Source organism: Tenrec ecaudatus, chromosome 9 (assembly GCF_050624435.1).
Source record: "Tenrec ecaudatus isolate mTenEca1 chromosome 9, mTenEca1.hap1, whole genome shotgun sequence".
NCBI lineage: Eukaryota > Metazoa > Chordata > Mammalia > Afrosoricida > Tenrecidae > Tenrec > Tenrec ecaudatus.
In genome coordinates this window covers 49,131,085-49,252,980 of record NC_134538.1, presented here as the reverse complement: position 1 = coordinate 49,252,980, position 121,896 = coordinate 49,131,085, and the positions used below count along the sequence as shown (strand labels likewise).

At 46.0% G+C, this 121,896-nt stretch overlaps 1 protein-coding gene across 1 annotated transcript; it reads right to left on the bottom strand.

The window, feature by feature from the left end:
* Positions 1–5,656: 5,656 nt before the first annotated feature.
* On the bottom strand, positions 5,657–70,045 carry SH3GL3 (SH3 domain containing GRB2 like 3, endophilin A3). Its single transcript, XM_075557491.1, has 8 exons — positions 69,980–70,045; positions 63,781–63,853; positions 56,469–56,612; positions 51,583–51,716; positions 45,349–45,507; positions 38,923–39,026; positions 36,331–36,437; positions 5,657–6,302 (listed from the first exon to the last, which is right to left on the bottom strand). Exons 1-8 carry the CDS (start codon positions 69,986–69,988, stop codon positions 6,100–6,102), a joined length of 933 nt encoding a protein of 310 aa, XP_075413606.1. The 5' UTR covers positions 69,989–70,045; the 3' UTR covers positions 5,657–6,099.
* Between the last annotated feature and the right edge of the window lie 51,851 nt (positions 70,046–121,896).

Below are 121,896 nucleotides of genomic sequence, written 5' to 3'. Positions count from 1 at the left end.
CCTCTTAGTCCACATGAAGGTTCCACATGAGCACAATGGACTTATGCATGGAGAAGGTTCCCATCCTTCTCAGGACTAGCTGTGGTTTTTTGTGGTCCACACTATTGAATGCCTTTGCATAGTCAATACAACACATCTTTCTCGCATTCTTGGGTTTCAGCCGAGATCCACCTGACATCAGCAATGACACCCTTGCTCCATGTCCTCTTCTGAATCCAGCCTGCACCTCTGGCAGCTCCCTGTCAATGTACTGCTGAAACCCTTGCTGAATGATTGTCAGCAAAATTTTACTTGCATATGACATTGCTATTGTGTTATCATTTGGTAATTCAGTTGGGTCATCTGTATTTAGAATGGGTACAAGTATGGATCTGTTCCAGTCGGCTGGCCAAGTAGCTGTCTTCCAAATTATTGGCATAGACGAATGAGTGCTTCCAGTGCTTCATCAGCTTGTTGAAACATTTCAGTTGGCATTCTGTCAATTCCTGGAGTCTTATTTTTTGCTAATGCCTTCAGTGCAGCTTGGCCTTCAGCACCATCAGTTCCTTTTTCTTTTGCTAAGATATTTTCTTTTTTATTTTATTGGGGGGGCTCATGCAATGCTTCTCACAATCTATACATACATCCATTGTGTCCAGCACATTTGCACATTTGTTGTCATCATCATTCTCAAAACATTTGCTTTCTACTTGAACCCTTGGTATCAGCTCATTTCCCCTCCCTCTCTACTCTACCCTCCCTCATAAACCTTTGATAATTTATAAATTATTATTTTGTCATATCTTACACTACCCAATGTCTCCCTTCACCCACTTTTCGGTTGTCTGTCCCCAGAGAGGAGGTTATATGTAAATACTAGTAATTAGTTCCCCCTTTCTACCCCACCTTTGCTCCACTCTCCAGTATCGCCACTCTCACCACTGGTCCTAAGGGGTTTTTTTTGTGTTTGTTTTTTTAATTATATATAAATATATTTATAAAGATAGATATATAATACAAGAAATGAACCGCTAAATTATATACAGATAGCTAATACAAGAAATTAACAGTTAAATTTTTTTAACAATTTATTAGGGGGTCATACAACTCTTATCACAGTCCATACATATACATACATCAATTGTATAAAGCACATCCATACATTCCCTGCCCCAATCATTCTCAAAGCATTTGCTCTCCACTTAAGCCCTTTGCATCAGGTCCTCTTTTTTTTTCCCCCTCCCTCCCCTCACCCCCCTCCCTCATGTGCCCTTGGTAATTTATACATCGTTATTTTGTCATATCTTGCCCTATCCGGAGTCTCCCTTCCCCCCCTTCCCTGCTGTCCCTCTCCCAGGGAAGAGGTCACATGCGGATCCCTGTAATCAGTTCCCCCCTTCCAACCCACTCACCCTCCACTCTCCCAGCATCGCCCCTCACACCCCTGGTCCTGAAGGTATCACCCACCCTGGATTCCCTGTGCCTCCAGCCCTCATATGTACCAGTGTACAGCCTCTGCCCTATCCAGCCCTGCAAGGTAGAATTCGGATCATGGTAGTTGCGGGGAGGAAGCATCCAGGATGTGGGGGAAAGCTGTGTTCTTCATCGGTACTACCTCACACCCTAATTAACCCATCTCCTCTCCTAAACCCCTCTATGAGGGGATCTCCATTGGCCGACACTTGGGCCTTGGGTCTCCACTCTGCACTTCCCTCTTCATTTAATATGGTACATATATACATATATACACATATATATACATATACACATATATACACATACATACACACATATACATACACACACATATATCTTTTTTTTTTTGCATGATGCCTTATACCTGGTCCCTTGGCACCTCATGATCGCACTGGCCGGTGTGCTTCTTCCATGTGGGCTTCTTTGCTTCTGAGCTAGATGGCCGCTTGTTCACCTTCAAGCCTTTAAGACCCCAGACACTATCTCTTTTGATAGCCGGGCACCATCAGCTTTCTTCACCACATTTGCTTATGCACCCATTTGTCTTCAGCGATCCTACCATGGAGGTGTGCAGTCAATGATATGATTTTTTGTTCTTTGATGCCTGGTAACTGATCCCTTTGGGACCACTCGATCACACAGGCTGGTGTGTTCTTCCATGTGGACTTTGTTGCTTCTGAGCTAGATGGCCGCTTGTTTATCCTCAAGCCTTTAAGACCCCAGTCACTATCTCTTTTGATAGCCGGGCCCCATCAGCTTTCTTCACCACATTTACTTGTTCACCCCCTTTGGCTCCAACAGTTGTGTCGGGAGAGTTAGCATCATAGAGTTCCAATTTAACAAAAGAAAGTATTCATGCATTGAGGGAGTGTTTGAGTAGAGGCCCAAGGTCCTTCTGCCACCTCAATACTTAACCTATAAATATAGACACATAGATCTATTTCCCCATCCTCCTATATGTATTTGCATGTACATGTCTTTGTCTAGACCTCCATAAATGCCCTTTGACTCCTAGCTCTTTCTTCCATCTCCCTTGACTTTCCTCCTGCCCCACTACCATGCTTCGTGGCCACCTGGGCTAGAGTATACCTCTTCTCTAAGCAACCTTACCCTTGCTCATTCCCCACCAGGCCTGCCACTCCCCCCTCTCCACCATTTTGGGTCCCATGTTTTTCCCTTGTCCCTGTGCTTGCTAACACCACCTCCCTACCCCCCCACCCCCCCACCCCAAGTCCCCCCGGAACCGTCGGTCCCGTTGTTTTTCCTCCAGATAGTTCATCCAGCCCGTCCCATTCAGACAGACCTGCGGAGACACTAATATGTACGAAAATAAGACAGAGGAAAACAAAGCAACAGTATACAACCAGACAACAAAACAACAAAAACAAACCACTGACAAAGAACAGAACAAAACAGTTCACAAGAGAAAAGCTTGTAGTTAGTTCAGGGATGGTCCTAAGGGGTTTATCCACCCTGGATTCCCTATGTTACCAGTTCCTATCCGTAACAGTGTACATCCTCTGGGCTAGCCAGATTTGCAAGGTAAAATTGGAATCATGATAGTGGAGGAGAAGGAAGCATTTAGGAACTAGAGGAAAGTTGTATGTTTCATGATTGCTATATCACACCCTCACTGGCTTGTCTCCTCCCCGAGACCCTTCTGTAAGGGGATGTCCAGTGGTCTACAAATGGGCTTTGGGTCTCCACTCCGCACTCTCCCTCCCCCCATTCACAATGATATGTTGGGGGTTTTTTTGTTCTGATGATGCCTGATACCTTATACCTTAGGTTGGGTCACCGTTTCTTGGATTGGCATAGTTGGAAGCAGGAACCAGGCCTTTCTTCCAAAACACCTCTAGGATTCAAACCTCCCACCTTGAGTAACCAAGCATTTAACCACTTGTGCAACCTAGGAATTCCCATCACCTAATCCAATTGTGTTCATTCTCCACTCCCTTTTAACCTTGGTGCTAGGCGTCGAAGAAAGAAAGTATGTTGGAGTGGCATCTGACATTCTCCAGCTACGCAAGGGGAAAGAAAATCAAGCTCCATATAAGCGTCACCCAAGGGGAATTTCGATGAGGTTGAGGTCAGACCTGCCTCCACTCTCCATCTCTTTTACCCCACAGCACTCTATTCCTGTGACTGGGTTTGATCATTCATCTCAATGGCCACACAGAAATCACAGATGATGCTCACGGTCATGGGGTTCATTAGGGAGAGTAACAGCTTACAATTTAGAGGAGAAGTGTTCTGGATACAATTGTTCCACCTTGAGACTCTTCTCTTCCCTGCCCTGCTCAGACAGTGTTATGTAGCTCTTTGAGGGTTGCTTTGAGATGTGCAAGGGGTATGCCACTCCACCATCAACCTTAGACTAAAGGTGCTCAGTTCCAGCTCTGTGAACCAGTGCACCTAGATCCCCCCAATTAAGTGCCCAAAGGCAGCTCACTCCACAAGCTAACCCCCTTCCCAAAATACTATGGCTGCTAGATTTTTATGTCAACCTGATGTACCTGTGTGGAGGAAGGAGTGGAGTCTAAACTATCAATCAGATCGTAGTCTGGTGATGCCTCCATGGGAGTGTGGCCTTTTAATAAGTCACTCTTGCCCTTTGCCCTCCTCTTTGCTTGGATTCCGTCTGCCTCCAATGGTGGTCCCATGCAATGCCAGGGTGGCTGACCATGGGAGATATTTCCAAGTGGGACTTAATAGAAAATAAAGGAAGCTACCAAGGACAAAGACCTAAGTGCCACACTGAGAACCTAAGCCACACTTCTTGAGCCCCTAGAAGCCTCTCTTATGTCTTACCTTAATCCCTAAACACCCTTCTGCTTCACTCTCAAAATTCTTGAACCAACATGGGAGCTGTTGACATTTGAGAAGGTCTAATTAAGAACCAAGTGAGCAGTAACTCAAAAGACCAGGGATATGTGATGGCAACATATGTCCAATTGTGCTTTATGCAGTTGATGTATGGATTGTTATATAAGAGCTGTAAGAGCCCCCAATAAAATGCATTGGTGGCTGCTGGGAAAACCAGGGGGAGAGAATATGCCTAGGTATGCTCTTGTGAATCTACCGATGTCCTGGGCACTCAGGAGCCTGAGACACCGGGTGTAGAGGGACCTGAACAAACCAACCTGGACTCTGAGAATTTACTGCAACAACGTTGGTAAGCAGCAACACGCGTCCAAGTGACCTGGGTAAAGACCTCAGTGGGCAGCGGGCCCAGTAAACAATCTGGGTTCAAGCTCCCACTGTGTCACCTCTGGGTTCGGTGATCTTGGGCAAGTCATTCAATGCGTTTCTAAGGGGAAATGACTATCTTCCCACTCACCCACCCCAACGAGGCAGCTGCAGCTGCCATGGGCCGAAGGAAAGTGCATGCAAGCAGGCAAGACGAGGCGCTGGACAGCCAAGCCTAAGGGATCATCTTCTCGGGCACTCCACCGACCTCCTGACCGTGCAGTTTCCTAAGCATCCATCGCACGGCTTGCTTTCAATACTACCAACTATTTGGCAGCCGAAGCCGCTGAGTCAGGCCCTTTAAAAACATAAACTTGAACACGCATGGAAGGGTTTTCCATGCCCTCACTGGAAAGAACGTGTTTGGTTCAGAAGAAACGGCCCTCTCTCTCGCCTGCTCAGCAGCCAACAGGTAGGCATCTGTGCTGTGACTCTCCGGTCAGCCATGGGCCACAGGAGTGTGCAGCTGTAAGACGGTGCTTGAAATCTGCCACCACAGAGCATGGATGGCCCTGGAGAACATTACGCTGAGCGACGTTAGTCAATCACAAAAGGACAAATATTACAGGGAAATTATGATAGGGGGAGGAGGGGGAGAAGGGAACGACATTCATACCCAAGGGGATTTCTTACTTTGGAGATTTCCAAGGAGAGCGGGGCCAGGGACGGACGATAAAGCAAAGGGCTAGATGGTTGATGGGTCTAAGCTTGGGGGAAAGGAGAATTAGAAGTCCACCAGAGGGAGAAGGGAAATCAAAGAGCAGGCGAAGGGTTCATTCTTAGAGCTTTTGATCACTAGTAGTTTAAACTGCTGATAAAGGTTTTATCAAATTCAATGATCTGAAATACAAACCCCCACCTAATGTACAATTTTTCCAAAAATTGTTAAAAGAAAGAAAGTTAGCCTTTAGAATAACCAACAAGACCTTTTGGCAATGAAGTGTGTCATATTTATTGGGCTATTTATAGGTAAAGTAAAACACACTGAAGGGGAAAAAGTGGAGGAAAACAGTGATGCTGGAAACAAAATATTTAGGATTTCTTAGTCAAATGTTGCCTTTTCAAACCACGGCCGCTGAGGGGGGGGGGCAACTCATTGATAGCACTCCAGTGGGTGCAGTGGGTGCCATTTGTGTCTAGGCAGGACAAGTACATACATTTAGCCAATGACTTTTAAAACAATAAGCGAAAAAGAAAACTATTTTTGGTGCAGCTAAGACGAGAAAGCCATTTATACAAATTAAAGGGATCCAAAATACACTTTAAAAAGCACAACACCACGCATAGAAAAGTGGTTACGCTGTTCAGAGCGCAAGGAGGGCTCAGAACGCCACAGCGAGCGCGGTCGGGTGAGCTCATTTCCGAGATGAAAGTGGGCCCAAAGTCACGCATTTACTAAGGTAAAGGCACAAGCACTTCAACATAATTAATGGGGAAGAAGCCCGACTCCCCGTGGAGCATTCCTTCATACCAATTTTCATCTATCTGATTGGTCAGTGTGATGATGTCCCCTTCCTTGAATCCCAGTTCTCCTTGGTTTTCTGGCTCAAAGTCATAGAGACCGCGACAGCAGGGTTGGTCCATGGGAATGTTGGAACCTGTTCACATCACATGGAGACAAAAGAAGTACAGGTTAACATGATAAATTACACACCAATGTGAAGACTTGGGAAAGGCTATTAACAGCAGGTCTCTGCCTGCCTTCCCGCTACATGATGGTCTCCACCCAGCTGCTCAGCTCTGGGCTCTGCTCAACTAACTGCCTCAGCCAGATGTCCCTCTGCTGACTCCTGGGCCCAGAGACTTTTTCAGCAGTTTGCCCTGCCAGAGAATTCGGGCCAGCCCCTCTCCCTGAAGCAGATGTGTAGTTCTGAAGGAGGTCCTGAAGCATCACAAGCCCCAACCCTACTATTGGGAGCTTACCATGTCCTTATCTGGAGATTGGACAAAGACAAGTGGAACACTGGGAGCTCAAAGATGAGATGGGGTATCACATATGGATCGGGAACTTGAGAAGGAAGGCTAGGAGATCTCCCTATAGAAACAGCAATGCCTGACTTGGCTCAATGTTGTGTTTTCTTCTCTCTCTTTTTTTATAATGACCATCATCCATTTACATTAAAATATATATTATTTTAACGTCTGAAAACTTTAGTACAATAACTTGAGTACAATAGCCCCGACATTAGTTAGGCTGTCACCTGGGCTCATTCCTCTCCTGGTTTCTCCTGCCAGATCTGCATCCTGCCCACATTCCAACTCCCGGCCCTCCGCTCGATGTAAACACATACGCAAATATATTAATAATGAAATATGGACACTTCTATGCCAAAATGTATGTATTTGTATATAGCCGTTTCCATAACAGAATCTTCCTGTCATATACATGAGAGCAGCTTTCCAGGTTACTTTTAATTACTACCAATTGTCAACTCTATGTCATTTTTCTAACCGGTCTCTAAGTTTGTGACCTGTAAGGTCTTTCCTCTCTTTTGTCCTTTTTCCTTCCTTCTCCTGTCTACGTCATGCCGGGAGCACTGGTGGCATAGTGGATCCCAAGCTGGGATGTCAGCAGTTTGAAATCACCAGCTACTCCACAGGAGAGAAGAGCCTTTCTACTCCCATAAAGATTTAGTCTCAGAAACCCTCCAAGGCAGGTTTACCCTGCCCTTTAGGGTTACTATGACTCAAGATCAACTCATGACGGTGCATTTGGTTTGGAGTTTGATAGGAAGAGACCATGGAGAAGTTCAATATCAGCAGCTAAAACTAGGCCAGGGTCAGACTAGGAAACAGATCACCAATGGCTCATTTTTAAGTTCAGGATAAAGCTCAAGAAAATTTCGACAAGTCCAAGAGAACCAAAATAGAACCTTTAGTCTTTCCCACCTGGATTTTGAGAACATCTCAAGAACAGAGCTGACCTATTGGAGAACACTAATGACAAGAAGCTTGCTGTGCTGTGGGATGACATTGAGAACATCATACCTGAGGAAGGCTAATGGTCATTCAAAAGCCAGGGAGGAAAGAAAAGACCAAAGTGGCTGTCAGAAGAGAAGTCAAAGAACTCAACAGAAAATTGCAAAGTACAGCTTGAGAAATTAGAATAAAATATTGTAATGAAACATGCACAATCCTAGAGTTAGAAAACCAGAAAAAAACATGCTTAGCCTATCTTTTTTTTTTTCTTCAGCTTATCTTAACTGAAAGAACTACAGAAAAAATTCAAGCTTTGAGTTGAACTGCTGAAAGATTCTATGGGCAAAATATTGAATGATTCCGGAAGCATCAAAAGAAGGTGAAGAGAATAGAGTCACTGCCCAGAAAGAACAAATTAATATTCAACCATTTCAAGAGTGCGTGTTTGATCAAGAAGCAAGGGTAGTGAAGGAAGAGGTCCAAGCTGCACTGAAAGCATTCGCCAAAAACAAGGCTCCAGGAATTGCTGCAATTCCAATTAAAATGTTTCAACGAGCTGATGAAGTGCTGGAAACACTCACTTGTCTGTGCCAGGAGCTGACTGAAAGTGATCCTTCTTTATACCCAGTCCAAATAGCGGTGACTTAATGGAGCTTGCAAATCATAGAACAATACCGTTGGTGCCACATTCAAATAAAATTTTGCTGAAGATCATACAACAATGATTGCAGCAATACATTGACAGGGAGCTGCTGGGAATTCAGAAGAGGACACGCAACCAGGGATATCACTGCTGATGTCCGACGGATCTGGGCTCAAATCAGAGAACACCAGATGGATGTGCACTGGCGATGTGTTGACAAAGGGATTTAGCTGGCGGGTCACACCCACGATAGATAGCTTTGAAAAGCGTGGAAACTGCACAGCGCTTTGTCGTGTTCGTGTACAACTTGTACACAGACAAAGGGGCAGTTGTGTCGACGGAAAAGGGGAATGGTGTATGGTTCAGAATCAGGGAAGGTGGGCACCAGGACTGTATCCTCTCACTGTATCCTCTCATTCAATCTGTAGGCTGAGCAAATCATCAGGGAGCTGGATTATGAGGAACGCAGCATCAGGATTGGAAGGCTTCTTAATAACACATTTAGATGGCACAGCCCTGCTTGCTGGAAGTGAGGAGGACTCGAAGCACTTGCTTCCAAAGCAAGCATCTCAGCCTTCAATGTGGACTACAACCCAACAGATGACGCCACGATACATGGAGGAAAGGTTCAAATTGTCAAGGATATTGGTTGTCTTGCTTAGATCCACACTCAATGCGCATGCAGGCAGTAGTCAAGAAATCAAGAGACACACGCAGCATTGGGCAAATCTGCTGTGCAAGACCTCTTGTAAGTGGTCTTGTGCAGCAAGGATGTTACTTTCAGTACTAATGTGTGCCTGACTAATGTGTGACATTTTGAACTGCCTCGTATGCATGTGAAAGTTGGACATGGAATAAGGAAGACCAAAGAGGAATCGATGAATTGAATTGTGCTGGAGAAGAAGATTGAGAGTGCCGTGGACTGCTGAAAGAACACACCGATCTGTCCAGGAAGAAGTACAAACAGAGTGCTCCTTAGAGGCAAGGATGGCAAGACTTTGCCTTGTATCCTTCAGACATGTTGTCAGGAGAGAGCAGTCCCTGAAGAAGACCCTCACGTTTGGGAGAGTGGAGGGGCAGCAGAAGAGAGGCAGGTCCTCAAGGAGATGGATTGACAGTGGCTGCAACAATGGGCTCAGGTATAGGAACCTTGTGAGGCTGGCACAGGACCGGGCAGTGTTGAACTCTGTTGTGTGTCAGTTCGCTGTGGGTGGGAACTGACTTGAAGAGACCTAACAACAACAACAACAACAAGAGTCGGAACTGATTCATGGGTGCCTAACAAGAGCAGTCCCCACACAGCCCCTACACTAACAGAGTGAGATTTAGAAACGGAGGAGAAGATAGCATCTTAGAACACAACCCTGCAGGCCGGACCATTTGTGTCCTTTCAGAAGAGGCTTGGTTCTTTTCATGTCACGGGAAGATCGGATATTTTCTATCATGCCATGCTATTTTATACTTTCCATTTGCATTTCCTGTTTCCATCATTACAAACTACTCTTTCTCCCGCTACACTCCAATTAGGAGTCTTGGATGGCGCAAACGATTGGGCGCTCACCGAGTGACCAAAAGGTCAGCTGTCTACACCCATCCAGAGGTCCCTGGGAAGACAGGCCTGCCGGTCTGCTTCCTGAAGTTCACAGCCTTGAAGACCTTACAGAGCAGTTTTACTCTGGACACATTAGATCACCGGGAATTGAGCTCACCTGAACAGGATCTAACAACAGACTTCAGTGGCGAATAAGTCATACCTCGATGGAGGATTATGGTCTTTGCACACTCAGTCTTTTAGGTTCGAATACAAAGACATGTTAAGTGTTGGTATTTCTGTGGTTGGCTAAATGAGAAGCCCCTTGTCTTGGGAAAGGCGGGCAACAATGTAGGGAGAGGGGGAGAGGGGTTGGGACAGAGAAACATTTTTTTAATTAGCCCTAATGGTGTAGTGGTTATACGCTAAGCTGAGAACCATAAAGTCAGCAGGTGGAATCAACCAGCTGATCCACAGAAGAAAGATGGGGCTTTCTACTCCCATCGAGATTTAGTCTCAGCAACCCCTGGGGGTAGTTCAACTCTGTCTTAGGGCCATTAGGAGCCAGAATTGTCATGTTTTTAGTTCATAGCTTTGAAGTCACTGAGTGGTGTCCGTTCTCTTATAGACCAGTCCTCCTCAATGCTCCCCACATTCCTCATAGTTAAGTATTTGCCTATGGCCAAGTGGAGTGAGCACTATGCCTCATCTCACCCCAGGAGTGACCCTCCCAGATAGTTGGCTACACTGAGGTGGCTCCCCATTGCCTCCTGGTGCATATTACAATTCCCACACATTAAATTTCCACTGCCAGGCCATTAGCTCAGAAAGCTCTGGTTTCAGGCCTGGGCATCAGGACTACTTACATTTCCTAGGTCTTCCCAAACCCAGTTGCCATTCCTTTAACTCATGGCAATCCCGAATATGTCCAAGGAGAGCGATGCTCGAAAGTGTTTTCAGTGGCTGAATTTTTGGAAGTAGATTACCAGACCTTTCTTCCAAGGACCTGATCATAGTAGCCCAGTACAGTAAAGGAAACATTAGTTCAATGGCCTAATGGACCAAGCAAACATCAGTGTCCACAACCCTTAGGCAAGAATAACTAGGTGGTGCAAACGGATGATATTAGAAAATCCTGCATAGAGTGGGACCAAAATGTGGAACAGAACCCAAATCATAAAAGAGACCAGGCTTATTGGTCAATAGACACTGGTAACTCCCCCCACAAAACCAAACTAAATGCTATTGAGTTGAAGCCGCCAACTCATAGCAACCCTGTAGGACAAGAGAATGCCCAGCCTTTCTCCCTCAGAGAGGCTGGTCCTTTCAAACTGCGGACCTTGCAGTTAGCAGCCCAACAAGTAACCACTACGCCACCAGGTAGAACCCCAAAACGATGGCCCTTAGTCACCCTTCAGCTCTGAAGCTGAATTACCCTCCCTTTACTTCACCCTATGCTAGAATAATGAATGGAGTAAGATCAATAGAGATGCCAAGGACGCCCAGACGGGTGGCTTTATGAAGACATTAGCTGGATTCATGATTGCCTGGGGGCACCGAAGGGGAGGGGGCTGGAAAACGGAGAGTCAACATCAGTGGATATGAGAAAGAAGGAGAGGCTCCCAGGTTGATGGTGGTGATGGATGCACAACCCTTCTTGATAGAATTGAACTTCTGAGTTGTGTGATCCCTCAATGATAGCTCAAGAAGACTACTAACACTTTTCTGGAAATAATGTAAAAACCCGGGCAGAGGGTTAGGAACCTGCGAGGAACAGCCAGGAGGAACCCTGGAAGGAAGAGGGGGGAGCATTGAAATGGAGGAGTCAGAATAAAACGTGTCTCAATTGTTGAATGTAAAGCTCAGGATCCGCTCTGTAAACCTTCACCTAAATCCATAATAAAACATTTTTAAAACAAAGGAGGAGGCAATCCTACGGAGTCCAGTTCTACTCTGACACATACGCAGTCCCTCCACAAGTCAGAATCAATTCATCAACTACTGTCTCCCCCAGCCCCCTTCAATGTACAGCCAAGGTGTGACCACCCCATCTGACAGCCCTCTCTCCCCTCCCCCTTCTTTTACCCAAACTGAGACATGTTCATGCTTCAGCTGGTGGATGAGGGGAAGGTGGAGGGTGGGGACGCTTCTTTCGCTCCAGGTAGGCAGCTCCTTTCCAGGTGGGGACTTCCAGGTAGAACAACTCGGTATTCGCGGCCCCACCTGCACTCTAGAATCGACTTGGAGTTTCTAGAGTTTGGATGTCTCCTTCTTTGACAGATGGCTGCCGCCTCCCCCACGTTGGTTTGCCCCTTTTGTCAGAGTGATGGAAACTTGGGCTTGGTCCCTTATCTTGAATTTGAAAATACTAACATTCAGGAACTTCAAAGCATTAGAGTGTTTACAGAGCTTTCCATTCCCCTTTGCACATGCCAGCGTGAGCCCCGCGGGAGTCAAGGTAATTGTATTCATGTCCAGCGGTTTGAAAGGTGATCTGTAGAAATGAACAGTACTCAGTTAGCATGTCTTCCACCACCAGTTTTCGGTTTGTTTCACAGAGAGGTAGGCGGTCAGATGCCAAAGCATTTCCTTGAACAGAAAATATCAATTCAAAGAGGGAACTCGGGGGTTGCCCACACACCCTCTTTTTGAAGAGGAGGCAGCAATGCCATGGACAGGTCGCAGTGACCTCACTAATTTGTCCTCCTCTAAGCCACCTGGCGTAACCACCACAAATGCCAAATGGCAGTCATGCACTTGGTGGTGGAGCTCACCGCCCGTGTGGGCGTGTGAGAACACTCTGCGGGGGGCGGGGGGTGGGGTGGGGGGAGAGAACAAATCAGGAAAAAAGGCTTGTTGCTGGTCGCTCGTCACTTCATTTAATCTGGGCTGGGGACCACCGCCACAATGCCCACTTCGGTGTTCTCAGAGGTGGAAAGAAGCCAGCCCTCCCGTCTTTTTTTTTACATTATTCCATCAGCCAAGAAACCCCGATGGAGGCATCTCTCCTGAGAGCCCTGGGTCGACGGACTCCCACGCCAGAGCTTCCCGAATCAGTGATCCGTGTGCACCTGCCTTCCCCCCACCCCCGTGAGCCCCCACACCCCCCCGCCCCACTGCACCGCCCCGAGGGAGGCAGTTCTCCCAAGAAATCCACAGCAGGCCGACCTCGGGCCTCCCGAGTTTCAAACGCCTTCTTGATGTTGGGTCCTTCTCGCTGCTCAGTGTGTGCGACGCAGGCTTCCTTAATTGTGTGTGTCCGTGGGGGGCCGGTGGTGGTGCACGCAGAACCCAGGCATGAACAAAGCCGTCAATGTCTAGCGCTTGACTTCCAAAGTAGTGCCATTTCCCTTGTGAAATGTGTGAAAAGTCATGAAAGCCAAGGAGTTTGAGCTTTTGTGCCAAAGCCAGGTAAGTGCTTAGGAGACCGGCAAAAGAGAGAGAGAGAGAGAGAGAGAGAGAGAGAGAGAGAGAGAGAGAGAGAGAGAGAGAGAGAGAGAGAGAGAGAGAGAGAGAGAGAGAGAGAGAGAGAGAGAGAGAGAGAGAGAGACCCTTAAAGATTTCCTCACAAGCTCTGGAGAGGAAAGGGTAGTTTCCTGCCACACTCAGAAGAGATACAAGCCTTCCTGGAGGAGCAGGGAGGAAACTGGAGAGAAATGAAGAGGGTGGAGGTTGAAATATTCCCTAGATTCTACTCTGGGACAGACTATTTAGCTCCACTTCTCACTTAGGACTGTGGAAGAAAGCGTGCCCTGCACCAGCATGGCGCGAGGGGCTGGCATGTAGTGGAAATGGCAGAGGGACTGGACGTCAAATGCTGGGGAGGATGCACGGATCCCCTAAAGCCCCAGCAGGCGGTGAGGAAGGAAGCACTGAGGGGAAAGTTAGTCCTGGGGAGGCCTGGAGCAGGACACACAGGCCAGGCAATGAAGAGGCTGATGTCTGGCCCGCAACTTTCAGCAAGCAAGCGTCCAGGCCCCAGGGTGTGTGTGTCAAGGTACCTCTGAGGTAGACACCAGTAAAGACCAAGACTCCCAGACAGCCCCCTTCCCGGTGTTCCTCAGACTCCCCTTTGCAACATGCCGAGGGTAAGGACAAAAGGAGAGAGTCTTTGAGGAAAATGAACAGCTCTCCCAGGGAATTGCAACTCTGAATGAACTGTATTTCAATTCTGAATTGACTAGGTAAGCAATGGGTAGTCCATGCTTTCTATTGGAAGAGACTCCATTATCTTAAAAATGGGCAAGAGTACAGGTTTTTCCACCATTTGAAGAAATGGAAAAACTATTAATTTTTCTCCCCTTTTGGCCAAGAGTAGAAATGGAAAAAAGATCAAGTTGTTTCCGCCCGCCATTGTTTCTAAATGGAGGCGCATAAGCAAGTTCAATTCAGCTCTGAGAAACAAAGCCTCTGCCTGCCTGAGTGATCATATGTGAATTTTCTTTCTACAAGGAGGACAACCCAACGCCCCCAAGGACACCAGGGGTCCACCAGACCAGGCTGCATCTTCTTAGTGGAACCAGTCACCCCATCCTACCCACAGACATCTCCACAGCACCTCGTGGCCAAGTTGCCCATGATCAGAAGGCAGCACCTCTGCCAGACTTTCTCTCAAGATCAGCCATCCTGGTGACACAGCGGGTTGAAGGCTGGTCAGCAATGGAAGAAAGCGGGGGCAGTCTGTTCCCTTCCTGCAGGGTCAAGAATGACTCTAAATCAATTTGATGGCCATGGGTGGTGATGGTGGTGGTATCAGTGACCTGTCTTTGATGCCAAGTCTTTTTCCAGTGTGGTCTTGCTCTTGGGCATTTAGAAGTTGGCATCTGAAATCGCTGGGAAGCCTTGAACTCGGGATCCTGGCTGACTGGCGGCTTGAGTGCAGGCAGCCCCACCGTTCTGGCCTGGGCCGTCCAGCGCGGAAGCTCAGCCTCCTTCTGCCCGCAGCTGAGTAGCCCGTGTTTATTTTCTCTTACTCTTGAGACCTGGCTTACCGTAACATGAGAGCAGAGGTGGGGAAAACACAGTCTTCCTTGTGAAAGTACTGAAACAAAGATTATTTTAACAGAGAAAAGGGAGTGTGCCTGTTAAATATTTATTATTCAAGCTCTGTTCCACATCATTAAACCCAAAAGCCCACTGGCCGTCGAGTGGATGCTGACTCACAGCGACCCTACAGGACAGAGCAGAACTGCCCATTCGGGTTCCCAAGGCTGAAGCAGACTGACTGTGGCATCTTACTCCCTGGGAGCAGCCAAGGAGTTCTCGCTGCCCCCTTTCCCTTAGCAGCAGAGCGCTTCGCCACTGCACCATTTCACACTGCGTGAGGCGTGAGAATCCAATCCATCAGAAAGAACTCTGAGGCGCTGGGATTCTATTAGGCCCAGGCGCACAGTCACCACTGAAACCTGAGCGCTTGTCTCATCTTCACAGCTGAGAGTGGCGTGGAGGAATTTTGGAGGATGGCTGTTACGGGATTTCTGTGGATGCAAATAGAACCCTCTACAACAGGGATTTGGGGAGGGGGGGAATGGTGGGAATGTAAGCAGACACACTTTACAAAACTGTTCATGCTGTTTGAAGGTGGCCAGTCAGGACTTCAGAACCCCAAACAAAGACATCAAACTCCCTGCCATCAAGTTGATGCGGACACTTAGTGGCCCTACAGAGCAGGGTACAACTGGCCCTGTGGGTTTCCAAGACTCGAGACTTGACAGCTCCCCTCTTGGGCATACCAAGGTTCTATTTCTATCAGCCATCAACATTGGGACCCCGGGTACGCTAAGGCCAAGAAGTTTTTCGAGAGTGGCTGCCTCCATCCCCACCATCTTGTTTTCTTCCTTCCTTCCTTTGCCTACGTGTTTGTTGCCAGGAGACTGCATTAATGGAGAAACCCTGTTCTTGGGTACCATTTCCCCATCCCCACATCCCAAACGCATGATGGAACACCTGGGGCAAGCAGAGGTTCAAAATGAGTAAGTGGCAGTGATGAGAGCTGACCTTTGTCGCTCTGCCATGTGCCCCCTCTGAACATTGGGGAGCTTGGGAGTTCTGCCCACTAAATCTCTCAGTCAACTCCGAGGGGTGGGCTACAGACAGCCAGGCTTGGACCGAGCCTTTGGGTCTTCAGTTTGCCCATGGCCAGGAGCTCGCAGGGCTATGAGGCATCTTAGAGCATTTCCCCACTGCCTCCTGTGACGATCCTGGGGAAAGTCTGGCCAGGTCCCTCCTAGTGTTGGACCCTGAGGACAAGTCCTTTGTGCATTCTGTCTCCTTCCCGCTTTCCTTAGCCAGAGCTCCAGCTCAAGGCGTCAATTAAAACACAAATTAAATCTGGCTTCTACTCCAGGTGCCGGATTTGACGTCAGCTTGGAGGCAGCAGGAAGCAGCCCCAGCGACCTCTTTCTCTCAGCCCTGCCCGGGGACCTAGGAGCTTGTCCCCAAGGGCACTACGTCTACACATGATGCTGTGGGAAGTGTAGGTTCAAAGGGGGTGGGCAGTAAGGCAAGGGGCCAGCCTGCTCTCTGCAGCCCTCAAAACCACAGCTCTGCCACTGCACTTGAACTTGGTGTCATCTCTCTTCTACTGGCCCTGACCTGGGGGATTTCATACCTGGGAGCCTTTGGTCAGAGGGTCTCATTGATGAGCAAGGCAAGCTATGCCCCCCAGCCCCTGAGTTATACGGGGGTTGGAGAGAAGTCATTCACACTGTGGCAGTGGACAGGAGTCGCTGGGGTGGGGGGTGGGGGTTGTAAGGTGAGGAGACTCTCAGAGGCTACTGACCTGAGAGGGCTCTTTGTCTTTTAGTAACTGCCCCAGACTGCTGTGCCTTTTGAGTTTTTGATCCTGCTTTTTATAGGTTTTCTCCTTCCTCCCTTGTAGTCAGGCTGCGACCTGTCACTTTTCCTGCTGCCAGCGGGCCTTCCCGAAGCAGTCCCTCAGGCCCTTCTACTCTGCCGCTTCCAGTCTGCTGTAGGCTGGAAATCAGATAACCGATTATGTAACATCAACAGCCACCTTCAGGGGCACTTACACTGTAGCGAGCATCACCTCACAAACATCATCTACACCAGTGGAGCTCCACCTTCCCGACGCCGTGACCCCTTCATACAGTGCCTCATGTTGTGGTGATCCCCCAACCATTAGATTATTTTTGTTGCTACTTCATAACCACCATTTTGCTACTGTTATGAATTGTAATGTAAATATCTGATATGCAGGGTATATTTTCACTGTTACAAATGGAACATAATTAAAGCATCGTGATTCATCACAAAACAATATATAACTATATATTGTAAAATATTTACATGTTTTCCACTGGTCTTAGGCAAGCCCTGTGAAAGGGTCGTTTGACCCCCAAAGTGACCCACAAGTTGAGAACCACTGATCTAGATTATTCCAGCCTTAGAAGTCACCCTGCACACACCAAACCAAAATCCAAACCCGCTGCCGGCATGCTGGTTCTGACTCATACACTGTGCACCATGGAGTGATCGTTCCCATGCTATTTGATGGGGACATGGGGGCCCAGAGGAATGAAGTGACAAGATATTGGGTTTGCTCCACCCTCTGTAAATGGAAAAAGAGGGCTGCCTGTTCCCGAGAGTCTCTGAACCTGTGGTTCTCAACCTTCCTAATGCCACGCCCTTTAATACAGTCCCCCTTTAATACAGCTGTGGTGACCCCCAAACATAAAATTACCTTTTGCTGCTACTTCATAACTGTAATCTTGCTACTGTTATGAATCGGGCAACCCTGTGAAAAGGTCGTTCGACCCCCAAAGGGGTCGTGACCCACAGGTTGAGAACCCCTGCTCTACACCCTTATAAACAATGTTTCCAAAGTGAGTGGCATTGCCCCCTGCATGGCCTTCATCTGCAAGCACCGATATCTAAGCCTTATCATGGATTATGGGCTATCATACAAACGATTTTAATTGCCTGAGGGGCACTGAGTGATTTTTTTTTTTTTCCTGAAAAAGGGGCAGTTAGCCAAATCAGTGTGGGAAATTATGTCACGGGGTTGCTGAGAAATGGAGCTGACTGGGTGGCAGTGCGCTTCTGTAAACGGTTAGTGTGCACCACGGCTAACTGGAAGGTGGGGGTTCAAGTCCACTCAGAGACTTGAAAGAAAGGCCTGCCGATCTACTTCTGGCAAACCAGCCACCGAAAAGCCTCCAACACACACAGGGGCGCCAAGAGTCAAAAATAACCTGAGGGCAACTGGCTCTGGTTTGCCTGACTCCGAAGTCTTTTGAAAGCGAGGGCTGGGTGGATAGTTTTCTGTCAGACCCTGGTTCTGAAGAAATCGCTCAGAGCTTTTCTGAAGTGTTTCCTGATGACCCTGGTGAGACCACGTCCCTGCGAGGTGTGAGCAGGTAAGTGCTCTGCCACCACCCACAGGTGCTTCAGAAGAAATGCCTGGAAATCTGGATCCAAGATCTCACAGCCTTTAACAACTCTCAGAAGCACAGTGTCCTTTGGACCACTCAGGGGCTCAGTAACGGCTGTGGGTTTCTCTGCCGGTGGGCCACGCAGGAGCAGGGAGGAAGAGTCAGCAGCCGGATCAGGAATGGAACCCAAACCACCTTGAGGTGTGATGGTATCTGGGCCTGTATCTATCTGTATCTGGCTGGGTAATTTATCTCCCAGCATTTTAGAGCAAGGGGTGGGGTGGCGGCTTAGAATCTGATTGGAAACTTCCAAGTTTATTTCCGGCCCAGACTCCTTCTCCAGGCTAGGCACCACGCTCCACCTAGGAAATACCACCTCTGAGCCTGAATGGGCTGTCTGGCTCCCGCTCCTGTCCAATGCTGTGTGTGTGTGTGTGTGTGTGTGTGCAAACACTTGTGTGGCTGTGTGCATGTGTGAGTATATATTTTTTTCCTTTGAAACCCCAAATCTGGGTCTCTCGTAGCAAGATTCTTTTGAGGCGAATACTTTTCCTTTAGCCAACACAGGCGTGGCATAATTCTGATACATAACCCCCCTCAAAAAAAAAAAACACAAATACCATTTTATTCAACATCTCTGAATTAGTAGGCTTTTGTCCATTGGAAAGAAACTTCAGACCCCTGGCTTCTAACTCTGGCTTTTGTTTGTTTTTTCTAGCTCGATTTTATAGAGATTAACTGTGTGACCCCAATCACATCTGGGCCCTTATAAGTACATTACAAGTAGGAGTATATCAGTGAGGGGGTACTGTCCTCTCAGGGTGCTGGGATGACCCAAAGGGATGCACGCTTTATCATGGAGTGTCGGTGATAGTACAAACGCTTTTAACTCTCAGAGGGGATGACAGAGGGGTTTTTTGTTCTTGCTTTGTTTTTCCTGAAAAGTAGGCAAAGAAGTTTGGGAACGTGTTATCTAGATGCTGGTTGAGTAGTAAATTGGGGAGGACAATCTAGGGGAAAGTATCTACTTCTATGAATGTCTCTCTGGAAACAGCAGCCCTGGATCTCACCCACAGGAGATGTGATCAATTAAAATTACTTGTCAATGGAATTCCAGCTTCGTCTTTAGGGTCTAGAAAAATCAGCCTGTGGGTGTGTTTTACCCCTAATATCAATTCACCACAATTTCTACCGGTTATACTATATGAGCTTCACCCATACGGCTCAGATCCTCTACCTTACAAAACCTTTGTTTGTCTAGCGAGATGATTTTCGCAGATACCTTCGAAGCTGGGCCCAATTTATTTATCAAAGCTTCCTAGGAGGTGAGTTCTCCAACACAAGGAGAGCCGCTGTTGTGTGGTTGTGTTTGCCACTCTGAGCTAGGGAGGAGGGAGGGAAGACAAATGGCCATCTTAATTAGAGGTGACTATCTGGCCACTGGCATAGGAATCGACTTGCAGATTCTGTTTTGTTTGGCCCGCTCCTTGCGTTTTACAATGGGGACCACTTGCCAATATTGAAACACCAGGAGATTTCACTTATCCATGTGACTTCTGGCTTCTCTTGGCGGGTAGAAGGCTGTCTATCGTGGGTCCACATTCTTGGACCACCAGCATCTGTTGCCGATCATCCGGTGCACCCCCTGTGTGGCTCCAGACACACCTCTCTCCGACAGGGCACTGCCACGAGGTCTGGTGTGAGCTACCACTTGTCACTGGCTGGCACTGTTCCTCATACTTTCCCTGTGCCTCTCACTCCTGTCATCCTGGGACTCAAGTCTGAAAGTGAGACCGTCCACTCCACTCCAGGAGGGATCCACCACGTAATCCAGCCGCGGGGTTCTCTGTGCGATGGAGCGCAGCCCCATGTGCAGCTGCCGGGGACAGCGGACCTCTACAATATTCGTTTTCCTTTTTAACAGAAGCCTGCATGTTACTATTGAGATGATGGGGTCTTATTGCAGGATGTAGACTAAGATTTTTAAATATGCTGTGTGTGTGATAATATAAACATATAGCCATTTCAGTCACACGGTCTTAAAATTTCCCCAACTTATGTCTTGCAGGCTTTTAAAAAATGCTTTTTTTTTTTTTTTTTTTACAGATTGTCTAAAGGAATTAAATGGCAGGAGTCCCTGTGGTGAAAAAAAATCTGCATTCAATGCTTCGTTCAGCTCTTCATAGAACGGACGCTTCTTTCCCAAAGCAATGGCCACTGACTAACAAAGAAAACCGCAAATCACAGTTTGTCTCCTTTTTAAAAAAAATAAAATATTTTTTAAAATATAAAACTCAAATTCACTGTCATCTAGTCCATTCTGATTTATGGAGACCCTACAGGACAGGGTAGAACCGCCCCTGTGGGTCTCGGAGACTGTAACTCTGTATGGGAGTAGAAAGGCCCATCTTTCTCCCATGGAGCAGCTGGTGGTTTCAAACTGCGGACCTTTCAGAGTGCAGTTCAACGCATAACCCCTGCACCACCAAGACCACTTTTCAAAACCGTATCATGGTCAGCCTGATTGCTTTTCAGATTTTTAAGGGTGCGAAGTGTGCACAAAGCTGCACAGCTCAGCCACAGGCTGGAGAGCTGTGGAAAATCCCCCGCGAGCTGGCATTCCACATACGTCCCTTAAGGAGAGGAGCAAGCCGGCCCGGAGATGTTCAGAAACTCACTCAGAGTCACAATGCAACTAAGTGCCTGAGCTACAAGTTAAGACTTCTGCTTGCTTGTTCGTTCCTCTACTGCCAATGAACTGTGACTCGGAACCACTACTGATAACATGGGTGTGAAGAGAGGGCTGGAAGAAAGGAAAGCAAGAAGGAGGAGAAGGTGAAGGAGAAGAGGAGGAGAAAGTGCAAAAGAACCCATGAAGTCAATGCCATTGTCACCACTCTGAAATTGTAATTCCTCTTTTCAATTTAAGTGTATATATATATATATATATATATACACACACACACACACACACATCCCTAAACCCACTGCCATCAAGTATATCCTGACTCATAGCAACCCTATAGGATATAGTTGAACTGCGCCCTAAGGTTTCCAATACTGTGATATGGGAATAGACCGCCTCATTTTGGTGGTTGGATTTGAACTGCAGACCTAGCAGCCCAATGGTCAGTACACTGCACCCCTAGGGCTCCTAAATATATGTGTATACAAACAAACTCACATGGGCTTTAAAAAGTTCATGGAAAAATGAAACTCAAACTTTTTGAGGACCCTTTGTCTCTCTCTGTCTCTTGCTCTCTCTCTCTCTGTCTCTTGCTCTCTCTCTGTCTCTTGCTCTCTCTCTCTCTCTCTCTCTCTCTCTCTCTCTCTCTCTCTCTCTCTCATACACACGCACACACACCCCTATATACCTATATGAGCATGTATGTATGTTTCATTTGTAAAGTGCTTGTCTTTTTAGATTTTCAAACTTCACACTTTACGTTTGCATACATGCTTATTTCTAATGCAAACCTAAAGAGTTTGCCCCAAGGAGGACAATGGCTTAGAGTCTAGAAATGATTTCAGAGCCTCTTCAGAAGCATCTAGAAATGTATAAAAGTCACTTTGGGACCTAAGGGGAGTTAGCGTGCCTTCATATAAACCACCTGAGAGCTTCAGTTCACCTCACTCCACGCGGAGGACATGGTTGGAAGGAACACTTGTTAATCAATCTCAGCCTTGGACATCGGTTCAAGCACATCTCAGATTGGAGTAGATTAACCTCTAGGTATGATGACAGCAAGTGGTACCCTTTTAGGAATTTCAGAGAAGAAAAAGTCAACACCTAATGCCAAATAGACTTTGTCCACAAGTGACACCATGGGGGAGGTATGGGGAGGTGCAAACAGTTTGTCACACCCACAAAGTTACAGGCTGGTTGTTGGAACCCGCCCAGCAGTGCCACATAAGAAAGGGCTGGCAACCTGTTCCCATGAAGAGGACAGCCAGTAGAACCCAAGAGCGCTCAGCTCTATTCTTTCACACAGAGTCAGAGAACCATTTTTCCACCAAGGGCCATTTGGATACCGGTCAAACATTGAATGAACTCACCCCTCCTGTGAGGACATAGGTGTGCCTGACCAAAGCCATGCCATTTTCAATCGCCTCATATGCTGGTAGAAGTTGGACATTGCATAAGGGAGACAGAAGACCTATCGATGCACTTGAACTATGGTGTGAATGAAGACTATTGAAAGTGCCATGGGCTGCCAAAGAACAGACAAAGCTGGCTTGGAAGAAGTACAGCCAGAATGCTCCTCAGAGGCAAGGGCGGTGAGACTTCAGCTCACCTACTTGGGGCCCAGAGTCTGTAGAAGGGCATCCTGTGTGGAAAAGTGGGGGGGGAGGGGGAGGTGGAGAGAAAGAGGAAGACCCCAACAAGAAGGACTGACCCCGGGACTGCAGCAACGGGCTGTAACCTAAGCACAGTTGTGAGGCCCAGGCCCAGGTGGTGTTCTGTTCTGTTGTCCACGCGACCACTGTGCACTGGAACGGACCCAATGGCTCCTCGTTACAGAAACAACAGCAGAGGTGATGGGGCAGCGGCTTCTCTTTGGTGAGCCATGTGATGATCTCTTGGGCCTCATGTGGCCTGCCTGCCAAGACATGCCCTGCCCCCGCCTTAACATGCGGGGCCACCGTGAGTCATCATCAACCCAACGTTGGGCAATGGGTTTGGTTGTAAGTAACGAAGTGGGGCCGGAGTGTTGAGCACAGGCCACAAGTTTCCACACCGCTTTCTTGAAAATGGCCATTTCGGCTCAAAGACGTTTTCTTGGTCGCCCCTTCTCTTTGGGGACAGGGGGCCAGCAGGCACTGGTGAAGCAGCAAGGCCCCACCCCCCACAGGCTTGGCTAGCCCGGCCTTCCTCTGAGACAGAGCCGACACGTGGGCTTTGTCTGTGAGCCCTCACTTCAAGACCAGATCCCACCCCCGCTCCCTCTCTTGGCTCCTCTGTATTTTTTCTCAGAGCAGCCTACCCCTGATCTTACGGAAGACTTCCTCTCCGGCTGACGGTGGAGTCTGCCTCCTTGACCTACCTCCTCTGACTTCCCCTCCTCCCTTCCTTAGAGAGAAGAACCGATGAAGAAAATGTTCTTGGAGTCCGTTCCTGGCAGAGCCTTGTGAGATTTGCTTTAAATTGTTAGTGAAATGCTTGACATTTTTTCCTTCGCTTTATAAACACTATGTGCGAATCATTCAGATTCCTAATGGAAAGTAATTTCCCCTTAATGCAGACTATAAAATGCCATATTCTTTTGAAACGGTGCCTCAGGAGCAGACAGGACAGGACCCTTTCACACTTGCGAATTCCACCCACATGTCCAAGGTCCCTGAGGCTGGCTGGGGAGTTGGGGGGCTGAAGCCTCGGCCAAGGGAAACGTGGGAGAAGCCTGCTTGAAAGGCCCAGGCTAGAGTCGAGCAGTGGCCCACGGTAAAGCCCACTGCTGTGGAGGCCCTGGACATCAGGCCCCGGCCTTCCTGAAAGCCGTCTGTTTGCACAAGTGTGGGCTCTGGCTGAACAGGGTACTGCTGTCAACGTCATCTCCCGCCCCCCACCCCCCGACGGAGCTGCACGGCCAAGGAGGAGGGCCAGACGCACGGGCACGCACAAGTCAGTGAGGAAGCCAAAGACCCATTTTCCACCAGTGCTTGCGCCTCACCCCACCCTCAACTCAGATGCATAGACCAGAACACCTTTGCGCCAAGTCACTGGTTTACATATCAGAATTCCTGTGCTGGAGGATTTGGGAAATAAATCATCCCTTATGCATCTGAACATTTTTAATAAGATTCCCTAGCATTCCTTTTTAATAATAGAAAGTGAGTTATCTATAAGGAAAGGTGGTCAGCTCTGTTATTTACTGGCTTTGGGACCTTAAATTCTCACTTAATCTCCATTTATTCATCTATGCCATGGTGTTGATAACAGCACTAGGAATGTACATCAAGTAAAATATCTGACCTATGTAAGGTACCCAGGAAGCATACCTGCTACGTTTATATTAGTTTTCCTGCCTTTATCAGTATTACAGTTAGTTCCCTGAAGCATTATTATGAGGAAGAAATGAATCAGGTAGCCAAAGGATTAAATAATAATATCTGGCATATTGAAGACACTCAAATGTTAGGTCCTTTGGCCCTTGGTTTAGTTAAAATTCCATTTTATTTTCATGGAGCTCCCAGATGGTGCAAGCAATGCGTGTGATCGGCTACTCACTGAAAGGATGGCAGTTCAAGTCCACCCAGAGATACCTTGGAAGAAAGGCCTGGCTATCCACTTCTGAAAAATCAGCCATGGAAAACCTGACAGTTCGACTCTGACCCACATGGGGGCCAGAGCCAGCTCAAAGGTAACTGGTTAGGATTAGTGTTTCACAACAATCTCCATGCTGCCGACCTGAATAGTTAAATTAATCGCCCTATTGGGAGAGGGGAGTCCTGGTGGCACAATGGGTTATAAATCAGACTGCTAACCACAAGGTCAACAGTTTGAAACCAGGAGTACTCCTTAAGAGGGGAAAAAAATGAGGCTATCTATTCCCATAAAGAGTTACAGTCTTGGGGCTGGCCCCAGTCCCAAGTACGCGGACACCCCATCCCCTCCCTGCAGAAGAATTCACTTCAGAGGACAGCACTGAAGCTACAGCTCAGGGAGAGGGACCAGTCCAATCCAAGCCCACCACACCTGGATGAAATGCTAAGGGTGTGCAACAGAACAGCATGGGGAGCAAAGCAATGAAGTCCCCAGGGAATACCAAAAATAGACTTTGGGGCCAGAGCATGGCACCCCATCACACTGTACTGGAAAACACTCCTAAAGATCAACAAACAGCCCTGGAACTATTTATAGGCTTTTCTTTTTTTGTTGTAATTGTTTTGTTGTTGTTGATTGGTTTTGCTCTGTCTTGTTTTTGTGCTTATTATTGTCTTTGCATGTCTATGTAGATAAGGTAGGCGAGATAAACAATCCAGAGGAGAAAACGTGACCTACGGTGCTGGGGGGACACAGGAGAGTGGGAGGCAGCAGAAAGAAAGTGGGTGTTAACAAACCCAGGGACAAGGGAACAAGTGATCTAAAATCAGTGGTGAGGAGGGTGTAGGAGGCCTGGTGGGGCTTGATCAAAGAGAATGTAACTGAGAAGAATTACAGAGACCCAAATGAAGGCTGAACATGATAGTGGGGCAAGAGGAAAGTAAAAGGAAATACAGGGAAGAAATAGGGGGCAAATGGGCATATGTAGAGGTCTAAATACAGGCATGTACATATGTAAATGTATTTACATATAACAATAGGGAAATATCTCTGTACATATATTTATATGTTAAGTACTAGGGCAGCAGATGGACATTGGGCCCCTACTTAAGTAACCCCTCACACAAAAACACCTTTTTCTAATTCCCTGGCATTCCGTGATGCTCACCTTCCTGACACGATCGCTGAAGACAAAATGGGTGCATAAGCAAATGTACTGAAGAAAGCTGATAGCGCCGGGCTATCAAAAGATATAGCATCTGGGGTCTTAAAGGGTTAAAGATAAATAAGCAGCCATCTAGCTGAGAAGCAACAAAGTCCACATGGAAAAAGCACATCTGTGGGATCATGAAGTGTTGATGGGATCAGGTATCAGGCATCAAAGACCCAGAACAAAAAAATCATATCGATGTGAATGAGGGGGAGTGCAGAGTGGAGACCCAAAGCCCATCTGTAGACAATTGGACATCCCCTTACAGAAGGGTCACAAGGAAGAGACAAGCCAGTCAAGGTACAATAATAGCATCGAAGAAACATACAACCTTCCTCTTGTTCTTTAATGCTTCCTCTCCCCAACTATCATGACCCCAATTCTACCTTACAAATCTGGCTAGACCAGAGCATGTACACTGGTATAGATAAGAGCTCACAACACTTGGAATCCAGGACAGATAAACCCCTCAGGACCAATAATGAGAGTAGCGATACCAGGAGGGTGAGGAGAAGGTGGGGGGAGTAAGAGGTAACCGATCAGAATGATTGACATAAAACCCCCTGGGGGGTGCAAACAAAAGAAAAGTGGGTGAAGGGAGACAGTGGTCGGATTAAGACGTGAAAAAAATAATAATTTATAAATTATCAAAGGTTCATGAGGGAGGGGAAGGGGCAAAATGAGCTGATACTAAGGTTCAAGTAGAAAGAAAATGTTTTGAAAATGATGATGGCAACAGATGTACAAATGTGCTTGACACATGGATGGATGGATGGATGGATGGATGGATGGATGGATGGATGGATGGATTGTGATAAGAGCTGTACAAGCCTCCAATAAAATAATTTTTTAAAAAAAGAATTACCAACATGGACGGTTCCACTCTGTCCCATTAGGTCATTATGAGTCAGCACCAACTCGATGGCAGTGAATTGCTTAGTCTGACTGGAGGAGGGGTACAACTTCATCAAAGGAGGCTGAGTCCTTCCCCATGCTACGTGAGAGCACCTGTCTCAGGAGCCTGACCTAAGTCCTGTCTCCAAGAACTCCTCCCCTGCTTGAGTGAGGCTGGAAGGTTAGGGGCATGCGTAGGGACTGACCTCGGTGTACTGAGTTCTGCTTCATTCAAAGTATCAACATCTATGTTGTGTGTGGGGGTTGGGTGGGGAGGAGGCTGGACACCCTTGCAAAGTTTTGCGTTTGTTTGTATGCAATTTCTTTAGAAAAAGAAAGTTTGAAGTGGTTTACATTAAAATATGCATATTCAGAGTAAGATTTTTTTAAGATCAGAAATTAAAAGACATGAAAGATAGTGGTGTGATATAACTTATCCAAGCCAAAGAACTTTTGAGAGTTAAAAAGGAAGCACTATTTTAAATTTACACTTGAACCACAATATAACTAGGATGATCCCAGGCAAACTGGGACCTTCATCTGTGGGGGAGAAGTAGCCACACTGCCCTGCAGTCATCTAAATGGTCCTGGGGCTTGACACCCCCCACCCCACCCCCGACTGGGCACTGTGCTTCCCAGAGGCCAGGGGGAACGAAGAACAAAATGGGATATGTAATTTCCTTAAGGAACAAAGCCCCCATCTCTTCTTCAAAAGCTGTCCACTTGTTCACATGATTAGATACACCTTTTTGTTTGTTTGTTTGTTTATTCCAACATTCTTGTTGAAAATAGAATTTTTAAGGAACATATTTTAAAAAATAAAAGTATTGCCCATAATTTTGCTCTTTAGCTTGGTCTGCACAAAGTGGATTCATAAAGTGGGTCTGGCACTGGGCTGCCAACTGAAAGGTGGGCAAGTTGAGCCCACCAGCTGCTCGCAGGGAGAAAGATGAGGCTGCCTGCGTCCGTAAAGATTCACAGCCTCAGGAACCCACTGGAGCCCTGGGGCTCTGCCCGTTCGGTCACTGTGAGTCAGAATCAATTCGATGTCAGTGCTTTTAGTTCTGATTAATCATAGTATACTTTAACTTTGTATTTTCCTCTTTCAGTTATCATCATACTACAAATATTTCTTTTTCAACATACTATCCATATTGATCATTTTGATTGGCCTTACAAGACCCCACTGGATGTATCATACTTTATCTAGCCATTCTCCTACTAACGAATGGACGTAACTGAGTATTGGTCATAATGTTATTCCTCCTGATAACATTTTATTCCTGTAGATCCTGTAACTGCAATGGCACTTTCCCACACATTTGAAAGAGCGAGGTAGCATAGAGTAGACTATTTTTATTCATTTTGCTCCATCTTGCTAAATTGCTTTCCCAATAGCTACCCCAAAGATTGGCACACTATCAAATGGACCAAATAAAGTTTTATTGAAAACAGCCATGCACATTCATTTGTGTATTAACAGTGAAGTGGGTTACAACTTGAGTTGCTGGCCGAGAGGTCAGCAGTTTGAAACCACTAGCCACTTCTCAGGAGAACAATGAGGCTTTCTACTCTAGAGAGAGTTAGTCTCAGAAACCCTCCTGGGAAGTTGTCCTGTCCTACAGGGTCGCTATAAGTCGGCATTGGTTCGATGGCTGTAAATGTAACTTCATAATTGCTTTGTGCTCTCATGGCCGCGGCAACAGTCCCTGCAGGACCCAAAAAACTAACATACTTATTCTCTGGGCCTTTACAGGAAATGTTTTTTTTTTTTAAGTTTGCCAACACCCTAAGTTATCTGAACATGCAGTCCTGCCAGTGGTGTTGGGTTTTACCTGGTACCCCATTCTAACAGGAATGAATGACACGGGATGCTACAGTATAGTCAGGAGTCTCAGCCTAGGGTGCAAGCAGAGTCACCTCAGTCACCTACTAATCAAAAGTTGGGAGGGTTGAGTCCATCCTGAGGCACCTCAGAGGAAAGATGTGGCGATCTACCTCCATAACCCCCCTCCCCCCTCCACACGGAGAACATGCCTGCTCTTGACATACCCAGGGTCACAGCAAGTCCGAATCGATTCCTTGTTGCCGTTAGATGCCGACGTGTCGGTGCCGACTCCCAGCGGCCCGTGTACAACAGCCCCCTTGTCTGTCGGTTTATGTACTGGTGTGATTCTAGAAGCTGCATCACCAGGACTTCAGCAGAGCCTCCAGGCTAAGAACAGCCTACGTCGAAGGGCCCGGCTGCCCACTCCTGAAGAATGAGCCTCGGAAAAGCTAGGCTCCGGAGCAACTGTTTTGTTTTGTTTTGTTTTAGAGAGGTCAGTGGGTGGCAGAACAGACATCTTCTTCGACAGCTAATTTGGAAGAATTGTGTGTAGGAAATGCGGACTGCACAGGGCCCCATTCTTCCACAGGACTATAACTGGAGCTGGGATGTGGCTGCCGGGCCCGCAGTCAGATGTGGTCCTGTGACTAAGCTCCTGCCAGCGAGCGAGCGTGGAAAGGATATGAGGCACTTCTTGTTCATTTCCTCCAGAGGAAAACGCTCCTGGAAGTCCATTGGCCATTTCCATCTGGTTGAACCACTGCCTTCCAGAGTGTCCCTAGTACAGTAACTTCCATTGCCTTAGCGAATGCACACTGCTACCAGACGCGGGGGGTGTGGCCCTACTAAACACCCGAGAGATTAGCAGCACAGTGGTCCTGACTCAGTATCCAAGCAGTGAGGAGGAGGAGGCAGGCAGGCAGGCGGGAGGCTGCGGGATCCGCTTGGTGAAACATCTCGGATCTCTTGGAAAGCAGACAGCATGCGAGCAGCGCTCAAGGAAGCAGCTGGCTCAAACCAGACGGCTGGTGCATGCTAGCTGCTCCTCGGAGCTTCCAACAGGTGACTTTAAGAAAACAAGACGGGCCCAGTCTGCAAGCCAGGAGAGAGAAGATGCCGGTGGGGCCTGGGAACGGTAGAAACGCTAAGTGCTTCTGGACTCCAGTGAACAGAGAGGAAGCAGCCGTGCCCCGGCCTCTTTCTCAGAGGGCCCTCACCAGACACAGGCAGCCAGCTGAGGACAAACTGCAGCAGGAGGGCTTTTGCCTTGTCCCTCAAGTCTGCGTCAGATGGCCTCCGAGTAGCTTCCATGCGTTAAGGAAGGGGCACATGGATTGCACAGGGAGGTTGGGAGAGAAAGAGGTGTCTGAAGGGGCCCTGTGGTGCTGTGGGTCAGGCGGCCCACTCAGACGTGAGGGTGTCAGACCCACCAGGCGCTCTCTGCGGGCAAGATTGAAAGTCACACACTCCTCATAGGACCACGGTGAGTTCCTATCACCTGGATGGCAGCGGCTTTGGGTTTGTTGTTGTTGTTGTTAGTTAGGAGCTATTTCAGGTCCCTAAATGGTACAAAGCAAGACCACTTACCCTTGACCACTAACCTAGAAGTTGACAGTTCAAATCTACCAGTGATGCCGATCAGGCCTGCCAGGCTACTTCTATATAGATAACAGCCAAGGAAACTGTATGAGGCAGCTCTACGCTGTAACAAATGGGGTCCCCCTGACATGGAGTCATCCGGGGACAATGGTCTTACTTTTGTTTTGTAAGAACTACACCCGGAAAAGAGACGTCCGTGTGGCACAATGCACTTAATTGCTTGGCAGTTAAGCAGAAGATCGGCAGTTTGAACCAATCGGCCATTCTGAGGTAGACACACCCTGGAAATCAGCTCCCATAAAGATTTCAGCCTAGGAAAGCGCATGGGACGGGTCTCCTTGGCCCTGTAGGGATGCTACAAGTCTGAAGACGACTCAACGGCACTCAGCAACCTCTAGCACAGAACTTTGAGGAACTGCAATATGGAACTGCCCGAGAATACAGAGTAGAAACTCGTTACGCTTTTGTAGGGACTGAACTGTGATAGAGCGCAGTCTCACCTGGGAAGCTCTGCGTCTACTTCACCTAAGGCCACTACACTCGAGAGTCTGCATCTACTTTTGCTCTCAGGGAAATTGCTGCCCTGGGCACGGTGTGCCTACGGGATCAAGGGCAGGAGCGTCTCCTCTAGAGAACAACGCCAGGGTCTAATGAAGAAATGTCGGGTTAGAGGTCTTAGCCAGCCCTGCCCAGAGAGAGGTCGCCCCTCTGTGGACCAAGGCCTGCTGTGCTTGCCCACTGCTCACTGGGCAGAAACTATCCCAACTGGTTTTACCACTATGTGGACCAATAGATGGGGATGCTCTTGTCCCTGGATGTCAAATGTGCTGTATCCTCCTCACTGACTTAAGAGGAACTGTCTAGTCTGGACTTGGTTCTTTCTCTCTTTTCTGCTGGCTGGCATGGCAACAGCTAACATGACCTTGGAAACCACTCGATATAAGTGGTAAAGCTGACATAGCATTTTGGGGTCTTTTTTTTTTTTAACAAAAGCTGCTGTTGTGAATGATCATCGAGCCCAACTGATGGCACCCAGTGTGCAAATAAACCTGCTCCCTATGTCTGCAACCGATCGCCAGGCCTGTCTTTCCACATGCCTCTAGGGCAGTGGTTCTCAACCTTCCAAATCCTTTAATACAGTTCATGTTGAGTGACACCCCATTCCGAACGCTGCCACCCTTTAATACAGTTCTTCATGCTGTGGTGACCCCCAACCATAACATTATTGTCATTGCTAATTCATCACTGTAACTTTGCTACTGTTATGAATCGGGCGACCCCTGTGAAAGGGTCGTTGGACACCCAAAGGGGTCGCGACCCACAGGTTGAGAACCACTGCTCGAGTGGGTTCAAACGACCGGTTTTGTGCTGTAACCCCTGTGTGGTACAATACGAAAGAAGTCTGCACAGCACTGCAACTGAGTTAGTCTGTAGGTCATGTTTTATTAAAATCAATGCACACAAATAACTGTAAATGGAATGCTACATCAAAAATGTAAACTGGTTCTAAAATAGATTGTGGTAATGATTTTATAATTCTTCTTGATATGACATGATTGAAAAAAAGGAATACTTTCTTTAGCCATGTGATTTAAGGTTATTTGAGTGTACACCCACTTAGCATCCAAAAGCATTTTGAATGACACCAAAGAGATGAATCTAGTGGGACCTGTGTCACAGAGTGACTGCAAGAGACACTACCATGCTGAATGCCCACTGAGGACAGGACTGCAGCCTTTCTTTCCTGTGTTCAATCCTTAAAAAGAGAAGATTTCTTTAAGTTCCAAATAATGTTAGAAAAATGAACAAACACTTCTGGAGGACTGAAATTAGGAGGAATAGCTGAGAGATAGGAAGTAGTCAAAGGAGGAAACCACGCTCAACATGCTTCCTGGAAAGGGAGACTTCAAAGGGGGCTCTGGGTGTGGCCAGAGCTCAGGGGTCAGTGGACATGGCAGCTGGAAGACTGGTTGGCGGTCTTAGACAAGAGCAGCCAGGGGAGTCTGCTCCCTCCCTAGGTCCCACGTATCGGGAAGCCCAGCTACTTGGCTCCAAACAGGAGTACTGAATGAGAAGATGGGTACATTTGATGAATCTATAAGCAGAATGAGCCAGAGGAAAAGAGAGAGAGAGACGATACAGATGACCAAATTCAGGAATGAAAAAGGTAAATCACTACCAACCCAGTAGAAACCTAAATTATTCCAAAGGAACTCACAGCCGTATGACTGGATATCAGACAATTTACATAAAATAAATAAATTCTATGTCAGACACAAACTTCTAAAGTGTACCCAAGAGGAAATAGATGACCTCAATAGCCTTATCTCCATGGAAGAAAAACCTGAATTCATAGTTAAAACTTTCACACACACGCACACATACAAATTAACTTTAGAGTGGAGAAATGGACTAACACACCTCAACCCAGCAATCAAGACGACCATCAACAATGTTAAGTCAGGTTGACAGGACATCTCTGGATACAAGGTAATGAAAATGGAACTTTACTTCTGCACGCTTTCTCGCCAAACCCACTTAATCACAAGGAAATCATCAGACAAATCCCACTGAGGCTCACTCTACAAAATGCCTGACCAGATCTCCCAGAAACACTCAAGGAACTTGTAAGTAAATTTTAGAACCCATCACAAGCAAACATCATGACTAAAAGTAGTAGGTAAATGTCCAGCCTCACCATGAACCACGGAGAGACAAACTGAAATGGGGTACCGTCTTTTCCCTTTGAGTGACTGCCAACACCCGATGTCTGCTGACGTGGCTGTGGAGAAGCAGGGACTGATTCGTTCATAGAAGGAGCAAGCCATTTTCAGAAGGTATTTTGGCAATATTTACTACCATTTAAAATGCACATCCATCCTGACCTGGCACTAGATAGGCTTGCCTATCCACATATAAAGGTAGAAAGGAGATTCCTTGTACATTGTTTGAAACAGCAAACAAACCAACCAACCCACAAACAACCTCCATATCCACCAATAGGGAAACTATGTCTATATTCCACTGCAGTAGTGTGACTTCCTGTGAGCTCACAGTGACCCCAGAGTCCTCTGAGGCATGTTGCAGTTGGTTTCATCAAGTCAACCCATTCGTGACAACCTCGTGTGCGGAGAGCAGAATGGCCCACAGGCTTCCCAAGGCTCGAAACCGTTAAGGTGACTGACGGCCACATCTTTCTCGTCTGGAGCAGCTGCGTGGTGAGAACTGCTGCCTTTTACCCACCAGGGGCCCTCGGGAGACGGACCTGCTGATCTGCTGCTGAAAAGTCTCAATCCCGGAACCCCCTGGAGCAGTTCTCGTCTGCAGTCCAGGCTGTCCTGAGTGAGAACTGACTCAGTGCCCCCGATACCCAACAGGGATCTATGTTTTGTATGTATATATATGCATTCTACGTGGTGTGTAATGTGCATGAATGAAAACCATGAAGCTGTGAAAATAGTACAATAAATAGAGCTAGGTGCACGACATGGGGAAAATCTCTAAGGAAGGATGATACATTGAAACAAAATAATACGCTGCAAACCAATCCACCTAGCCATGGTCGTGTGTTAAAAACAACACAAAATATTTCTTTTTGTGTGCTGGAAGGGGCTTTACAACGCCCATGGCAAGACGAATGAAAAGATATTGGGATTTGTAGATTATGTTATGCCAATTGACTGATGTATTCCCTGAGACTGTGCCCCTGAGCCTCGAGGCCTGCTCAAAGTGTTTGCTTAAGGCCAAGAAGTTTTCATAAATGTGCTTCCTGTATGTTCCAGCACATACAGGAATATATTTGCAGCAAAAGAGTAGATCAAACTCAAATTCATTGCTATTGAGTCGATTTTGACTCATAGCAACCACGTAGGTCAGGATAGAACTGCCCCTGTGGGTTTCTGAGACTGTAACTCTTTACCGGAGTAGAAAGCTTCATCTTTCTCCCTTGGAGTGGTTGGTGGTTTCAAACTGCTAACTTTGTGCTTAGTGGGACAACACATAACATTAGAGCTTCTCTGACTCTAATAGGTAGGCAGGCAGGCAGATAGAAAGAAATATATGTGGATGGGTGTGGTAGTTACATAATCTGGTATCATTTTGAGGATTCAGTATGTAGGGGTGGAGTCTAGGCTGTCAATCAGGGTATAGCCAATGGGTATCTGTGTGGGCATAGCCTTCCCCTAAGGATTCTGAGAATTCCTATAATTTCCTACTTGGAAGTGGGAGACCTCTCTCAATCTCTGGGAGACATTGTAGCTAACAAAACACATGGAACTATCATAGTGTCCAGAGCTGGAGAAGCCACTTGGACCTACCCTCATGCAACCAGACCTCTGAAGCTGAAGAAACCACATAGAGACGCCTGACTGTGTTGAGATGCTTACAACACAACTGGATCCAAAGACGTTCTACCCACTGGCCTGTGATTGTCCTGCATTCAGCATCATTACATGTGTTGTGTGAGTCTGAAGAGGACTTTATAGATTGGTATTGGGCATATGGGCTAATATCAGACTTAGGGGCTTGGACTGGACTGGGTTGGGATGCTTTCTTAATGTACAATTACCCTTTATATGAAATGAGCTCTTATAGACACATGAGTTTCTATGGATTTGTTTCTCTAGTCTCCCCATACTAACACAATGGGTATGGGTGAGAATATACACATATGCATGTATATGTGTGTATGTGTTCTATATTTGTGTGTGCAGGTATGTAGGCATGTATACATATGTGTGTGTACTCTCATCCATACCCATTCAGCATTCATATTTATCCATGCATCTACTCAGACATCTCTATTACCAGAAACCCAGTTTCCACAATTCTGAGACCAGAAGTAGATGGTGCCCTGCTACCACTACCAACTCCTCTGAAAGGGATCACATTATGAAGTTCCAGATAGAGAGGAACACGATGTGAGACACAACTCAAAATCATAAAGGCCAAGTTTCCTGACCTGCTAGAGATTGATGGGACCCCAAGACCAAGACCCTTAATCATCCTTTAGGCCTGACAATTAACTCACCCCATGGCTCAATTAAGAGCTCGAGTAGTGTAGTGGGCTACATCTTAGGCCTCTAAAAGTAAGGTGAGCACTTTGAACCCCCTAGTTGCTCCATGGAAGACAGACGGGGCTTTCTGCTCACAGTAAAGACTTACAGCCTCAGCAACCCAAACAGGGCCATTCTATTCTGCCCTGTAGGGTCACTATGAGTCAGAATCAACTGGATGACAGTAGGTTTGAGTTTGGGAGTATTTTTTTTAATGGCTTTCAATTTTCAGCCAAGCAACAGACAGGTGTTGAAGGGGAACTGTAACGCTGGTCAGGGATGCAGTCCTTAGAATAATCAAACATTTGAGATCAGAAGAGTAGCCTTTACCCGAGGACAAAGTTCAGAAGGGTTAGCGAGGAGGAGGAAAGGAAACAAACACAGAGAGGAAGTGGGACGAGTGATGCTTCATTGTGGGGATTGCGATCACTGACATGAAATAACATGTGTATGAATTTTCCAATGACTACGTGATCTGCCCTGTAAATCTCACCGAATTCATAATAAAAGTTCAAAAATAGTAAGTAAAATTCACAAAGAATACAACATACAGATTAATAGAGTTTTTCATAAACTTTTCGAAGCCCCTATGTATATGCGCATGACAGTATTCTCTATATTCACTGCGGCTGCCCTCCAGAGAGGAGAATGGGAGGAGTGGTTGATCACAAAGAGACGGTCAAACTCCACCCGCACTGCTATCCAGTCAATTCCAACTCAAGCAACAGCATGGAGTAGAACTGCCTCAAACCCTTCAGGGGGGTACAAAGCTCATCTTGCTCTGGGTGGTTTTGAACTGCTGAGCTTGTAGTTAGCAGCCCAACGTCAAACTCACTACAACACCAGGGTCCTAGGATTTCGATCACTGGGATCCATTTTTGTTTGGGGTTTGATTACGCTGCTCGGGAATATAGTCATGAGTCACTTGTGTAATTAAACACGTTGTAGCACTACAGCTAGTTCCTAGGCTATAGCAGGTACTCAACAAATGCTAACTTACACTTTTTGCAAAATAATACACTATTCTGAAAGAGTTACCCTTTTAAATATAAAAGATCATGTAACCGGCCCTGTGGTCTAAGTTAAGCACATTAGAAGGCAAGAAGTTATGGAATTCTTGGATTTCACATTTCAATTCAAGCAGCTGGAGCCAGGAATCCGGGAGCAGGGGGCATGATTGGGAAAAGAAAGATTCCCTTGCCAAGTAACCAGAGCAAAGCAAGCCAGAGTTCCAGCACATTCTCACAGAAAGATCCAGCACCAAGCGGTAAGCCTGACTGACGGCCCTCTCACCTGTGGTCTTCGCTGAAGTCGCGGTGATTCCGTTGAGCTCGCTAGGCGTCTGTTTTACTTGCCTTGGCTTGTACGCTCGCTTGGGGATGGTGGTTGCAGCTGCTATCCTGTAACACACACACACACACACACACACACACACATTGTAAGGTGAATCAGACATCTGCTGCAGAAAGGAAAGCTTCTAAACACACATGCATGCTGTATAGATATAAACGTGGGCCATGCATGGGCAGTGGTCAGAAAGGAGGCAGTTTTCACCCGCCACTGCAGGCGCCTTCTCCCTCTTGGCCTCTTGCTTTTGCAGTCCATTGCCATCTGGTTGGCTCTGACTGAACGGCCACTCCCATGTCCATGGCGGTGGGGACAGTCACCGTGTTTGGAGTACCTTCCAACCTAGAGGGGTCATCATCTTCCAGGACTAAATCCCACTGCCGGGGAGATGATTCCAATCCACCCCAGACCGCCTCTTGGGTTTGCAAGGCTGTCCCTCTTTACAGAGCAGTCCGTGCATCTTCTCTCCTGGCTCGGCTAATGGGCTCAAACAGGCAATCTTGGCAGTGAGCAATCAAGTTCTTTAAGCTCTGGTTTGCCAGGGCTTTTCTGCACGGCACTGTATTGAATAATAGCTGTTGTGATACAAAGGGTTTTCATGGGCTAACTTCTACAAGAAGACCTCGAAGCCTTCCTTCTTGCAGAACCGGCCTCTCTCTGTACTCCATTGAACCCTGCCCGTCAGCACTGACGCCGGCACTTACCACAGTATGACAAGCTGACAGATGGGTGGGCGGTAGCTTGCCCCTCTCATAGGGATCCGGTTATGAAAAAGAACACATGCTCAGATGACGAGGCCTGCAGGCGGAGTACCCTCTTCAGAGACTGGACACACTGCTGTCTGCCCTCTCTCAGTACAGCCGGATCCCAGGGGCAATCAGTCCACATTTGGTCGTCGTCATGCTGCTGTTAGGTGCCATCCAGTCGGTTGTAATTCACAACAGAACAAAACACTGTGTCCTCACAAGTGCTCCCATGCTGGGGTGCATTGTTACAGCCCTGGGGTCAGCTCAGCTCCCTGAGGGCCTTCCTCTCCGTCGCTGTCCCCCTCCCCACTCTTTACCAAAAAGGATGCCCTTCTCCAAGAATCGGTCTCTCCTGACAACATGTCCAATGAATGTGTGATGACGTCTGACCATCTTTGCCTCTAAGAACTTCTTCCAAGACGGATCAGTTTGTCCTTTTGATGGGCCATGGTACTTTTAATCTCTTCTCCAGAACCATCATTCAAATGCATTGATTCTTCTTCGGTCTACATGTATATGAGGTGACTGAAATACGAAGTAACATCCTTGCTTTTCAATACTTCATTTTATTCAGGGTTACTATAATGGGTTGGTATATATTGATTATAATACTGATTATTAAAATGGATTATCACATTCATTATAATAATCCTGTATAAACCCAAATCTGATTTTATCAAATCTGATTTTACAAAGAGAGATTCTTAAACTGTTTTACCATAGTAAAAGATAAATACTGGAAAATAGATCTGTTTTTTTGCCATTCAGAAAGGTGTTTGTTTTTCTCCCAATATTTTGGACATGCAATTCCATGACGCTGGTTATATTCATCATAGTGGGCAGCCACGCCACTATAAAGCGGGTATATTTTAACCCGCTATATAAAGAGGGCTCCCACGCATACCACATATGGGAGCAGTCATTGTCAGGAAAATATGGAATGTGTTTATCATTAGAGCCAACAGAAAGCACCCTTTCTTTGGCTGTCAGAAAATCATTTTTGAGTCTCCCGATAAACACCTCTTGGAATCAACATTATGGGCATGGCCTGGTATTTTCCTGGTGAATTAAAAAAAGCATCCTTCCCAGATCTTTGTGTCCAGCATATTCTCTTCCTCCTCCACGTCCAAATTAGCCTGGGTGTTATAGTGGGCTACGCAGTGGGCTGCTAACCACAAGGCCAGCAGTTCAAAACCACCGCTGCTCCTTGGAAGAAGAAGGAAGCTTTCGGAGCCTGTGGAGTTACAATCTCAGAGACCCACAGAGGCAGTTCTGCTCAGTCCTGCGGATTGCTGTGGATCCGAATAGACTCAATGGCAGCGAGTTTGGTGTGTTTGTTTTTGCTGTTTAATTTTTTCTCTCCACATCCCAATGAGGGGGTGGGGTGGAGTATGGGTAATACATCATCACCCCCAGCAGGAAAATGGGGAGCTAAATTCTCCTTGAGTCCTCAGGGACTCGGGCTGAAGACAGGTCAGGGAAAGGGCTTCGGTGACAAGGTTAATGACAAAGGAAGGGAAAATCCTGGCCACACCCCCTTCCCCAGTTCAGTCTGATTGGGCCAGACTGTGTATTATCCCACGTTCTCCCAAGCCCTGCCATGAAATCCGGCTAAGGAAAACTCAGAACAGGCTCCAGAAGGGGAGTGGGAGGGGCAGGAGAAAGCAGCGGGAGGGAGTGACCAAGGGAGGGAGAGAGGCGAGAGGAGGAGGGAGAGGGAAAGAAAGAGGGAAGGAGGGAAACCGGAAAGGAGGTTCCTTCTGACTCACTTGGACTCTGACAGGGCTCTTACCGTATCTGTAGCTGGGAGTGCAGCTCCTGCAGAATCTCTGCGGACTGTCTGTGATAGTCTAAGGTTGCTTCTATGAACACCGCCAACTGGCTGACTTGTTCTACCTGCAGCACAAGTGGAAAATTACTCCATGGAGGCGACAGCCTGTGTAGTTTGGAGAAAGAGAGAGCGTGGAGACCAGTGAACCAGTGACCAACACCCCACTTTGCAGGGAAGCCATGGGGAGGGGCGGGGCGCAGCTCTGGTCCATTCCGTTCCATTTCGCCTGGCGTCTCTGCATAATGAGCCCACAGGGCGTGGCCGAGAGTGGTGTGTGCTGGAGGACCATGTTCGCGTCTAGTTGTGAACAGGAATTTGATGGGACTCAATAAAATGCCCGTGTTTCCAATGAGAGGATATTCTCAGGGGGATTTTGAGGCTTTCTGCTCATGGGCCTGAAAGAAAATGGACAAATGATGCTTTGCCAAGGATAAGCACAGCCAATATTTAGTAGATGACTTGCTTACTTCGAAAGGGGTCTCTATGGGCACGGTCTAGCTAAGCCAAGTCAAGAAGCAAAGTAAATGAAGCTGTTCTCAGAGAAGGAAAAGGAATCGGGGAGGAACACGCACCCAAGACTAAGCTTCACCCCTGCCCCGTGCACTTTTACTGCTAGTGACACAAGCTATCCGAGACACAGAGCCAGAGGAATGGACTGTGAAGACAGTCACTAAACCAGCGACTAACGTACAATGGATGCTTAAAACAAAAAATTGAAAAGGGAGAAAGAGAAGTTATGGCCTGCAGGAGCCCTTGGGTGGTGCAAACAGTTCATGTACTCGGCTACAAACCAAAGGTTGGCGGTTCAAGCCCACCCAAAGACACCTCAGAAGAAAGGTCTGGTGATCTACCTGTGAACACTCAGCCTCTGGAAACCCCATGGGGGACCATTCTAGTCTGGTACATGGGAGTCACTATGAGTCAGGGCCAACCAGATGGTTACTGGTTATGTCACATAAGAAAGAAAGAAAGCGAGGAAGTGCTACAGGTTCAGATTTTCAGGAAGAGTCACCAGGAAGACCTGAGAGCTTCCTCCACATCTCGAGTGGGCTGTCCTAGAAAAGAGGGATTAATTAAACTCCTTTGTCCAATGGCTGGAATCGGGTTGCTAAGAAGAGGTGGAGATCTGCCCCACCAGCAGGTCATTCTGTGAACTCTCGACCTGGACAGCGACTCAACTAATTCGACTCGGGCTCTGCCCAGCTTTCCTACTTCACTTTTCCTTATTTCAAATTTCCAGTCAACTTCAGGGAGGCAAAAAAAAGTTGCCTTGTTTATTCACTCCTACAGGCTCCCCCTGCATCACCAACCACGGATGCATTTGCTCCAAGATCTAAGCTGTTTCCACGTGTCACTGCAAACCCTTCTCCACTTGCCCATGCCTTCCTTTCCCTTACCTATTTATAACACTCCCAATATGGGCTCGGTATGGATTTGGGGTAGACATGGCTTTACACTCGTGCCAACCTTGGAATGAGCATCTGCAATCCCATCATGTTAAGTCACCATCTCTGTGGCTGGAAAAACAGGCCAACAAGCCTAGCCTTCAATTTCCAAAGGCCCGATAAACTAAACAAAGACAGCCTGGCCCCTACAAGATCCTAAGGATTTCTTAAGTTTCACCTCTTTGGTTTTTGAAGACATGCTTTCTCAACAAGCCCAGCACCATGGCCTTCCATGATCACAACAGAGTGTACTACAGAAAGAAAGCTTCACTCTTGGAATGCAAGACTTCTGTGCTTGGTAAATCTGTGCAAAAATATTCTTTTAAGGGTAACAGCTCAGACATAACTAAAGTGAGTCTCTCCCCTGTTTTACTGGGCATTGTGCGCGACTCTTGGCGTTTCACAGCAATGGATTTTAAAGAAACAGTGAAGAGTCACTAAAGGAAGATCCTTTGAAACAGATGTGGGCTGACAGGGTTCCCAGGCTAACCTCTCGGGCGACTAAACACAGGCTTAGATAACTTCGAGACTCAGTCTCAGCTGTTCCATCCAATGACAGCAGTACTGCACAGGCCCCACCTGGTAGAGGCTCAAGGCAACACTGAAGGGACCTCAGTGGGTGAGAAGCCTCTCTTGCTGAACAGTGATGACAGCGTGGTGCCGCATCGGAGTGCTCTTCTCTCTTTGCCAGAAAATGGGAATGTCCAGTTGCCGCGCAGAAAAGGAGCTCTGAGCTCCATGGTGGGGTCCAGTCGGTGGTCCTTGCTCCCCAGACCACAAGTAGACTCAACTGTCTGGACAGTGGAAACCCCAAATAAAACAGTAAACCCAAAGAGGCAAAGCTTGTCCAGAGAAGAAGCATTGTTCCCACCCGCCATCTCTCCCGGTGGAGAAATCCACCTGCCGGATGAGGGCAGCGCATCGGTGACGAGGAAGCTCCTTGGTGGGACTGGACGCGAGGGCTGGAAAAAGCATCAACTACTGTCTGGGGCACCGGGCCTTTGGCTTGCCCGTGCCAGAGATCAGCGGGTGGGCTGAGAGCACCAAGCCCACCACTGCCAATTGCTTCCCTTTGCTCTCCTTATCCCCTTTCTGTTTGGAGTGAGGACTCCCTGACTCTCTTCATCTCCTCTTACTCCTCCTGATCCTACCGATGAGACCAGGGGTGGGGGGGGTGCCTTAGTGACCCTGGGTTACTCTGCCCTCAAGCACTGGGTGGGTGAGTTCTGTGGCCTCTGCTGGAAGCCCCTCCCATCAGTTGAGGTTGTGAAGAACAGACAGATCTAGCTTGACTTCAGATCTAAGCCATACCTTCCAACCAAGTTTGCCAGGAGGCCCGTATATACAATCACAGGGCGTTACCGGCAGTTATAAAAGAAGCACGCTTGAGTCCCATCTGACTTTCTGGATCTTCAATTGGTCTAAATCTGAAGGCGAGGTTGGCAAACAAACACAACAACACAACAACGGGCACTCCCCAAAACTCCAACCCACAAGAAGAGAAGCCTAACAATATGGTGGTAAAAGCAGATGGGCTCCTGTCTGCTGGCCGAAAGGTTGGTGGTTCGAGTCCCTCAGAAGTACCTTGGAAGAAAGGCCGGGGGACCGACTTCTGAAAACCCAGCCCGTGAAAGCCTTAGGGCGCAGCTCTGCTCTGATGCACGCGCAGCCGCCATCAGTTGGCATGGACTTGATGGCAACTGGATTTTGCACACACACAGTGTTTGGAAGCAATGCCAGGGCCTCTGTCATTTACCACCATGTTCCCGAGGGCACGTTTTTGACAATCTACTCGGGAAGTAGGAGTGCACCTGTCTCCCATGGGTGCCCAGTTGGGTGGAAGTGTGTCCAATCCTGTAGGCCATGGCAGAAGGCCATGACAGGACAGGACACATGCACATGAGAGACTAAGTGACTTCCGTTGGACATGTAGTTGGAGACACAGAGGGAGCAGGAAGTTGGGATCCTGGGGCTACAGCCCATTGGCCTTTGTCTGGTCTCTAAAGAAGGGTTGAAGGGGATCCACCCCATCATGGATTGTCACTCTGTCCTTCCCGCAATCTTTCTGCACAAGGATAAGGCAACTTCAGCATGAGCCGTAGAGGCCGAGTGGGTGCACTGAACACTGCCTAGCGGGTGGGACTGACTTGCCCATCACAAGGAGAGATGTCAAAGATTGCCATCTGAGCTGAAACAAATGGCTTGGAGAGCGTGCCAAGAGAAACATGAACATATTTAAGAAAACAAACAAAATAAAAACAGAGCGAACTATCACCCCTCTTCCTATTTCTTATAAGAGATGTTTTTTAAAACATGGAAAGTTTAAAAAGAAGCCACTTAAAGTAAGGCCCTTTTCAGCACTTGGGGGCTTCATGTGGGGCAGGGATTTCAAGTGGGCTCTTCTAAGGTTGCTGCCTGGTCAGCACTGGGCCCGGAGCTCACGCGAACTTCATCCTGGCACACGGAAGGTGCTTAGGCTGGTTGGGTTGGCTGGAATCAAAAGATGCAAGACGTCAATGAACCTTTTGCTAAACTATGATCAGGACAAGGCAGTGTGAGGAGAAATGACTCCTGGGACTTGTCCCTGCCAGTTTGAAAGCATAAAAAACGGGCCCAGACCTACTCCCCGGGGAGACGTCTCAGCCTGTCGCCAAGGTCGGGCTCAGGGCAAGGATTTGAGAGAGACAAGAAGCAGAAGCCTTTTTCACCCAGGCAGCAAAAAACACTAGAAACACCCCCCCCCCAAGGCAAAAGTGGGCGGGCGGTCCTCAGACAGCTTGCTGCCAGCTGGGGGGTCACGATCCCCTTTTATAACATCACTAGGCTTCAAAATAAGACAACAGGCTTTATTTCCTTGACAACCAGTCAATTGCAAGTCGTGGTGACTCCACCTGCCCACAGGTGTGGAAACCTCGAGCCTGGAGGAGGATGCTCACAGCCCAATTTCTTCTGCACATCATGACCGGGGCTGGAGGGCTGTCCCAGTAGGAGAAGACTCACGGTTATGAGATAAAAGTGATTCTTAATACACAGCCTCAAGACTGAAAATAGTCTCTCCTATGTCCTTCCATCAAGGAGCTGTCAGAGAAGATGCGCCTGACTGTTCACTATGGTGAACCAGATCCGATTGCCCATCGTACCCTAAAGAGCAGCTAACTCCCTGCTGACGCCGCCTTCGGATGCCGATTAGAGACTGGTCCCCAGGGGAGCACTCAGGGGCATGTAGGGCAAGCCGCTGACTCATGTTTTGCCTGCTTATTGTGTTGCCCATTCACTTATGACATGTCCACTCTATTACGTGGGTGTGCCTGTTGAAAGCTCTGTAAGCTCCATGATTATATCTACCGTTTGAAAAATATAGTAGATGGCCAAGCGCTCCTTCCAGACCCCTCTGGTGCACGCAAACCTCCAATCTTTCCGTTCATAGCCAAGCTAAAAGGGTTCATGACGAATTCCTTAGCTCCTCAAGTTCCCCTTCAGCCGACTCACCCTAACCAAAGAAAAGCTGGCTAGCCGGAATCACGGTACAATGGAGTCCTGGCATTTCTGAGGGATGGGTCCCTAAGACCCTCACAATGCCTAAGCTCACACTCACCACAAGGACACATTGAAAATGCCGAGCCCTGCTTTCCATTCCTGAACGCTCGGCCATGACTAGTCCAGGTATCGGAGAGGCGGGCGATGAGGCCGGGTCTCCCACCGGTTAACACACCTGCCCGCCAACCGTGAAAGGCTTTCCACCAAGGACACGGTGACATGGGGTTTCCATTTCCTGTGAAATCCCGAATGCTATGCCTCATCTATGAGCGCAAATCAAAAGTCCTCCTACTGGGCGTTCTGGCTCACATATTCACAGGCTTATTTCCAACACAGCATGTTGAACCATGCCGAAACATGCCGCGGTGATGAGCGGGCAGGTGTTCTCTCAGTGAGACCCTTGTCTCTCAGAGAAGCTCGGTGGCAGGAGATTCGGTCTTCAGAAAATTCTGGAAACTTTGGCAACAAAGCAGGCCCTAGAGCTTCTCAACATGTGACCCCCTTCACATAGTCAGACCACTTCTCTCAGGGACACTCCCTCGTCTTGTTCAGATGCCTACAAAAAGAGAGCCAATCGAAGCAGAAGTTTCCCAAGGGATTTCCTGGGAGCAGCGAAATTCCAGCTAGAGAGGTCAGCTCAGAGGTGATGGTGCCTGCTTTGGGGGATTCCAAATGAGTATACGTGACAGTGACATTTTCAAAGGACACAGGACTATCACAAGGGCTTATATGGAGAACTTTTAAGAAAGTCGGAGACGGTCTTAGTGAGAAACGAGCCAGGAAAGTTGCACCAAGCATGTTTACTCCCAACCTCCATAGTGCAACTGCCATGTTTTAAGAGTAGCTGGGCTGAAACGTGGTTAGGAAATCTTACGCCATCCACCCAGCGGCCTGGATCTTGCCCCAAACTCAAAGGGCATTATCAAAAGAACCCCAGGTGAGTCCCCCAAGGGTGTCCAAACTGCTGTTGTGACGTGGTGCAGGTCAAAGAGCACATGCTCCTTCAGGAAAGAGCTCATGAGATGGAAAACAGCACCTTCAGAAGCGCAGGACCTAGACAGAGGAGATGTTGAGAAACAATGGCTTCCAGTTCTGCTCCTTTTGTTGAACAAAGGTGTCTGTGATCTGTGACTTGCCCTTGTAAGAAAGTCAACTGTGAAGTTCCCCTGAGACAGCCCCACCTCCCCCGGGGTTGTCCCCAGCACAAGGGTTTCCCAAGAGATCCCAGGCAAGGTGTCCCGGATGTCTGAGAGCCTCTCTGGGGCAGGAGATGACGTCGACAGCAAATTCTGGAAACTTGGCTAACAAATCAGGCCCTAGAACTTCTCCACCGGTCAATGTCCTTCACGTATTCATTGTTCTGCTTATTTACAGGAAAAGTCTCCTGTTGGCTTCAAATACTTACATCGTTTTCTAAAAAATTAAACATGCTTCTTTCAGCCAACTCCTTTGACTCTTCAAACTTTTCTGCTGCTTGTCTGATGTCTTCGTCTGGTATCTTACCTACTCGCCTCTTTTTATAATCGTAATCCAGGCGGCGGCCTTCCAGCTTCTTCAGGTGGTGCTGAAAGGGAAGAAGAAGCCCCTCAGAGAACGCAAAGCCATCATTGTTGCTTCTGAGAAAAAGCCATGGATTTTTCTCTCTCTGAATCCTCGGGGGCAGGAACCCACTTTCCACTTCTTTTGTTTGCGTCTCAGCATGTGGTGGAGGCTCACCTCATTGCGGATACTCAAGGACTATTTATCAGAGGAGAATGAACAACTGAAGGTGTGTGAGAGTGGATGGATGGATAGATGGATGGATGGATGCATGGGTGTGTCAGTGGAATGGATGGATAGGTGGATGGAAGGATAGATGGTGGCTGGGTGTGTCAGTGCATGGATGGGTGAATGGATGGGTGGGTGGCTGGTTGTGTCAGTCGATGGATGGGTGGATGGATGGATGGATGGATGGATGGATGGATGGATGGATGTGTCAGTGGATGGATCAGTGAATAGCTGAAGCCCAAGGATGCAATGTCGGCATCAAGGCTGCATTCTCCAGGGCTCTTAATAGAAACCTTCATTTCAGTTCTGTTAATGTTCAATTTCAAACAAAATTACCTTCATCAAAAACAGGGAGACTTCTCTTGTACCTACGGTCAATGACTAACAAGCGTCACAGAAAAACACACATTTCCAGTCTCCTCTCCAATCCTTATGGATCTTCTATAAAGTCCCCAAACAAATGCAGCATATGGGAAGCAAATGTTCTTCGTTCATGTGCTACATGAAGGGGAGAGCGATTCCCAGGCAACCACTGAACAGGTGACCTTTCTGAAAAACCGTAAAGTCCCTTTAACCAGCAGAGCATTCCTTCCATGGAATGAGCTGCTCATGTGGTAGTAAGTTCCCTGGCATGGCTGGTGTGCAAGAAGAGGGCTCTGAAACATGAAACACGTACAGAGCCAGGGAGGGGCCTCAAATAGCTTCTGATTATAATCCATAGAAAACTGATAGTTAATATCAATTTTCATCATCTCATGAAAACAGGTGGTCCTAGTGCGCATGCAGGTAACTTGCGCGATTGAGTCATTCCAGTGGGACACACTGGTTCGAATTCCCATAAAGATGAAGGGGAAAGACCCTCAGAAAGAAGAATCCCTCTGAGATGAGGGCTTCAAAAGCTCATGGAAGGACAGAATTATTAAGATAAGAAACTTCTCTCATGAACTTTTTGAAGCTCCTTCATATGTTCTGTGACTTTGGGCAAGTCCTTAACATCTCTACACCCCCCAATGTGTGTGTGTGTGTGTGTGTGTGTGTGTGTGCGCGCGCACGTGGTGTGTGTGTGTGTGTGTGTGTGTGTGTGTGTGTGTGTAAAAGGAGGGCAAGGAAGGCTCATCTGGTTTCTTGTGGATGAAGAGATGTTTGTGAACCATCATAAAAACCTGTTAGCCGGAAGTAGGTTATGCGGGATCCAGACTGGATAAATGAGACTGTGAAAGGGTTGATCATCTGCATATCTTAGGCTTTAATCTTCCAGGCTCCTGGGTGGTGCAAATGGTTAACCTGCCTGGCTGCTGACTGAAAGGTGGGAGGCTTAGGTCCACCCAGAAGTACCTTGAAACAAAGACCCGCGATCGGCTTCCAAAATCAGTCATTGAAAGCTTTATAGAGCCGTCTATTCTATTCTGATACACATGGGCTGGCCATGCATCAGGGTGGCTCAATGTCAACTGTATGTGTGTATGTGTGTGTGTGTGCACGCAAGGCACGCGTGGCAGATGCATTTGATTAGGGTGTTGGCAAAGAATATTAACATTAATCCAGACTATCAGAAGAACAAGTCTGTCTTGAAAGACGTAGTCAGAATGCTCCTGAGAAGAGAGGACGCCCCGACTTCACTGCATGTGCTTTGGACATGTTACCAGGGGGACCGTCCCTCGAGAAGAACGTGGTGTTTGGTGAAGTAGAGGGTCAGCGAACATAAAAGAGGAAGGCCCTCGACGAGGTGGGACTGATGCAGGGGGCTCGACGGCCCCACGGCGGCTCAGGCATAACAACTGTGAGGACGGCACAGGAGCAGGCAGTGCTTCGCCCTACACAGTTCCTAGGAGTTAGAACTCGCTCGATAGAACTGACGACATTCATATGTGTGTGTGCGTAAATATACACAGGAGGCCTGGTGGTGTAGTGGTTATGAATTGGGCTGTGATCTATATGGTCAGCAGTTCAAAACCACCAGCAGCTCCTCGGGAGAAAGACTGGGCTTTCTATTCTGGCAAACGGTTATAGTCTCAGCAATCTATAGGACCACAGGAGGTGGCTGTGAGTCAGCCCTGACTCAATGGCAGTGATTTAGATATAGCTATAGATATAGACATAGATGCCTACAGCTAGATAGACAGATGATAGCCAGATAGACTCATACTCAACTGAAATCAAGTCCATTCTGACTCATAGCAGCCACAGAGGGACAGAGTAGAACTGTCCCTGTGGGTGTCTGTGGCTGTAAATCTTTCCGGAAATAGAAAGCGTTCATAGTGCTCCTTCAGAACAGCCGGTTGATTTGAGTTGCTGCCCTTAACGTTAACAGCCACATGCAACCCACTATGCCGCCAGGGCACGGGCTTCCAAATGTGTGTGGGGAAAATATCATTAAAGGACAATAAAATGTTTCCCCAAACTTTATGAAGCAAGTATTTGTGTGCACATAAGCCAGAAAGTATTGCTACTGGAGTTGGAAACAAAACGTGTCTCTGCCGTCAGTGGATAGTTGCCGGAAAGTTCCCTCACTACTACGCTTGTCTTAGTCTCATCAGGGTGCCTTCAAAAGCGGATCCAATTAAAGCATCAAGCGCAGCTGGCAGGTCTATTAAATTCAAGGCAGAGAGACTAGCCCAGCAGGTTATGGGGACTGTTTCTGGAGGGGCCATGGTGAGAGGGTTGCTCAAAGAGCTCAGGACAATCATGGAAGTTTATTAGGAAAAGGCCTGGAATAAAATGGAAGCAGCAACTGGATTGATGAGAACAACGCCAGGAAAACTAAACAGCGTAACTTTCTCCATCAAAACCATGGACCTACTCATTCTTCCAGAGCAGACAGCCCAGTCCCACAAGAACTTCAGTGGGAAAACGGCTCCCATTCCATGTCTCCTACAGCCCTGATGCTGCTCCTTCAAGCTTCCCTTTGATCCCAGGAGCCAGGACGCACTGAAAGGAGCACCATTTGAGTCTTCAAGCTGCTAGGACTGCTCATTGATGTGGCTTAAATGGCAGTGCTCGGATTTCTCCAGGGACAGATTAGAGAGGTGGAAATACCACCTTCAGAAGTGTCTATGAGGGGGTACCGCCCCCCCCAAAAAAAAACCTGGAAAAAGTATCCACTAGGCAGAGCTTCTGTAGTGCGCACTGTTCCCACTAGGCAAGCATCAAACAACTCGCTCTGAGTTGGAGCACCCAGTGGTGGCACCTGGGAAGGTTCTCTCTGGTCACAGTGACTTGTTTCATAAAAACAGTTTTGCTCAGACCTCATTTTTTATGATGGCTGATTGAAGAGAACAGCGTGTGGTTGTGAAATTTTGCTTCCTGCTTGGGAAAAATGCCACAGAAACGGCTGTGATGTTGATGACAGGTTGCAAGAACAGCACTATGGGAAAAACCCAAATGTATGAGTGGTTTTCTCCTTTCAAAAAATGGCGAAATGGCAACTAATGACAAATCTTATTTTGGACATCCGTCAACTTCCCAAAAGGACAAAAATATTGACTCATAGTGTCTTTAGAATTCTTTCCACCGGGTCAGACTGCTCATCAAGCTTTCTACTTAGAGGTTCTAAAAAGATTGCAAAACAGCGTGTGACAAAAAGGCATGATTTGAGGCAGGCAGGGGACTGGTTTTACCACCATGACAATGCACCTGCTCATGCAGCCACGGCAGTGCACCAGTTTTTGGTAAGCAACAGCATGCCTCTCTGGCCCCATGCACCTGACTCACCTGACCTTGCTCCATGCAACTTCTTTTTGTTTCCTTGAATGAAGAGGGGCTTGAAAAGACAGTGACTGATGATGTGGAAGAGGTGAAGGAAAAAAAACGAGGGAGGTGCTGTCAGCCATCAAAACAGATGAATTTGAAAAATATTTCCAAGAATGGAATCACAGATTTGACAAATGTATTAAGTATACTGAAGAACACTTTGAAGGTGATAAGGTGGTTTTGTAAAAAAAAAAAAAATTAAATATATAGCTTTGAAAAAATTCTGGTTGTGTTTTGGGGGGACACCCTAATAGACCTCAAAAATCAAATAAACAAACATATCAAAAAACTTACTACCATCAAGTCAATTCCAATGCATTGCAACCCCATAGGCAGGGTGGAACTGCCCCTGTGGGTTTCTGAGATTATAACTCTTTATGGGAGTAGAAAGTCTCCCTTTTCTCCCAAGGAGAAGCTGGTGGTTTCAAACATTAGATGCTACGGTTAGCAGCTCAATATGTAACCATTATGCCACCAGGACTCCCAGATAGGCGATATCTATTGGGAACCAATATCTCCACTCTATGATATTTTCGTTTAAAAATGATTTCTATGGTTTTATTGTAATACTTTCTGGTTTTCACTCATATATATTTGTATATTCACCAAAGAAAGCCATTTGTTTTTAAGGCCTTGCATTGCGAACGATCCCCAACCCACCCCTAACTCAGACTATCACTTGGGCTCTAGCATCATTCACTCAGTAAGTATGTGTGAGCACATACCACATGCCACACCTGGTGGCTCCCATAGCGAACAGGGCCTGGGACTGACTTCACAGAAAGAAAAGACATACTGATGAGAGCAGAGGTGCTGTAGCACATGGACCCCGGGCTGGGGGGGGGGGGGCGGATCATGGCGGAGCACCAATTAAGTCTGGGGAGAGATCAAAGAGTTCCCAAAGAAAAAAATCTCTGGGCTGAGATCTGAGAGGTGGACTGACTTAGCCAGGAGAAAGGGCAAAAAGAGAGGGACAAATCCACCAATGGCAAAAAAAAGCAAAACGTCTCTGAGGAAGACCAGGCACCTCAATGCACGTGGACAGAGTTCGAGTGAGGAGAGGGAGGGCAATAGGCTGTTGGGAGAAGGAGCCCCTTCTGAGTGCTGTGCTGTGGACCCTGTTCCTGGTGTCCCCACAGTCAGAGGGGTTTCTTCATGTACAGGAAGCAGGTAACTGGGCCTTTCTCTCATGTCACTATTGGCTGCTTCAATGTGTCAGTTATAAACCAAGTGTGTGATAGATAAGCTTACTGTGCCAACCTGGCCAATAGGAACATGTGGGATTAATAAGGTTGCAGTTTGATTGGAGGGCAAAGAGTTAAATGGCAAGGCAAGCCCCACCTCTCTCACAGAGCACACTCTCTGATAATCAGACTAGCATGCGGCTGCTCATTCTCTGCCTCAACTTGTGAGCTACACTACCTGTGGGACTGCCAACCCTTGGATTGTGTCGCTAGAGCTTGAGGGTCCTTTGAGACCTGCTTCACCATGCTGCTGGTGTATACATCACCTGAGCTTGGGACTGTCGGATGTCGTCTGGCTGATTGCTGATGACCCGCCCTGCTGTTTGCTGCCTGTGGCTGGACTGCCTGCATTGCTCTACAGAAGACTCAACTGTCTGCTCCCTTGATCTTGAACCCAGCAGCCCTTGTGAGTTGAAGGAATTCCAGGATATTAACTGTTCCATGGAAGTGAGCTGAACTGAGCCCTATATACTGATGTGGATTAATTAGCTGGTATAGTCCTTTGTGCTGCATATATCTATCCATATATATATAATCATAAGTGCCCTGGTTTTGTTTGTGTTAGAACCCTGTCTAACACCAAGTGCTTGACCCTTGAGCCTCCATGGCAGCCTTCCATAGTCAGAATTTTAAACCTGAGAACGACGTGGAGGGATGTGAGACACAGTTAGTCATCACCCTGCTCCCACATCCATGACAGATAGAGCAGATAGATCCTGATACTTCCCCCACGTTGACCTCGGATAAATATAACTGAGTTATTTTTGTTGTTTTGTCACCGCCCACACTAAGATGAGGCGCTCCCAGGTGCCCACAGAAGGTTTTAAATGTAAACACTTCATGTAGCAAGAGAAACAGGCATAGCCTGGAAGTCTTACCCCGATCTCTTTTAAATCTTTGTCTTGTAGTAACTGAAGCGGATCTATAAACGTCTGCTTGACATTAATATCAAGGGAGTCTTTCACCTCGGCCATTAGCTTCATGGTTTCACCAACTTCCACCAGTGCACTGCCTGGAATAGGGAGTTCAAAACACAGCGATATGAAAAGCGTTCTTCCCAAAAGCATGGGAGGAGTGGAGAACTCAAAACAGAGCAAAAAGTGTTCTTCGGGCGAGCGTTGGAGGAAAGTCGCACTGACATTCAGTTGCGGTACTTTTATCTCCAAACTGTGGAGATGACAGAGCAAGAAGACCCTCGCTGCCAGCACCTTTGAATCTCTGGCCCCGGGAGAGAAAAAAAGAAAAGAAACTCTCCCTGGTCCTTGTGGTCTCTGTGACATTCTGCACTTCCAGGGACCCTGAAAACAAAATCCTCCAGCTGCTGACATGGAACACTTTGGCCACTAGATGGAGACAAAACTTATTGAGACTCAAAAGAAACAGGAGGGGCTTTTTGAAAAAACGGCTGGCACCAAGGTTCCTTGGAACCTGGAGAATAAGAATCCTTCTTCAAAAACCACTACCACAAAGGGAGCTCAATTAGTAGGGGCTAAATATTCACTGATAAAAGGTATCCATGGTAGTTACATCATCTGGTGTCAATTTGGGACTTGAGAGGATTAAGAGTGAAGGGGTGGAGCCTAGTCTATCAATTGGGTCAGAGTCAACGAGGCCTCTGTGTGGGCATGGCCTTCTCCTGAGGATTCTGGGAAACTGCTGTATTTCCTCCTTGGAGGAGGGAAACACTTCCCTCTCTCTGCTCTCTACCTTGGAGATGCTCTACTGACAAGACACATGGCGCTATGCCCTGGAGAAGCCACATGGACCCACCCTGATGAAACCAGACTTGTGGAGCCAGAGAAGCCACATGGAGACCCCTGCCAGTGCTGAGACGTTTACAATGCCACTGGGTTCACAAGACTCCCAACCCACTGGTCTGTGATCCTCCTGCATTTGGTGTCATTGCATGTGTTTCATGAGTCTAAAGAGGGCTTTATAGATTGATATTGGATATATGGGCTAATATAATATTGGACTTATGGACTTGATCTGGACTTGATCTGGGGCATTTTCTCAATATCCTATTGCTCTTCTATATAAACCTCTGTCCTATATACATATGAGTGTCTCTATGGATTTGTTTCTCTAGTCTACCCATACTAACACAGCACTGTCAAAATAAGCAGACAAAAGCTCAATTCAGCAGGAGCTGCAGTTCGAGACCACTACCTGCTCCATGGAAGAAAGTTGGGGCTTTCTACTCCTGTACGGATGTACTGCTTTGGAAAGCACCTGGGCAGTTCTACCCTATCCAATAAGTTCACTATGAGTTGGAAATCAACTCAGTAGTAGCTGGGTTGATTATTTTTAAGTATATATAGTGTAAGAAGCCTGGGGGTTCATGGGTTAAAGCACTCCAATGCTAACTGAAAGGTACTGTCTTTCACCCATTAGCCTGCTTCTGTAAAAATCAACAACCTTGGAAACCCCGTGGGTGGGGCGGTTCCACTCTGTCCTACAGGGTCCCTGTGAATTGGAATTGACTCAATAACAATGGGTTTGGTTGGGTAGTTTCATCTGTTTGTGGAAACAAATTTCCTTTACTGTAGCATGCCAAGTCTGGTTCCCAGTCTTTCCTACATGGAGATATGAAGCCCTCTTCTTGCCTGGGGCTGCCTCCCTTTCTCACCTGTCACAAACGGGGCATTGCACCTGTCCCTACAGCTCAGTGCAGACGGGGCAGAGTACCTGAGACTGTCGGTCGTTTACCTGTGCCAGAAACATTCTCCAACATGGGTCTTTGTAGACTACACTCAACATTGGCCACCACCTCCCTGGAGGCTGTTGCCCTCCTTGAATACAAAATGTGGTGGCTCTTGTTGCCACCATCCATGGAGTTGGCCACACGCGGGATGACCTGTGCCCAACAGAAGCCCATTCTGATGCTGTTCCCACGAGCGGTTACCGTCTAGACTTCTGAGACCCCTAATGTTTCCATGGGCTGATTTTTAAAGGTAGATGGCCAGTTCTTCCTTCCTAGTCCATCTTAGTCTGGAAGCTTCCCTGAAACCTGTTCAGCATGATAGTGACACACAACCCCCACAGATGTCTGATGGCTGGTGGTTGTGCATGAGGTGCGGTGGTCTGGAAAGGTCCTGCAAAACATCACCAGGCTGTGTGGGCTCAACCTCCAGAAACTGAGTTTTGTGCACTTCCTGCTACGTCCGCAGGAAGACCCACCCAACAGTCCAGCTTCATCCTCCATTTCTGCCCTCCTGAGCTTCCTGTGAAGGTAACAAACTGTCCGGCCAGCCAAGCCCCCTGCCCAGGCACTGTGGTCAGGTGCATGGCAGCAAGGTCCTTGTATTCCCAGGTCTTCCTGCAGGCCCACTTGATTCCCTTCTAAGTGACTTGCCTCCAGGATAGGAAATAAGCTATCACCCATGGAATAAAATAAAACCCACATTATATTCATATAAAGGACAATGTTACCTCTATTTTAATATTTGCAATAAAATTTCTTTTGAAAGCTTCCCTCTATGGTCAATTTTCTAGATTAATTATGGAGGCCCAATAGTTTACTTTCAATTTCAATACTCTGTTTGTTACCACCCCATAAGAAGCAGTATGCCCAATTCTCCTGGAAGATTTAATACATTGAAGTCAGTTCTCCCGTAACTGAATTTATCAATTTAAAACCATAGCCATCAGAATTTAGTGTTTTGCTTTTTGCTTGCTTTTGCTCTTTTTTAATAGGGGGAATTTAAAATGGACTGAGCGTTGTTTCATCCTATTGTCCGCAGGGTTGCTGGGGGTCTGGACTGACTCTCTGGCTCCTACCAACTAGTTTCATCTAGGAAAATGGACAGGGATTTTCAAGAAAGCAATAAAATAATTAGGGAAAATTTTAGCAAAATTGATTCTAATCTCTTTTAAAGCTACAATGCTTAAAACAATACTAACTGAAGGAAAAACAGATACACATAACAAGAAAACAGCAGAGAAAGACCAGAAACAAAAGCTAAAAACGTTGGTCTGTAACAACTGGGCGCTCTCAAATGAGGGCGGAAAGAGAGGGCTTTACAAGAACGTGTTGGAACAACTGGCTAATTATCTGTTACACAGTACACATTCTGTAACCCTGTTGCACAGAATGCAGCCCACAAATTCAGGAGCTTGAAACTCCAAGGTGAAGAGAAGGAATCATAAGGTATCCTCCCCAGAAACGTAAAAATCACCGTTTACATAAATGGTGTAAGGCAAGGCTGCAAGGTGGGGTGGAAAAGTGTTTCTCGGCATGATGTCAACGCCGGAGGCCAGAACGGAGAAGAAAGCACTCCATTCTATGAAGAGGAAACTCTTCCTCCATTAAAATGCCACCTATGACATCAGCCTATCTGCGACAACGCACCCTGCACTTGTAAAGTGGGCGCAGCACACATATCCTCACCATTTAAAGAGTGCATAAATCAGCAAGGGCAAAATGAACGCCCTACTGGGACAATAGGCAGATATACAAGAGCAGAATTCACAAAAATGACACCATGAAAGAAATCCACCCTCGCGCATAATAAAATAAGTAGATAAAAAGAAAGAGAAGTAGCATCGCGATATTATTTTCATATATTGCCTAGCGATGTAAACGTAAACTTAGAAGCTAATTCCCAGGATTAGAATTTTGTAGGGAAATAGACTCTGACACGCTCACTACTGACAGGATTGTTGAGTTGGTGATCACCCCTTTCTAGAAGGTCTTGGAGCCCTGGTGGCATAGAGTGCTACATGTTGGGCTGCTAATGCGAAGGTCAGGAGTTTGAAACCACCAGCAGCTCCTCAGAAGAAAGATGAGGCTGCCTGCTCTTCTAAAGACTGACAGCCTTGGAGGGCCCAGAAAGAGCTGATATGTGTTGGAATCAACCCGATGGCTGTGGGGCATTTAGGAATATGTTTCAAAAACCTGACCTAGGAATTTCACCTCCAACAATTGCATCTAAGACCAGAATCTTAGTCGTCCTCCAAAGACTTCCTTATGAAGAGGGTCCCCAGAGATGTTGGGTAATGTTTTTTTTCATTTTATGTGAAGAAAAATATCTAAGTTTTCAAAAAAATGGGCTTGGTTGAACAAACATGAAATATTATGCAGCCTTGAAAAGCAGTATTTTAGAATTATTTTATAGCACAGGTAATGGACATAATGGGTGGAAGAAAATAGCTTTCAGAAGACTGTCAGTTGAGTGATTTCAACTCAAGACTGTTAGTTGAATGATTTCCTCATGAATGGAACTGCTGTGTGAGGTTTTCAAATCTGTGGAAGTAGGCTTGTCTTCTAGGACACCTCTCAAACCAAACGCACTGCCATCAAGCCAATTCCAACTCCAAGCGACAAGGTAGAACCAACCGCCCCTGAGGATTCTGAAGACTAACTCTTTACGGGAGTAGAAAGTTTCAGCTTCCTCCCAAGGATCAGCTACTGGTTTTAAACTACTGACCTTGAGGTTAGAAGCCAAATTGCCACCAAGGCTCCATTTGGGTGGGTCCAAACCACCAACTCTGTGGCCAGTAAGCAAGCGCTTAACCATCTGAGCCACCTAAGGATGCACAGTTTTTGAGGATGGCCCAAGTTAGTTAGGGACAGCCTTCTGGGTTATGGAATTCTGAGTCATGTTCGCATGTCCCTTTATTCTACTTGCCTTTAAACTTTCTGCCATGAGTGTACATGCATCACTGAGGGAATATTAAAAGTCATAGGCCGTCATGATGATAGTTTGGTGCATAACGTGAAACCAACAGGGGAGGTACTCTCAGGGGACGTGTGAGTGCTCACCGAATTCGGACTGCTCCCCAAGCTCCTTCCCATATTTCAGCATGCAGTCGCCCAGCAAGCCTTCTGTCTGTGGGTAGCCGGTAGCTTTCACCTGCCCTCGGATCTTCGACACAGTGTTGAGCATCCCCAGCTTAGCTCTGTATGCTTAAAGACATCATCATTTGTAATTCCTTCAAGTGACAAGGAGGAGGGGCAGCACGGGACAAATGTAACTGCCCAAAGCCACGACGTCCGAGACCAAATCTTAGGCACCAAAAGGTCGTGTGCACCCGAATTCACTTCCTCTTGAAGTTCAAGGTTGGTGCTAAAGGCACCACCGCACAGAAAACACAGTGCACATTGTGGACTCCAAACCACAGCAGCTGGTGCTGTTAGCAAGCATCACCCCAGAGCGAGACCCCGAGGAATGTGTGAAGATACAAATGCCTTCATAAGCCAGACACAGACATGTAGCTAGACAGTTTTCCCCAGGGACCAATGATCATCTAAGAACAATATGCTGGAGGATCCCTGGTACAGGAGCCGAGGTAGTGGTCAGACATTGGGCTGCTGAGCCCGAGGTCAGCAGTTCAAAACCACCAGCTGCTCCACAGGAGAAAGATGAGGCTTTCTACTCCTATTAAGAGTTACAGACTCGGAAGCCCCCGGGGGCAGTTCTATCCTGTGGCACAGAGTCTCTAGGAGTCGACTCCATGGCAGTGTGGCTTGTTTGGTTTTGGCTTTGTTTCCTGAGGGCCCCTGGTGACCTTATGGTTAAAGCACAGAATTGCTACTAAAAAGTCAGTGGTTGAAGCCCACCAGCCACTACTGGGAGAAAGATGTGTCTGTCCGTCTGCCTGGGAGAAAGATGTGTGTGTCCGTCTGCTTCCATAAAGATCTCAGCCTTGGAAAGTTGATGGGTTCCAACGTTCTACTCTGTCCTGGAGGGCCGCTAGAAGTAGAAATGGACCTGAAGGTCAGGGTTCAGCGGGCATTCAATTACAGGTGCACAGCGATGTTCATTGCAGCATTATTCGCAATAGCAAAAGGTGGAAATAAGCCAACTCTCCATGAGCAGTTGGGCGCGTAAGCAAAATGCTGTCTACCTCTAAACTGGAGTAGTACTCACTCGGAAAGAGAAAGGAAGGCCTGCTGGTGCGGCCACCCAGACCAAGCTGGGGCAGGTCACCGGGGCGGAGAAGTCAGAAACAAAGGTCAAACATCGGATGGCTCGCTTTTGTGACATGTCTCCAATAGGCAAATGAGTGAAAACACCAGCTCCAGGGAGGGCGAGAGGGAGTCATGTTTAATGGGACAGAGTTTCTTGGGTGGGGGGGGGCAATGAAAACGTTTTGGAAATTGCTAGTGGCCAGGATTGCAATGACTGTCCTTACAGGCTACAGTGTAAACCGTTACACTGGACAGCCAACTTGACGCATCACAGCCAGTGCGACTCTCCTTTGGCATTTCCATGTTTGGCACAGCCTGGCGTTTGGAGTTCATGGGCAGGATAGTCAGGGAGTCGTTGTTTGTTTGTTTTTTAGTACTGTCAGAAATGTCGGAGACAGAGAGAGCTGATCGGCGAGGTGTAAGTATCTTAACCACAATAAAATAATAATTTTTAAAAGTCATGCTGACCAGTGTGCTTCAAATTATCAACTGGCCATTCACACAGATCCTTTCTGCCCTGAAGCAGTGCCCCTTGTGACCGAGGTCTGCTGCACCTGTACAGGCAGCAGCTCCACGCGGGGAAACGGGTCTGCCTGTGGAGGCCACCAGCCTTGTTCCTTCCAGCCCTTCCAGGGCAGTTTGGCTGGCTCCCAGTCCCCGAGGACATCACCCAAGCCTCTCAAGTAAGAATCAGGTGTTTTCTTATTTTCAGTCATGTTTACTCATCTCCAGTTCCGACCTCAGAAAGCTCTTGTTCTCTCTCTGGGCTCTCAGAGTCCAGTCACTGGGCAGGTAGAATACACCTGATCCAATCCTGAAAACGGACCTTTGGCGCGGAGTGGGGAATAGGAAAGATGGGGGGGGGTGCCCCTGGAAGGGCAGAAATGGTGTAAGTCAACGTTTAGCTCAAACGAACATACCCAGTGTGTTAGGGCTCGGCTGTTTGCCCCTGGAAGAAGTGGACACTGGAAGCAGTGGTAGAGACCTGTGGGAACAGCAAGCTAAGGATTGGGGGTTTTCTTCTGCAGCTCAGAGAGTAAGTCACATTATTCGCTTGAGGTATCTGAGATCACTTTAGTCAGTAAAAGGGTAAAGTTTTGTGTGAATGAACATACCCAGGGGGTCTGCTTAAATGAGTTGAAGTCAGTTTGGGGTGAGCCTAAGACTGTGCCTCTCTGGTAGTGTCTGAGAAGGGACTCCATCAGATCCACGGGCTACCCTTTGAGTAGAAAGCATTGATGCGTACAGTGCCAGCTTTTTGACCCCTCCTAGCCCCACCCAGGCGGGTTCATACTCCTTTACCTACCCCCACCCCACCCCCCCACATACACTTCCTAATGCAGACGAACATACACTCCTCTTTTCCACGGCCTGGGTGGGACACGGAACATAACAGGGAAGCGTACAGGCCATTAAACTGGATCAGAGGGTGCTGGGACACCGTGGTGAGACAATGTTTCAGTGCAGGGCTGCTAACCTTCCAGTCTGTGGTTGGCACGCACCAGTCATGCCACGGGAGAGAGAGAGGCCATTCTACTCGGTCCCATAGGATCCCGATGGCTGCGCACACAGCAGGTCTCCCCTGCTCTTCTCAGGACACAGCAGGAAGCCTCCAGCCAAGCGGACACTTTTCTTGGCCAACTTTTTAAGGGCAGGGTCTACTTCTACCCTCACGGTCCATCCCAGCACCCAGAGAGCCCTGGGCACGTATCCAATACTTGATGATTCATTATCAGGACAGGAACTTGTGTGGTTCTTCGCTTCAATCCTTGATGAGACTGGGGAAGGGATCGTTACCTGGTTTTCAATGCTGGCATCATCTACAGAACTCTAAAGGACCACGTACCTGTCATCCTCCCTGGAAATATTTTATAAAATTAATATATTTTATAAGAAAGAGCTTTATATCAAAGAGTAATTGTATATTAAGAAAACAGCTCAGTCCTGATCAAGTCTGAAGTCCAATATATTAGCCCATATGTCTAATACCAGTCTATAAATTCCTCTTCAGACTCACACAAGCAATGATGCTGAATGCAGGAAGATCACAGGCCAGTGGGTGGAAGGTCTTGTGGATCCAGTGGCGGCGGAAGTATCTCAGCGCTGGTGTGGGTCTCCATGTGGCTCCTCCAGTTCCAGGGAAAATTAATATTGTAAGACGTCTTTATATGTTAAAATGTTTAGGTCTGAGTTGATTGCTTGCTCGGTGGTTAAACACTTTGTTGAGAACCAAAAAGGTCCGTGCTTGTCAACCATGCCCTTCCCACTCCCACTGTACTCAGAGAAAGGTGTGAGAGTCTGCCTCCAAAAGATGGCAGCTGCCTTGGCAGGTAAGGACAGCTACTCTTACCTGGCTGCTGGGAGTTGGAATAAACAGGCACATAGAGTAGAGTCGCTGTGCTTCTACGTGGGAGCGACTGTCGCTTTAGTTGTCCTTGTCATTGTTGTGTGCAATTAATCAACCCCTGAAAAGGTAACGGTAGCTTTGGAAATCCTCTGAGCGGTGGGCCCGCAGTGCCCTCTAGGGTGTCTACAAGGTGTTCTTGCTGGGTGCCATCGGTCTGCTCCCACTCAGAGCGGCCCACACACTGCACAGCGGAACAAAGCACGGGGCCATCCCCAGTCTCTCCTACGTTTGAGCCCACTCTGGCAGCCACCGTGTCCGTCTCTCTCCCTGAGGGCTTTCTTCTCGTTCGCTACTTTGCTAAGCGTGACGTCCTTCTCCAGGAACTGGTTCCACTGGTGGCAATGTGCACAGGCCGTGAGGCAAAGCCCTGCCACCTTTGCTTCTGAGCAGCAAGGGGCTGTACTTCTTTCAAGCCAGATCTGTTCATTTTTCGGGCAGTCCATGGTATAGTTGATCTTCTTCACCGATGCCCTGTGTGGCAGTTACGTAATCTGTTGTCAATTTGAGACTTAAGAGTGAAGGAGTGGAATTTAGCCTGTTGCTCAGGTCGCAGCTTGATGACCTCATTTGGAGGCGCTAAGTAGATAAATCGCTTGCTGGAGGTGGGACACATGTTCACTCCCTGCGAGGCATGCTTGCTGACAAGACACATGGAGCTACACTAGAGCCCTGGAGCTGAAGGAGCCCCTTGGAGACCCCTGCCAGCTCTGAGATGCCTCCACTGCCACTGGATCCACAAGGCTTTCCATCCACTGGCCTGTGATCTTTCTGCATTCGGCACCATTGCATGTGTTTCGTGAGTTTGAAGAGGAACTTATAGATTGGTATCAGACATATAGGCTAATATTGGATTTACGGACTTGATCTGGACTGGGCTGGGATGTTTTCTCAATATTTGATTGCTCTTGTATATAAAGCTCTTTCTTATGCACACAAGTGTCTATGAAGTTGTTTCTCTAGTCCACCCAGACTAACACACCATGATTCAAAGGCATCACTTCTTCTGCTGTCTTCCTCATTCATCCAGTTTTCACATGCACAGGAGACGACTGAAAATACCGTGGCTCAGATCAGGTGCAACCAAGTCTCTAAAGTGACGTTGTTGGCTTTTTCCAACATTTAAATTAAGTCTTGAGCAGCAGATGTGCCGATGTAATACATCCTTTGATTTCCAAACTGCTGTTTACAACCCAGCAAAATCTCACCAGGTTGCTGTGTGGGACCAGCAGACATACAGGAGCTGATGTCACACTGGGCTTCCTCCTGCAGCTCTCACATCCCCGGCACTGGAGCCATGAGCTGAAAGTCCTTTCAAATGAACAGCCACCTTCCAGACAGGGTGGCAGCAGGCAAAGGAAATAGATGCACAACAGGTGTGCGAGTCTCTGAAGCATCTCTTGAAAGAGGGCCTTTGATTAGCTTTTGTGTTTTAGGACCAAGACTCCTCCCAACAATGTTGCCATGGCTCCCCCCCAGGGGGGTATCTGCTCTGATGTTCATAAACCAGCGTTTCTCAACCTGTGGGTCGAGACCCCTTTTGGGGTCAAATGAATGTTTCACCATTTAGGGGTTGTTGATTCATACCAGTAACAAAAATACAGTTATGAGGTAGCAACGGAAATAATTTTATGGTTGGGGGGGTCACCACAATGAGGAACTGTATGAAAGGGTGGTGACATTTGGAAGGTTGAAAACCACTGTCATAAACTGGGGTGCATGCCTGGGGCCATCTTTGGTCACTGATAAAGCTGAATCTCGTTGTTTGAACGCAAAGAACATTCTAGATTGTGCTGCTGTAAATAGCATTGGAAGCAAAGCAACATAGTTGACCTCCTCTGGCTTCTCTGTGGCCACAAAGTAGGGTTCAGACATGCCTTCACCCTCCATCTTTCTACACCCTATTTCTGACACCAACTATTCCTCCCCCAGCACTCTACTCCTAACACACAATTCAGAGACACTACTCACAATTAAGGAGGTTTATTAGAGAAGTTAATGGGTTCGCACAAGTCAGGATCAGCCAACAATTCGGATATCGTCAGGGGTCCACGGCAAGACCTCTCTCTCCAGCTGGCAGCCCCAGTGTCTCTCTGGTGCTCAGTCTTGCATTCACATACTGCACAGGCCAGAAGGCCAGCCTGCCTGTCGCTCTGCCTCACAGTTCCGCTGTCTCGGCAAGATGAGGAGAGGGTACCCCGGAGCCTCTGCGCTGCTCCTCAGAGCCGCTGCTTCACAGTAAATGGTGCGTCTGTTCTCAGTGGCGCCTGGCACTTCAGGAAGAACTCTTAGACGCACTCTTCCCGATGGTCCTGTGGTTTCTCCGTGTCCCAGATGGCTCTTCTATGCTGAGGAATGGCTTTAACGGAGGTGTGGTTTGCCTTTTAGAGGAGCATACCAAAGAACATGAAGGGTGGTGTCTATGGCCCACTCTTTAGTAGAGTCTTAAACAAAGCCCCTGGGGAACCAAAGGGTGTGACTTGGTTTCACGGCTACTGAGGGCAGGTTCTTGTTGTTGTTTGGTGTGTCCTGGAGTCGGTCTATAAAGCGGCCCTTGTGGAGCACAAGGAGTCGATGCCCGCCCCTGCGCCATGGTTCAGCCCAGCGGATAGCGACTGTGTCCATCTATCTTGTTGAGCGTCTTCTCTTTTGCACTGCCCCTCCACTCTACCAAACTTGATGTCCTTCATCCCCTTACGGAAGGGTCATGGGCGGAGAGGAGCCAGTCAGGGTGCAGTGTAGCAAAGATGAAACATGCAACTTTCCTCTAGTTCCTAAATGCTTCCTCCTCCCACCCACTATCATGATCCCAGTTCTACCTTACAAATCTGGCTAGACCAGAGGATGTACACTGGTACAGATAGGAACTGGAAACACAGGGAATCCAGGGTGGATGATCCCTTTAGGACCAGTGGTGAGAATGGTGATACTGGAGGGTGGAAGGAGGGTGGGGTGGAAAGGGGGAACCGATTACAAGGATCTACATATAACCTCCTTCCTGGGGGATGGAAAACAGAAAAGTGGGTGAAAGGAGACATCGGACAGTGTAAGATATGAGAAAATAATAATTTATAAATTATCAAGGGTTCATGAGGGAGGGGCAGTGGGGAGAGAGGGGCAAAAATGAGGGGCTTACATGGAGAGCAAATGTTTTGAGACTGATGAGTGTAACGAATGTACAAATGTGCTTTATACAATTGATGTCCATATGGATTGTGATAAAATTTGTATGGGCTCCCAATAAAATGATTTTTTTTAAAAACCAAAACAACTTGATGTCCTTTTCCAGGGACTGGCCCTCCTGATAATCTGACCTTAATCCTCTAACAGAGAACTCCCCGAAAAATGGCCTCAATAGCCACAGGCCTCGTGTCCAGGATTATAAAACATCACATAACGAATTCAGCTAGAAGGGCTACATTAATTGACCATACCTCAGTGCCACCCATGTGCCAAGCCAAAACAAAACAACCAACAATTTTTAAAACACAGTGCTACTGAGACCATCCTAACTCTTAGCCACCCCACAGGATAGAGTAGAACTGCCCCCCAAGAGTTTCCGAGGCTGTAAATCTTAGTAGAAACCGCCTGTCACATCTTTCTCCCTAAGTGGTGGGTTTGAATCGCTGACTTTTGGCTGAGCAGCTGATCATTCAACCACGGTGTCACCGAATAAACATGGGTTATCGGAGGTTAGGACAGTTGAAAGGACAGAATTATACTGATGAGAGAATATTTCAAGACAATTTCCAACATTACCTGGATTTGGCTGAAGATATTCTGTAGCTTTTGAAAGAATTTCTGCAACAGCTTTATTGGTAGTATCTATTTTCTTAAAGACAACAACAAAAACACACATGAAAATGTTATTAAATAATAGAGCAAAAGAAACAGTCATTTATTTAATGCTTATAAAACAACCATGATAGTTTTAATACTCATCGACTGCATAAGGCAGAGCAGCAGTGCCCCTGTGGTTTTGAGGCTGCACATCTGTATGTGAGCAGAAAGCCTCATCTCTCTCCTGCAGAGCCACTGGGAGAATCACACTGGTGACCTCACTTACCTTCAAACCCTTAACCCACGATGCCACCCAGGCTCCTTCTTCTGTCTCTTTAAGGGCTCTCAAAACCAGGAATTGGCATCACTGAGCCAAACTTTCCTTACCTGCAGGGTAAACTCGAATGCATATCATTTAAACAATGATAGCTTAAGAATTAAGCATATTAGAGGCTACCTCAATAAATCAGCAATAGAAGAATCATCACCAGGACCATAATAAAATAAGCATCTTCCCTTGTGATGTGATCAGAAGAAATTAGCTTCCAGGTTTCCCTGACAGGTTAAGATCGAATCTTTCCTACTCGAAAGCCATCTCTAATAGGAGAATATTCAAGAAAGGTAGACATGCAAACACCAATAACTTTATTGGGTGCCATCGGTAGCCTGAAAGAAGCTGCTGTTGTGGGACAGGGGAGAACTGCCCCTGTCCGTTTCCCAGACTATCGTTCTTTATAGGAAGAGACAGCCTGGATTTTCTCCACTAGCTGGTGGCCTTGTGGTTAGCAGCCCAATTCATGACTACTACATCACCAGGGCTCTGGAAAGATGTTACGTCCTTGCCAAATTAACAAATAAAATTAATTCAAAGAGAGAAGTAGTTTCCTTTGTTGTGGTTGTTAGAAATCTAGCCAATTCATACGAAAGCAAAATCCATATTTCACAATGCATATGCGATAAAAAATGCGGGCCTAAAAGCAAGTGATGCAGGGGCCCCGGGTTTAGAAGGGAGTATTGTCTAACCCGGGGCTAGAAAGGCACTTTCTGTGCGCGTCTTGACGCCCACATATTTTAAAGGACAACATCAGCACGTCTGACTGCCCAAATTTAAACACAGAACCATGAGAGACATGATGCACGACTTAACAAACGTGCAAAGCAGAAAGAACGCCTCTAAAATAAGAAACATGTAACTCAAAAAGGGTAGCAATTGACAATTCAAAGTTGACAAAAAGCACAACCTGCCTGTAAACATTTTTAAAGATATTCAAAAGAATGAACATTTAAAAGAGCATTCTCATTCTGAAAAATTGATATAAAAATGTTAAAACATTAATTGGGCCTGATTTTAAGTTTCATACCAGTTGGAGTAAGTAATGAACCCCTTCAGATACAATGGAATGTAAAACAATAAACACTTTTGGAGGCTAAGATGAAACTACCAATTAATGGGTGTGCATTTTCAGCCAACCAGGATACTTGTAGCAACTGTCTTACAGACTGACAAAAGCAAGTTGCAGTACTCTAACAATGTGCTTCTTAGAGCCCTTTATGTCGCATTAACGATTGGAAACAGTCCAACTGACAATCAATAGGAGACGGGTTGGATAAACTGTGGAACAGTCAAATAAAGGAATAATCGCTAGTCAAGAGGGAAAAAGGAGGGAAAAAAGAACTGTGTAGAGTTGATGTTCACAAAGCAGTTACTGCTTAAGCGGGGGTCTGAGGGGGGGGGCGGTTTCAGGGTGGTTTATAGAGAAAAAAATGTCCTAGTTGCAAACTTAAGAGCATTCTGTTCTGATGGCCTCTGCCCAGTATCCTAGGCCAGAATGGAAGGTTTTAAGCAAGCACTCTCTCTTCATCTGGATTTGTCACTGAACTCCTTTGCGAAAGATTATGGTGCCAGGAAGGTTTAAAGGAGACCTGGTGGTACAGAGGTTATGCGCCGTACAGAGGTTACTGCTAACCGAAAGGTCAGCTGTCTGAAACCATCGGAAGAAGGGCGAAGCTTTCTAGACCCTTAGAGAGAAAAGTCTGTTTGGCCTTATAGAGAAACATGGTCTCTAACCTAAAAAATAGAGATACCCTCTTGGAACCCACAGGGGCAGCTCTACTCTGTCCTCTGGGACTGATATGAGTCAGCATCAGCTCAATGGCCGTGAGTTTGGTTTTTTTGGTGGAAGGTTTAAAAAGTCAATATGGAAATGAAGGCAGGCCCAATTTTGTCCGCATCAGAAGACTGGATGACGCAAAGGAATCTTGTTTAGTCGTAAGTGGAAATGGAGTTCTGATCAGCGTCCATCACGGGCGAATCTTAAAACCACTATGGATGCGGAGTGAGTAAGTCAATCGCTAAAAGGCGATTTTTGCCTGGTCCCACCCAGAGGAGGCAAACATTAGTAAGTGGTGGTCAGCAGCTAGAAGGGGGGAGTGGGGGGTTATTGCTGAGGAGAGAGACTTCTGCATAGGGTGATGGGAAGCATTTGGAAATGAATGCTGTTAGTGAATGTAAATAATGCCGCTGAAGTATATGCCTTAAAACAGCAGTTCTCAACCTGTGGGTCGCAACCCCTTTGGGGGTCAAACGACCCTTTCACCAGGGTCGCCTGATTCATAACAGTGGCAAAATTACAGTGATGAAGTAGCAACGGAAATAATTTTGTGGTTGGGGTCACCACAACATGAGGAACTGTATTAAAAGGTCGCAGCATTAGGATGGTTGAGAGCTGCTGCCTTAAAATGACTGAAATGATGTTTTGTTAAATATATGTTCTACCCCAAGGAAAAAATGAAATGAAATTAATTAAACATATTACTAACACATGTGTACGCTGTGTGCATTTGTATCCGTCATAGAGCCTATCTGTTCTCTTGTTTATGAGGATCCTTGAAATGTTTAAGAGACTCAGATCACCTAAATATTTATGTGTTAGAGCTACAAAAATTTTTTTAACTGCCGAGGAAAATTGTTTTGGATATTTGTATGCCTGTCTCAGTAGAAGTGGATCTGAAATTTTAAAGAAGCTGATGTGCTGTGTTCCTGATGACTGACTGAAATGTCTCTGTAATTTGCATAATCATTTACATCATGTTAAATGTTTAAGGGTGTAACCTATTAAACTTATGAATTAATGAAATCTAATGAAAATTATTTCTATAGTGGGAGAGAGAGTAGGCCTATACCCACGAGCCCATATAGGTTTGATAAAGGATATTTCTACATGTGCACTTACCGGTGCTGCAATTACATCCATGAATGTGGTAGAATATACAAGGGGCAGTGTAACAAAATCTTCCTAGACATAACCAACTACCTTGAGAGGGTGAGGCCTTGGGCCTGGTGGCTCACCACCATGGTCTTGGGGCATACCAAAGTCAATTGGCAAACCATAGCCCACAGAGACAATGCTCTGCACCTTGCTTTTGTGAGTATAGGGCCCTAAACGCTCATGAGTGGCTTTCTAAGATGCCTTGTCTGGCCAAAGGATAGTGAATGTCACTTAAGATGCATGGAAATAATTAGTCCAGTGTGCTAATGGATCATGTGAACATCAACCTCCATGACCCGAGACCAGAAATTGCTTTGAAAAGGATCTCGTTAGAACGACTGAAAAGAGTGAGGGAATAAAATGTGGAACAAAACATAAAATCATAGAAAAGACCAGGCCTCCTGGGAGGATAGAGATGGATAGATCACCCAAGACGAGGGGCCTTAGTCACCCTCCAGGTCTGGAGCTGAACTCACCCCTGTGATTGGATTGTGTGTCAACTGGGCTACCAACTCTCACAATCAAGCAAGCTGGCCTCGGCCCTGTGTTACCATGATGCTAGCCCTCGTGGTTTGTGATGGATGTTGACTGGAAGAAGAAGAGAAGGTAGATAATAGGGATAAGGAGGAGAAAAATGTCTCTAGTTACATTCTCATCCTTATGCAATCTATTGATGTTTCCCCCCATTTATTCTCTTGGTAAGATTTGATTTTATGGATTTCCAAACCAACCATTCTTGACGTCATTTACTGAGTCTATCTTTTTGTTATATTTTCTATCTCATTAATCTCTCTATTTATCTGTACTAATTTCTTCCTTCTACCTAGCATTGTTCAACTTGGTTTTTTCCACCCCTAGCTTCTTGCCTTGAGTAATTCATTTTCTCCCAGGGTTAATTTTATATTAAGTGTATTTAAGAATTCACCATTTAAGGTTCTGCTGTGTATAATTCTGTCATTCACAATTACAATCTATAACTGTACTTTTCATTTCCAATTTTCAAACTAAGAATCATTTTTACATAGTTTAAATTGTGAAAAGCCTAGAACTGAAAGAATGTTAGGTCTTTCTTGTGATCACAGAATCTGGTCTCTATCATTTTACTTTTGGAAATCTAATGAGTTACACCCCTCACTCCACCACCTAGTTTTTGGCCTAGTATGTGACTGGCGATTGTAATTGTTCCATGGATATATGAAAAGTAATGTGCATTCTCTATTTGGGAAATGTAAATGTCATCATCTATTTATAATCAAGTTATTAATTTTATTTATACAAATACTCCATAAGGCTTTTTAGTTTTTGTTAATTATTCTTTTGTTAGCAAGGTATGTGACATCTTCTACTCTAATTGTTGTCAATTGTCCATACATAGTAGCTTTTAACTTACATATTTAGGTGTTATATTATTGGTCCATAATCACTCATAATGGCGAGAATGTTCTAATAGACTAAATAACTGTATCCTTACACAATTTTATACTCCTTTTCAATTCAGTGCTTTTTTGCATTGAATTTACCTGATGTGACTCCTATTTCCCCATTTTGTATGGTTACATTTGCCATGGAATATTTTTTTCTACCATTTCTGTGTCATGTATTAGGACAGCCAAACCCCAGCTAGTTCATCTCGCTCCAAAAAAGTCCTTAAATCTTTGGATGTACTTATCATGCTTTCCCATGATTTTCACTCACTGCTGTTTTATGACTAGGTTTTTATTTCTATATTTCTCTGGTTCTATGCTAAGAACTGGGAAAACAGAAAGGGTAATAAAGATGGGCCTCACTCCATCAACTTCAACCCAAATTCTGAAATGTGCTTTTAAATTTTAATGGACTTATTTTGTGAGTTATAAATTAAATATATCTAAAAACATCCAGGTATAAAAATACGTTTTAGGTATGTAAATGATGTCCAAATGTCGTCATATCCTACAATTTTCAGGAATCCACTTTGGTGAGAGCAAAATCAAACCTGCGTTTAACTCCTCAAGGCACTTACAGTTTTAGAAATGTAACAGAACGCATCCAGAGGAAACAGGGAGCATAGCCGGGGATCACGGCCTCCTGGAGAGAGCACTCCCCAAGCCACCCCCTGGAGCACTCCATAACCTCCCAACATCTCTATTACGTCACGTTGCCACAAAGCTCAACCTGAGGGCACGTACTTTGCTCGACATCCTCTCACTCTCGGCCGAGCAGTCTAGGTATTAAAGCAATGATATGTTACAGAGTCCAAGACAATTGAGGAAGTTGGGTAAAATTGATGATCTCAGTTCCCCGTCCACCTACACTTAACCTTCACAATCAACAGGGCAGCACTCTTTGGGGTGGACTGCAACCGTTTCGGTACCAGCCCCAGCCTCTTTCCCCACAGGTTTTCAGTCATTCATTTTGCATTATTCCCACAAGAGTCATGCGAGGAATGCCCAGTTCACATCAGTATCCTCGTGTGACAGTTCAGAAAAGATGAAGTAGCTCGCCCAAGTTCACACCGCTAGTTCTACCAGCAGACGCAGGATAAAAGTTACGTTGTGCACTCCTAAAACACACGGGAAACAGACCCAGAATGCTCCTGAGTTCATCTTTATAGAGTTAAAGAGTCTTACCCCAAATGCATCTTGGTTCTCCAAGAGGCAATTACTTAGGCCTTTCCTGGTGGCAATTAAGATTACCCATCTTTTGAGCATCTCAGCTTCTTTCCACTAGAGGGAACCAGGGTCCAAGTTAGCCACTTCCTGTCTCCCTGAAGCTGCGGAGACTGGATGTGGAATTATTTGAAGGGTTCATTTCAGCTGGGAATTGGGAAGAGTGCCCTTTGGAATTCCTTATGCATGTGTCTGTTTCAGCATCCTAAATTATAGCGCATTCCACAGTGAAAGCCAATTTGGATGGAAACGTTCTCTTACCTTTTCCATGTTGAGAAATTCACTATCTAGTTTCGTCCCTTCAGTACCGCTTAGTTTTTCGCTAATGAGCTGCAGGGGGAAAAAATTGCATTGTATCAATATTTCTCTCTTTTTTTGTATAATTATTTCTTTTACAGTTTTTTAACCTAAATGATTTTTAAAACAAAAAAGATTCCACTTTTTAAAAACCAAGTCCCTTTTAAAAAAGATAATTACTGGAGAGGATCAACATGCGTTTATTTTGCAGTTTGACACTGCCAGCGTGCCGAGGGAGGACGCTGACGCTCTCTACTCTCATAAAGATTCACAGGCTCAGAAACCAACAGGGCAGTTAGTTCTACCTTGTCTTATGAGGCTCACTGCAAGTCGGAATAGTCTCCGTAGCAATGAGTTGAGTTTTTATTTTTTTTAATTATGTGTAGCATGAGCCCTGGTGGCACTGTGGATTAGACATTGGACTGCTGACTTTAAGGTCAGCAGTTCAAATCTATCAATCGCTTCATGGGAGAAACATGAGGCTTTCCACTCCTGTAAAGATGTACAGCCTCAGAAACCCTATATAGTTAAGGTCACTAGGAGTCAAGACGGCTCGGCTCGGCCTGAGGTAGGCTCACTATGTGTAAGGTACATGGTAGGTACTCTACAAGTAACACAGAAACATAAGACAGGCTCCTTACTGTCCAGAAGTACACAGCCCAGGGCAGTTAATAACTAAACATACAACCAAAATACTAGAGAGGAACAATATGAAAATGCGAGCAGTATTGAATATTCTAACAATTTCTCTGAATATGGAAATTATTATAAACATCCTAAGGGGTCAGTAATTCAGTGGTGACTGGGGGGATTCTGAGAGATCATAGCATGGGGTGGAGGAAGGGAAGCATCTGGACCTGTTTCCTAAGGGGCGCTTCAACAGGCGAGCTGAACGAAAGACCTTCCCGGGTGAAGCAGCATGACGCGAAGACCCCCCACCCCGACCCCCCCCACCCCACCCCAGCAAGAGTGTGCACCGCAGGGCTTCTCCGCCTTGCCTGGGCATACCTGCAGGGGACAGTACTCTTGGCGGTGCCTTCTGTGGTGTTGAGGGGCCATCCTATGTGTTTTAAGGTGTTTGGCAGCCTCTCTGGTCTATCAGCTGCCAGTAGCACCACCCCCACTCCCAGGTGAGACAACCAGAATTGTCTTCAGACATTGCCAAATGCCTCCAGACTAGAGGAACGAAGCTCTTTCTGATTGTAAAACACTGATGGAGGGCAATGTACTCAAGAAAGATCATGGAATTTGGTTTCATGGTAATCACTCGCACTCAAGGGACAACGAAGGAAAGTTAAATCCGAAAGGCAGGGAAGGGCCAAGTCACACTCCTGAGTGCCAAGCTCCCGGGCATGACTGAGGAGTCTCTAAAGATTCTTCTTGGAACGTGATGCAGTCAGAAACCTTTTGTGGAAGGCAACTCTGGCACTGCTTTGTGTTGGATTAGGGAACAAGGAGAATAGAAAGGAAGAAAAACGATTAAATCTCTAAGAATGGACATCATCAACATGCATTGTTCATAGCTTTAAAATCTTTATATGAAGATAAAAATCAGTACTAAAGCGGGTACCATCAACGGAGGAGCTCTGGTGGCATCGTGGTTACACATTGGGCTACAATCCGAGAGGTCGGCAGTTCAAAACCACCAGCCACTCTGTGGGAGGAGGATGGGCTTTCTACTCCGGTTAATGGTGACAGTCTTGGACACTCACAGGGGCAGTTCTACCCGGTCCCATAGGGTCGCTATGAGTCGGCCTCCATTTGCTTTGGAGTTATCACTTAATGGTAAAAGACCTGTGGCTTGGTTTAAATCCATGGGTGGTGTCCTGCTACTATTGGAGTCATGAGGGTAAGTCAAAAAGTATTGCTACCTGGGATCCAGTTCATCGATGCAAACATTCCGAACAAAACATGTCTAAGGGTGTCTCTGTGAGCAGTGGATGGCTGCAGACAAAAATCTCGCAGTAAGACACTTGTCGCAGCCTCGTTCGAGACTTGAAAAGGATCCAGTCACACCAGGGGCTTCCAAGGGGTTCTCCTGAGCCAGTTCCATGAATGGCAGTGAGGCCAGCTCAGGAGTGTATCCAAAGGGAACATCTTTCGGGAATCCAAAGAGAATTCCACATACTGATAGCTTTCCTTAAAGGGCAAAGGATGATCATGGAGGCTGATTATGAAAATGTTGTCAGGAAATTTAAAAAGGCATAGATTTGGGGAGTGGGGTCGGGGGGGGGGGCAGGAAAGTTGTACCAAAGAATTTTTTCCATCATGACAATGCGCCTGCTCGTGCTTTTAAAGTAGCAAGGGCCGTCCTGTGAGAACCTCACTGGGGAACCTTTGCCTGATCCAGCCCTGGTCTGGCCCCTGCAAGCTTCTCTTTGTTTCCCAAACTCGAAGGACACGGCAAAGGAGAATGAGTGGAGCCCCCCACGGACTTTTCTTTCAGGTTTCTTCCACGTTTCTTCCAGGAAGAAGTGGAATCACCACCTTCGGAAGTGGACGGACCCAGATGGAGACTATGTCCAGAAATGAGAGCCTCACATTCAAGATTTTATTGCAGAAAGGTTCCTACAGTTTGGTAGCAATCCTTTTTGACTAACTCTTACGTAATCATCGATAAGAAGTAACATCAATGAAGAAAGACCGTATTTAACTTATTTTGAACTGTGCCAAGAAATTATTTATAGAGCGTGGATATGGAGACAATAAAAATGGCCACAACTCTCCATCTCCCTTGTTTGTACCAATTCCACCCATCCAAAGTTAAGAATCTACTCTTTCACCCACGGAGACTGGATTGGTCTTGATGTTTTTTTGGCTCCTAGAAGGTGGCAGAAGGCACTGCCTGCCAGTCTTGGGCCTTGCGTGTGTCCACTCCCTCCCTTGGAATCCCGATGCCACTATACGAACAAACCCAGGCTAGCCTGTTGGATGACAATAGAGATATGTGACCAGCTGAGGCCCAGAATTCGAGCCAACTAGGTGAGTTGAAGCTGACCAGATGCACGGTCAATAAGAAAACAGGTAAAACAAGAAAAACCCCAGCTGAGGCCAGCCTACTGGAATAACTCACAGAAGCATGAGCTAGCTACTAAGTAGCTCAGCCTTTTAGGAGTATGAGACATCCCTTGCATATAGTGACTAAGAGCGCAGGTGCTGAGAATGAATGGTCACAATTCTCTCCCCCTCGCTCAAGAGTCTGTATCTCCACCCCATGCTCTCAGCCTGGGCCTGTGAACTTGTTTCAGCAGACAGAAAAGAGCCTGGGTCTTACAAACCTATGGGTGCTTCCACTTACCCTCCCTAACCTCTGCTAGCACCCTGTGAACAAACCCAGTCTAGCTTGTTGGAGAGTGACATGCCAGCGGCCCAGTCACCCTCATCCTGACAAGCCGAGCCACCTAGCTGACCTGAAGTTCTTATTTTTCAGGCCTGGTGTTGTAAAGTCAGAGAGGATTCTCCTAATGCCTTCATCCAAGTGATAACCTTCAATGGGAACAACCAAGACCCCCACTGTCCCACACCGGGAAGTGTTGTACACAGGTATATCCATCAGCCAAGCTCTCTAAACATTGTTGTTGTTGTTCAGTACAGAAATCTTTAAAATACTGGATGTTGGGAGCAAAAAGAACCAATATTTTTAGGAGAATCGAGTGAAAATAACAAAGACTCTCTCCACAAAAGAACTCCCTATTTTGTTGCCTTGGTAAAATGCAAAAATGAGCACAATTCTCTGCAGTCCCTCCCATCACGAAGCGGTGCCTAATCATTGCCAGCCACTGCCACCAGAGACTCTATAGAAGTCCTGCTCCACAGGGGGCGAAGGTGGCACTGAATGTCAAATTCTCAATGGGTGTCTGACGTTCTGAAGCCGTTGAGGCTAGATCTCAGTAACCCTAAAACTATGACTTTTAGATAGCATTGAAACTTTAAACCTGAAACCCAAACTATGCTCACCCCCCAAAAAATATTTTTTGAATCAAGAATAAGTACCTTGTTTGAATCAAATATAATAAGGATCTCTCCCGTGAGAATTGTGCTTTGAAAAAGGACTATGCATGCAGTAGATGAGAAGCTGGAGGGTAGTTACGTGCAGTGAATGAAGGTGAGAATGTAATCAACATCGTTGATTATTCTCAATATCAGCAATCAATACCGCTGAGCTGTACTGTGACAATGGTCGCCATGTAAGACTGTGTCTGTTTGCCCCCAAATCGCAAACATCAAGAAGTAGAGCCTTTTTCTCCAACTGTGACTTGCATGGAGACCCAGCGGAAAACGGTTTAAGCAACACCATGTGAGCACTGTGCATGCACTTCAATATAAAGATGTTTAAGAGCCCTCTGCCCACTCTCTGAGGTCCATTAATACCACAACCTCATGAATAAGCCTGGGCTAGCTGCTGAAGGCGCTATTTGTGGTCCACTAGTAGAATTCTCATCTTGCATGTGGGAGACCCAGGGTCAATTCCTGGCCAGTGTCCCTCTGGTGCAGTCAGTATCTGTCTGTCAGTGGAGGCTTGCATGTGGCTACAATGCTGAACAGATTTTTGCATTTCCCAGGCTCAGATGGTGTAGAAGGAAAGGCCTGGTGCCCATTTCTAATAATCAGCCAGCGACATCCCTATGGGTCATAATGGTCCAATCCACAACCAATCTTTGTAGAGCCATTGAGGCTAGTCAAACTTCCAAAACTACTGGCCTGAGATCATCTTTAAACATTAAGCGTTTCATTCCATTGTACGTGGGATGGACATGATTTGGATGCCTACTAGATAGCAGCTAACCACTGCCTGTTGGAGCATAAAGACCAATTACCAAACACAAAAGTCCAGTCCATGGCCAGCAAGTGAGGTCTGACTCATGGTGAGCCCAAGCATGGCAGAGCAGAACCTCTGCATACGGGTTTTCATGGCCATGATCACCAGGCCTTCTGCTAAGTCCCTGCTGAATGTCTTTAAACTCTCAACCTTCTGGTCAGTAACTGAGCACCTAAATGTCTGTGCCACTGAAGGTCCTGAAAAACCACTTAGAGCAGAGATAAGCCATCCACCACCACCACCCACCCCAGCTTACCTGGCACCTGACCACTAACACATGAGGCTACCCTCCATCAGCCAGGGATCACCAGACGCAGCCAGGGAGCCTTGCCCAAAAAATTATGAACTAAAACTAAATACATGGCTTGAATTCTCAACCACTTGCTTAGGAATACTTTTTCTTTTTTTTAAGCAAGCACAAATTGACATTAAAAAAAACTCACTGCCACTAAGTCGATGCTGACTGACTCATCGCATCCCTACAGGACAGGGTAGAATTGCCACTGTGAGTTTCCGAAATGACGAACTGTTTGCGAAAGTAAAAGAAAACTGTCTTTCTCCTGAGGATCCGCTGGTGGCTTCAAACTACTGACCCTGCAGATTGCAGTCCAACACATAACCACTACGCCATCAGGACCACTCTCCAATTGATACAGTGTGTCTAATTCCAAAGGTTTGCTGGAAAGCCTGACATCAAAATGTAGAGCGATTTTAAAAGATCTATTTGAAAAACTCCTTTAGCATTGGCAGTAAGATCGGAAGCCTCCTTACTCTGAAAGGTTTTCACGTATGGGTTTTACAGAATCAAAGTGTCTCGTAGAAGGGGAGGTTTTCGCCCCCCTTTCAAGAATGGAAACGGTGAGATGACTGCTGCTTGCCTGTCTGAAAGGAGACAACAATACAGAGCTCTTGTTCTCAACCCGACTCACAGATATGCGTTAGGGCCATTTTTCATGAATTCCCCAGTGAGTTTAGCTATGTTGATACAGTAAGTGCAAATGCACACAAGACATTATTTAGACCATTACACCATACTCGACAATTCACCATTGAACAAATATTGGTAAGAGTCTACTATGTGCAACGTACCATGATAGGTCCTTGAGATATAAAGATGAAAAATATAGGTCTGATCCCTGCAGGGTCTGTAGGGTGTGCAATTACCTTTACATTAAAATTTTAACACGTGTCCCTAGTTCCTGGAAGGTGGTCTCTGGACCCTTGTCATTTCCCCAGTGACAGCAGTGTTTGCTATTCATTGGGGGATTTCAAATCGTACCTGACAGGTTATGCTGACAGGTGAGACTCTTGGGTGGGGGCGCTTGCCAGGCCAGAAAGACAGGCTTCAGCCCACCTCATGTGACTATCTTTTCCTTCAGGATATCCCGGGCAGATGTTCCTGCAGACCTAGTCAGTAAGCTTGAAATTCAGAGTAGATACAGATAGCTATGATCCAAATCATTGTTGTTGCCGTTGTTGTTGGTGTTGTTGTTGTTAGGTCTCACAGTGTTTTGTTCTGTGGTACATTAGGTCTCAATAAGCCAGGACCAAATCAATAGCACCTAACAACAATCCCAAGGAACCCACTCAAAGAAAAAAATGAATAAGAAATAGCACAGTGCTTTACCTAAAAATATTAAATATTAGCTATGTAATATTCAGGCTAATTGAGAGATTCCTATATATGTATATGATAAGCACCCCAGGATAAAAAGCAAAATATAGGGGATGGAATATTCTAAAAGACAATAGTTTTCCCACCCCTAAAATTGGAGGTATGAAACCATAGATGGAAGGTACTCTCGAGTAGTAAGATAGATATGCATTCCCACCAAGATGCATCAAGAAATCAAGAGTAACATATTCTAAAAGTGCTATAAAGAAGGGGAGGGAAAACCAAAGCTACAATAAGACCCACAGCAGATTGCTCGTCGGCAACAGTAAATGTCTGGAGACAATGAAGTATGAGCTTCCAAATGTCGAGAAGAAATTAACTGGCATCTCGAATGTTGTGCTGCCCTAAACCATTGGTTAAGAAAGGGGACAACATTAAAAATGATGTTCATGGGGGTTTTCATCAAGGAAATAAAAAATGAACCAAGAGGAAAAATATGTGCCACCACAAGGAACAATGGTGACAGCTAACATCGACAGGAAATGTAACTGTTGATGAAAAACAAGTAAGGAAGCAAAAAATCATATATCTGAGTTCACAGAAAGAAAATACTTAAACCTCAAGCAATAACCATGGGCTAGGAACAAGACAGGGTGTTCTGTGGACGTTTGGAGCATGACAGGGTGCGGAGTCCCAATGGCGTAGTAGGTAATGCCTGCCTACATGCAAGGTTGGCAACTGCAACCTACCAGGTGCTCCTCGGGAGAAAGATAGCCTTCCCGCTCCCAGAAAGATCTGGAGCAGCAGAGACCCAGGGGAGCAGCCCTGCTTTGCCCTGTAGGATCCCTGTGAGTCAGAATCTACCTGCCGGCAAAGAGCTGGAGAAGGGAAGAAACCCTAGCGCGCAGGAATTAAGGGTCTAGCTGCTAACTGAAAGACTGACGCTTTCAAATCACCAACAGTTCTGCGAGAGAACGATGTGGCAATCTGCTTCCATAGAAAGTACAGCCTTGAAAGGCGGTTTTACTTGATCACTGTGGGGCTTGGCTGTCTTTCTTGTGAAGGTTCAGGTGAGCTCAGACGGAGGTGAGACATGCACACCACTTTCCTTGTCAAAACAATGCAAGGTGCATATCTGGATTGTGTAATACTACATATATTACAGCATACTACCCATCTTGGCACAGCGGTTAAAAACAAACAAACAATGGCTTCCAATCCAAAGGGAAGCAAGGACAAAGAGGAGAGGGCACAAAGGGCTGTGAATAGACAGCAATTCTGTTGTCTGTGTTGCGGTGTCATCGAGTCAAGCCCTGTGTTGTGGAGCAGAATCATCCCACGTGGTTTCCTGAACTGCGATCTGAATAAGAGCAGAGCATGAGGGCTTTTCTCCCACCGGTGCCCCTGGTGGGTTCCAGCCCCCAACCTGTCAGTTAGCAGCTGAGAGAAGCAGAGCTACTTACAATGACAAGAATACAGCTCCACAGATCAGCAGTCATTATCTATGTAAATGGATTGAATTGGACATTTTAAGGAATCCATTATTAGACTGCAGTGTTTAGATCTGGCTGGATGCTGTTTCTAAGAGATACACCTGAAACAAACGCATACAGAGAGATTTCAAAAACAAATGGATACAATACAGGTAAGGGAAAATACTACTCGAATAGCACTGGTCGTAATCATATCAGACATGCGAGACTCCAAGGCAGTGGTTCGCAGCCTTCCTAATGCCGTGACCTTTCAATACAGCTCCTCATGTTGTGGTGACTCCCCAACCATAACATTATTTGCTACTTATTTAAAAGTAAGTATTGCTACTTCATAACTGTAACTTTGCTACTGTTATGAATCAGGCGAGCCCTGTGAAAGGGTCGTTCAATCCCCAAAGGGGTCGTGACCCACAGGTTAAGACCTGCTGCTCTAAGGCAAATTCATTCATAAGTATAGAAACTCAATCAAAAAAATAAAATAGAACAAGTCACCCCCAAAAATGCAATAATGGCCGTGCATCCACCTTACGGTATGAATGAATGCTTTCTTTGATAAGAATCAGCACAACGCTATTTACTCTGCCTGGGAATTAAAAGATGTCCCAAATAGCCACCTCTTAGAAACTGATATCGCTCCATCATCTGACGTCAGCCACGACTCCTCTCCTCAGGATTCTCCCTGTAGCCTTTGCGTTCCATAACTTGCTGCAACACCTTACAGAACTTACGAACTGTCAAAGAAATGGCTCCTGGTGGCAGAGGCTGGCAAGTTCCAAATCCGTAGGTCAGGAGTTTAAGTTGGGGGCCTTTCCTGACACACGCTATGGCAGAGGCTGACAAACTCAAATCAGCAAGTCAGACTAACAGAGCCTGCTACCTTAAGAACTGGAGATCAGATAATGTGGGGGGAGGTCAGATCCTTACAGACATCTTCCCTGCAGGCAGTCCCTGCCAGACTGCTGTCTCCCCACACCACAGGGATGGGCCTGCTCCCTGCTGCTGGAGACAATGGATTAATGGTCTCTATCAGTTGAGCCAGGGAACAGACCAAACAGATCTGTGGCATCCAAGGTTAGGCTGCCATCCTGTATCTAGGATCCGCCCATCTTGCCACATGTATACCCCCAATCCCTCCTCTTCCTATTACATGGATACCCCTAAATCACCTCCTCCCATTACTGTATTACCTATAGTATAACCCCTTTCTGTCACGTATGTCTTCACCTGTTATTAGGGGGCTTGCATGTCCCCAGTGTTGGCTAGCATTAAAGATTCTCTCTCCCCCTCCACGTGGACCACCAAGTGGAACTGAGGTGAGCATGCTACCACGAATTGTGTCTGACTCCATTTATTTCTATATTTCTCTTCTATCTCTCATGCTCTATAACTTTACTATGATCTTTACTTATTATCGCTGTACAATTGCGCCTACTGGACCCGTAATGATGTGTTAGGGGCTGGCTTCCCCTGACAAAATAATAAAGAACCATTTGTAGGATCGAGAGGGAGAGAGGAAACTTTTGCCAGTAGTGGGTTGTACATTGGTGAGTGTGTGTGTGTGTAACAGAACATATCCTCAATGAAATTCCCCCTACTTGAGCAAAGTGGTACAAGGGTGTGATCTGACTGGAGTGGTCAGGGTGGTGACTAGAGTATGGGTGGTGATGGAGTCTCACATTCTAATAAGACTCAAAATGCATCGCACCCTAAGCTTCCTCCCTAAACCTAACAATGTAACAGCTAACTCCCAAATGGAACCATCACCACAGGCTTTGAGGTGAGGATTTACGATGCATCACAGAATGGAAGATAATTACATCAGATCACAAAATGGAGGGCAATTACATCAAACCAATAAATGGAAGATAACTACACCGCTATATAACTGCCCAATTACATCATTACAAAATTGCCAAACCACTGAATGTTTTGGCACAGACAACTTGACATATAACCTTAACACAGACTCAATATCTGTATTAGCAAGCTGTCCAACCCCATAATTCCAGCCAATCACCATTCAGGAGTCGCATAGACTATGACTAGAAGCACCACATTAAGTAATTCACTTCATTGTAGAGTATTGCCTTAAAATATATAAAACAAAACAAAAGCTACTTTAGTAGCTTTTAACACAACTCTATCAGAAAACTAACAAACACAATAAATGAATAAAAAATTGTAAAGGATTTGATTACTTTAATCACCAAATTAAGAAACTTGATCACATGTGTGCCTATACATATATATTTCTCTATCCAATTAATACAAAATGTCTATTCTTCACAAATACACATAAAGCATTACAAACATGATCGTATATTAAGTCATAAAATCATGTTGAACATGTTCTTAAGGCTATAATGCAGTCAAATTGGATATTGATAATAAAAATAAGTAATATGCCAGAATTTCAGAAATTGGTCTTAAGCAGCAATGAATTAAAAAAGAAGCCTCTACCTTGCTTATATAAAAATAAGAACAGATAAATGCATAAAAACCAAAGTTTACTATAGAGTACCAGAGACAGGAGGGAAAAGGGAAGGTTATTATTTATAAAATACAGAGTTTTGATTTACAGTGACATAAAAATCACATTAATTAAGGATCAGGTTGTACAACCAATTGTTTTAATTGTCATCATTAAGTTATGCATATGTAAAAAGTTGAATTGGCTTAAGTTAAATGATAGATATACTTATGACAATAACAACAATAAAAGGGTAAGTACGGAATCTGCTTATAAACAAGCACACATCTCACAGGATTTGGTTCCTTGGTTTGGAGTTTTAGGGCCATGGCTTCATGATACACCCCGGTTATTTGACTTAATACCATGCTTGATGCTTCTGTCCTCCCTCCTAACTCCATTGCACACTGTTTGGGGTCTTAAATGTGTACAAGTACCATCCAGGTGCACTATTGGTCTTTATTCACCGGGAGAAACAAAGGAAGGAGGAGCGTCAGGAGGAGAGAGAGGCTACGAATGCATGGTTAACTGCCTCCGTGAACCACTGTTCCCCTCTGCAGTGAGACCAGAAGAAATAGATGGTGCCCAGCTACCATTACTGGGTATTTTGATCAAAGAAGAATCCTGATTCTATTGTCCTGATATAATCTTTACGTCATGAGCCAAAATTATCTCCTGACGGTTTCTGAAAACCAAACAATAGTTTAACTATAAAGCATGTCTGCCTAGAAAACTGAGCTTTCTAAAGATCTATCTATCGGAGATCAACTTGGTAACAGCAACTGGAAAGATTAGATTGGAAACTTCGGGGGCTGAGTTTACGTTAATGGGTAAGGAAGAACTCAAAAAAGAAGAGGGAGAACTTTTACAAAAACTGAAGTATACAAGCAATGTCACTGTCTGCGCATGCAGAAATTGTTCAATTGTTGTCAGTTCTGCCGTGTATATTCTCAACACCACGATGAATGATATAAATTGTAAAAAAAGAAGCCCTAATAGAAAAGTAGGAAGAATTTCAACTCGACAACACTGAAATCATGGCAAAAGTTGTATTCATAAATGAGTATGTAACCTTAGATATATTAAACACACACAAAGAGAGCTACTTGAAATCATACCCAGGCACAATGTCATTCGATCCTGTGCCTTCCAAAGAATCGGAAAGTCTTCTTTGAATCACCAACGGTGACAATGTACTGGAGATAAAAGTTTACTCTAGCCACACACAGCCCATTGAGAAAACAAGGCCAAGTAATTAACCCTGACAAGGGGCTTCCCAAAGTTCATGGGAAATCCCACAGTCTTTTCATTTCACTTTTCCACAACGTTTTTTGACGATCCTGGTAGGTACCATGTTACAATAAAGAGATGCAAAGCTTCCTATGAGAATCCAGATGAGAGGAAGAAAATTATATGGGTGAGAAGGTACCGGGGAAATTCCAGAACAGAGAGGACCGCATGCCGAGCAGAGCAAATGAATGAGAAAACACGCATGTAGGGGGCGTTCAGGAAATACCGTAACATAATTCCCCGAGGGTGACTGACAGGAAATCGGCTCTACTAGAAATGAGCATGCAGGCAGGAGCCAAACGATCATGATGCTGAACTTCATCCTGGGGGCAAGGGAAACTGTCAAGCAGGTGAGCAATCGGGTTACATCTGCACTTCACAAAGTCCCCTCTGGGAGCTCCACAAGAGATAAGGGATACAATGACATAAAGGCACAGACTGGGGAAGAGTGTGTCAACTTCTCACTCAAAATTTCTTCGAACTACCCACACACTGACCCTCATCTATTCAGCTTCCCCATCACAAACATTGCTCCTGACCTGGACTCTCTAAATGAAAGCTGCAAATCCAAACTACGAAAGTATGGCGAAGTCCATGGACGCGTGGGATCTTTCCCCAGCGGAAAAGAGGATTGATGCGGAAAAGTAAGCCCATCTCAGGACACCCTACTGCTACAGTCAGAGAGAAACCCTGGCCCACATTCCCTTCCGGAGAAACTACTATGTCCGCAGTAATCACGATCATGAAACAAAAGAGCATTTTTCAAAGACGACAACGGAGCAGCAACAAAATGGCAGAAGACATTGATTTGGGGAACAAGATGCTTTTGCATCTGGCTTTGTATCTAGATGTGTTAGGTATCTCATGGTAATGTCAACACAGCCTTGACCCTCTGCTGGCTCAAATATCTCTTTTCAAAGAGACCTTGGCTTTTCCATCTTCTTCCTTCTTATGAAGCAAGAAATTAAACAGCAACTGGAGAAAATGTAAAAGAGCAAGATTTATACCTCGTGGTTTTAGAAATTGCTCTAGAGTCATAGTTTCTAACATGTCCGCTGCAAACCCCAGCTCTGGGAGGTGTGAGTAAGGGCCAGGGAAACGAATCTTGACCAGCTCGATTTGGAAACAGTGGGATAAACAAAACTAAGCAGATAGTTTTACTAGAAGACTCCTTTTAGAGGCTTTAAAATGGTAATGGACATAGGCATTCCCAAAGGGGTAGATATAGGAGGCAGCTTTCCCACACTGAGTTGGCCGTGGGAGATTTCTAACTCGAGGGGAAATCTCAGAGGACTACTGTTCCGACGAACCTCCCAAGAAGCCCACCACACTAAAAATGCCCCCCTCCTTACTGGGCTCCTTTGTCTTTTTCTTTCAGCCGGTTGGCGATTGTGCTCTGCTTTTAACCGTGAGGCAGCCATGGGAATACTCGACGTTCAGTCCGCAGGGTACAGCTGTCTATGTTGAGTTGTCACCATTAAAGGAAGATGCGAGCAGCGTCTATATGAACTTTGTGTACCACTTTCGGAACATTTCTGTACATCTACAATCACTTCAAACTAAAAATAAAAAATCTCTGGGGACATCAGAGAGCAGCCAAGCTCTGAGGGTCCAAAAGCACGAATCATTAAGGGGAATGCACAAAGGTGAGCTGCGTTCACCTTATTGTTTTACCTTTGGAGAAGGAGACAGAGGCTGTACAGAAAGCACCAGCCTGAAACCAGCCTCCCTGGGCTGCGGAGAGAAAAAGGAGCCTCTGTAACCAAGGAAACCAGGATGGAAGCGGCCAAAATTCCAGGGGGCGGGCAGGGAGAAGTATAGAGAAGCAAACCTGACAGGCTGTGTGCAATTTCCTCTAAGGGCTTTGGACAATCCCTAAGCTGAGCTGTGCACAGAGCGAGATACTAAGAATCCAACCGAAACGGGCTGCTTAGAGGCTACAGAACTCAAGAGAGATTTTTCCAACATCAGAGGGACCAAGAGACAAAATCTGGAGGTCAATGCTGACCAAATCGGTAAAGAGAAATCTTGATAAATATCTCGGCCTTTTCGTTGGATCGCTGAAGGGCTCTGAATGAGGATTAAAGGTAAACATAGACTGAGGATTAAAGGTAAACATAGACATGGCCTCGTGAAGCCTGAAAACCAACGTTGAATCCTTACAACAATCTTTGCATCAAGATGGTCTGGTTTCACCCATATGAACCTTCAGGACAGAACTAAATCTTTTCTGCAGGAAGATGCTATACCCAATACTACCTATAATTCACACTACATCCTCCAGACCCATTTTAAATTTGTTCCAGATTTTAATATTCTCTGCTTTCTTTTCAATTGTTTTATTTTGTCACTGTTGCTGGCTTTGCTTCTTGTTTTTTAGTTAGGGTTTTTTTGGTTTTGAATGTGTTTCTGCATATGAAACCCAGGATGGGTAAATCTAGAGAGCCAGCAACTGCATTAATGATCACCGTTGGACATGGCAGGGGAAGCTGGGGGAAATGGGGAGTTAACAACAACAAACGTGAAAAAGGAGAAAATGTTCTAAAGTGGACTGTGGTGATGATTACACAACTTTTCTTAATAAGAATGATTTGTATGATATGTAAATTATATGCCAATAAAAATATTCCTTTAAATCCCCTGGCATATCAGGCTAAGAAAAGAAGATAAAATGATAGTAGCAATAAATAGGGAGCTCCAACATTGAAGCTATCAAAATGGTCTTTAAAATAACTATGTTCAAGAAAATAGATGGAATTGTACACTTCCACCAAAGGATTAGAAAGCAGAATGAATGAAAATTCCAGATGAAAATTTCAAAAACTGTGTGCTTATTTCATGATTTTCATGTCAACTTGAAGATATTAAGGTGAAGGGGTGGAGTCTAGCCTGCCAATCAGGTCACAGCATGATGGTGCCTCCTGGAGGGTCCTGGGAACCTCCCCCGCTCTCTCTATTTCACCTTTCTGTTGACAAGCCACTATGAACTTCACTGATGGCAGCCAGCGCTCTGGAGATGCATCCACCCGCCATTGGATCCGTAAAACTTTGCACCCACTAGCCTGTGAGCTTCCTGCATTCTGCATCATTGTGTGTGGCTGTGTGAGTCTGAAGAGGGATTTATGGACTAGAATCAGACCGACGGAGTAGTATCAGACTTATGGGCTTGATCTGGACTGGACTGGGAATGTTTTCTTGATCGATATAAAATTACTTCTTGATATACAGCTCTCTCGTACACATATATGAGTGTCCCTGGATTTGTTTCTCTGGTCAACCTGGCCTAACACAAACTGAAACTAAGAATCCAATAGGTCTAACTAGATATTATATACCCAAAAAAAGAGGTAGAAAGTATCTAAATTAAAACATGGATGGAAAATGTCATAATATATGTATGTATATGTGTGTGTATACATATACATATATTTATATGTCTATGTACATATATAAAGACATAAATATATACATTGCTGTTAAAGGCTATCAGGTCAGCTCTGACCCATAGTGACCCTACGCACAACAGAACGACATACTGCACAGCCCTGCGCCATTCTCACAATTGTTCCTATGTCTGAGCCCATTGACACAGCCACTATATCAATATCTCGCTGAGGGCCTTCCCATCGCTGGCTGCCCCTCCATTTTACCCAGCTTGATGTCCTTCTCCAGGGACTGCTCGCTCCTGATAACAGGTCCAAAGTCTGTAGCATGAAGTCTTGCAATTCTTGCCTAGCACTCTGGCTTTCCTTCTTCCCACACTGATCAGACTGTCCTTTGAGCAGTCCTTAGTACTTTCAATATTCTTCTCCAGCGCCACCATTCAAATGCATCGATTCTTCTTTGGTCTTCCACATTCAGTGTCCAACTTTCACATGCACAGGATGCAATGGAGGAGACCACTGCTTGGGTCAGGCACACCTTAGTCCTCAGCGTAACATTCTTCCTTTTCAACACGTTAAAGAAGTCTTATGCAGTAGATTTACCTAATGTAATACTTATTTTGATCTATTGACTGTTGCTTCCATAAGCATTGATTGTGGATCCAAGTAAAACAAACTCTTTGGTAACTTCAACCTTTTCTCCATTTATCATAACATTTCCTATTGGTCCAGTTGTGAGGATTTTGGTCTTCCTTATTGTGAGTTATAATCCACACTGAAGGCTGCAATCCTTACTGTTCATTAGCAAGTTCAAATCCTTTGTACTTTCAGCAAAGTGTGTCATGTACATATTGCAGGTTGGTAATAGGAGGTTTTTCAATCTTGTTACATTCTTATCCATATAACCCAGCTCATCTGAGGATCTGATCAGCATACAGACACCTTTCCTGATGCCCTTGTTTTGTTCTCACAGCTGTCTCTTGATCCATGCACAAGTTCCTCGTGAGTGCAATGGAGTATTCTAGAATTCCCGTTCTTCTCACAGTTACCTACAGTGTATTGTGGTCCACGCAATCAAATGCCTTTGCACAGTCAATGAAACACAAGGAGGCATCTTTCTGGTATTCTCTACTTTGTGCCAAGAACCATCTGACATCAACAGTGATATTTCTCGTTCTACGTCTTCGGAATCTGTCCTGAACTTCTGGCAGTTCCCTGCCAGTGTACTATTACCAACTGTTGTTAGATGACTTTATGCAAACTTTTACTTGCATGTAATATCAATAAAATTTTTCTATAATGAGCCTCCTGTTGGGTCACCTTTCTTTGGAATGCACACACATATGGATCTCTTCCAGTCAGTTGGCCAAGTAACTGTCTCCCAAATTTCCTCGTATAAACCAGTGAGCGCTTCCAGTGTTTCTTCAGCTCGCTGAAACACTTCAATTGGTATTACATAAATTTCTGGTGCCATGTTTTTGGCTAATGCATTAAACTTCTTCCTTAAGCGCCACTAATTCTTGATCATATGCTACCTCCTGAAATGGTGGAATGTCGACTTGTTCTTTATGGTGCACTGATTCTGTGGATTCGTTCCATCTCTTGATGCTTCCTGCATCGTTCAAGATTTTGCTCATAGAATTTTTCAAGATTGCAACTTGAATCTTGAGGGTTTTTTTCAGTTTCATATATGCTACATGTGTTCTTCCCTTTTGGTTTTCTAACTCTAGGTCTTTGCACATTTCATTATAATATTTGACTGTCTTCTCGGGCTGCCCTGTGAAGGGTTCCATTCAGCTCCTTGGCTGCATCCTTTGGCCCATTTGCTTTAGCTACTCCGCAATAAGAGCAAGTTTCAGAGTTTCTTCTGACACCCCCTTTGATCTTTTCTTCTTGTCTCTTTAATGACCTTTTGCTTTATTCATGTATTATGTCCTAGATGCCCTCCCACGGCTCATCAGGCCTTCTGTCCTTGGGTTCAATGTGTTGTCTGTTCCTGAGATACTCTCAAAATTCAGATGGGACACACTCAGGATTGTACTTTGGCTCTTCTGGTCTTGTTTTAATTTTCTTCAGCTTTATCCTGAACTTATGTATCAGCAATTGATGGTCTGTTCCACAGTCCGTTCCTAGCCTAGTTTTAGCTGCTGATATCGAGCTTCTCCATTGTGTCTTCCTCCACATGTAATCAATTTGATTTCTGTGTATTCCCTCTGCGAAAGTCCATGTGCACAGTCACCTTCTGTGTGGTTGAAAAAGGCATCTGCTATGATCAAGTCATTGGTTTCGCAAAATTCTTCCACATAATCTCTAGCTTCATTTCTATCACACACACACACACAACAACTCTCAATGCCATTGAATCAATGTTGACTTATAGTGACCCCCTGTGGGTTTCTGAGACTGTCTATGGAAGTAGAAAGTCCAGTCCTTCCCAGTCCTTCTCCCACAGAGCTGACAGTGGTTTCAAACTGCCCACCTTCCAGATCACAGCCCACTGTGTAACCACTACACCACCAGGGCTCCTCACACCCACATATACATACACATATACATGCACATACACGTACACAAACACATATACAGACACATATAATATACATATACAGACACATACACATATACATGCAAACACATACACTGCACATATACAGACACATATACAGATACATATACAGACACAGTGATACCTCGGTTGTCGAACAGCTCCAAGCATGAACGTTCCACTACTTGAACAGCAAAGTTGGAAAATAAACCTGCTCAGAGTTTATACACTTTGCTCAATAGTCAAATGGAAAATTAGTCCAAGAGTGAGTGAAACGTCCGCCTCGGACACAAAGAGGTGACCCAGCGCTTAGTGCTGCTCTGGCTCAGGCAGCACATAGTGCTTGTGGCGTTGAGTTAAACATCTGCCATTGTGCTTCTCTTTGTTGAGGGGTTTTTGGTTTTTTGCTCTTTATTTGCTTAAAGTATTGCAACCGTGATTCCATAGGGAGTTAGTGATACTAGCAGTAACACTAAGAGGAAAACTGTGAGAACAGTACAGTTAAAAGTCTGATCCCGCCACACTGAGACAAAACACTAAAGCATGCAACAGAAAAGCAAGGAACGGAGCAACGAAGTCCCCAGGGAATACCAAATATAGACTTTGGGGTTAGGGCTTGGCGCCCCATCAGACTTGACTGGAAAAAAACTCCTAAAAGCCGACAAACAGTCCTTGAACTAACTACAAGCTTTTCTTTCTTGTTGTTGTGTTTTGTTTTGCTTTTGTCATTGGCTTGTTGTTATTGTTTTGTTTTCTTTTGTTGCTTGGTTTTGCTCGGTCTTGTTTCTGTGCATGTTATTATCTCCACAGGTCCGTCTAAATAAGATAGGCAGAGCTTCCAGACTAAGGACAGACTTCCAAAAATGAATAGACTGTCCGTTTCTGAAGGATGTGCTCCCAAAAACCTGATAGCAGAATATTGGCAGACAAAGTGTTGATCAGGGAGCTGTTCAGGTTGGAAGGCACTCAAAATGCAAATAGTGACGGGCTGCCTCCCAAAGGAGGGTTGGCCATAGACCCTGGTACACAACTCCTCAGAATGGGAAAGGCTGTAAACACCCACTAATAACTGGAACATGGAATGTATGGAGTATGAGTTTAGGAAAACTAGAAATCGCCAAAAGGAAAATGGAACACAGAAAGGAGATCCTAGACATTAGTGGACTAAAATTGACTGGTACTTGCCATTTTTTATCACACGACCATATGGTTTACTATTCTGGCAACGAGAGATTCAAGAGGAATGTCATTACATTCATCATGGAAAAACAACAATTCAAGATCTATCCGGAAACACAACATTGTCAGTGATAGGATAATACCCAAATGCCTACAAGGAAGAGTGGTTAACACCACCATTATGAAAATTTGCACACCACTAATTCCAAAGAGGAGAAAATTGAAGATTTTTAACAATGTCTGCCATCTAAAATTGATCATGTGTTATCGAGATGCACTGATTAGTACCTGTGATTGGGATGTGAGTGCTGAAAACCACAATGGACCCGCAGGTGGGATATGCAGCCTTGGTGGCAGACACACGTCCAGGTAACAAACAGTGTTTTTCAAATCCAGCAACTTACTCATTGCCTATCACCCCACCGACATCCTCCCCGACAACAAAAAGGCCAACTACACACTTGGCCCATGCAGGATAAAAAAAAGCAAGATTCAAGTCAATTGCATCTATTATCTTCAGCAAATGTTTCTAGTATGTGATATCAGTGATAACATTCGAGTATTTCTGCATTCTCTGGGGTCTTTGAAACAGGCACAAATAACGGATCTCTTTCCATCAGTTGGCCAGGTAGCTGTCTTCCAAATTCCTTGGCACAGGTGAGGAGTGCATCCAGTGCTTCATCGGTGTGTTGAAAGATTTCAATTGGCATTCCATCCGTTCCTATAGCCTGGTTGGTGCTACTGCGGTCAGTGTAGCAGGACCTTTCCATCAGTATCACTGGTTCGTGAGCAAACGCTACCACTTTAAATGGTTGAGCTGTCAGTTGTGGTACCGTGACTGTATCTTCCTTCCCTCTTCTTTTGATCTTTCCCATTTCATTCCGGATTTTCCCATAGACTTCAATATTGCAACCTGAGGCCTGAATTTTTTTCTCTATTTCTTTCAGCTTCATATGTGCTCAGTATAGTCTCCTTTTTCTATTTCTAACTTTATATACCTCATTATAAAATCCCACTGATGTTCATACGTTTTTTTAAGTGGCTCTTGCCTAAGAAGTGGACACCCGATCCCTTTCTTGTAGTCTGTTCTGAGTCTGAAAACTCGGCAGAAACCTGTTCAGGAGGGTAATGCTACTGATACGTGGAACACCAGTGACACAGCTTCATGTCGCCACCACAGGGTGAAGGGCTGACGGGCAAGGGCATTTGCATGTAGAAGGTGAACAATGGCCAATAAAGACGGAAGAAAATGCAATGCCTTCACATTAAACATTCACAGACAAACCGAACTTGGCGGAAATATAGTCAGGATGTTCCTTAGAAGCAAGGAGACTAAGGCTTCTTGTGTACTTTGGACAGTTCACCTGAAGAGACCAACAATAATGGCAGAAATAACCTTGAGTTGTATGAGCCCCAATAAAAAGATTTATTAAATTTAAAAAAAAGAAAGACGCTCATGCTGAGTGATGCTCTTTGTATTACGGTTGAACATCCAAAAGAACTGGAACCATTAATGTGAGAGAAGACAGTGTAATTATTAACACTGACTTAGAGTTGTTACGAAACCTTCCGGGATGCTGGTGACGCATCCTCTAATGGACTTGTGGTTGTGTGGATGTGATCTCTTTGTTACAGTTCAGGAGCTGTACAGTACTGCCATTTCTCTGTATCAATGTCTTAGTGAACCCTGCAATCAATTATTTCTATACTTTAGTGATGTTGTTGCTGCCGTTCCAACCCATAACCGCCTTATGCATAGCAGACGGAAACACAACCCAGTCCTGGGGGTCCTGTGTTCATGTGGAATTACTTCTCATTGGGCCCATTGTTGAAGCCACTGTGTCAGTCCACCCCCTTAAAAAAGTCTTCCTTCTTTCTTCTATCTGTACTTTACCAAGTATAATGTCTTTCTCCAGGGACTGGACCATCCTGTTAATAGGTCCAATGTATATGAGGCGAAGTCTCTCATCATTTTATGTCCTTGTTTTGTTCAACTGACCACCTCTTGGTCTTTGTACAGGTTCCACATGAGCACAATAAGGTGTTCTGGAGTTCCCAATCATTGTCAGCTTTGCATAGTCAATAAAAGACAAATATATTTCTAGCATTCTCTGCTTTCAACCAAGATTCATCTCATATCAGCCACGACATCTTTGTTCGATGCCCCCTTTCTGAATCCGACTTAAATTTCTGGCAGTTCCCTGTCAATGAACCACTGCAATTGTTTTTCATTAGCTTCTGCAAGATTTGTCTTGTGTGGCATTCATAACACTGCTCAATGATTTCCGCAATCTGTTGAGTCCTCTTTGGGGGTCACACAAATGGGTCTCTTCCAGTTGGTTGGCTAAATAGCTCTCTTCCAAGCTCCTTGGTAGAGACAAGAACATGCACACCTCCAGGGCTCCGTGTACTGGTTGCAGCATTTCAGTTGGACTTCCATCGACTGCCAGAGCCTTGTTTTTGACTAATGCCTTCAGGGCAGCTTGGACCTCTTCTTACTATTCTGTTTTGATTCTGTACTATGTTCTGAAATGGTTAAATAGTGACCAATTCTTTCAGCTAGAGTGACTCTATATGTTCCTTTCATCTTCTTTTGAAGTCTTGTGCTTCCTTCAATATTTTATCTGAGGAATCTTTCAGAGTTACAATCTGAAGTTTGTATTTTTTCCTATTATTTGCTCAACTAGAGAAATACTGAACAACTTTTTCCTTTTTAGTTTTCCAACTCTAGGTCTTTGTACATTGCATTAAACTTCCCTTTATCTTCTCGTGCTGCCCTTTGAAATTTTCGGTTCAGCTCTTTTACATCATCATTTCCTCCTTTTGTTTCAGGTATTATAAGTTCAAGGATAAGTTTCAGAGTCTCTTCTGACATACATGATTTCCTGTCTTTTTAATGACCTTCAATTTTTTCCTATGTGATGTCTTTAATGTCAACCCACAATTAGTCTGGTCTTCTGTCATTGATATTTAAAGCCTCAAATTTTTCTTGAGATAGTCTAAAATTCAAGTGGGATGTACTCATTATCTTTTATCTCAGGCTCTGTGGACTTGTTTTAATTTTCTTCATCTTCAACTTTATCTTGTACAGGAGCATTTGATAGTGTGTCAGCCCCCGGCCTTGTTCTCACTGATGATAGTGTTATCCACAATCTCTTTCAACAGGTGTAGTTGATTTGAATCCTGCTTATTCCATCTGCTAGGAGTTCTGGTACCATAGTGGTTATGCATTAGGCTGTGATACAAAAGGTTGGCAGTTCAAAACCACCAACTGTTCCTTGGGAGACAGAAAGGGCATTCTACTCCTGTAAACAGTTACAGTCTGGGCAACTCAGAAACTCACAGGGGCCGTTCTACCCTGTCCTACAGGGTCAATGTGAGTTGGCATCGACTTGATGGCGGCGAGCTGGAGTTTGCTTTATTCTATCTTGCTACTTGTGTCGCTAAAAAGAGTATTTTCAATGAATATGTTTTACTTATCATAATTAATTTGTCTAGAGAGATGTTTTGCAAACGCTGAGACTGACTTTTTCCTCCTCTGTTTGCACACTAAAAATAATGATCCAGTCTGATTATTCACTTCTAGAAACCTCTGTTCATCAGAATCACAACCAATCCAGCCTAAATCTAATAATCTACAGTAAAACCTATGAGAACTGGAACTCAATGTTTTTATAAGACTAAGACTCTTGCCTTTGACAAAAGGAATCATCATTTTTCTATTGCTCTCTTTTAATAGAAAACATTCCCACTCTCCATCTCTGACAGGTTTTCCCCTTACACTGGTTCCACCTTTCACAGCAGTTCTACTGGACATGCGAAAGAAATTTAAAAATAAAATAAAGCCCAGTGGCTATTGCACTAGAGGCATGTCCCCTGTGCCTCCAATGCCACTTCAAGTTTGATTCTTTCACTCGCACACACACACCATCAGTGTTCTTTAGAAAAATCATGGAAAATATGTATTATGAAAACACTCTGCATGATTTCGAAGTTTTCTCCGAAGAAACTCCTACTGACTTAACATGACATGTCTGACAAAGAACCAGTCTGAGGCACTGAGAAGGGAAAGCCAGCAGTTTGAAAGCAGCCCCTCTCCAAGCAACATGAATTCTGCCAACATGAAGCAAGAACAGACATCAAACTTATGGTCGTGTTTGGGTGGGAAAATGGTGACACCATTGACACTTTATGAAGAGCTTATGGTTACACTGTCCCACAGAAGTCAGCTGTTTGCAGATGGATAGTTCATTCTTAAAGTGAGGAGACAGTGGTGAAGGTGAAGTCCACAGGGGCCAACTGTCCACAGCAGTTTGTGAGGAATAATCAACCTTGCTCATCATGTAATTGAAAAGGGACCTACGATTAAGAGCAGAAACAATGGCCAACATCATATTCGGCCGGCTTACACAGCTCTGAATAAAAATTAAGGTTGAGCAAATGTTCGACTCGATGAATACCAAACCTTTTGCACCCAGATCAACTGCAGACAAGAGTAGAGCTTTTGATGGAAATTTTAAACAAATAGGATCACGATCCTTAAGCGTGGATTGGAAGAATTTTAACAGGAGATTAAACATGTACATGTACTGGTACAATCCTGAAGACAAAGTGCAATCAAAGCAACGGCTACCGTGAGGTGGACCTGGTGCAGCCAAGCAAAAGCGGGGCACAGACAGGTCAAGGGCAAAGGTTGTGGTGACAGGTTTTTCGGATGCTCTAGATATTTTGCTTGCTAAATTTCTGGATGGCCAAAGACCCATAACATCAGCTTATTAAGAGTGTTTTGAGACAACACTTTAGCAGGAAATCACCTGAGAAATTCTAGCAGAGTCCTTCTCCACTTGTCCCTGCTCTTTCCTCTGATCAACCCAATTCAAACCAACCAAGCCAGTCATTGCCATTGAGTCAATGCTGACTCAAAGCGACCCTACAGGCCAAGGTAGAACTTGCCCTGTGGGTTTCCAAGACAGTAGCTCTTTAAGGGAAGAGAAAGTCTTGTCGTCTCCCGCAGAGTGGTGGTTTCTTCGGGTCAGCAGCCCCACGTGTAACCACACCGGCAAGTCTCCTCCTCTCATCAAACAGGGCAACTCTGTGGAATCCCAGTGGAAGACCACCAGGTGCCCACCCTACAGTCCTCATGTGGTTCCTTGTGCCTTTTTTGCTTCCTAACCTTAAAAAAAATCTTTAAAGGGCACCCATTTTTATTCAATAGCTAAGGTTAAAAAGAAGAAGAAGACAGCATTGACCTGGTTAAACCCCCAGGACCCTCAGTTCTTTAAGAGCATTGTTGTGGAGTCAATTCCCACTCACTGGGCTTCTTGGATAGAAACCTGTCTGAGAGCAGGTGATTGCTCCATCTTTCATCAAAGGGCTGGTGAGTTTGAATGGCCAACCTTTCGTTCGCAGTCCAATGCTGACGGCACAGCTCCACCAAGACTCCTGCCTCCGTTCTTTAGAGTGGACTAAATGGCTGGTGCCAGCCCTTATTTAAAACAAAAACTATTCGATGGAACTTATGTTGAGAAATAAAGTTTATGTATTTTTAATTTCATTTTTCCATGAACTTTTAAAAACTCTCTTGAAGATAAAGTACAAAAGGAAAATTCACATAAATTCCTTTTGACCAACACTGAATGATTACATTTAACTCAGTTCTTATATAATCAGACTATTTTTTATTTGTTGGTTTGATTTTAATTTTGTTTTATTTTATCAAACTACCTGCCTGGAACTAAAGGTTTGCTTCCCAAACTCCTGTGTTCGGCCTATGTTAATTGCTAGAAGTCACAATTAATGAACGGAAAGTTTTCTTTGTAGGCCAGTCAGATCGAGAAGAAACACACCTCACGGAAGTGGCCTTAACACAGGTATATTGGTGTAAATAAATATATTTTGAACAGCTGACTCTTTATCTAGAGTTTCCTGGGCAACCAAGCAAGTTTCACTTAAGCCAGCATTTGCTAAAGAAAGTGCCTGCGTGTGAATGCTTATCACCTGTTCCAGCCTCGATGATTTCTAGACTTGTTTATCACCTGTTCTGAAAAGTCTGCAATGGTCAGCAGTCTGTGGCTGTAATGGAAAATGGTGCGCCCTGCCTTCGCCGATTGAAGCACTTATATCACTACAAGCTTTCCTCACTCTTGAGCCCCCATTTTTGTGACTGTGATCAAAATTAACCAGAGATTTTATGATAATATCCTCATTCCTAACTCTGTACCTAGCCTCACTTCGACCCACTCTCTGAAATTGCCATGGTCTCACCTGTATATACTGGTGATTTTTGCCAGCGGGATGTGTCTCAAAAACCAAATAAATATTCTTAAATTTAATCTAAGGTCTGAGGGTTTTCCCCTATGACCACACACACAAACATACACCCGTACGCATGTGTGTATGTGTGTGCAAGCTTGTGGGAAGAAATATTACTATCAAATCATAGAAACCTCCAGGAAACAAAAATATCAAAACGAGAAGCTATTGTTTCTCCCCATGTCCTCCACCTAAGTCTATCTCCTTCGGAAGGAGGGGTTTCCATCTCTCTACCCTCCACGACAAGGGCCCTGGTGGACTAGTTGTTATGCACTGGGTAGCTAACTGCAAGGTCAGGAGTTTGAAACCACCAGCGCTCCTCGGGAGAAAGACTGGGATTTCTACTCCCATCAAGAGCTACAGTCTCGGGCACACACAGGGGCAGCTCTCCTCTGTCCTACAGGGTCACTGGGAGTCGACATTGACTCCCACAGAGTCCCGAGCTCTCCCACTGACAGGAGACAACAAGATGTGGTTGTGGCCTCCTCAAGGGACTCACCATGTTCCCTCACAATGTTCTCCGAGTTTGTGGAACAAAGACAAAAATGTGTGAAGAGGTAAGATCAGGACTGGAAGGACTACGATTCGTCAAGGAAATTCTCCCAGGTCAGAATACTTGCTGCCCTCGAAGACAGAGCAGGTGCACTGTCATCATAAAGTAATTCCTCAGTGTAACTCTCCTTGCCTTTTACTGGCCAACACAGCTTTCAATTTTCTTAACACTTCTTCCTAATAAGCCATCATGAACCTTGTGCGTCCCTTTAGAAAAACACACCAAGCTTACTCCCTTTTGAGTTCATAACATAGTAGTAACCATAATCGCCTGAGCGGACCTCTCTGCCTTGAATTCAGTTGGTCGAGTCCATTTCCGCAGAAGTTGCTGCTGAGGGCTCGCTTGGGCAGCACATACATTGAAAGGGAACGACGCAGCGAAGATGAGCGTGGCTCCTGCATAAGAATGGCACGTGAGCTCGTGAAACGGTCCAGAAGGCCCCGTTGAGATGCTCGCCTCTTTAAAGCACTCAACGGAAACGAGGACGGTGTGCCACTGAGAGAACATGTCCGCAGGCCTCCACTGATTGCAGAATGCGTCTGCACAGGCTCTGTTTGGCACAAACCCGTGCAGGTGTCAGCTGGAGCCCTAGCAGCGATCCTGGTGGATCTACCCCACATGTAAATGCAGAGGCCCTGGCACTACGCAGGCCTCAATTACGTGCGCTGGCCACTTAGATTTAGGTTTCCTGTTGCTATTGCAGCGAGCTTTTGTATTGCGAGCATCCACTTACAACGCCAATCATCTCCAGGGGAGCAGGTCCTGTAATGGACACTCACTACTTGAGCTCACTGCAAAAACAACAACAAACCATAAGCCGGTCCTCATGTTGTTCAAGAGTCCACTGTAAATTATACTAGAATTTTCAGCTGCATGCGAGAGTAAGCTGCCCTGGCCTACGATTATTCAGGCATCAACTGTATGTATGTGTATGTGTGTGAGGAGGGACTTTTAAAGTCCATACGTCAAATATATACATCTTCCTCTTTATACCTTGTACCTCTGTCTACTTGGTCTGCCAAGTACCTTTATACAGACTGGTAAACACAGAGATGCATATGACAGACATGTCCATCACACGGCTGAGAACAAGCAGCAATGCCAGATCAGAAACGGTGAGAAATCCCTCGAAGACAGGAAGCAGGTGGGATCAGAACGCTGCAGACCCATCTATGAGTATACGTGGAGACACTCCCTCCCAAGGTAAAATCAGATCCCGTGAAACTTCAAGTCTAAATAAACATAAAAGGACAGGAGTGGGCCGCAGGGGTCAACGGGTCTGTATAGAGAACAACCAACAAGGGTCAATGGAGACATCCCACTGCTTCCGCACACACTCCTCGGGGCCCGAGTTCTGCCTCAAGAGCAGGTTCTGCAGTTATTTTAATACTCGTTGTTAAAATCCCTGATCCAGGGCTAACTAGATGTATAACTCTGGGAAATCAGCTGAAGCACTTCAAGATGGGCCTCCCATTCCTTGCGTTCCATAATAAGAATGAGGTGATAATAAAATTAAGGGTTTTTTAAAAGCTCTCTCACACACACAACAGAACTAAAAGATGATAGAATGTATCATGAACTTTTTCAAGCCCCTTTGCAGTGTTTGTCTTGTAAGAGTTAATGTATGGGCGTCTTTAAGAACAGCACCTGAAACCATTGAGTCTCATTAAATATTAACCATTACTAGTCCCCATTACGTCAAAGCAGCTGGGTTGTCCGCCAGAGGCTTAAGGCCTGAGTCTCACTCTCTTTAACAGAGGGGACGTCTCTGAAGGGTGGCCCCAAAGTGGTCACCGAGAATCAAGAGAGGCACTAGCTCGCTGCCACTGAGTCCTTCCAAACATTCCCACTGGATCCTCCGGGAATCAGGGAGAGGCAGTCTTGCCCAAGAACAAAAGCCCTCCATTCTGGGGTAAACCCTTTGCTCCCAGCCTTCCTGTCTGTTGTCCAAGGGACACTGACTTCAGGAAAAGAAGGGCTCCCTGTCACCCTGCCTCCCTCCTCACGCAGACAGTCCAGTCAGGTGCAAAGACCCCTGGGGAAACAGACACAGCGTGTTAGCTACCTACACTAATTCACCGCGCCTTTAAATCTTTTAGGTTTTCAAGCCCAAAGGCCCCACGCTATTTATCCGATGCAAGTTCAATTGATCAGATGGTGACAGAGTCTTCAACTCGCTATGACAGACGGCTAGTGAGCCTAGGTCAACGCTGCACGCCATCACACAGGGCACTCCTGACAGACCCAGCTTGCTTCTTCACCTGTGTCTTCTCTTGGACTTGTGCCCGATCTGAATACCAGTGTGCTATGGAATCCACAGGGGGATGGGCAGATTCTGCTTTTGTTTCTTGGCCAGGAATCTCTTGACCCTGACAGTCTTTTGAGGGTGGAAGGCAACCGTACTCAGGATGGTGGAGAAGCAGAGAGACGCAAGCCTTTCATCCTTAAGTACCAACAGACACAGTCAAAGACATGTGGATCATGAGAGAAGCTGTCAGAGAGAACTTTACAGCGACCTGGGGGCAACAGAACTAATCCAGGTGTTTAACTTTTCTATACTGTGAGCTACCTGCAGATTCGCAGGTTCACCTGCAGGCATAGGGTGCAAGCCCTTGTCTCCTTTACCCAGTTGTCCCCATGGCAGCATCTGCCAAAACCATAGCACAATCTCGCAACCTCACTGCCAGCACAGTCGGCCACAAGGGGCCTCCTGCTGCGGGTTGATAACAGCACTCACTTCCCTGCCAACCCTTCCCCTCTCCTGGTTTAAAGGAGCTGTTTTAAAGTTCTCAATGCAGCAGAGGATTGGACAAGATGCCGCTTATATAAAGCTCAACAAAGTGACTGTGCAGAGAAGCAATGTGAGGAGGGAGGGACCAAAAAAGAATTACCAAAGAACCGCCCAAGCTAACGTCGGAATTGCTCGTTCATAAGGTGGACCCCCGCTGATGGCGACCCCGTGTGAGCTACTGTGGAACTCTACCCAGCGTGGCTTTCATTGCTTTCAGAAGGACATGAATTAGTGTTGGAGAAAACAATCATAGCACCCCGAACTGCCAGAAGAACAAACAGATCTGTCTTGGAAGAAGTACAACCAGAACGCTCCTTGGAAGCCAGATGGCAAGACAGTGGGTCAGGTACTTTGGACTTGTTGTCAAGAGAGACCGGTCCCCGGACATCACACTTGGGGACGCAGAGGGGCAGTGAAGAAGAAGACTGGTGCAGTGACTGCAAGAATGAGCTCAAACATCGCAACCCCCATGAGGGCGCCGCAGGACCAGCCAGTGTGCCATTCTGGGGGACCTCAAAAAATAGTAATTAAGAAAGCCTCACGATAGCAAGCTGATTCTGACTCCTAAGGACCCTGTAGGACAGAGTAGGAATGCCCTGTGGGCATCCTAAAACTCCTTACAGAGAAGGAAGCCTCATCCTTCTCCCACAGTGGGACTGGAGGTTTTGAACTTCTGACGTTATGGCTAACAGCCCGATCCTTAACCCCCTATCCCACCAGGGCTCCATTCTGTTGTTCATAAGGTTGCGTTCAGTCAGAACAGACTTGACGGCACCTAACAACTTATAATTTTGTCTAGATCACTGCACAGGTATTATGTGGGACATAATGTCATAATGGTAAAAAATTTTTAAAACTCTGTAAAGAAGACACCGGAACAAAAAGTTGCCAATGAAAAGCATGAATCTATCTGATCCTACTGTGGAAATGTGATGTTACCTCGTTCATGACAAAGCAACACAAATGCAGAAGTTCACTAAAGCGAGTAGACAGCACTAGGCCAGCGCCTTGTACCTGTGGAAGCAGTTTGGCTCAGTCCATCCCCTGCAAAAAGAGAGCGGTGCTCCCTGACTGCGCCCGCCAAGAAATCCTGGTGGCACAAGTGCAGAGAAGACCTGGCTGGCTGCGCCCACCGCGATGCCTACTGCTGCTGCTAGTGACTTCCGACGCACAGTGGCCTCAACAGAACCAAGCTGGCCATCCTCCCACCCCTCGCCGTGTTCGAGCCGACCGTTGCTGCCACGGTGTCAATCGCCATCGTGTCAGCTCAAGGCGGTCCTCCCCTTTTGCACTGACCATGTCCTCCTTCGGAGACCGGTCCTTCCTGCCACCGTGACACACAGTCGCATCACCCTTATTTCCGAAGGATCGTTCTGGCTGGGTCCATTCTTCCGCGGTCCACGAGAGGCTCAAGAGGCTCCACTAGGATCAGAGCCCGGACACCCCATGTGAGAGTGGAAAGGGCACACAATGTGTGCAGCATGCGCTGTCACCTCCCCTCAACACTGAGCGTCCTCACCTCCAAGCATGCCAAGGAAAGACAGGCTGAGGAGAAACCCCAAGCCCGATGGAGAAGAAGCCAGCCAGAGAACATTCTCTGTTTCTCTCGCTTTCTCCGTGTCCGCCGTGCTGGTGCTGTGGGGCTGTCGTTAAGGCTGCAGAAACCAACCAAGGTCTTTCCACAGACTCTGCGGGATGTTTGGGGAACCGCTGGTGTAGCAGCTGCTGCTTCTTTCTGTCAGAACGTGGGCTTCCCACTTCGGCAGGGCAGTCCTGGCTGCCTTCACAGAGCTGCTTAGGAAGCCTGGAAACCACTCAGATGGCCATGAAGATGCAAAAATAAGAATATATATATTTAAAGTATTGGGCTTCAAATATTCGATTTACAAACAGCACGTAGTTAGGAACCAGCTCTCCTAAGGCTTATCACATTAAAAACAGAGGGAGTGTACAATGGCAATGCAATAACAAACACACCTACTTTGTGATGTGTGTTAAAACATTATTATTATTACTGTGTCGTTATGATAAAGACGTTTAGTGTTTCTGGGAGTATTTTTTGTGTTTACACTATATACTAAAACATTTTACAAATTGATGTTGGAGGAGAACCTTACCTAACTGTTTTAACGTACATACAAATTCTACCCAAAGATGGACTTAAGGGTAGAACTCATTCATAATCTAGGGACTGCCTATAAGAAAACACAACCCCACAAGCACTATAGGCCCGTGGTAGAGTTCATTAATACGGTCCTCTGGCCTAATTCCCTATATGTTGGATTATAATTCTGAACTCTATGCTTAAGGTCATGATTGCATTTTGGAAGGAGTTCTCTGTTACAGAATTAAGGTGGAGTTAAGTTCTCACCTTACAGGGAGTATGAGTCAAGCCATTCCCTTTGATTCCTTGGGGGATCTTTAAGACTCTACTAGAGGAGATGACTGAGACACCATCCATCATTTTCCTGGGGGATATGGTTGGCTGAAAGACCAGAACCACAGCGTCATCAAAGCCATTCCTCAGGATATCTGGGCACAGGAAGAAATCGCAGGACCTTGGAAAAGCACATGCAAGATCTCTGTCGGCAGTGGTGGTGGTCACCCAGACCAGATGCACTGTGGTGCGGGATTCACAGGAGCCGCGTGAGAATATGGGGTACCTTCCTTCCCATCAGGCCTGAGACGGTGAAGACAGAGCGACAGTGGGGTGGCTTCCTGGCCCCCAGAGGGAGAAGCCAAGGGACTACATGGCTGAGAGACGGAGGCCTGGTGCGAGAGACTTGGCTGCTAACTGAGGAGAGGAGATGCTGTGGGCCACAATTGTGCCCTTACTGTTTGCTGTGGCAACCTAGTAAGTTCCCTAATAAGCCCCTATTATTGTATGATCTGCGAGTTCTGTGTGGCCATTGCACCGTATTATGGAACCGAGCACAGAAACGGGGTGTTGAGGACGGAAAGGATGGTGTCAGCACAGGGAAAGAAGGATGGAGAGTGGAAATGTTCCCGACCCCTGCCTCGTGGGCCACAGGGGAAGCCAGAGGAGGTCAGCTATGGGTCCAAGTCACTCACTGATTGCAGGCCACATCGGATGCACACATTGCAGGTGGGCCTGCCTCTAGAGACGAGGACCAGAGCATCCTCAGGCTTTCTTAAACGCTCCCCAAACTCACCAACAAGAAGCCCACACTGTGCATAGGAATGGATTCACGATTCAGCAGTGAGTGCCAGAAAGCCTCCTCGCTGGTTGGAATGGCTCTGTTTTGTTTCCTTCCATCAACACGACCCCCTCCTAGTAAAACATCTCGGGCAGGTTTCTGAGAAATGCATTTCAGGACTCTCCCAGCCTCTCCTCCAGAGGCCTCTGCTCCCCGCACAGAGAGCCAGTGCAAACCCCTACCTCCAACCTCAGCCAACCCGCTCACAGAACTCTGCCCTTCACAGGCTTCAGAGTCCACATTCCGAGGGTCAAGGCTAAAGGGCGAGAGTCAAGTGTGAAGTCATTGTAGCAAATAAACAGTCACAATACCATGTACTGCTGCTCGATTTTCTGATAAGAAAAACAAAATGGTAGAAATAAATGTTAGCCTCTTTTCCTTCCCGTGGCAACTTGCATGGCCTCCCTCAGTACTGCACAAGTGTGCTTCCTTTAGATGACGTGTCCCTGAAAAGTTATGTGCAAACCTGCTTTCTCCTAATTCAAAACAAGGTTTAAATTCACTTGAGGATTCATTTAACGCTATCTCCAAAGAGCCTTCCAGTCAAATGAAAGGGTACTAAGGACTCAGAAATCACCTGCGATCCACTTGTCACATAAATGGCGAATTGAGTATAAAAGTTGTTCTTAAAATGTTGAACATCTCTATGATTTACAGGGAATGGCACTTATGCACATTTCATTTCGGTTTTGTGATTTTTAGCCCTTAAATTGTCCTTTCTCAGACTCACATAGGCTTTTTTTTTTCTACAGACTGGTGTTTTCATTTGATATTTTAGCCATGAAAAAAACATTCCGATGTGTAGATAATTTGGTGATCTCTAAAAGTAATTGTGCAGGTTTCACCCTCAACTTTATATTTGCTATTGAACATGGTTTTTAAAAGCCCTCAGAGGCAGCTCTACTTTGTACTGTAGGGTCGCCAAGAGTCGGGATCAACTGGATGGCAAAGCGTTATCTCTAACCAAGGAGTTTTCTCTTTCTATCATCCTCCAAGAAACAGACAAAAGCTAATTTTGCAAGAAAGGTACATTCTCAGACCCTCACAGTTCTTGACACAACATAACTAACTGAAAATCCAAACTATATAAAGATGGGATGAAGAATTTCATTGCTTCGACTGGGAGAAGCTTTCTTAAACAGAAATCCCTATTTTTTTAAAAAAGGATAAACTTGCGTACAGTAAAATTAAGAACTTCTATTCATCAACTAGGGATCCCTGGTAGCATAGTGGTTGTGCATGGGGCTGCAAAGCAAAAGGACAGCACTTCAAAACTACCGGCCGCTTCTTGAGAGGTAGATGAGGCTTTCTACTCCCATAACGTGTTACAGCCTTAGGAACCCACAGGGCAGTTCTGCTCTATTTGTAGGGCCACTATGAGTCGGAATCAACTGATGGCCAAGAGTTCGGTTTTCTTTTAGTCATCAATTGATACCATTGAGAGAGTGGGATCGATGTCTGCAGTAATAATATCCACCTGCATCCGACAAAGGCTGATAGCCACCATGGACACATATCCAATAGGTACACACACAACCGACAGATAACTCAATAGGAAAAAGTGGGCAAAATACTGAGCAGATCCTTGGCAAAGGAGAAACTCCACATGGCCAGTAGACGTGCGGAAAGGGCCCATCCTCGCTCAAAAACAGGGAAGCGAAAATTAAAACGAAATCCAGAATGAAGACTCATTTTGGAAAATAATTTGGCTTTTCCTAGTGGTGCACATCATATAACCCAACAATGCTGCTCCTAGGTACTTACCCCAGGAGAAACGTACAAGAGTGCTGTGAGCAGCACCTTTAGAAGAGGCCCAAACTGAAGCCAACCTAGAAGTCCATCAACAGAGAATGGTGACATAAATTATGGAATAGTTACACAATAGTTTGATATCCAATAAAAAAAAACAATGAATGAACTACAGCTACAAAGCACAACATGGAGGGATCTGAAAAATGAGATAAAAAGAAGCCAAACAGAAAGGAAATGATACAATATGGCCTTGTTTTTATCAGGTTAGAAAATAAATAAAAGGAAATTGTATTGGGGGACAAATATTTGGACTGAAGTAAATCATAAAGACATTAAGTGATCATCAAGAGTGAGAGGACAGTAGTGACATTGTGAGGAGATGGGAGGTTATAAAAAGGAAGGAATGCACAGGAGGTGTCTATGTGCAAGTTGTGTTCTATACGTGGTCCTTGATGGGACCACACCAGTGTTTAATGTTTGCTTTGTTCAACAACACACTGTACAGTGACCTCAAAATTACCACGGGGGCCGCTGACGACAAAGTGGGTGCATAAGCAAATGTGGTGAAGAAAGCTGATGGTGCCCAGCTATCAAAAGATATAGCATCTGGGGTCTTAAAGGCTTGAAGGTTAACAAGCAGCCATCTAGGTCAGAAACAACAAGCCCACACGGTAGAAGCACACCAGTCTGTGCGATAACGAGGTGTTGAAAGGATCAGGTATCAGGCATGATCAGAACAAAAAAATCTTACCATAGTGAATGAAGGGGGGGTGTGCAGAGTGGAGATTCAAAGCCCATTTGTACGCCACTGGACATCCCCTTATAGAAGGGTCTCGGGGAGAAGATGAGCCAGTCAGGGTGCGATGTAGCAACGATGAAAAATACAACTTTCCTCTAGTTCCTAAATGCTTCTTCTTCCCCCATCCCCACTGCCCCAATATCATGATCCCAATCCTACCTTGCATGTCTGACTAAAACAGAGGATGTACACTGGTACAGATAGGAACTGGAAACACAGGGAATCCAGGGTGATGATCCCTTCAGGACCAGTGGTGAGAGTGATGATGCTGGGAGGGTGGAGGGAGGGTGGGTTGGGGGACGGATAGCAGAAAAGTGGGTGAAGGGAGATGTTGGACAGGGCAAGATATGACAAAATAAAAATTTATAAATTATCAAGGGCTCATGAGGGAGGGAGGAGCAGGGAGGGAGTGGAAAAAATGAGGACCTGATGCCAGGGGCTTAAGTGGAGAGCAAATGTTTTGAGAATGATGAGGGCATTGAATGTACAAATGTGCTTTACACAATTGATGTATGTATGGATTGTGATAAGATTTGTATGAGCCCCTAATAAAATGATTTTTTTTAATTACCATCGGGGCAGGGGCAGGAGAGAAGCCTGAAGACATAAATATCCACATCTTCTTAGTTTAACCCTTTCTGTGCTCTCGCTGCTACTGTGGTCAGCTGTTCAATGGAATGAAGCACAGGCCAGGCCTTTACCATCCTAATGCTCAGCTGCGGCTCAGGCAGTTGTGATACTCGGAGTTTGCCTTGGTTGAATTTGGGAAGTGGATTTCCAGGCCTTTCTTCCTCATCCATCTTAGTCTGGAAGCTCTGCTGAAAACATGTTCAGCATCACGACATCATACATGCCTCCACTGACAGATAGGCAGTAGCTGCACATGAACTGCGCTGGCCAGGACTCAAATTCCTGAATGAGAGGTGAGAAGTCTACTGAACCTCCACTGCCCGCAGCTTCCTCTCTTACATAGTCACGACCCTGAGCTTTAACCCCTGAGTGGGTCTGTCAGGTGTCAAGTCGGGTCCAACTTGGCAACGAAACACTGCCTCATTCTGCACCATTCTCACAACTGCTATGTTTGAGCCCATTGTTACCACCACCGTGTCAATCCATCTTATTGAGGGTATCCTCGTTTTCACAGACTCTCCTTAAGGAGCTCTGGCCAGATAACCACAAAGTCACTAAGGCAAGTTAGTCCAGGACAGATTTCGTCTAGGAAACCCTATGGAAGGTCATTACGAGTCAGAATCGACTCGATGGCAGCAGGCGCTACTTTAACAAGCAGAGTGTCCTTTTCCAGGGACGGGTCTCTCTTGAGAACATGTCCGAAGTACGTGAGATCAAATCTCTCCATGCTCACTTCCATGCAGCATTCTGGATACCCTGCTAATAAGACAGACTTGTTTGTCCTTCAGTCATTGCACGGTACCCTCATTCTTCTTCGCCAGCACCAGAGTTCAAGTGTATCATCGATTCCCTGGACATCCTTATTCATTGTCCGGCTTTCATATGCACATAAGGCGAATGGAAATCCCACAGCTGGGGAGCACCTTGTTCTTTATCACTTTGAAGAGATCTTGTGCAGTAGATTTACCCAAGGTGATATGTCCTGTGACTTCTTGGCTGCTACTTCTGGGAACGTCGATTATGGATCTGAGTACAATGAAATCCTTTATAACGTCAAGACTTTCTCCATTTTTCACGATGTTGCCTATTGGTCCAGCTGTGATAATTTTTGTTTGAACTGTCATCTACACGGAAGGCTTCAGTCTTTGATCTTCATGAAGAAGTGTTTGAAGTCCTCTTTGGTTTCAGTGAGGTAAGCGAGGGCGTCTGCGTATTTCAGACTGTGCGTGAGCCTTCCTCCAATCCTGATGCTTCCCCTTTCCTCGGATGGCCAGCTTCTCAGATGATCTGCTCAGTAGACAGGTTGAATAAATACGGCGAAAGGACACTACCCTGGCATACACCTTCCTTGAGCTGAAGTTACACAGGGGCTCCTTCTTCTTGCTCTTTATAGAAGTTCCACATGAACATAGTTACGGGTTCTGGGATTTCCATTCCTCGTGATGTCATCTCTAAGTTATTATGATTAAGAGAGTTGAATAATGTCTTTACATAGTCAAAAATGCTTAAACACCTTCCTGGTTCTCTCTGATCACTCTCTAAGTGTGCATCACGCAACACTATGGTTTACTCTGGTTTGGTTTGTTTTTATATATAGGAAATCAATTCAATATTTGCAATTTCAGGAGCCTGAAAACGGTTCCTGGTGGATAAATTAATCACTGTTATATATATATATGCTTTCTCAACATAAAAATAGCTTCGTAGTGAATTAAATAAACATCATTTGAAACAAAGATAATGAGTTAGAATTTTACAACTGTGCATGAAATCACATTGAGAACAGTGATTTAGATTTAGCAAACCATTACTCACAACACTAACTCATTGATGTTCATTTTAATTTTATTGGGTTTGTAGTTTTATTTGCTGTTAATTATAAATAATTTGGGTTTTTTTCGCTATCTTAAAGCAATAACAATAAGTGAGCAGCTTTATATTTATTCATCTAAATAACAATGTAATAAAATTAATGTAAGTCAGTACAAGTGGTCCCATCTTTAAAAAAGGAGTCCTGACTCAACTGTGGAATAGAATTCCAAATTCTCAGGAAATCCAGCCTTTCTGGAGTCATGGATGCTGGACAAACCCCAGAACGACTTCCCTGAGATAATATTAAGCCTTAAGCCAAAAACTAGCCCCTGGAGGTTTCTTACAATCAAACCACAGTTCAGTTTCTCTGGCAAAGGAGGTCTGCCGGAAGAATTGCTCGCTGTCAGCAGCTACCCACACAGAACCAAACTGACCGAGGCAAGCAAAAATGGGAGCCGCTGGGGTCGGTGAATGCTAGTTAGGGAGGAAGAACTCAGAAAAAGAGGGGCGAAGAGCTGTACCACATGAAGCATGTCCTCAATCTCACTGACCTGTACGTGTAGAAAGTGTTGAATTGTTGCATGTCCTGCCATATAAATCCTCAACATCAAAACCAAACACTATCTAGAGAGAGAGAGTGAGTTTGTTTTGATGTTGAGAAAATATAGTTTGACTGTTGAGAATTTATGTAGCAAGATAAACATATACTTATTTGTTTGTTTGCTCAATGCCCCATGGAGCACAGTTCTACTCTAACACAGCAGAGAGTCCCATGAGCTGGAATTGACCCATTAGAAAACAAACAAACAAACAAAAATATGGGAGAGTGGGTATCCTGACTCCACACCCATTGGAGACTCTTGTCTGCGAAGGAGCTCCCACGCCTCCGCTGTCCCCTACCCCCACGCCAGGACAAAGCCACAGCTTGCTACCCAAAGTCAGGTGCGCTCCAGCAAAACACCTTCCAAAGAATCAGTGACCTTTGTGAAGTCAAGCACGCTCCCTCATAACTGTGGGATTCATTCCTATTCCATGTGCCATGCAGGTGATCAAAGTCGAAGCCAAACACTGTGAAAAGTGTTTATTCAGTGCTGGTAACGACGCTCCGAGCCACGGAGGACAGCTATCCATCGCTCATGGTGTGGCATCATTGCTGCTCAGTTATGATTCCGGTACGTTTATTTCCCATCATTACCACAAAATAATAACATTGCACACATAAATTTTCCCTAAGCACCCTACCCTCCACAACCCGAGCTATTTTGAGAACAAACTGAAGTTAAAACACCCCCTTTCCCGTATAATGAGCCCTGGCGGTACAGTGAGTCCTGAGTTCAGGTGTAGTGAGTCCTGAGTGAGGCTGCTAATCAGAAGGTCAATAGTTCGAAATCACCAAGTTCCTTGAGAGAAAGATGAGGCTTTCTACAACCATAAAAATGTAAAGTCTCACTTGAAATCGAATTATCCAAGAGCGGATGAGTAAATTTGTGAGGGATCAGTCGGAAGGGCACGGGCACTCTCTGTAGCCCAGTTAATTGTGTGATCATGGATTCACAGAAAGACCAGCCTACGCCGTTTTCTATTAGCTGTCGTCACTTTCTGCTGAGGAGCAGGCATGGCCCTAAGGCCTAACATAAAACTGTCACCAACCTGGATCACAATGAGAAAAATAGGGACAGTATTCATCAGTTTCTCACAAAACATTATTCCATCTAAACAGCTGTTTTATTGACATTATACCCTTTCCATACTGTATCATTTCAATTTCTTTTTATAAAAATCTAGCAACAAAAGGTGATAAAAAAAATTAAGCCTCTGAAACATGAAGAGGACATTCTAGTGTGTACTATAGAGTTGCTAGGACTTGGAATCAGTACCATGGCCATGAGTTTTATATGGAGCCCGGGTTGTACAGGGAGTTAAACATCCGGCTGGTCACTGAAAGGTGGGCAGTTCAAACCCACCTTCTGCTCTGCCGGAGAAAGATGAGGCTATCTGCTCTCACATAACTTTACAGTCTCAGAAACCCTAAGGAGCAGTTCTACCCTGTCCTATACTTTTGGTCACTATGCGTTGGAATTGTCCAGATGGCAATGGGTTTGGTTTTTTGCTATTATTTTTACTTTGTTTGCATTGGCCCCCAGCGGAGTCCCTGGGCAGGCAAATAGCATGTTTTGGTGCTAACTGAAATGTTGGACATCTGAATGCACCCAGAAGCACCTCAAAAGAAAGACCCAAAGATCACGGTGCCCTGTGAGCACTGCTTCCCTTTGACTCACATGAGGTTGGCAAGCGCCAGAGTCCACTTGATGGCAACGAGTTGGGGTTTCGTTAACCTGCGAAATTCAAGGCCAACAGTTCAAACCCACACGCTGCTCTGAGAAAGAACATTGAGGCGAACTCCTGTGTAAAAGGTACAATGTCAGAAACCCCACCGAGCACGGCTGCGAGTCAGAAGCAGCTCCCTAGCTGTAGGCTTCCTCTGATGACTTGTTTCCCAAAGGGTCCGGAAAGCTGAAACTTCCCTGGGAAAAGCTCCCTCCAGGAGAGATTCTTGTAGGTTTAGGTCTCCTGGCCCTAGAGGCTCAGGCATAATTCCTACCAGCTTCCTTTTCTACCTGCCTGAGGAGACTAGTCACTTTTCTGGACAGTGAAAAGTGTCCCATCTTGTCATATGCAAAACATTATTTTCACATAGTATTCTTCCAACTTCAGGCATTTGGTGTTTTTTGCTCCAGGTCTCTTCTGGCCTGGTACATACTCTAAGCTGCTGCTGTCGAGTCAAGGTTACAGGACAGACTAGAACTTCCCTGTTGGATTTCCAAGGTTGTGCGTCTTTACAGAGAGGTCACGCGTTGGGCTGCAATCACATGGTCAGCAGTTTGGGACCAGCAGCAAGATCTGTGGGAGAGAAAAATGGGCTTTCTTCTCCCACAGTTACAGTCTCGAACATTCACAAGGGGTTGCTATGAGTCAGTACTGATTCGGTAGCAGTGAGTTTGGATTTTTGGAACTCTTTACAGAAGCAGAGTCCCTTGCCTCTCTCTTGGGAAACGGCTGGTGTGTTCTAACTGTTCACATTTAGTGAGCTCTTAAGCACCACACCACTACACCCTCACATTCTTCTCACCCTACCGAGGCAGCTGAGAGAAGCCGGCTGCCGAGCAGCCCAGGTGGGGGGTTCAGGCTGGGAGGGCATCCTCTCGTGACTGATCGCTGTTCATGGTCTTCACCGTGGCCTCACGGACACTAACCACTCCTGATGATGAGTCATTTAGGAAGATCACTCATTCGGGGTCTTTATTCACCCGTGATCGCTCAGGTTGCTCTTAGGGGAAATGGGGAAATTCCATTCATTGAGGATTCACAGAGCACATACCGTGCCCTGAAGGAGGCCTGGTGCGAATGAGAGCTAAATGTTGGGCTGCTCACCAAGAGGTCAGAGTTTCGAAGGCACCAACTGCTCCTTGGGAGACAGCTAAGGATGTCAGCTTCCACAAAGATTCCCAGTCTCTGAAACACCTCAGACAGAGCCACTCTACTCTGTCCATCCAATATAGGGGTCCTATTCTGAGTCCACCCAGAGGCACCTCGGAAGAAAGACCTGGCAATCTCCTTCTGAGAAAAATCAGAGCTCCAACCTGATTCACACAGGGTTGCCATGAGCTGAAGCTGGACAGCAAATGGTTGGATATTAATATCCAACAGGCTCAAAGCTTTGATGGCCTTCTGTCTTGATCAAATCATTTCTCAAAGACATTTTGAACCCCCATCACCCCACATACTCTAGCTGACAGTTAGCGGGCTGCTTATAGAAGACAGAACACGGAAGGCATTACCAGTGAACTAGGCAGAGAAAACCGACTCACGCCGGAAAAGTCCAACTTCCGTGAGCTTTAGCTCCGGGCTTCTCCTTCATCGGCAGTTGGAAGCTGTCTGGAAAGAAGGAATGTCTGGATTCCTCCCCAAGACCTAAGGGTGTGAGCCATCTTTCAAAAGCATGCACTTCCCAGCGCTTTACCGCCACGGAAGGAGAGGACAGCGCCTTTTTAGCATGGGAAGAACAGAAGAAAGGTTGCTAACAGTGGAGTCTTCTAGGTCAGGAGCATCCTTGATGTGGGGTGTGGTCTATGGAAAACAACACCTGGTCGGGAAGGAACTGGTCAGAAGACAGATGGCATGCAGTGAGATGGACAGGGAGGCAACAGGTGAGGAATTAAAACACTGACTGCATGGAGAGAGAGAGGTATATGTGCTTTATATACACACACCGTGTGTGTGTGTGTGTGTGTGTGTGTGTGTGTGTGTGTGTGTGTAAGACAGAGAGCATGGCTTCAGGGCGAGATGGCACTAGCACATGACAACCCTGCTGGGGTCCTTTGCTTGGTTTTGCTCTTGGGGACCGGAAGTTGCGTAGTCATTTCAATCCTAGTCTGCAGGAAAGCCGCACCTGGCCGCCTCCATCGGAAGCAGGAGCAGCTTTTCTGACAGGGGAACCGGCTGTGGCTGCAGCTCCAAAGCAGGTTCTTCGGCACATCCGTTTTTGAGAGGACTTCTGACCCTGCAGGTAGTTTCAAAATGGAAAACTACAGCGACCTCCGAGAAACAAAAAACCCGATCAAGAGTAAATCAGTGTGGCCTTCAGGCAAAAACTGCCCCAAGCATGTCTTACACAAAGGTCACCCAACTTCGCCCGGCTCTTTACTTTAGTTGACTTAAATACATAGCTCTGGCTGTTGTAATATTTGGGACTCCTGGTGGCACTGCAGGTGATGCGTGAGGCTGCTGAAAGCCCGTCAGCCATTCAAATGCGCCAGCTATTCTTCAGGAGACACATGTGGCTGTCAGGTCCCGTAAAGATTTATAATCTCAGAAACCCTCCGGGGCAGCTCTACTGTATAGCGTGGCCTTGAGTCAGAGTCAACTCCTCAGTAGCGTTAGAGTTGGGTTTGCAGTGGAGTATTCGGTCCTTCAGGCATCTGGAGGCATGAGCAATCAGGGCTTGACTACTGGCCCCAAACTGGATCGTTCCGACCCACCTCGGGGCACCTTGGAAGACAGCCTGGAGATTTCCTTCCACAAGGTCACATCCTCAAAACTCCTAAGGAGCAGCTCTATTCTGTGCACGGGTCCCCAGGAGTCAGACCCGACCTGAAAACCAGTTACCATGTTGAGGCATGCTGTTTACAGAAAAGCAACTTTATCCACACCTTGGCCAAGATCTTGACAGACCCTGCTCTGTCCAAGGAGTGGAGTAAGGATGTTCTGAGTCTTGGCTCCATTTAATCCCTTGGCTTAAGGGGACCTGGGATGGCCACCCCAACCCTTTTCAAGTGGCCAAACTCAGCCCAAACCCACTGCCCTCGAGTCGATTTCGACTCATAGCCATCCCTGAGCAGGCTCAACGGAAGGGGCAGTCATGCGCTGTGGCCGGCGGCATCCATGGCTGTGGACCTTCTTGGAGGAGACCGCCCCATCCTTTCCCACAGAGCGGCTGGCAAGTCCCAGCTGTTGACTTGGCGTGGGCAGCCCAACACGCACCCCATTGCTCCATCCCGCACCAGGGACTTCACATGAGACTCTGCAGCCCAGGGTCTGGCTGCCCATGCCATGGTGGTCTAGATGCCCAAGGGATGACCTCTCCTTCCCACCTGGGCCCTGCAAGCTCACAGCAGTGCACGCGGGAGTGTGTGGCTGCATCGGTCCTATCGGGGTGGGGGAACCCCAGCAGAGGCGGCAGAGGCCGAGAGTGGCGCCTGCTTCTCGGGAGTCCAGGTGTGTCGGGAGAGCACGGGGCGAAGCTGGGTGTAGGGCACGGGGAGATGGGGGCGCTCCGGAGACGCAGGAGAGTCTGTAGGTAAGAGGGATTTTAAAGTTAAACAATAATAATAAGAATAAAGTTAAAACAATCCAGTGGAAGGCAATGGCTGGCACACATGCAGCGCATTCACGTGAAGTAACCAGGCTTCCAAACAAAAGGCACACATGTCCCTAGACGGGGCCTAGGGCTCCAAACCTGTGTACACTGGGCCTGCTCTCTCCCCTCCAGTGGGCCCTGGGCTTCATTAAAATCCATGCGACTCCCAAACAATAAAACGCCTTTTTCTCTCCCATGAACAAAGGCGTCTTATTCATATGTGAATGGAGCAAAAGATTCTTTCTGTTCGATGCACATGGGCCTGCTGTGTGTCTAGAGCAATGAGGTACTCCGCGCCAGGCAGAGCCCTGCGGAGCAGCAGCTATGCATTCTGGACGGAGCTGCCTGTCGGAAGGCACATGCGTCGGATAACAAACCAGCACTTTGTGTCACTCAGAAAAGCGAGAGGGGGCTGGAAAAAACCCCAAACCTTCCATGACGCTCCTCCTGCCCCGCCCTCAATACAAGGCACTTGATGAGCAAGCATTCACGGAGGCGGCCAGCACTGGGCATGTGCCCTTCCATGGTGGGGCCACGTGGGCCCCAAGTAAAAGGACCAAACAAAAGCAGCAGGAGACTGCACATCCACCTTCTCCACACTCTGCTTTGGGTTGAATTTGTTTCCAGGGTGACATTTAAAATAAGTTCTGTTAGCTCGGGGGAGGTGGGGAGGAAGGTCACTGCCAAAGGACCTTCCAGAGAGGGAGCACAAGGCTGATTTGTACTACTCCAGGGCTCAGTCCCTGGATGATTCACACCAAACCAAAACTCACTGCCATCAAGTCAGTGCAGCCTCACAGCGACCCCACAGCACAGAAGAGGCTGCCACTCTTGCCGGGAGTAGAGAGCCTGGTCGTTCCAACCGCTGCCCTTGTGTGGATAAGCCCAGGAGGAATCAGAGTCCTCCAGGATTCACAGACGTGGATGATTGGCGAGGCAGCACAAAAGCAATAGAGCCCTCATTCCCAGTGCCTGCTGGGAAGATCTGGGCCATACAATTGGGGAGGCAGGGCACTGGGCGTCTGTTTGGTTGCTTGTTGTTGCTGCTGTTGCTGCTGTCTTATCTCCAGGGGCGGGCAGAGAAGGAAGGACGAGAGAAGGCTTTTTTGACCATAAGTTGCATACGCTCCCACCCCCTTCGCCTGGCACCATGTCACTGCCTATACACCACACCTGGTACCACTGAGTGAATCCCAACTCACAGTGACCCTATAGGCCAGGTAGCCCATTGGCTTTCCAAGGCTGTACTCTTTATGAAAGCAGACCACCACAGTTCTTCGCCAGTGGATGGGGTCAAGCCACGGACCTTTCCGTTACCTGCCAAGCGCTTAACCATGTGCCACCTAAGTTCCTGCTCGTTGCCGACAGTTCCTTAAGAACTTATAAACAAGCAAAGCTTGCAAACTTAACATAATAAAATTTAGGGTGCTGAATTCTTATAGGTGGAATACAACCACTTGTGTATGACAGGTCTACGCACACTAAAGAAAAACACAACTTCTAGAAAAGAAAAAGAAAGAATCGCAATGTTCAGGCTGCTGTCAGCTACTGCCGAGTTGCTCCTGACACATGGAGACGCGGTGTACAACTTGACCCATTTTTCAGAAGTAGACCATCAGACCTTTGTCCCTAGGCCATCGTAGCCTGGAAGCTCTGCTGAAACCTGTTCAGCGTCAGAGCACCACACACACTTCCACTGACAGACTGGTGGGAGCTACACCTGCAGTGCACTGGCCCAGAGTGAAACCAGGTCTCCTACGTGGAAAATAGACATTCTACCACTAGACCCAGTTCTACGCTTGCTCTCTCCAAGAACTCAATGAGTTCTACTCACTGTTCTTAGAGAAAAAAATCGTATGTGGTAATGATTGTACAATTCTTCTTGATATGATTGAACTATTGAATTGTATGATATATGGATTAGGTGCCAATAAAAATGTAGAAAGAAAAACTGTAAACAATGTCAATATTGCAGAATGAAGAAACTGATGAAGAATGAGAGGGCTTGAAAGTGTTCATGGGAAATGTTCATGCTCTTTTCCCTCTATTGTCCACAAACTTGTTGAAGCCCCACCTCACCCCACCCTGTAGTTTCAATAGCCTCACTTTACATAGCCACTGAAAACTACGATGCAGGAAACATGGAAACATGGAACATGGTTACAATATATTGTGAAATATGCAAAGCAAGTTAAAAACTACTACCTATCATTTTTGAATTTTATACGCATATATGAATGTAACATTATTGTATACCAAATATGAACAGCAGTAACACAATGATTCTTAAAAGAGTGAAACAGCGATGAAATTGTGAAATTTTTCTTTATAACTTTTTCTGCAAAGACCATAGATAATGTGTGAAATATAACTTACTTTTAAGAGAAAGCAATACAAGGGATAGAAAACTCTAGATCAAAGTTCTCTCCCATAGGTAGGTAAGACTGCCAAAAGAACAAATTTCCCATGGGAGAAGGGCAGCCACAAAGCTCCTTAGAAGCAAGAATAGGGAGGTTTCATGTCACGTACTTTGGACATGTTGTCACGAGAGACCAGGCCCTGGAGAAGGATCCTGCTTAGTGAAGTCGAGGGACAGCGAAAAAGAGGAAGGCCCTTGATGACTGCAACAATGGGCTCACAAATAAGAACAATTGTGAGGATGGCCCAGGACTGACTGGTATTTCATTCTGTTGTACATATGTCTGAGTCCCATCCGACTCGATGGTACCTACCAACAACAATATACTTACTCACTGTCATCAAGTCGATTCCGACTCAGAGCAACACTATAGGACAGGGAGAACTGCCCGTGTGGGTTTCCAAGACAGTAACTTGTTATGGGAGTAGAAAGCCTCGTTCTCCCACAGAGCAGCTGGTGGTTTCGAACTACTGACCTTATGGTTAGCAGCCCAAGGTGTAACCCACTACGCCACCAGGGCTATTGAATTCAGACCTTTTAAATGGTGAGAACATAAATTTTGTTCAGAGATTATCACTGCAGCAGCACTAAAAACAAAGAGAGTGGCCACACAAGATAGAGGCACAAGTATCTGTTGGGTTCCTCTATGGGGAAGCAAGCCATGGGCACCTCAACTGAAGCACTTGCAGAGCGAGGGACAGAAGGACAGGCAGATTCCACTGCATTGAGGGCGAACACTCACAAAGAGAAAGTAGAGGCAACAGTTAGAGACAGGTTTTGTCGAAGCCTAGCAATGAGGAGCAAGATGAGGGGGGCTTAAAAGGGGACAGCGTCAAGGGAAGGACTTAGGAGGCAAACCTGAATTAGTGTCGGTGACAGTGAAGGGAGGGGTGACGGGGCTAGAAAGAATGAGAGAAGCGAAACATGTGGCGGCAGTTTGCTCCTATAAAGATTATATATTTCCTCAGCCTTGACCCTAAGCAGTTCTACTCGGTCCTATAAGGTCACTATGGGTCAGAACTGATTCGATGGCAATGACTTAATTTGGAGTTCACCTGAAACTAAAGTCACTAATTCATAATAATCATATAGTTACAAGATAGTCTCAGGGAGCTCTTGGCAGTTTGTGTGCAGGGGAGAAGAGAAATGTCAGGCTGGCCCAGGGTTCGAGGCTTGGGCAGGAATAACCAAACAGACAGGAAAGAAAGGGGAGTGGGAGCGATGGGAGAGAAGAGGGCCGCCCTGCGTGGGATGTGGGCAGGCAGGAAGGAAGAAAAGCCATCGGCCTCAGCTCTGAGCAAAGAGCAGGGTCTGCCAACAGTGCTGAGCCACGACATCGGAAATCCGTTAAGTGGGGTTTGCCTCCAGCTCTGCCTCACAGCCAAGGGCTAAAGCTGAAGACCCAGAGCTTTCTGTACCCTGCAAACCAAACTCAGAGAGTCGCCAGCAGGCATCCAGCAGCTGGAACCGGTCACTACCAATGAAGGTCAGAACAGTCTACTCTTGTCCCCACCAACACTTCCCCCTCCAGTCTCACAAATGTGCCCCCCTCAAATAAAAGGAGAGGGAAGTGGTGGTTGGCCATCAGGGTAAACTGAGGTAACCCACTGTACCTTAGCCAAGCAGTCTAGGTTCAGGTTCTGGCTCTGCCCTCATAAACTGTGTGATCTTGGGAATTTCACATCCTCTCTCGGCCTCAGTTTCTTCATCTATAAATAGTGATGGTACTACTCAGTAGACTTGTCACAGAAATAAGTGAATTAAAAGGCATCATGTGCACAGAATTACACTAGGTAATGACCAGCTGTTATTCTTGATCCTCTCCCTCTTCATCGTGAGTGGATGGTGGTGCTGTCCTTTCCCCAAAGTGAATACAGAAAGATCTCAAGAAAATCACTTGAACGTGGGGCCCTTCTTGTGACTGGTATAGGGTCAAGTTGACAGAAGCAATCAAAGGGAGGGGCAAAGAGGCTTAGGAATCAGTGGGTTTATGTTACTAGTGAGGGAAGAACTCAGTAAGGGAGGGTGGGAAAATGTACAACCTGAAGAATGTGACACTGTCACTGAATTGTACATGTACAAATGGTTGAAGTGGTGTATGTTTTGCTATGTATAACTTTCAACAGCAGCAAAGAAAAGAAAGAAAGAAAGAAAGAATTGTGTTAAAAAGAGAATCACTTTAAAGACTGGAAGTGCGTACAACAACCTTTATGAATGACCATCGAAGGAGTGACTGCTGTTCTCGAGTGAACAACAAAGATTCGCGGAAATAACTAGAGGGGGAGGGAGCATTAGAACTGACTGCGACGATGCGGATTCAACTCTTACCAACAGCGATTTCACTGTGGACGTGAATGCTATGTGAATATTACAGCAAGAAAACTACTAAAAAGAAAAGAAATCAAGTGGCCATTGGGCACCGTGGGTGAAGGAAAAGGAGTTTTTCCTTAGGGAGCATTGAGTTTAGTTAATGGTGTGAAATAATTTGGAAAAGGATATCAATAATGGTTTTACAACACAAAGAGTTTTATCAATGGCACTGGATTAAACAAGTAGGCATTGTTAAATTGGAGAGTGTTTCACTGTGTATATTTTGCCACAATTCTAAAAGATAATTACATGAACATCAAGGAGCGCAAGGAAGAAGAAAATGTTCTAGAATTGATTATAGTGATGACTGTAAAGCTCTTCTTGATAGGACTGAATTATGGAATTGTCTGGCATGTGGGTGAAGTGCCAATAAAACTGTTAAAGTTAAGTTCCAAAGACCATGTGAAAACTGTAGTTACGTGAAAATGGAGGATGATTATATCATTACATAACTGCCAAGCTGGCATACAACCCTAACCAGCACCGCCAGTCCTCTGACCGCGTACCAAGGCTTCCAGTATGACCACTAATGTGCGAACGATCACAGGGGGTAGGTTTTTTCACTCATCAAAATTCATCATATCAATAATAAAATAGTCCATAAGTGAGGAACTGGTGTGCCATCTTGGATGTAAGTACTTCACTATCTTTAAGCAATGTGCACTCTTTTTTTTTTTACTCATTTTATTGGGGGCTACAACCCTCATCACAATCCATACATACATCAATTGTGCCAAACACATTTGTTGCCATTATTCTCAAAACATCTGCTTTCCACTCGAGCCACTGGCATCAGCTCCTCATTTTTCCCTCCCTTCCAATTCCCCCCTCCCTCATGAACCCTTGACAATTTACAAGTTCATTATTATTGTGTCATGTCTGACACTGTCCAATGTCTTCCTTCACCCACATTTCTGTTGACCGACCTCCAGATGAGGTTATATGTAGATCTTTGTAATCTGTTCCCCCTTTCTACCCCACCTCCCATCCACTCTCCCATTATCGCCATTCACACCACTGGTCCTGAAGGGATCACCTGTCCTGTATTCCCTGTGTTTCCAATTCCTATCTGTCCCAGTGTACATCCTCCGGTGCAGCTGGATTTGTAAGGTAGAATCGAGATCATGATAGTTGTGGGAGGGAGCATTTAAGAACTAGAACTCTTTAAAAAAAAACAAAGCCAATAGACAGAGTGGACAATATGGCTGACCTCACTACAAGACACACTGTCCCTTGATGGCCTAGGACCCTAAGGGGGACAACACTAGAGACTCAGGGTCAGGACTGGCCCAGAGTGACCCTGTGACACTGAGGCAAACCACTAAAAGCATGTGGCAGAGCAACCGTGGGAGCAGAGCAGGGAGGAGCCCCTGAGGGAGTACAAAGGACAGACTCTGGGGCCAGAGCATGGTACCCCATGGGACCTGACTGAAGGACATGCCTAGAGATCAAAAATCAGGCCTTGATCTATTTACAGGATTTTTTTTCTGTCTAAATTTTTTCTTTTAATTAATTTATTCTTCTATGGGTAATTGGTTTCCCTTTTTGGTGTCATCGTTGTGTTCTCACTCATCGCCTATCTTGCTATGGTTTGATTTTTTGTGCATATTAATATCTCTACAGATCTATCTAGATAAGATAGACTGGATAAATAGTCTGGAGGAGAAAACAACGGGACCAATGGTTCTGGGGGGACACAGGAGAGGGGGAGGAAGGGGGTAAGGAGGTGGTGCTGACCAACCCAGGGACAAGGGAGCAACAAATGATCCAAAATCAGTGACAAGGAGGGTGTGAGAGGCCTGGTAGAAATTCAGCAAGGGCAAGTTAACCGAGAGAAATTACTGAAACCCAAATGAAGGCTGATAGTGGAACAAGAGAAAAGTATAAGGAAATAGAGGAAAGAACTAGGTGACAAAGAGTATTTACATGGGTCTAAAGACTGGAATGTACATGTGTAAATATATTTATATAAGAGTGTGAGGAAACAGAGCTATGTGCATATATTTATAGGCTTAGTATTAAGGCAGCAGAGGGACATTGGGTCTCCACTCAAGCACTTACTCAATGCAAGAACATGTTGTTCTATTAAATTGGCATTCCAGGATGCACACCTTCCCGACACAATTGCTGAAGAAAAAATGTGTGCATAAGCAAATGTGGTGAAGAAAGGTGTTGGTGCCTGGCTATCACAAGATATAGTGTCTGGGGTCTTAAAGGCTTGACGATAAATAAGCAGCCATCTAGCTGAGAATAAAAGCCCACATGGAAGAAGCACACCAGCCTGTCTGACCACGGGGTGTAGAAGGGACCAGTTATCAGACATCAAAGAACTAAAAATCATATCAGTGGGTGCCCACCTTCCTGATACGATCACTGAAGACAAACGTGTGCATAAGCAAATGTGGTGAAGAAAGCTGATGGTGCCTGGCTATCAAAAGATATAGCATCTGGGATAGAGTTCAGAAGCAACAAAGCCCACATGGAAGAAACACACCAGCCTGTGTGACCATGAGCTGCCAAAGGGACCAGGTATCAAGCATCGAGGAACAAAAAATCATATCATTAAAAATGAGGGTGAGTGCAGAGTGGAGACTCAAAGCCCATCGGCAGCCAACCGGACACCCCTTACTGAATGGTTGTGGGGAGGAGATGAGCCAGCCAGGGTGCAGGGTAGCAATGAAGAAACATATAACTTTCCGCTAATTCTTAAATACTTCCTCCCCCCACTATCATGATCCCAATTCTACCTTACAAATCTGGCTAGACCACAGGATGTACATTGGTACAGATAGCAACTGGAAACACAGGTTATCCAAGACAGATGACTCCTTGAGGACCAGTGGTGAGAGTGGCGATGCCTGGAGAGTGGAGGGTACGTGGGGTAGAAAGGGGAAAATGATTACAAGAGTCTATGTGTAGCCTCCTCCCTGGGGGTGTACAGCAGAGAAGAAGGTGGGGAGACGTCGGACACTGTAACATATGACAAAATAATAACAATTTATGAATTATGAAGGGTTCATGAGGTAGGAGGGAGTGGGAGGGAGGGGGGAAATGAGCAGCTGATATTAAGGGCTCAAGTGGAAGTCAAATGTTTTAAGAATGATGATGGCAATAAATGTACATATGTGCTTGACACAATGGATCTATGTATGGATTTTTATAAGAATTGTATGAGCCCCCAATAAAATGATTTTTTTAAAGTAAATGTCTAGAAGACAATGAGGGCAACATATGTACAAACATGCCTGATTCAACTGATGTATGGATTGTGATAAGAGTTGTACGAGTCCCCAATAAAATGATTTTAAATATTAAAAAAAGAAAATGATGATGATGATATATGTGCAAATGTGCTTGACACACTGGATAGATTGTGATAAGAGATGTAAGAGCCCCCAATAAAAGTAATTTAAAAAAAACAAATAACCAAGCGACTGTTATCAGACCTCAGATATTTTTCATATTGCTCTCATTTAGTCAATGCTCATCTTTTCCCAAAAGACTAACAAATAAATGTCATTTCACAGTTAGCTTGTATGCACTGAGAGCCAAATAAAATTCACACATTACATTGGATTGATTCGTTTGTCTCATTTTTCTCAGGAACCAAGCCTAAGGCAGTGATTCGATGGCAAACAGTTCAATTGGGAGGTGATCCCAGGACTGGTAGGAGAACAGGAGGGAAGTGAAACAGGGCGAACCCAGCGCCAACAGTGGGGGCGCTGCCCCTGGGGACAAATAGAGAGCCATCCCTCTGGGTAACTCTGGGAAACAGGGTGAGACACCTTTGAGTTATCCCAACATATGGGGTGGGAAGGAAGCTGGGGTATTTGTTGACCAACTCCCCACACATCTTTGGCCGAGAACTGCTCTCAGACCATTAATTCTCGGGCACTCTGCTCAGTGTGGCAAGCAGAATCTTGTGGGCAAATAAAAGCCCTCAGGTAGACTCGCAGGCTTTCCCAGCACGTGACCGCCAGCAGTTTGCACAGGTAAATGCAGCGTGACACGGGCAGGCCACCCAACAGCTGGCCTCACCTCAGTGCCTTAGAAGTCTTTTGATCTCCAGCCATTTCCCCGCTCAGACATATCTGCTGATTTAGAAACGTGCCATCTGTCCTGTGGAGCCCTGGTGGTGTGCAGTGGTTATGCTTTGGGTTGTGATCTGCATGGTTGGCAGTTCGAAACCACTAACATCTCCACAGGAAAGACTTTCTACACCCAAAAACAGTTAAGAGTTTTGGAAACCCACAAGGGCTGCAGTGAGTCTGAACTGCCCCGATGGCAGTGGGTTGGGTTTGGTGACAAAGAAGATTAGGGACAGCAGCTTGGTGGGTCTGAACCACCAACCTTGAGGTTAGCACCTCAACATTTTAACCACCCAGCCACCAGGGCTCTGACAAGTGAAAGGGTATCAGCCAGAGGCCTATGGCCTGCATCGGAAGCCCTGGCAAACAGAGAGCTCCTTGAACAAACACAGAAAACCTTCCGGAAGGAGGATTCCCTGCAGGAAA

Coding starts and splice junctions, on each gene's coding strand:
- SH3GL3 (XM_075557491.1), bottom strand. Junction 51,717..56,468: donor TGGGGAGCAGTCCGAATTCG/GTGAGCACTCAC, acceptor TCCCTATTCCAG/GCAGTGCACTGGTGGAAGTT. Junction 39,027..45,348: donor TTAATTTTTTAGAAAACGAT/GTAAGTATTTGA, acceptor CTTGTGCTGCAG/GTAGAACAAGTCAGCCAGTT.